Raw genomic sequence first — 133801 nt, 5'->3', positions numbered from 1 at the left:
AAAGTGAGACTGAAATGTTTGGCACCCTTGAGGAAATGACCTGCAAAGAACAGAAACCTGTGTTGCAAGAAAAAAGTGTTTCCATAACTGATAACATACATTTCCACCTCTTGGAGTGACATTCAGTTCCACCTTCTAAAGCGAATCAGGATAAGGCTAAGTGCATCCAGTTAAACCAGAATTCATTCCAAACATGGGCCTGTTCCTTCTCCTACACCTGTTAGATCTGAAACGAAGTGCCCCAAAAGTGCACATCCATAAGAAACTTTTACAAAAAAAAACTGACTCCAAGAACTTAGGGTCTTGGACTTTTGCTATTGCAGTATGAAGAAGGCAGGTCTAACCGTATTCTAGGCAGATTAAGAAATATTAGGTCTAAGGAACAATTTTGGTTACGGTATTTGAGTCAGTGTTCGTTGACAATAAGCCGACTGCGACTCCAAAACACGTCAAAAGAGATCCCGTGTCATTCAAGATCTGCCATCTACGTTTTCTCTAAGCAGCCCATACGCTCCAGGCACAGACGCCTTGCCTGTCTCCAGACACCTCCTGATGTTTTAGGATTACGGAGTTTCATACCTGTTGTCCCGCAAGGGTGTGACGCTGTTTTCACGCAACATCTTTAGTCTGTATCTAGAAGAACCCTAGCAGTTGTGGAAGGCTTAACTCAAATGGTAGTTCCTTTCTGAATTTTTGCTCAAACTTCTCTGTCTCCCACAATTTGTCATTTATTTCTCTTTCCTCCTCTGAAATATAATGACATTCCTCCTTTGCTGTCTTTTCGTGCGCTGCTTTTACACTTGTAAGGCTGGTTCCACGGCTCTCCTGGCTAGGGTTGGACAAGTACCAAGATAGAACAATGGAGGGAAGAAAAGAGAAGTCCCTGACTCCTTTTGACACAGTGAGCTAAGCTGACTAACTGGCACAGTAACAGTCTGTTTACGTTGTAGGAGATTGACCTTGAAGCTGAACCAGTGAGACTCCCTCTGTTTCTTTTCTATGTTACGTGGTTGGATTTGAAGTCCATTTGCTTCTGTTTGGCCTTCCTACCTATTCACTTCACCGCTCTCTTCATTAGGCACCTTACCTGTTAAAAAGTAGGTCTCATGGGAAAACGTGGAAAAAACTAAAAACTAAAAATAAAATATCCTCGATACCTTAACCTAGCTTTGTTTTTGTTTTTGTTTTTGTTTTGAGAGAGAAGGAAAACACAAGTGGGGGATGGGCAGAGAGAGAGGGAGACACAGAATCTGACACAGGTTCCAGGCTCTGAGCTGTTAACGGGAGCTCATTGGGCGGGGGCTCAGAATCACAAACCCTGATATCATGACCTGATCCCAAATCAGCAGCTTAACCAACTGAGCCACCCAGACACCCCAAACTTAGCTTTTTCAAAAAGTCATTGTTTCCAATGCACAGATGTGTAGGCAGCCAGCTATGAGATTCTTTTCCTTTATAATGCAGGTATGGGTAAACCAGAATAACTTTTGACTTAGGTATCAAGCCTGGAAACTTGAAATACAAAGCCAACAAGGGATATGTACTTGTACTTCAGTGGTTTGCTGTGGACTCCATTCTGCCCCCTTGTGGACTTAAAATCACTGTACAGTAGAATTTGTTTATTGAATGGGTTTACCTAGATGGCTCTTGCTTGGGGTGTCTAATGCAGTTTGAGTGAAACGGCGATTGGGGCTGGTGTTATTTCAAATCCTTCCGCCTAACATCTGGGGCTCTTGATTCCGACCACAGACCTTTGCAAGGTGGCTGAGTTACAAGAACAGTTTTCCTAAAAAGCCCATTTTTCAAACAACAATACAAGCTGCATAGAATGACTTGTCAACATTCGGGAAATGACCCACTGAGAGAGCTAGAACCCAAATCGGACCTCCCAGGTATAGGAAGCCAATTGCGTGGCTACCTCTCTTTCTATCCCAACACAATCAGTCAGGGCCCTTTCAAAACAAACATTTGAACATTGCTACCCAGAGTGTGCTTTGGATTTATCATTTGTGCTCCCTGGGACACTTGCAAAATTCCACTTTAGGTAACTGCCACGTGGCTACAAATTCCCAGGTGCAGAAATTCAATAGGCATAATCTCTCCATGTAATGCCAATTCTGATTTCAGTTTCTCTCCAGATAGTTTGTTTCTCCAGGCTTTTATTCAGATATTTTTTACTCATTAGTAATAATTTGGGGGCTGAAAGCACCAAAAACAGTATCCAATTATTAGTACTTTGTTTGGTGCTAATGAGGACATAGGATGATTTAAATTAATGATTATTTGTAAGTGAAGTGATTTTGCCCAACTAGCAATGGAAGAGTAGATCCAGAATGCAAGCTTTTGAATCACAATTCTCTCTGCTTGTTTCTTCACTGACGTGTCCCAAGAACCTAGAAAGATGTCTGGGATATGGCAGGTACTCAGTGAATAGTGCATGAATGATGATTTAAGAAGAATAAACATTTTGGGGTGCCTGGGTGACTCAGTCGGTTGAGCGTTCGACTGTGGCCCAGTCATGATCCCGTGGTTAGTGAGTTCGAGCCCCACGTCAGGCTCTGTGCTGACAGCTCGGAGCCTGGAGCCTGCTTCGGGTTCTGTGTGTGTGTCTCTCTCTCTGCCCCTCCCTAGCTTATGCTCTCACTCTCTCTCTCTCTGTCGAAAATAAATAAACTTAAAAACATTTTTTTAAATAAAAAAGAAAGAATAAATATTCTATATCAGAGTTTACTTTGTAGGAAATTTGGGGTAGTTAATAAAACAATATTTAGGAGCTGATATATGGGATGTGAATGCCTTTGTTCATGCTGCTTTTCTGAGTGAATGCCCTTCTTTCCTCTTTACCTGTTGGGAACTTCCAATATTTTTAACACCCAAATGAAGTCTATCTTCTAGAAAGTGACCTGTGATTGTTTCGGCACAGTAGATGTTGTTTTCTATGAAATCTTGTACGTTCAGCCTTACCCACCTACTTTGTATTACATGTATTATCAATTCCTTTCTCCCTCAATTTTGTCACTATGCTAAGACAAATTCAGGTCTTTCGGGTCATTTATTTTACTTATTTTCAAATTTTCACACTACTTAGGGGCTCAGCATATAATTGAACTGCTTCTGGCTTATCAGTGTTTTTTCCTGAATTAATATCCATTGCAGTTATCAGGCAGCGACAGACAAAAACAACACAGAGGAGGGATTGCTACAACAAACCGAAATAAGGTCCCAAATCTCTAACCAGTTAAAGCAGAGCAAACGAACCCTCAGCAAATTATATTTAAATTTTTCACATTTAATTAACGGGATTATACAATGCCAAAATAGACTTAGAAACAATAAGTACAAATACAATCGTATTTGCTACCTTCATCAGTTAGGTTTTGCTACGTGACAGATCACCTCAAAACTCAGTGGATTAAAACACAATGACTTAGTTTGCTCACCAGATTATGGGTCAGCCAGAAGCTTCTACTGATCTGATCCTGGTTTGGTTGGTCTCGTCTGGGCTCACTCATGTACCTGGGAGCTGCTGACTGACCAACTGAAGGCCGACTGGGCTAGGGGGACCTTAGTCAGCTGTGGGCCAGTGGGCTTACTGTCCACTTGGCTAAAAGGCCCATGCGTTTCTTTTTCTCCATCAGACTATCTCAAGTTAATCAGACGGTGGCTGGGAGAGTTCCAAGAGGTAGAAGGCTCTAGGTTTGCAGCTGGACTTGTTACTCTCCCCGCATTTGATTGGACAAATCAAGTCAAAAACTAGCCCAGATTCAAGGCATGGAGGTAATCGACTTTTGGTCTTAATGGGAGGAAGTTCAAAGTCCCACTACAAAGGGCGTGGGTACAATGGAGGGGGACAGAACCAGTATCGGCGCTATTTCTTTTTATTCAATTTGCATATAACCCTTTAAAAAAACTTTTAAGTGTTTATTTATTTTTGAGAGAGAGACAGAGACAGAGTGCAAGTGGGGGAAGGGCAGACAGAGAGAGAGAGAGAGATTGAGAGAGAGAGACACACAGAATCCGAAGCAGGCTCCAGGCTCCGAGCTGTCAGCACAGAGCCCGATGGGGGGCCTGAACTCACGAACTGCTAGATCATGACCTGAACCAAAGTCGGGCACTTAACCAACTGAGCCACCCAGGCGCCCCTGCATATAACCCTTTAAAGTGATTTCTGGTTGTACCATACTTCACGTAGCATATATGCAGAATTTTCTCCTAGTAATTGGGATATTGGTACTAGATGTCCACAAAGGCATTTTTCAATGGAAGGATTCAATAATTCCATGGTTTCAGCCCCAGAAATCAGAAGGGGGGGGAGGTATAAAAGGGACTTCCGATCAGTAAAACTTGTCACTTAGTTTGAAGATATGTTTTCCCTATGGAATGGACTTGAGTTTTGAGGAGGGAAAGAGCTGCAATGGTTTGATAATGGTGGGCATGATAAAAGAGGGAAGATCTGGTTGCTTCCAAAGCTCCCCGAAAAGATTAAAAGGACACCAGCTTCCTGGTTATGGCACGTCGGGAAAGTAGCACGGATCATGAACAAGATGAATTGGTGCAGGGTGAGAAAGACGAAATTCGCAGGATAATTTGTTCAGAGCGAGCTCTATTTCCTTTCCTTATCAAAGAAATGTATCATTTAAATCTTCCCAGATCTTTATCTTGTGGCCTATTGCCCACTGCCTCTTCATCCCTTATAGTTTTGTTCCTTTACTCTCTCCACGTGGCTTACACGTGGGGTGACAATGCACAGGAGCAGAAGAGGAGTGATTGGCTCTGATGAACTGTCCACTATATGTATGTATATATGTTTTCAGAAACACCTATGCATGCACAGCAAACAGATATAGCGCACAGGAATATTTTATGGCATCTCCTATCATATATGCATATCTTTTTTTCTTAAGTTTATTTATTTATTTTGAGAGAGAGAGAGAGAGAGAGAGAGAGAGAAAGCAAGCAAGAGAGGGGCAGAGAGAGGGAGAGAGAGAAAATCCCAAGCAGGCTCCACACTGTCAGTGCAGAGCCCCATGTGGGGCTCGAACCCGCAAACCACAAGATCATGACCTGAGCAAAACCAAGAGCCGGTCGCTTAACCAACTGAGCCACCCAGACGCCCCTACGTACAGTATATCTTAAGAGGAACTATGTTTCCTTCTCCGTAGGAAACTAGTCGCAGCAACAGAAAGTCAATTAAGTTATCAGGCATTTCCTTCTAGCGTCAAGGTCTCTGAGGAGTTAGACTCAAGAAGTTCATTATTAGTTACCGTGTGCAAGTTGGACCAAAGAGAGACGTGACTTTTTTGACACACGAAAAGAAAGTGAAAGATTCCTGAGTCTATTTTGTTTTGTGTTTTTCGTTTTGTTTTGTTTTTCATTTTACACATGAGAGCTACTTATAGGTGACTTGGGTAAGGTCACAAAATTAAACATTAATTGAGCCAGGACTAGATACTGGATTTCTCCCAGTCAGTCCTTGCTTCTTCCTGTTTCAGTGTTTCTTCCACTTTCCTGCATGCCTACGTGAAGGTTAACTACTCAATCTTAAGTGCAAATTTTTTCAGGGATTCTTACCTCCCGAGATTTTTTACACACGTCATCTCCTAGAGCTAACAGTTGAGGATGTTTTGTTAAGTATTTTTTTCTGGGGACACCTCAGTCAGTTAAGCATCTGACTTCAGCTCAGGTCATGATCTCATGGTTTCTGAGTCCAAGCCCGCCATCAGGCTCTATGCTGTCAGCACGGACCCCACTTCAGATCCTCTATCTCCCTCTCTTCTTCTCCTCCCCTGTTCACATTGTCTCAAAAATAAATAAATATATACGTTTTTAAAAGTATTTTTTCTGGATACTCCTTTCACAGCAGGAGTGTTCTTAAATTCAAAGCGAATCTATCGCCACCTTGTGACTATAATGTGCCACTACAACTGGAAAAACAGTTTGGGGTGGGGGGGAAGTTTCACATTTATAAAAAAGATTCTTACCTAGATTTTCCTTACGTAGATCTAATAATTGTTAGAACTTTTCCACACTGAACTTTACCTCTCTCTTCCGTTTTATGATCTTCTTTTCTGAATGATTTGAAAGTAAGTTGTACATAGAAATTAATCTATACAAAGCGTATATTCTAAGATATATTTCAATCCAAATTTTCCCAAGTGGTCTTGGAACTACCTTCCTCAATCCACTTCCTTCCTCAATCCAGGATCTAATCAAAGTTTACACTCTGCGTTTGGTTATTACCACTTTGATCTCCTATAATAAAGAATAGTCTATATGCTCTTTCTTTCTTATGCACAGCATTTAGATATTGAAGAGTCTGGGCCATTTATTATAGAATGACCTGCATTATGAATTCTTATATTTTTTGCTTACAATATCAGTGTTCATTTTAATATGTTCCCCTTCCCCCCCCCCTTTTTTTTTAACATTTTCCATTTAGGGCAGAGGTCTGAGTTTCCCCACCCTTGAATGTGATCGGGCTTTGACGATAACAAATGTGACATCAGATGCTAGATCACAAAACTCAGGGTAGCTTCTGCTTACACTGAACAGCTCATGGGAAGCTTGCTCTTGGAATTGAGCCTCCAGGCTGAGAAGTAAGACCACATGGGGGTGTTCTGGACAACCTCGGTCTAAGCTGAAGTTCCAAGTGACCGCCATCTTCAATTGCCAGATACCTAAGTGAGGGAGGCTTTGCAATGACTCCAGACCCAGTGACCTTCTGGCTGGAATTGCACTAGAAAGAGAGAACCGCCTGGCTGAGCTCTGTCAGCCCTCAGATCTGTAAGAGATAATAAAATGACTGTGGCTGCTTTAAGCCACTATGTTTTGCGGTAATTTGTTTTTTGGCCACGCTAAACTGGAACAGTATTATTTACACTGCTTCTTCCTCCCCAACTTAAAATCGTGATGCAGGTGTCACTAATGCTGCTTAATTATAACGACCTGATACTTTAGTTTTCTTAAAACAAATTTTAAAAAACCCTCGGTCTCTGGAGTGCCTGAGTGACTCAGTTGGTTAAGCATCCGACTCTTGATTCCGGCCCAGGTCATGATCTTGAAGTTCATGAGTTCGAGCCCCGTGTCAGGCTCTGTGCTGACAGCATGGAGCCTGTTTGAGATTCTCTCTCCCTTTCGCTCTGCCCCTCCCCATTCTCTCTCTCTCTCAAAATAAATAAACATTAAAAAAAAAAAAGTCTTTGGGAATGCAAGCTGGTGCAGCCACTCTGGAAAACAGTATGGAGGTTCCTCCAGAAACTAAAAATAGAACTACCCTGCGACCCAGCAATTGCACTACTAGGTATCTATCCAAGGGATACAGGTGTGCTGTTTCAAAGGGACACATACATTCACCCCCAGGTTTATAGCAGCACGATCAACAATAGCCAAAGAATGGAAAGAGCCTAAATGTCCATCAACTGATGAATGGATAAAGAAATTGTGGTTTATATACACAATGGAATACTACGTGGCAATGAGAAAGAATGAAATATGGCCCTTTGTAGCAACATGGATGGAACTGGAGAGTGTTACGCTAAGTGAAATAAGCCATACAGAGAAAGACAGATACCATATGGTTTCACTCTTATGTGGATCCTGAGAAACTTAACAGGAACCCATGGGGGAGGGGAAGGAAAAAAAAAAAAGAGGTTAGAGTGGGAGAGAGCCAAAGCATAAGAGACTGTTAAAAACTGAGAACAAACTGAGGGTTGATGGGGGGTGGGAGGGAGGGGCGGGTGGGTGATGGGTATTGAGGAGGGCACCTTTTGGGATGAGCACTAGGTGTTGTATGGAAACTAATTTGACAATAAATTTCATATTTAAAAAAACAAAAAAAAAACACAAAAGAAAACCCAAAAATGAATAAACAGAAAAAAAAAAGATGTGGTATATATATACAATAAAGTATTACTCTGCAATCAAAAAGAATGAAATCTTGCCATTTGCAACTAAGTGGATGGAACTGGAGGGTATTGTGCTAAGTGAAATTAGTCAGTCAGAGAAAGACAAAAATCATGTGACTTCACTCATATGAGGACTTTAAGAGACAAAACAGATGAACATAAGGGAAGGGAAACAAAAATAATATAAAAACAGAGAGGGGGACAAAGCATAAGAGACTCATAAATATGGAGAACAAACAGAGGGTTACTGGACGGGGTGTGAGAGGGGGGATGGGCTAAATGGGTAAGGGGCACTAAGGAATCTCATCCTGAAATCATTGTCGCACTATATGCTAACTAATTTGGATGTAAATTTAAAAAATAAAATCAAATTAAAAAAGAAAAAAAGTCCTGGTCTAAAGGAGCTCCTACCCAATCATTTAAGTTATTACAGTATATATGCATTTGGTTTTTACGTGCCTCAGCAAAATGTTTCAATCTGGAAAATATTGTCTCTCAGTGTTACATATGAGCACTGTCTGATTTTTAATATCAGTCCCAATTCATATATTTTTTAAAAATTTTTTGTTTGCTTCAGAGATGAGATAGGAGTTCTGAGAGACCATTGGTTAGCTATTATTTTGTTTTCCAAAAATCTTTTCTAAACAGAAACGTCATATAGGTTATGCAATGAGACAATAAATGGGTCCAAGTCCTAATCCAGCAAGAGGAATTGTATGATCTTGAGTAAGTGAGTAAACCTCTTGGATATTTAACTTATTCATCAGTAATAAGAACACTCAAGACAATGACCATCTTTCTGGGTAGGAACTTGGCCCCAATCCTACACTTGGCCCCTATCCCAGCAATGCCGTCAATATCATTTATTGTAAATACTCTGGAGTTATTGTTTGAAACTCTCTTCAGCTCAGGAATTATTTAGAAGAGTAATTTCTTTTTTTCCAAGTATTGAGTTTTTTGTTTAAAGTGTTTTAGTGGTTTCTAAAATAATGACAATACATTTAACTTTATGCTTTGCATTTTTTGAAAAAGAAATGGTGTATTCTCTGAGGTACAGAACTGAAAGGGTACATAGATCTGCCTTAGTAGTTGTATTACAGTCTATTATATCCAAAGGAGTCTTTAGTCAAGTGAACCTAAAAACTACGAAGTCTGGTGGGTCAAAGCTTCCCGGTGTCATTCTGATTCTACACATTCCACACCTATTTTTAAACATTTCTGTAGGTAATCTGTATGGGGTCCATTAAAGTTCAGAATTAATTCTTCACTGAAAAAATACCGACTGACCTACGATGTCTGCCAGTTTTTGTCACTTGGGATATGTCAGCGAACACAGTGGAGAAACATCCCAGACCTTGTAGAGCTTACATCCCATAACGGTCAGATCAACAATAAATAATTGCTATAAGTAAATGCATAAAAGGCAATAAAATAAGAAAAAAGGAAACAAAGGGTGAAGGATTTGAGGGATGGTGGTGGTATAGACTGTTCTAAATAAGATGGTCAAGGGGCGCCTGGGTGGCTCAGTTGGTTAAGCGTCCGACTTCAGCTCAGGTCATGATCTCACAGTCTGTGAGTTGGAGCCCCGTGTCAGGCTCTGTGCTGACAGCTCAGAGCCTGGAGCCTGCTTCAGATTCTGTGTCTCCCTCTCTCTCTGCCCCTTCCCCACTCATGCTCTGTCTCTCTCTGTCTCAAAAATAAATAAAAACATTAAATAAATACATAAATAAATAAATAAGATGGTCAAGGGCAGATATGTTGAGCAAAACTTTGGAGAGATGAGGAGATAAGACAGGCAATGGAATATCACAGCAAAAGCAGATCTAGGTGAAAGGAAGAGCCAATGAAAACCAAAAGTATGGCCAGCATATTCCAGGAACACCAAGAAGGTGAAAATGGCCGATCTATGTAAATGAAGGCACAGTAGCAGGAACTGGTGTCAGGGAGATAACAAGGTGAGATCAGGTAAAACCTGTCGGTCACTGTGGAGAGTTTGGCTTTTCCTCTGTGGAAAACGGGAAGCCATTGTGGGGTTTTGAGCACAATAAGGGCTTGATTTGGTTCACGTTTTAGTTTTCGGTGTTCAACTGGATTTCTGTATTGACAAAAGACTATGGAGGGCAAAGACAGAAGCAAGGAGGCAGGTGAGGAGGCAGTTGTGATAACACAGGAAGGCAATGATGGTGGCTCAGAGCAGGGGGACAGCAGTGGGGATGGTGAGAGGGGTTTAGATTCTGGATATATTTTAAAGGTAAAAGTAAGGGGTACCTGGGTGGCTCGGTCGGTTAAGCATCCGACTCTTGATTTCAGCTCAGGATATGTGGGCTTGGTGCGGAGCCTCCTTGGGATTCTCTCTCTCTCTCTCTCTCTCTCTCTCTCTCTCTCTGCCCCTCCCCAGCATGTGTACTCGTGTGTGCTCTCTCTTGCTCTCAAAAAATATATTAACGAATAAATGAACTTAAAAAAAATGAAGATAAAATTAAAAGAGTTTTCAGACAGATTGGTATGGGACACGGAGAACAGTCCAGAATGGCTGCAGATTTTATGGCCTGAGCACGGGAAGGGGAGATTTGTTTTCAAGTGAAACAAGGGAAGGCTTTGGGTAGAAGCAGGTTTGGGGTAGATTGAGAGTTCTGTTTTGAACAAGTGGGACCAAGATGTTCATTAGGTATACCACTAAAGATTCCCCGTAGGTAACTCAATACACAAATTTCAATTTAGGGTGAGGGCTCTGGGCTGCAACCAGAAATATGGGGGTTATTGGCATAAAAAGCTAAGGAACTACATGAGGCCACTGAGAAAGGGAATGAAGGGTTATAGAGAAGAGAAGAGGGCTTAGCCCTGGTGGCACCCCACACTGAACAACAGAAACAGAGGACTCAACAAAGACTGTGAATAAGACGCTAATGAGAAGAAGGAAAACCACAGAGGGCGGTGCCCCCAGTAGGCAAGTGAAGAAAGGCATCAGGAAAGAGGAAGCATGTCAAATGGTGATGTTTCTTTTCCACGAAAGATACCTTATGGTTTACGTTCTTAAATCGGTTAGGTAGAAACTAGATAAGAGCCGGAGAAGGAACGTCCAGAGGCAGAGTCCCGAGTCCGTGAAGGGGAATGATGGAGACCTGAGCTGGGACGTAAGAATGGTGATAAATAAACTACACATTATAAGCCAGGGAGCTCAACATCCTGACCTTGTGGCTTCCCAGACCTTGGGCCTGACAGAACAAAAATGGCGGTGGGGAGCATGCGTACTCCTCTTCCACCCCTGCCCCAGGATAACCTCTAGGCTCCTTACGATGCATTTGCATTGCAAGAACAGCCCAGCCCTAAGGAGAGAGGCTGCCACTCCTGTTCAGTACCTTGTAGGGTCAAAAACTCCCCCTCCCAACCTGTGGGAGGAACTTCCCAAAAGATTGGAAGCAGCCTCCGTTAGAGACCACTTGGGTGAGCCCCCCTTATACAACCTGCCCCCTCTGCTACCTTGAGAATGTGCTTTCGCTTTAATAAACCCAGGTGTGATTGCTGCTTTCCCTCTGGCTGTCATTGTTCCCAGCCCTATCCCCATTCACGACAGACGCAGACTCTCACCCCCGACAAATCCATGAATAATTTGATAACGCTCTGTGTAGTATTCTCAGGTCAAAATCTTAACACCAGCCTACACAAAACCTCTGTGGGGGTTCACTTGTAGACTTCTGGTTATTATAGCCTCGAAGTGGAGACCAGCCTTGTTTTTGTCCTTGGAAGTCAATCTGTGTGCTTCTCTGCTAGCCCCCAGTTTCCAGGCCCACCTGTACCCTTTTCTTAAAATAAAAAGGCAATTGTATAGTCTATGATTAGGCATCGATCTCTCTTAAGGGAGAGCTTTAACTGTATGCTGATTTTCAGTTTGTGTCAGCGAAATCCAAAGACGGACCTAATTGCTCTACTCATGCAAGTTTTCTATTTTTGTTGTTCATTCTTCTGTATATTTTGAGGGTTCTGGAAGAGAATAGTTCTGTGGCTACATTTATACTTCATCTGTAGCCTCTAGCTAGCTAGATTGCTGTGTCATGTCCAGCTGCCCTATTTTACTACCCTTCAGGAAAAACCAAGAAAAAAATATCTTAAGTCTCTTTTTTCTTCCTTTTTTGTTTTTAGAGAGAGAGGGGGAGAGGGAAAGGGTCAGAGGGAGAGAGAGAATCTTAAGCAGACGCCACTGTTCAGTACAGAGGCCAAATCAGAGTTCAATCCCACACCCTGGGGTCATAACCTGAGCTGAAATCAAAGGTCAGCGCTCAACCGACTGAGCCACCGAGGCACCCCTAACAGTCTTTTTTTTTTTTTTTTGGAAATGCAGAGCGATTCAGTTCTCTTTAGCTGTCTCCCCGAACATTTTTCTTTTATACATGCAATGATACATTAACATTCTCTTCCAAACTCGGCCATATGCTATGGTTCCACCTGTTTTCTCTCCGAACGCTTTGTTCAAAAAGTAAAATATAGTATAGATATACGTTCTCCACTGATGTAACCTATGTCTGTCTACTTTAGTGCTGAGATTTCTACCCTTGATTTCCCACATTGATATCTACCAGCTTCAGACAAGAACAAATCTGAGTTAGGGGCGCCTGGGTGGCTCAGTCTATTGAGCGTCCGACTTCCGCTCGGGTCTGTGAGCTCAAGCCCCGCGTCGGGCTCCGTGCTGACAGTTCGGAGTCTGGAGCCTGCTTCGGATTCTGCGTCTACCTCTCTCTCTGCCCCTCCCCCACTCACGCTCTGTCTCTCTCTCTCTCTCTCTCTCTCTCTCTGTCAAAAATAAATAAACATTAGGGGTGCCTGGGTGGCGCAGTCGGTTAAGCGTCCGACTTCAGCCAGGTCACGATCTCACGGTCCGTGAGTTCGAGCCCCGCGTCAGGCTCTGGGCTAATGGCTCAGAGCCTGGAGCCTGTTTCCGATTCTGTGTCTCCCTCTCTCTCTGCCCCTCCCCCGTTCATGCTCTGTCTCTCTCTGTCCCAAAAATAAATAAACGTTGAAAAAATAAAATAAAAAAAATAAATAAATAAACATTAAAAAAATTTAAAAAAAAGAACAAATCGGAGTTAAAGCTGGGTTATTAGGTGCTATTGCAAGGGATGCCCACACCATGGGTGCAAGATTTTGGACACTTTGAATAACTGAGCAATTATAAGACTCCACAGAGCGTACTCATGTCGGTCTTTCACCTAAAAGCCACAGATACAGTGCAGCCAGAGAAAGCATGTGTAGGAAACATTTGGGGTCCCTGGAGACTTCCATGGTCAGTCCCCCCAGGGTTCTCAGTCACACATGGCTTGCATTCCATTTCCAGATTGAACTACCAATATCTATGCAAGGGAATGTAACTCTGGGAAAGCTCAAAACAGAAGTTTCCACCTATTTCCCATCCCTACTCCATTGGTGACATTATCGTCAGGCTGCCTAATTGGTTGGACCAGTTGAAAACCATCAGTCAACAAACTAGCCCTAAGGGTCACCATGGACGTTTTAAAGTTTAAACAGCACATCACAAATCCTACTGAGCTTTTCTTTGCCAAGAGTCAAAGACGGACAATCGACAGTCGTCAGAGATAAGGCTACGGTTTTCTGTTCCAGTTCACCTGTGAGTCAACTTTGTCCTTCACGGCCGACTATTTTAGTAGGAAAGTATTAGGAAGGGCTTGCTAAAGGACTTGACGTTATGCTACGTGATTTGAGGGAGGGTTCCATAAAGTTGGTCTTGCTCTATATTTGATGCTTTCAGAAACTAGCATTTTGGTCCACAGATTTGATTGTTGAGTGTTGATTTTGATTATTGAGGGATAGAGTTAACTTGCAGCTGTTTTGTGGTAGCTCTATCATTGTCTCCAGGGGTGCCTGAAGAAATTCACTAGTTTATAATTTATAATGTGAGGTTTAATGTGCCAAAAAGCACATGCATGTGCCCTCTATCAGCTCAACTACATTTTTTACTGAAAACGTACAGATTGATGTTCTGTGCTGGGTTTACCTGGTTTCACTGGTAGGTTTTGGCTATGTGACCAGTGGGAGATAAGACACCTCTCAATAGACTTGTCCCTTGATTTCCCTGAGACGGAAATATCATCCACATGTCATGGTGGTTCATGTTCCAGAGACAAAGCATGTTCTGTGTGGATGGAAGAGGACCCTGGAAGATGTGCACGGATATCTAGAATCTTCGGGGTATTTGCCTATGTTTTCTTTCTCCTGTAAGCATAGATCTTCTGTCTGTATCAAAACTTTATTTAAGTATGCTCTTTGGAGATTCCTTTCACTGCGTAATTCCTGAAGGTTTCTTAACAGTCTTAATGTAGGAGGCAGGAAGAACACAGCAAGAACTGAGGTGTAATGGAGAAAGAAGCTGGAATCACATATGTAGCTGAGAGAAGGAGATATGTGATCAGTTTGCCCAATGTGCTGATCTGTGTCTGTCCGAAATATGATTAGGCCTTGCTTTTGTCTTACTTTAACATGATCCCAGAGTGATCTTGTGTAATGTTTGTATTCTGTAAAATTATTATGCTCAGCAGGAACACCAGCTAAGAGCTGACAGGGATGCTTTTTTTTTTTTCTATCTTAAGCCCCTGCTTTTGGTTAAAGGAAGATGAATTCAAACCATAGGACATTAATCTGTGATATCCAGGTCTTTGCCATTGCTGAAATTCTGTGAATCTGGAGATTTTCTAGAGAATGTTGCCTGCACTCGTTCGTGCTGTCGTTAGAAGTTGTGGGATCACGTGATGTAATAATAACTATGCAGTGGCACCTAAGACCCTGGATAAAACGCAGTCAACCACAACACAGACTGCCAACAAAATGATATTAATCCTTGAAATAGATCACAGGGCAGGATCCTAGATAACTAAACCCAGACCATTAAAACATGTCTCAATATCCTTCTAGGTCGGTTTCAGAGAACCATGTGCCTTTTTCTGTTAGTTTAGTCATGCGCTGTTTACTGACTATATTCGTGAGGTACAGAAAGATTTGCCAAGGCACAAACACCCCCCACCTTGGGAGTTCCTTAAGAGGAAATCATAGGCCATGCTAAATCTGGTTGTGAGTTTAAAACGGCGTGTTGGGTTTTAAGAGACGAAGTGGTATCGGTGTTAAGCAGTGATGCCTTAGATGGGCACCGTCCCCGTTGGTAGTATAAGTGTCATTCATTTTAACAGGAGTGAATCAATCATCGGTCCCTTAAGGTGGTCACATTTTCTGAGTAGAGTTCAATAATTCCTGCAAAGCCACCAGGAGTGTCTCTGAGAAAACAGAAGAGACGCTATTTACCAATGATAGTTCTGAAATAAGCACACTTCTCATGGGCTGGATTTAGCTGATTAGAATGCAGTGACCTCAATAGAAGTATTCTGTTGGGGAATGGGAGAGTCAAGGCCCAATTTTTACAAGACTAAAGGTTACAATGAATAATGTAACGGTAATTTAAGTGCCGGACAAGTCCTGCGAAAGAAAATCTACCTTTTGAAATCTTTTCACAATGTTTCCCAATCTTTCTTCAATTTTGTCCCCCTCAGGAGCCCTTTGAAGTGGTTTGTTTCTAATTGTCATACCCAAGAAATTTTAATACCATAAATTTAGATATGCTGTATATCTATTTATGCCCTGTATATATAATCATGCTTAAACTTAAAAAAGTAAGACATTTTCAACCCATTAGAACTATTTTTGCTCTCTTAGAGGTGATGCCACTCCTGTTGAGAATGTATACTTTAAAGAAACAGCTATTGGTTCTTTGACAGGAAGAACAGATGGGGGAAAATAGACCCGCCAATCAGTTCGTTGCTATGGTCTGCAGAAAATGCATAAGAAAATTTTGCTTTTCTTAATGACAGAAGGCCACAGTGTGTCAACAGTAAAAAGATGTAGAAAGACTCCCTTGGGTGAGCTTGTTGGGAAATCATTCAGCCAGTCAATATGGGGTGGTAAAATACAGTCGTAGGCAAGATTAGAGAAGAGAAAACAGAAAGAAAGGAGATGGTGGCTAATCAAAAATTTTATTTTATTTTATCACCTTGTGTGGGAATTTTTTACTCCGGGCAGCTGTCTCTTTTTAGAGGACTTGTAGGAATCTCCAACTTCAAGTCCCTCAATGAAGAGGACAGCAGTGATCAGACCAAGAGGATATCTGGTATAAAGAGAAAATGGCGTCTGTCTTCTTGGTTGGGAAACAAGGATCCAGTGATCAACAGTTTGGAGCTTTACTGCTGTCCTAGTTGTTCCAATACCAGGTAAGATCCTTTGCTGGCGCTTAACCAGACCAGGGTGAATTTTTTGTATAGTGTTTCTTTGAGAGGACTCAATGTCCATGTTCAAGTTATGAAGGGATGTGTTGAGTGGTTATTCGAAAAAAACTGTTTGTACCTATTTAATAACACTGGTTGTGTCTTGTTATATCTGTTCATAATAGGGAAGTCGCCTAATGCATGGGGCGGCCTGTTATTAATCTATAAGAGAGAGTCTGTATCCTGCGTACCATCAAGGTTTGTGGCAATCCCTGAGGCAAAGGAAGTTCTAGACTCTCTAAGAGCTTTGCCAATTTTTGGTTTTTCTTAATTCCACTTGTTCTACTTTGCACTGAAGATGGAGGATAGAACCATGAAACTTTTTAAGTAAAGCCTTACAGAGGGATTTAAGAATCTCTCAGTGAAGGGAGCCTGGGGGGCTAAGTCGGCATCCGACTTCGGCTCAGGTCATGATCTCACAGTTCGTGGGTTCAAGCCCGGCATCGGGCTCTGTGCTGACAGCTTGGAGCCTGGAGCCTGCTTCAGATTCTGTGTCTCCTTCTCTCTCTGTTCCTCCCCTGCTCTCACTCTGTCTCTCTCTTAAAAATAAATAAAGATTAAAAAAACAAAAACAAAAACAAAAAAAATCTCTCAGTGAAAGGCATTTCCGAAAATAAGCAAATAATGGCCAGGTATACGGCAACATGATCATTGTGTAAATGTTGATCTTTATCTTTTTTTTTTTTTTTTTGACCTTGGAAAGCCCAGATGAAGATTATTAACTCCGTCACGCGGATTGATTTAAAGGCAGGAAGCGTATCAGGTTGCAAGATTGAATTTGAATCCTTAATGGATAGAGGATGATTTCAAGTTTTTGTTTTGAAGTGTAAACCACAATAACATAAAATTAAATTAGGATTATCTAAGAGAACTACAAGAGGCCTGTGTACAGCATGGAACATTTTCTAGCGGAGATTAAACCACTGAGGAATTTCCTCAAGTAGAGAAAGGAACATTCCTGAATTCAGCATGCTACCATGGTGGATCTGATATGTAAGGAAGACTGAAATAAAATGGGGACTTTAATATAATTCCAAGTGCCTGCAACTAACAAGAGTATTTAAATCCAGAATCCTAGAAGCAAAAGCTTTTTGTAAATAATTATTATACCAGTCTTTGTGCTGAAACATGAGTGTCCTTTTTTTTTTTAATTTTTTTTCTTAATGTTTATTTATTTTTGAGACAGAGAGAGACAGAGCATGAACGGGGGAGGGGCAGAGAGAGAGGGAGACACAGGATCCGAAGCAGGCTCCAGGCTCCGAGCCATCAGCCCAGAGCCTGACGCGGGGCTCGAACTCACAGACCTCGAGATTGTGACCTGAGCTGAAATCGGACGCTTAACCGACTGAGCCACCCAGGCGCCCCAATGAGTGTCCTTTTTTTAATCTTTTGTTTTGTAATCCTTTTTTACAATCGCTGCTAATTCACATTAAATTATTTAACTTTTATGTAATAAATCCAGAAAGCTATACTTTCTTCTAGATTTATCAGGTCTTTCAAGTTCAGTAAATAAAGTGTTCTCACAGTACTATGAAATACTCAAATTTTGAGGCTGACAAACATATTTGATTATTTTTATTATTCCTGCCTTATCCCTTTCAATAAAATTAAGGAATAAATGTGTTACCCCGGGCATTGCCAGGACCCAAAAATTGATTATACATAAAAAGATATCTTAACAGTTATATTATTATTCCAAATTTGGGACCTAAATTTGAGTCAGGCAGATTGACTACAAGAGAGAAACAGCATACTGTGTTTTAAAAACACATCTCCACAGAAAGCAAAAATTAATAGGAACTTTTAATGTTAAAAGAAAGAATTTTGTTAGAATACATCAAGGTCAAGTTTAACAGAATAGATTGATAAACAAACTGAGCATTTGTTATCTGGGCACAGAAAAATAGTCATTTAAGGGGCGCCTGGGTGGCTTAGTTGGTTGGGCGTCCGACTTTGGCTCAGGTCATGATCTCACACTCTGTGAGTTCAAGCCCCCTGTCGGGCTCTGTACTGACAGCTCAGAGCCTGAAACCTGCTTCAGATTCTGTCTCCCTCTCTCTCTGCCCCTCCCCAGCTCGCACCCTGTGTCTCTCTCAAAAATAAAATGAGGGGAGCCTGGGTGGCGCAGTCGGTTAAGCGTCCGACTTCAGCCAGGTCACGATCTCGCGGTCCGTGAGTTCGAGCCCCGCGTCAGGCTCTGGGCTGATGGCTCGGAGCCTGGAGCCTGTTTCCAATTCTGTGTCTCCCTCTCTCTCTGCCCCTCGCCCGTTCATGCTCTGTCTCTCTCTGTCCCAAAAATAAATAAACGTTGAAAAAAAAATTAAAAAATAAAATAAAATAAAATAAATTTTTAAAAAAATCTGTGTTACAGAACACATTTTTTAAAAAATAGTCATTTTACAGAAAAAAAATTCCCAGTTTTGCTCATGTGTACCATTTGTGTGAAAATTTGCAGTAAAAGATGATTAACATATTTCTATTTCTAACATATTTCTATGCAGTAAAAGATGCATAAAACCCTGAGTAAAAACTCAGGGTTCGCAAGTTCGAGCCCTGCGTCGGACTCTGTGCTGACAGCTCAGAGCCTGGAACCTGTTTCAGATTCTGTGTCTCCCTCTCTCTCTGCTTCTCCCCTGCTCGCACTCAGTCTCTCTCTCTGGAAAGTAAATAAACATTAAGTATATATAACACAAAGTATATTAAATAGAACATTGTCCATAGTATATTACAATATAACAATGTTACACTGATGATTCATATTATATTGAAATCACCATCTTAATAAAGTGTAAAATGCCCTTAAGGAGCAAATAAATCATATCATCTTGTGTATAAATCCATGTTTCTCAGCAAACACTGGACCAAAAAGATTTAATCACTTACATTAATAACCATGTTCAACCTCGCTGATAATTCTCTATATTATGGATAGGAGTTGAGTAACTAGTTTCTGGATTTCTCTCAGAGAGAAGCGATCCACCGCATAGCTGTAGATTTGGCACGTCCACAGGAGCAGGAAATTCAGGAACTGCCTGTGTTTCCATCTTGGTGACATCTGTCTTCGGTGCATTACTTGAGCCAAGACTTTAGAGCAGCCTTTCTCAACTGGCTTATAAGAGAGAATTAAGTCCTGGGGTGCTTGACTGATGGGAATTATTTTATCAATACTTCCAGGGGCGCCTGGGTGGCGCAGTCGGTTAAGCGTCCGACTTCAGCCAGGTCACCATCTCGCGGTCCGTGAGTTCGAGCCCCGCGTCGGGCTCTGGGCTGATGGCTCAGAGCCTGGAGCCTGTTTCCGATTCTGTGTCTCCCTCTCTCTCTGCCCCTCCCCCGTTCATGCTCTGTCTCTCTCTGTCCCAAAAATAAATAAACGTTGAAAAAAAAAATGTATCAATACTTCCAAAGATGGCACATACAGAGTACCATTCTGAGTGCATAGGAGGGAAGTTAACTCATTGCTTCCAGTAGGGATTTGGGGATGACTTCTGTTACAGACGTAACAGATGAGAAAGGTTGATTTATTAAAGTTCTGGACTTGTCATCCTTTTTCTTTAATTTTCTTAGCACTCTAAGAACTAGTCAGCCCAGTCTTATACCACAGTGGTGGAAAGGTGGTCCTCACCTACTTGTTCTTGATGAGTACTTCATTAATGGGGAACAGGAGATTATTTAATTAGCTTTTTCACAAGCGTATGATACGGACTGCTGAATTTTTATCTAACAATAGCTACATGATTTTTGTTAGTTTCCACCTCGGTTAGGGTGGATAAGCCATACCTATGATCCTCCTGCTAGCTTTCCCAAAGATAAGCGGCCTGATCAGAGCACAGATCTGTCTCCTGATTATGGATCCAGTTTCCAGATATGGTTATAACTGATAGCCTAGCAATGAGTAGAACCCCCCGCCTTTGGCTCATCGGTCTGTGAAACAAACACATTGGACTAGACGTGAAAAGGTTCTTGTCTGATCCTCAAGGAACTGGAAGTTGCCTCTCACATCACACGTTGCCCCACTACCTTCTCATTTCACTCACTTTTGATTTCCAAGTCTCACAACAGTGCCTGTGATTGGTCAAATTTGCATTACCTCCCTGCTCCCTGAGTTCAAGCTAATCCAGGAATGGAGCTTTCTAACTTCTTTTTTGGAAGTGAACCACATGTGTTGGAAAACTACCCAAGTCTACGAAAAACCCAGCAAATGGCCCGAAGTATAGGTCTACACCATGTTATGAGCCTTGACAGATGTGTTGCAAGATGATTATAGAATTAGAACAAGATTTATCAGGGGATTACTGCAATTGTGACTTAGGGATGAGAAATGTTGGAGGGCCTGTCCTTTATGCCAGGGATGGAATGTGGGGTGATTCTGGGAGCCCACGTGTGAATATGGCAGTAGCTATTGCAAAATGCTTGTTTTCCATTCTTTGGGAATATGCACTTTTCTGGTTTAGATGTTTTAGGACCCAGGAAAGAAACGTATTTAATGTTTATGTTTTGTTAATGTTTATTCCTTTTTCTGAGAGGGAGAGAGAGAGACAGAGACAGAGACAGAGCACAAGCAGGGGAGGGGCAGAGAGAGAGAGAGGGAGACACAGAATCCGAAGCAGGCTCCAGGCTCTGAGCTGTCAGCACAGAGCCCGACGCGGGGCTCGAACTCACGGACCGGGAGATCATGACCTGAGCCCAAGTCGGACACTTAACCAACTGAGCCACCCAGGCACCCCTATTTTTGTTAATAGGCTTAAGAATTCCATTGAGTTGGAAGCTGTTATCTGGTATTTGTCCACGTCTCTGGTATAACACATACAAACTCTCAAAAAAAAAAAATAGATTTCCTGACACACAATGGGAGCAGGCGTATAAATGGAACCAAGATGATCTCAAGAAGCCCCCTCCATGTACCACCATGCAGTAATCACATTTAACATGTGCCCCTGGGTGCCCCTGAATCATCAATTTCAAATGCAATGTAATACAAAGGAGAAATCATAAGTAATGCCATGGGTACAAATATAAATAAATAAATAAATAAATAAATAAATAAATAAATAAAGGGGGAATTATGCTAGTGTGAAGATTTAGTTTACTAATATATTGTCTTAAACCTGATGTCTAGGATAGGTTTTCCAAGAAATGAAAAACAAAAGCATCTTTGTTATACAGCATAGCATGGGTAAAAACCATGTGGTGAAAAAGACCTTCCTATTTGAGGAATTGAAAGAATTCAATTCCTTAAGGTTTTAAGAGTGGCAAACTTAAAAAAAAAAAAACAAACATGTTTGCTGTGGGGCGCCTGGGTGGCTCAGTCGTTTAAGTGTCCACCTTCGGCTCAGGTCATGATCTCGTGGTTCGTGAGTTGACAGCTCAGAGCCTGGAGCCTGCTTCAGATTCTGTGTCTCCCTCTTTCTCTGCGCCTCCCCTACTCACACTCTGTTTATCTCTCTCTCTCTCTCTCTCTCAAAAACAAATAAACATTAAAAAAAATTTTAAATAATAAAAACACATTTGCTTTTGTTCCAGACTTTTGTTGAGCTTGGACTGTGTTATTATAAATTGGAGATGGAAAACTAAAGGCAAATTTTACTAGAAAACTTATGTTATTCTAAAGCTATGTAAATGAAATCTGTGTAAAGCAAAGAGTGCCAGCTCTCCGTAACTTCGAAGAAACAGACAACCTTTGTTTATTTAGGTCCTGACCTCCATCAGTTACACTGGGTTCATGCAAGGTCAGCTCCTCCTGTTCAGCACCTCAAGCCTCAGGGTTATTCTTGGTAATATTCATAAGTACAGTAAAGTCAATAGTCCAAGATATTATAAAAGTGAATGCGATTTCACTTAAATATTGAAACAGGAAGTATTTTCGTCTATTTTTGGCTAACATTTTTTGTTCAATTGCACATTGCAAAGGCATTATCAAGACTGCATTCTTATAGATACGATGAGGCAAGACCTCGTTGAGTCAACATATTAGCTTGTTTCAGCCATGGACCGACTGTTGAAGCAGTACAAGTTCAAAGACATGGACAGAATGGGATCCAAAATACAAGTGGAGGAATATTTAATCTTCTGACATCATAAAAAAAAAAAGGAATTGAGGAAAAACGAATTCAACTGTATTTGAAAGTTTGTGAGAGATGTGGAGTGATATCATATGCGATGTTCCCAACTTTACTGATGCAATGGAATAAAACTGAAAAAGTAGAAGAATTCACAGGTAATACTGAATGTCTTGCCTACCTCCACCATTACCAGTTTGGTTCTACAGAGGATTAATTTGTGTAGTTGTGTTATTTCTTCAGAACTAGGTCATGATTAAAAAGAATAACACACTTTTCTTGGTCTAGAACAATCAGTTTTCAATTTAAAAAAAAAAGCTTCATTTCTTTCTTTTTGTTTAATATAAGAGATTGGTGGTTTCTCTCTTTACTTCTTTGTAATAAAGATATCACAGGTCAACAGACAAAAGAAAAAAATATATACACCATTCAGATCTTTACGAGGCTTTCTACAAAGACTTAGCGACTTGTGACTCTAGAATGCTTTCTCATTTACACAGTATTTAGTTTGCAAAGGAAAATGCCTGGCTTTCTGAAAACTCAGTTACCTTTAGATTTTTTTTTCCCCCAGTGGATGGATTGGTAAGGAAATCTGCCCATGTTTGTGTTGGACTAGATTAATCAAATATGGCTGTACTGATTTGCACAATTCCAGACCAACTAGGCTGAGCCCATGTCATAGCAAGCAGCTGATTCTCCTTCCTCCTTCCTGGAACAATGCAAATCACTGTCCTGGCACCAAGCAAATGACCACCTGCTGTCCTAAACAATTGATTCTATTTATTTCTTGGAATATCAGTTAGTCTAACTTCAGAGATAGGATGTATAAACATAGAAGGAATCATAGACATTATGTATGGTTCAATGACCACATTCTACAAAAGCAGAAGTGAAGCCAGGTCAAAGAGTTTTACTATGCTTACGCCAAATGTGTTAGCTCACCTTCTATGTCCTAATATTTACTGAGTTTTTATTATGTGACAAGGATTGTTCTAAGCACTGTATCTCTAATAACACATTTAATCTTCATAGGAACTCTAAAAGACTGATACCTTTATTTTGTGCATTTTGTCGATGAGGATGTCAGTTTCCAAGAGGTTTCAACATGTCCAATATTGATCGGTTTGTAAGTGAAAGAGCCTAGATTTGAACCCTGTCAGGCTCCACGGCCCACACTGTAAACACAATTATTCTACCTCTCTTAATACTAGCAATATTGTCTAAAGAATTTACTATATGTGTAAAATCATACACACGTATTTCCATTATTATATCAATACAACATAGTCACATTTTACATAGCTTATTTTTCAATGGTAGGAACATCATTTAAACTATACTTACTTAAATCTACTTTAACATATATTGTTTGTATTTGTTAAGACAATCGTCAATCCCTATCCAATGTCTGTACTAATCACAAATGCATTTGTGAAATGTAGCAAGCTGTTTACACTAAATCCATTAAATCCATTATCCCCCAAAAATGTGTCTTTAGCAATTTTACGCTACAGAATTTTCTCCCTTTTCTAGTCAGTTAATACCAACAAATCTCAATTACAATGAATAATGAATTTTTTTTTTCCTAAGGCATAAACAAAACCCAGCTTTTGTTAAGTTTGTTTACTTATTTTGAGAGAGACAGAGACAGTACAAGTAGGGGAGGGCCAGACTGAGAGGGAGACAGAGAATCCCAAGCAGGCTCCGCGCTCCCGGCTCACAGCCCCATGTGGGGATTGAACCCACAAACTGTGAGATCATGAGCTGAGCGGAAATCAAGAGTCGATCACCTAACCAACTGAGCCACCCAGGCACCCTTAGAATATATTAAAAGTTTTTATCATGTCAGTGGGTGCTTGTTAATTTTGCATAACTGGATAGTTAGACCGAAGAAATGAAACAGCAAAACAAGAAATAAACCCATGTATATATGGAAGTTTAGAACTTGATATAAACAACATTCAAAAAAACAGTGAGGTAATGAATGATGTTTGAACACCTAGATAGTCATCTGGAAGTGGAAAAAGTTGGAACTAAACCTGACACTGTACATCAAAATAAACCCCAAATTGATCAAAATGTAGATATTAAGAAATATATATATATATATATATATATATATATATATAAATTCTAAAAGACAATAGAGGGTAATCTCTTCCTTACCTTGGGTTGGAGGGCTTTTTAGAGATAACTCAAGATCCAGAAACCAAAAGAGAAAAGATTTTTTAAAAATTCATCTACGTAAAAATAAAGGTGGCTGCATCATTTAAAGACGTCATTAGCAATGTCAAAAGACAAATGAAAAAATCTCAACATAAAGAGTTAATTCTGGTCCCCATATAAAAAAATTATGTGAGAGGTTATTGCAGCCTTGTTTCTAAGAGAAAAAGATTTGAATTAATCCAAGGGTCCACATAATTATATCTCTGCTCCTGCAAAACTCAACGATGGTGCACTCCATGTAATGATTCAGCAAGATTTCTAAGACAGATTAGTAAATGAAGAAAGAAAGAATCAAGACAATGCATGGAAGGTGCAAATATTATTGGTAGGTAATTCTCCACAGAGAATTACCGCTGTGCACATTTTGGGAACAGAGACACTAACGATATTTTCTTCCAGACTGTCTTTTCAAGGATACTTGTATAGCGAACAGCCTTGGATAATACAGACAGTACTTCTCTCTCCAGAGCAGAAAGCAGATTCATTTGCCATCCGATATAATAAAAAGAATGTCTCCTTTATTTTTTGATTTTATCTATTATTATTATTTTATTTACTTTTTTTAGAGAAAGAGAAAGCATGAGCAGTAGAAGGAGAAAGAGAGAATCTCAAGCAGGCTCCATGCCCAGCACAGAAACCGATGCAGGGCTCAATCCCACAACAGTGAGATCATGACCTGAGCCGAAATCAAAAGTCAGACGCTTAACCGACCGAGCCACCCAGGCACCCCTCCATTATTTTTAAAATAATTTATTTAATCTATTTTTAGTATTTAAAAAGAATGACCTATGTCTGAAGTAAAGATCAGGTAGGCTTGTTCAAAGCCTACTGCACAAGATCAAGGTTTCTTAAGGTGGGGACTGCTGAGCTGTGACTCAAACCCGCTACTTATGGAGAATATCTCTGGGTCACTCCTTATTGGCCCCGTGGAGCTGGGAGGGACCACACAAAACAAAGTGAACATGTAATTTACACGGCTTATCACGAATAATAAAGTTGCTTTGTCTCTGCCCCACAAATCTAACGACTTCTGCTAGCGTTCCTGAAATAGATGGCTACCTTGTTCCCCTGGAAAATAGGATAAAATCTCAGATTCTTCACAGTTTTTGACACTTTTGGGGTTGAAATGGGATACTGACAGAAGCGTGCCTTCCTAGAAGAGAAAGGACAAGAGTTCCATGCATCAGGCTAGGGAATATCAGAAAAGTCCCTAGGATCTGCTAGTGAATGCTCTCATTCAAGTGGTCAGTGAGTAGAAAGGAGCAAGGGTACTTCCCCATCCTAAATGTTAATGAATCCTTAAAGGCTGAGGGGCTAAGAGGTAGAATTGAAACAAGTCGTTTGAATAGTACCTTACTTGTTGCTTACTCTCTCCCAGGTAAGAGGAGGAAGGGACGTGTGGTAAGCAGAGGTCTCCAGAGCAACAAAAACAGTAAGGGGTGTGTGTGTGTGTGTGTGTGTGTGTGTGTGTGTGTGTGTGTTTTAAATAATGATGCCAGATCATAGATAGATACATGGATCATAAATAGATAAAGTAGAGATGTATTATGGGAATCGGTTCACTTGATTGTGGAGGCCGGGATATGCCACGATAGGTTGTCTCCATCTGGAGGACCAGGAAAGGCCAGTGGTAGAATTTAATTGGAGCCCAAAGACCTGAGAACCCAGAGCTCTGATGTCTGAGAACAGAAGAAGATGGATGGGCCAACTCAAGAAGAGAGAGAACTTGCCCTCGCTCTGCAGTTTTGTTCTGTTCTGGCCTTCATTGGGTCGCATGATGCCTGTCCACACGGGCCAAGGCAGATATCTTCTTTACCCAGTCTACTGACTCAAATGCTAATCTCTTCCTGAAACACCCTCACAGACACGCCCAGAAATAATGTTTACTGCCCATCCTTTAGTCAGGCTGACACATAAAATTAACTATCCGGGATGCCATTATGAAAATAAGGCCTGAAGTCTTGTGATCCCAGCCAAACTCCAATGTGGTTGTAGCTGCTAAGTCAGAGTCCTTAAAGTTGAAACAAATGGTGTCGGCAATAAATATGTCTAGCTTTGGGTGGGTAGAAGTCACTAGTACTTCCTTTGGTTGAACCAAGAGCATTCACCATCTTCTCAGAATGGAAAACAAATGTTCCTTCCTTACTAATACGGAACTTATTTCCTTCCATGCTCTCTGACCCCTGCCACACCTTCTACTGACCTCAGCGGCTCTAAGAGGAAAAGTGATGGGAGGTGGTGCAAAGGTCCCTCTGGCCCCAGGAAAGACCAAAGACCATATGCATCTGTATGAGTATGCTGGGAAACTCTGGAGAGGGGAAGGACTCAAACTTTTTTGACAGCCCATCTGAAACCAGGCAGATACCCAGACCATCATCCTACCCAATCCTTTGGAGAGTTGGGACATCCAAAGTCAACTGATAAGGGTCAAGCCTAAGGGATTTAACCTTAATTGTGCTCCAGCCATGTGGATTGTCTTTTTGGACTGACAAGGTCCTGGATTGGAAGAATAATGACCACTTGGTTGAGGATATCGCTTGCTGAGTTCCCGTACAATAGTCCATGCGGGCCAAAGTAGGTCTCTGTAAATTCTATTCTTAAAATGCCCTTATTTGTCGTGTACCTGACAGTTTGGAACAAAAGATCAGGGTACACCGAAGGGATGATTGAGAAAAATATATGAGGTTATAGCTACTCTAATGGGACACACTTTTTGGAAGCCGAAATAGAGTATGAATTCTAACTCCTAGGGAGGACATTTTACAGACCCCAAGGTGTATGGGGAAAGGAGGAATATTAGTGATCTTTGTCTTTCCAAACACCTAGGTGTTTCCTCATGAAGGAACACGCCCTGGGTGCAGCTCTCTCCAACTGCTTCAAATGCCCTAATTTTAAATCAGGGCCTCATCTGTCATCCTCCACCAAATAGTTCTAACCACGATTGGTTGTCCTTTCCCTTAAGTTTTCTAGGAAGTCCATTGGAAATGGAAAGGGATGGCTTCAGCTCCTGTATCTCTCCTGTAAAACTCCTGCCACCCCTCCAGTGTATTGCCCATGCCTGTCCGGTATCTTTTAGTAAGTGGCATCTATGCTGCCCAGCTGTCGGCTTGGACAAAGGGAAAGTTGGTATGACTTTCTTCGGGCAGTCCCTCCAAAAAGAAAGAGTAGCCTCAATTATTAGAACTCAACTAGGACTCTTAAGGTATGTCCGGGGCACTGTCAGTCTATGCCTTAAGACAGATAGAAATCCCACTTGGGTGCACCAACGACGGTAAATAATACTGCCTTCTTAGGCACACCCTTAGAATTATGCCCCCTGTGTGGAAATAGGGCATTAATTTGCCTTCCTCCCCAATACACGGTGACTGTCATAAGGGTAGTTAGATAGACTGAAATGTATGGGGTGCTAAGGGAAACTTTTGCTATTTCCCATTTAGTTAGAATTAGCCCAATTATTTTCATCCCAGATATTCTAAGAATACTTCTGCTTTGATAAGATGGTCATTACATTTCCTCCATAGATGAGGACAGTTTAGATTTCATAGCTCAATAAAATAATATAAAATAAAATAAATAGGAAGTTGACAAAGGTGGCTGAGTGTTTTTTTAATTTTGCCGCTTAAGGAATGAAAAATTAAGAAGTACGATCATTTATTTTTACCATTATTCTGTAAAAGAAAGGACATATGATATCAAACATGCAGGAAGACGGTAAGCTCAGAATAAAGAGCTTAATGTTCCATCAGGTGTCCTTATCTCCCCAAGGATTAACGCACACTCTGCCCCCAACACCAGTATCTGATTCTCAGCTATTCTTGCTGACAAATCATTTGACAAATACTGTTCCTGGTGGTTCTCAACTGGGGGAAATTTTGCCCCCAGGGGATACTTGGCAACGTCTGGAGACATTGTTGGTGGCCATGACGTACCAGCCGCTAGTCAGTAGAAATCACGGATTCTGCGAAACATCTTACAAGGCACAGGACAGCCCCCCGCCACAAAGAATTATCCAGCCTCAAATGTCAGTGGTGCTGAGGCTAAGAAACCCTACTCCGGGGGATAAAAAGAGTGAAGAAATTCCTATAAAATTACTATAAAAATGGTAGCTCAAAGTGAAATAAGTCAGTCAGAGAAAGACATATCATATGTTTTTCTTCATGTGTGGATTTTGAGAAACTTAACAGAAGACCATTGGGGAAGGGAAGGGAAAAATTAGTTTCAAACAGAGGGGGAGACACATCCTGAGACTCAAATACAGACAACAAACTGAGGGTTGATGTGGGGATGGGGGGAAGGGGAAAATTGGTGATGGGCATTGAGAAGGGCACTTGTTGGGATGAACACTGGGTGTTGTTTGTAAGCAATGAATCATGGGAATCTACTCCTGAAGCCAAGAACACACTGTATACACTTTATGTTAGCGAACTTGACAATAAATTATATTTAGAAAAAAAAAAAAAAATGGTAGCTCAGTTAGCACCACAAGGCAGCACTGTTTAGAAGGGAACGTTGATGTCTTGTTTCCTGGGATTTTATGACTCTAGTTAGGGACTGTTACCTGTCCCTGAAGCCACGTGGGTCAGAGCTAGTTATCATTGAATCCAGTTGAATTTCTGATTACCCTCCTTTCCTCAGGTTAAATTTGCAGGAGAAAGTACACCTGAAAGACTCCGGCACGATGATGTCTGGTAGGTAATTAAGTCTCAATAAGTGTTGCTTTCCTTGTTGTTTTTTTTTTCTAAATCTTTTTTCCTAAATCTTTTTTTCATGTATAAATCCATTACGGAACTTAATAACCTATATGAAACAACTCACCAAACATCCCCTCACCAAGGAAAAATGATCATTTTCCATGCTGAAAAGATGAAGGATGGATGGACAGATGTAAATTTGTCCAGGTTTATCCGACACGTTCTGAATATTTTAATTAGCAAATTTGAATGCTAACCAGTCTTAGAACTTCTTTGAACACAATTTCAAACACCTGTTCCTGTCACTCCCACAAGGAAAACACTTTAACGGATTACAGTTGCCCTTTGAACAACATAAAAACAAAATGGCCACGTGATTTGGCCCCTCGCTTTGCTGGCTGCCTCATATTTCACTACACCCTGTTCTCTCTTTCTGCGTTCCACCTACTCTGGCCACTCTGAATCCTTGGACTTGACAGACTTTCCCTTACTTTTATGTTGTGCACACTTTTTACCTTCATTCGAGACCGACTACTTACCCCAACAACCTATGTCTACATTACAAACATATACCTTTCACTTGTATCATACGTTTAAGGAGGTAGACTTCCCTGATGCTCTGGTCTGTGGTGGGCACCTCTCTTACTTGCTCCCTGTACACCTTGCAATCCTATCAAGGCACTTTTCACACTATATTATAACTGCTTTTTAAAATGTCTCCCCCCCCCCCCCCCCGGGGCACCTGGATGGCTCCGTCGGTTAAGCATCTGACTCTTGATTTCAGCTCAGGTTATGATCTCACAGTTTGTAAGATCGAGCCCCGTGTCTGGCTCTGAGCGGACAGCATGGATCCTGCTTGGGATTCTCTCTCTGCCCCTCCCTGACTCTCTCTCTCTCTCAATAAATAAATAAACATTAAAAAATTTTAATACAAAATTAATAAAATAAAATATCTCTCCCATTAAGTTGTAAAAGCTTTTACAGTGGGAATCACACCATGTCTTGTTAATTGTTGAATTCCCAATACATTTTTCAAGGTTTACCAGATAGTAAATGTGCAGTAATTATTTGTTAAAGAAATGACAAATTCTTTTAAACAAATTAACCTGCTTTTTACAGTCTTCCTTAGTTAATTCTTTGGAGGACTTCTCGAGCAATACTTAACTGATAGGCATTGGCAGGAGTCCAAAGACGAGAGGGAACACATTATACAGAAGTAGGAGTTTGGCAATCATGCCCCAGAGGTATCCCTGAAAGTTCATGACCAATGATGAATGGAGTGATTGTAGAATGGCATTTGAGCCAAATTACTGAAGTATGTCTTAATCTTGTTCCATGAATGTCAGGGTAGCAACTCAGCTTAATATGCTTGAGATTTATCATCAGAGACACAGAGTCAGAGTTAGAAAGATATTTGGACCAGCCTTGGGCAAAACAGACTGTTAGAAAATATATTTGAAATGATAACTCAGGCCGTACCAACATATATTTCCATTTAATGTATCTTTCCTGTGTTCCTGTGATATTAGGAAAGAGTAGAAAGACTGATTCACAAAATTACATGACATAATGTGGCAAGAGTCATATATAAACCTATTCTCCTATCACCATGGTCATCACTATGAGCTAGGTGTCTAGACCAGAAAGGTCTACCAGAACCATCAAGGTAGCTTGATGATTGCCCAGATAGTCACAGTGAACTCGGTCAGATCCCCTCAGCTAAGGTTATTTTACTTTACTATCTCGTCATTTACCCACTAAGGAAAGCATACACAAGAAAATAAGGATACAGCCTCCCAGGGCCTCCCTTGTTCTTTGAAAACCTTATTTGGTTTTATCCATCTTGTTGATGATAGAAGGAGAAAGAGACTGCTAGTTCAGAGGAATCCAGAAACCTGGATTTTATACCCTTTTATTCTGGGGAAGAAAGAGAAAATCATACCTTATCCCTCATGCCTACCGTCCAGGTTCCCCTAGCCTTTCATAACCTAACTTCTTCCAAGTTCCATGTACTGCTACAACTTCCGGTCTATTCCAGTTAAAATGTAACAGCAGTTCTGGGTAAGGAGTACATCTAGTTGAGGCTTCTGATTTTTAGATAATAATAAAATTAAAAGCCTGAAGATTCTTAAATGACCCCTCTTTGGTGGGATCCTCTTTGATCCTGCTCTCCTCCAGGCAGAAAGCTTCCTAAAACCCATGCTTCCTTATTAGTCCATTTGCGTGGTCTGGAGTTGATTTTGCATTTATCTCAACAATTCAATCACCATATTCTTGAGGAAAATAAGCTTTGTGTTATTATTATTACTATTTGATTCTACCCAATCACAAGACCTATTACTGATATGCGGTCATATGAACTGTATTCTGAATATTTTACAAAGCAGTCAACAAGTCTCTGTGTTGAATAATGTTAGTTGGAGTCTAAATGTCTTGCTAAGGCCATGTTTCCCCAAGGACAGTCACAGAAATTTCCAGGCGGATGGTTGTTCCAGTGAAGAATAACGTAACTATGCATACCGTACTATATTGTTACCATCATTACACATCCTTTCTCCATCTCATCTACCCCTCACCGCAACCTTTTAATATTTTCTCCAGTAAAGAAAAGGGCTGTAGAACTAAAGATGTCTGAACCACCATATGGGTGGTAGCATTCGGTAAAGACTCCATTTGACATTTGTCTGCTTGGGTGGAGTGATATTATTTGAGATTGGTAGTGGGTGCTTAGGCAAACAGAAGGGCACAATTGACATTAAACAATCTTGGATAATCTTATCTTTGACACTGTTGAGTTTGGTTTGCAGAGTTGAAAAACGTGAAAAACGTGGCTTTGTAAACGTAGCCATGCCCTAAGTATTCAAGTGGTCATTCATCATCCATCTGGTTTTTTCCCCATTACTTTTTTTTTTTTTTAATCACTCATCCACAGGTGGGTATCGTGTGGTTAGAAGTTTCTTGGCCACCTTCGCAACCAATCAGTGAGGCAGGAGATAAACATCTGAGAATAAGAAAGGCAGTTTCACTCGTCAAGTAGGTTGTTCCTTTAGGAGGGAAAGGTGACTTCCCTTTCAATGGATTGCAACATCGGGAACTGAACAGCTTTATTTTAAAACGGAATTAACTGCCTATATATTACGGGTCTTGGGCAATGCTCTTATTTCTAATGTTGACTTAAACGTTTCACAAAGGTGAACTAGACATTCAAGAGTTTCTCAGGAACGCTGAAATAGGCTTTACATTTCGCACACGTAAAATGCGCTGTTATTAGGTAGCTAAGAAAATCAAGAAGTTTTCTTGCTGTTGAAAGAATTCGTAAAACGCATCGTGTCAAAACATTTTAAGGCATTGCCTCAGATTCGTCTCATTCCCGCCCAGGTGGGATATATGTGATATTCCTCGGACACTCGTGGCTGCCCAAGAACAAAAGAAAGGAAAGGAAGCAAATGGTTGGCTGATAGAGATCACAGTCATGCAGGACAGGAGTCTCCCTCAGTTCACGGATGACTCAGTAAACTGCAAGAAAAAGGCAATCTTATCCATAGCCTAATCGCCAGAAACCTATAGACTCGGTTGCTGGGAGCCCTAGTCTCGTCCTCATCAAGATGTGAGGGGGTTTAAGTGCTTGCCATGGTGGTGTGGCAAACAAAGGCAAATGAAAAATGATATTCCCTTACTGCCTACAGGCAGACTGACCTTTCTCAAGGAGCTCAGCTGCCTGGATGATGACACTTTGCTCCAGGGCAAAAGGGAATCTTAGCTTAACACTATCTTGACGCCCCCCACCACAGCCCCAGGATCCTGGGAGTCTCCTTAAACACATAAAAATTCCTTTGCAAACCTCTTTTACCTTTCACCCCCAAGTATATGTTGGCAATTATACTCCAAGCATATGGCTCCTGATATACATCTGAAGGGTCTCACGACTGAGGTTTTACTAAATGGTAATAAATGATGTCTTCCTAACAACAGCTAGCCTCTCAAGGTCCTGGAAACCTTACTTCCAAAATTCCTTAGAGATGTACACTGTCCCCAACCCCCTCCCGACCTAATCAGTCACTCTTCACAACTCAGGTGCAGCTCTTTCCGCCCACGTGTCCTGTCCCCGTGCTTTAATAAAATCACCTTTTTGCGCCAAAGACGTCTTCAAGAATTCTCTCTTGGCCACCACTTCTGAACCCCACCATCACCACAAGCCCCTATCAATCTCTACATTCATTTTGTCTTCCCTGTCTTGTCTAATTACAATGGCACTCACGCTTCGTGTCCATCTCGCCCTCTCCCATTCCTCATCTCCATGTCAAAACTCACCAAGTTCTAACACCTGCAGTATCGAAAATGTTTCTTGAGGAGATACTGTCATCGTTCAATCCCTTACCTGTGTAACTTAGAATAGTCTTTGAGCAGACTTCCACATGGTTCTCTTACCACTATTTTGCTCACTCCCATTTTCCAAGGAGCCCAGTCATTACGTCCGTTACCCTCCAAAGTGACATTCAATCTCCTTGGCACAAGGAAAAGACTTCTCCTAAGCCAGCCACAACCTTTTTCAATCTCCTTATCGAATGTCATGTCATACCACCACCTTGTTTTCTCACCAAAACTGAACCTATTATTTTGAAAATATGCATAATATTTTATTACAGTCTTACAATTTTCTTCCAAAAGCTGTTGCTTCAGAAACGACAAATGTTGGTGAGGATGGGAGGAAAAAGGAGCTCTCAAAACAGTATGGAGGTTCCCGAACAATTTTTATTTATTTATTTATTTATTTTTTATTTATTTATTTTTGAGACAGAGAGAGACAGAGCATGAACAGGGGAGGGGCAGAGAGAGAGGGAGACACAGAATCTGAAACAAGCTCCAGGCTCTGAGTGGTCAGCACAGAGCCCGACGCGGGGCTCGAACTCACAGACCGTGAGATCATGACCTGAGCCGAAGTCGGACGCCCACCCAACCAAGCCACCCAGGCGCCCCTCCCGAACAATTTTTAAATAGAATTAAAATATGATCCAGTAATTCCACTACTGGGTATTTGCCCAAAAAAACCAAAAAAACTAATTTGAAAAGATATATGTACCCCTATGTGTTTTGCAGCATTCTTTGTGACAGCCAAAATATGGAGGCAACCCAAGTGTCTACCCACAGACAAATGGATACAGAACTTGTGGTGTCCATATATACGATGGCATATTCCTCAGCCATAAAGGAGATTAAAATCTTTCCATTTGCAACAATAATGATCAGGTCTACAGGGTATAATGCTAAAGGAAATAGGTCAGTCAGAGAAAGACAAATACCATATGATTTCACTCATATGTGGATTTAAGAAACAAAACAAATGAGCTAAGAAAAAAAGGGACAAACAAACAACAGACTCTTAAGTATAGAGAACGAACAAGTGGTGGCCAGGAGGGAGTTGGGTGAGGGGATGGGTGAAATAGGTGAAGGGCATTAAGAGTACTCTTATCATGATGAGCCCTGAGTAATGTAGAGAACTGTTGAATCATTATATTGTACACCTGTTATAATCTAACACTGTACAGTAATTATACTTGAATTAAAAAAAAACTTTTTTTAAAGCTGTTATAACAGTTTCTTTAATTTCTACTATACCTGGAAAATTCGTAATCATGTTAATATTTCCAACTCAAACCTTATTAAACTTGTTTCCAGCTTTCTAATTTATCATTTTAATATGATTCCACTGAGCATTGCTCATAGTTTCAGTATAGGATAGTCTTTGTGCCACATAGCATTGTAATTTATGTTTACATTTCCTGCTGAGTGGACAGGGAACTCTTCTAGGAAAAGAAGTGGTAGTACTCGGGGCGCCTGGGTGGCTCAGTCGGTTGAGCATCCAGCTTCGGCTCAGGCCACGATCTCACGGCTCGTGGGTTCGAGCCCCACGTCGGGCTCTGTGCTGACAGCTCAGAGTCTGGAGCCTGCCTCGGATTCTGTGCCTCCCTCTCTCTCTGACCCTAACCCACTCGCATTCTGTCTCTGTCTCTCTCAAAAACAAATAAACATTAAAAAAATTTTTTTTAATTAAAAAAAAAGAAGTGGTATTACTCATCTGTTTATCACCAGGACTTAGTTTAATACTAAGTACATCCCAACATACATTCTCATATAGTTGTTTCTCCCTATAGTTGTTTCTCCTCTGTGAGACTTACCGTGATTTTAATGACTTATTAGTTGTTAAGCCTCTGCCCTTCCTGATAGAATGATAACTCCAAAACCTACATTCACCTCTTCCTTTCTACCATCTACCACAATTCTAGCAGATAGTAGTTACTTAATAAACATGTACTGAGTGAATGAGTCAATAGAGGTATTCCCGCAGCAGTAAATACCAATAACTTAAATAGTGTCGAATCTGCCAAAAGATGTTGATGTAATATCTGTTTTCTATTACATATGGCTTTGCTCAGCAGAATCCTACTGAGAATTTAGAACAAAGTACATTAATCCATGTCCTTTCATGTTCTTACCTATGAACATATCCTTTGATCTCATTCAATTTATGATTGCTAAAAGAAATTCTTCCCTTGGGGTGCCTGGGTGGCTCAGTCGGTTGAGCGACCGACTTCGGCTCAGGTCGTGATCTCATGGTTTGCGAGTTCAAGTTCCGCTTCGGGCTCTGTGCTGACAGCTCGGAGCCTGGAGCCTGCTTCAGATTCTGTGTCTCCCTCTCTCTCTGCCCCTCCCCCACTCATGTTCTGTCTCTCTCTCAGAAATAAATAAACATTAAAAAAAAAAAAAAGAAATTCTTCCCGACCCCACTTAACTGTCTGGGAGACCCTATGAAAATTAATGATATTTTCCAATACTGTATTTTTCTTATCTGTACGATGAGAATAAGTGATACATTTAAAATTGTATTTTCTGAGGATTAGAGATACTGCCCATATCAGCCCCTAGTACACCACCTGCTATGTATCAAGTATTCAGGAAATACTCTCTCTTCTCTATCATATCCCTTCCTTCATCTTCACTCTGCCCCTTCCCTTCTCCCATGTCTTTCCCTCTCTCCTTCTCTCCCTTTCTGCCTCCATTCTTTTCTTTCTTCATTCTCTTCTTCTTTCCTCCCTTCTTCCCGTGTCTACTAGAAGGTAAACTGCTTTAGAGAATTGTGTCTTACTTATCTTTTTATTTCTAGAACTAGCACTTTTGCCCATATATAGCAGGTCTTCAATAAACTGCTTTAGAGAATTGTGTCTTACTTATCTTTTTATTTCTAGAACTAGCACTTTTGCCCATATATAGCAGGTCTTCAATAGATAAGTTTGAATCCATACCTGAATTCTCTGGAGGAAATGTTCATCGGATAAAATTATATTTGAGGAAAGAAATGTCGTAAAACCCTGCTAGTCCCTAAGATGAATGAAAAGAATTGCGAAAAACCCACATTCTTGTTAGCAGTAAATTCCCTCGATTAACATTAAGATCAACAGGCATTTACCCAACATAAAGTTTTACATTTGGAGGGACGCCCAGATGGCTCAGTGGATTAAGCGTCCTAGTTTGGCTCAGGTCACGATCTCACAGTTCGTGGGTTTGAGCCCTACGTCGGGCTCTGTGCTGACAGCTCAGATCTGGAGCCTGCTTCAGATTTTGTGTCTCCTTCTCTCTGCCCCTGGCCAGCTCACACTCTGTCTCTATCCCTCCCCAAAATAAGTAAATGCGAAAAAGAATTTTTTACGTTTTACACTTGGAAAAGTGCAAATATTTTAGAGAAGTTTCAAGCTCTTTGGATTTATCATCCCTGGGAATAAAGAATTCGTTGCTTTGATCTATCAACAATCTGGGAAGCTAGTGATTTAATTTATCTTATGATATCAGTATGGGGAGTGGACTGGAAAGAGTGGTTCTAATAAGCCTAAGGGGCTATCAGAGGGAAGGGTGTTGGTCAAACACAGAGATTAACAGTCTGGGGTTCCAGTGGAAAAAAAATTAAATCTTAAAAATGATTGGACAGGTCAACAAGTGAGAATTAGTGCCGAAGCAGAGACTTTATTTTTTTTTATTTTTATTTCTTAAATATTTATTTATTTATGAGAGACAGCGAGAGACAGCATGAGCAGGGGAGGGGCAGAGAGAGAGGGAGACACAAAATCATAACCAGGCTTCAGGCTCTGAGCTGTCAGCACAGAGCCCGACGCGGAGCTTGAACCCAGGAACTGTGAGATCATGACCTGGGCTGAAGTCGGGCGTTTAACTGACTGAGCCACCCAAGCCCCCCCCCCCATGCATGCAGAGACTTTAAAAGAGTTGGCTTCCTCTGCAGGAAGAGTTGGCTTCCTTTCTCTTCCTTTTAGAGAAAAGGCAGACAAACACAAAAGTCTTAACGTGGAAATGAGGAAGGGAGCAAGGTCTCACTTGTACTGAGAAAGCAACATGGTCAGAGTTTTGGGGAACACACTTCTGCACTGGAATTCGAAACGGGGTCAACCAGGAACCCTTAGTCTCCCATTCCTGAGGGCTCTTACTACTTCATTACAGCTTCTCCTCTATTATAACTGCTATTTTTTGTTTGTTTGTTTCTTTTGACTTTGCATTGCCTTTGCAGTGTCGTGGGCCTATTTCTTTCAGAAATGAAGACCGAAACCAGCTCCCTTAATCATACAACGTAACATTCTTCAAGCCAGATGCACTAACTCCGTCCATACTTGAAATAGAAAATATGTTAAAAAAAAAAAAAAAAAGGAAACGAGACAAGTGGGAAAAATAACACACCAGAGACACAAGTCAAGAGGTTGCCAGTTTCTTTGGCATGGCTCATTTTCCATTTAGAAATGCTTTGCAATCACCATAAGGGTGAAGTGACTACTGGGCGTGTATACGCACATACATGTATTTATTACTTTTGCTTGAATTTTTTTCTTATTATATTTAAATTTTTTTTAACTATAAAAAGTTTTTTGAGAGATGGAGAGAGACAGAGCATGAGTGGGGGAGGGGCAGAGAGAGAGGGAGACACAGAATCCGAAGCAGGCTCCAGGCTCTGAGCTGTCAGCACAGAGCCCAAAGCGGGGCTTGAACACATGGAGTGTGAGATCATGACCTGAGCTGAAGTGGGACGCTTAACCGACTGAGCCACCCAGGCGCCCCTTTTTCTTATGACATTTAGGATATGACATTTAGGACATTTCTTATGAAAAGGATATTGAACATTGTCAAAAAAATCTCCTTAAGAAAATCATTGTAAATGTTGAAAACACGTCAACATTTTAAAGGTTCCATTCTGCATTTTGAATTTATAAAAGAATAAAAACAGTATCAATTATCCATAAAACGAGCCTGTATTGAGATATCCATTTCCATCTGTGTTTTGATAGCATCAGATATTGCTACTTTTCTCAGCAGCTTAAAAAATGTACCTTTTGGCAATCAGAATGATAACAGCTTTTTGGAGAGGTATTTTTCTGCCCAGTGCTAATTCCTATCTATCAACGCTTTCTGATACTGCGGTCAGCCCCGGGAGGGAAGTGCTAAATTAAATGAATGAGCTCTTAAGTGTTGCACAAATGTTTTCTTTGTTTTCTCTTACTTCCTGTCCAACCTGTGCTGCTGATTCCAAAAACAGAGCAGCATCCAATGAACTTAAGAAGGAAGTTTTATATATAAAGCAATAACGCGCCCCTCCTTGCTCCAGAAGTAATGGGAGAGGCTATTCTACGTGTGATTGATGGGTCCCAGGTGACTTGTTCCAAAAAGTAACCGATCCTTTGTCGTGCCTGACTATAAAAGCAACAACGTACAGGGAAAGGCAGAGTGGGAAGGAAGAAAAGAAAGTGGATAATTGGGGCAGCTAACATCGAATAAGAAGAAAAGAGAGAGAGAGAGAGATTGAATATTTACCTTGAAGTCTTTATTGTTCAGACACTGGGATAAAATGGTGCCCACCATTTTTCTGAGCGCCTTCTTGCTTCATTTTACTGTTTCTGTGGCTTCAGAACCGTAAGGAAATGTATACTCTGTATTCTTACCCTGAGTCCTGGCAAAGTGACCGGGGGAAATGCGTGCTGTGTTAAAATATGATTCTACTTGACCGTTTCAACCTCTGAGACTGAGTGCTGGTTTGCCTTATAAATTTTAAACAAGAGTATGAGGGAATTAGGACCTTTTTCTTAAGATGCCTCTCTCTACATACTCAAGTTTATCCCAATGCTATGAAAAATGTTTCAGAAACATTTCAATACGTTAAAATTGTTCCTTATGCGTGTTCTGCATTTCTGCTACACTTGTTTAAAGCCTTGGTTACTTTCTTTGCACAGGCAATATATCCTATGGGTGTCCTCCGTGATGCAGAGTCATTCTACAGACAAGGCTTGTCTCCACCTTTCAAACCTTAACGAATCTGTATCCTTGAGTGTTGTCCTAGAATATGATGGATACAACACCACGATTTTTGACCAGTCTGTGGACGACAATAACTTCTACGCTTGTGCAGATTTCAAGGTGAGACACTGAACTTGCCGTTTCCGAACTTCAGCGGGGGTGAGGAAATTATTACTGAAAAATTATTTTTAGAGAGGCGTCCCTGAGCGGCTCCGTCGGTTCAACGTCTGACTTCGGCTCGGAGATCATGATCTCATGGCTCGGGAGTTCGAGCCCCACATCAGGTTCGCTCCCGTCAGCACAGAGCCTGCTTGGCACCCTCTGTCCCCCTCTCTCTGCCCCTTCCCCAACTTGCGCTCTCTCGAAAACAAATAAGCATTAAAGCATTGCTTGTAGAGAGATAACAAACCTTGATTTTGGATGAAATGTGGAAGCTAGGGAATGGGATCAGAGACTTTCTGAGAGGCAAGAAACAAAAGGAAAATTTACCCATGCAACAAAACCTGTGAAATACTGCCATTATTCTTTCATAGGCAGTGATAATCAAGCACAATCACTGTTCTTTGGATAGAACCATTTAACAATATGAGGAAAGAAAATGCAGGTAAAAAGAAGCAAGATTGACAGTGAGGGCAACACACACACACACACACACACACACACAGAAAATAGAAGGCTAGTGGACATAAAAATAAGTTTGTCAGAAACAGTCCTCATGCTAACTAAAGCAATTGTAAAAAGTGGTCTCTGAGTCTCCCTTTAAGACATAAGGTCCTCTCTAGAAGCTCGCGGCCTGAGAAGCCAATTTAAGACCTTGTTTACCGGCTCAATGTCTACAACTTGTTTTCCCATTCTCTGCTCTTTAACATGAACAGGTGTCTCAAAAGTCCTCTGAGCCGTTGGCCTTTGTGACATTGCGGGCTAAGGGAGAGACTCTTAAAATCTTCGAGAGGAGGTCCGTAGCACTCGCTTCAGAGGAGACCGTAACCTTTGTGCAGACAGATAAGCCCATCTATAAACCTGGACAGAAAGGTAAGTCAGTGTTCTTGTTTCCTTTGTTTCACTGGCCTTAGGAACACATTCCTCAAATTTAGAGCACCCCGAACGTGTGAATGTCAGTCTTAAGTTTATTCTGAATGTTATGGGATCACGGATTTCTCGAATTTCTACTGGCCGCCTAGGTCAGTTACGTAACAGTGCCCTCCAGCCCCAGGAACTGAATGCTTTCCTTCTTAAACTCGTGCGTGCCACTTTAAAAGTTTAAAAGTTCTAGTGACAGACTTTCGTAATAAAATGGGTACGAGCCTGGGATGCAAAATGTCTGGTTTCACTTCTTGCTCCATAACTTACCAGTTGGGCCAGCTAAGTAAATCTCTGTGTAGACTCAGTCTTTTCATCCATAGAATGGAGGGAATAAAAATGCTTCCCTTCCGGAAATAGTGTGAGAATAAAATGGGACAGTCAATGTAAAATAGGACCTAGCACAAAGACTCCTTATTATTATTATTATTCATGCCAGTAGAAATAATCACTAATCTGATAACCTAAGCAGAGTTCTTCTATTTTCTTTAGTATTGTGGTAAGTAAAAGGTGGCAGAAAGAACACCAAACTAGGATTCTGAACTGGGGTGGTTTTTGTTTTGGCCGTACCAATAAATTATTGGATTTCGCCAAGGAAATTCTGCTCTTTGAGATCTTTAGCTTTCTCATTTGTAAAATAAGGGGGTTGGATGACAGCATCTATGTATTTTCTTCTAATATTACATATTTGTATGATTTATTTTGAAAAGAAATAAAAGAATTAAAACAGAATTCCTATAGTGAGATTTTTTTCCCTGCAGTGTATTCTCTCTGTACTTATTAAAATGTTATAATGACAGTTATGTATATAAAGGTAGTTAAAATGATCTTTCTGGAATTCTGCTAAAATTAATTTAATGTTTGCCAATGTTACTATATTTTTCCGGAAAATTATGTTTAACTTCTGCTATACATACTTCACATTTTTCTTTCTCCAATTAATTCTGGCACCAATTTTTTATAACGTTTATTTATTTTGAGAGAGAGAGAAAACACATGCGTGCATGCGCGCACATATGCAAGCCGGGGAGGGTCAGAGAGAGGGAGAGAGATTCCATAGTGGGCCCCCCACTGTCAGTGCAGAGCCCGATGTGGGGCTTGAACTCACAAACCGTGAGATCATGACCTGAGGCAAAATCGAAAGTCAGATGCTCAACTGACTGAGCCACGCAGGTGCCCCGAGGCACCAATTTTTAAGGTGTTCCTGTGGGCCATTTAGGGCAAAACTTTCCAGTTGGTGGTAGCAGCTTTGGTAATAATAGAGCATCGTCAACAGTCAACAGAGGAATTACAAATGTGTAACGAGAGCTCTTTCCAAATAGAACCCAAATTTCAAGGGGTCACATCAGAGCTAGGGGACACAGGGCAGCATTCCGTGACAGCAAGACAATTAATTGCTATGTCTGTTTACAAGCATTCATACCTGGGAGAAAAACAAGAAAAAAATATTGTCCCTTCTTCCTCTTTTCTTTTAGTTCAAATTCGCATCGTGACGCTGGATACCAAGTTCAGACCTGTTGAGGAATTGGTGAGTTATTAATTTCTAATAGTACAATGAAATTGAAGCAAAGTAAACAAATCTATTACCATCTAAAGTGTCACCAGGAGGCTTTCCATAAGTACGGAAATTGATTCTAACATGGAATACTGTACAGGTGGAGTTTCAATGCTGACCCCCAAATTTAGAACTTGTCTTTATTGGGAGTTAGTTTGTACTTCTTTAGGGCTTTTCATCATATAAGGGGGAAAAAATGGGTTGCATGGAACCTGCTTTCCACTTCCCTGATGAGGTTCGGGATCTCTCACATTTGGGGTTTCCTTGGCACGCTTAGCTATGGAAACTTGGTCTTCTGCGAAACTTAAGGCTGTCTCAACACGAAGCCAGATGATCTTAATAATGCAATATCTGGCAAAAAAAGAAAAAAAAAGCACTATTACAATCTTAACCTGCATTTTTTTCTTTTCAGTATCCGTTGATCACACTTCAGGTAAGCAATCTGCTTTATCACACTCGTTATTTTGAATATTCAGATAAATAAGGATGTGTGTGTGTGTGTGTGTGTGCATGTGTGTGTAGTTTTCATGACATGTAGTTAGAAAGTAAGGGAACTGAAATAAGGGGAAGAGAAATCTTTATCTACTTACAATGTAAGGCATCAGCCGAAGATGTAAATAAAAAGCTGCCACTTTTCACATCCTAATTCAGCTAGTGTTCCACTGAAAGCACCAGAAAGCTTAACCAACATTGGTTTAAATGAGTAAAAGTTTTATTGTTTTCACAAACCACTAAGTCTGAGTGCAGGCACTTTAAGGTTGGGGCAAGAACAACATAATATTACGAAGGATCCGGGCTTCTTCTACTTAACCTCTCTGCTGGCCTCAGTGTGTTGTTTTATTCTCAAGGCCAGCTGCATCTGATTCTTTTAGAAATAATGTCTACTCGGTGACTTCTGCTTACATTTCATTGGCCAAGCTGGTTACATTGGCCATTTCATTGGCCAACTTGGTTACATTGGTCATAGGGACAATCCTTACTGAAAGGAAGCCTGGAAAATTAATTTAGTTTTCTAGGCTTTCTTGTAGAGGAAAGAAAAAAAAATTAAATTAAGTGAGTAGTAAATAATGTTTTTGTTTCTTTGTAGAAATCTTTTTATCAGGAATTCTTTAATCACAACTGGTTGATATCTTTAAATAGGCTTATGGAAGCAGGCTCACATAAGGTGCAATGTGCTAAAAACAAATAAAGGAGAAAATGTAGAACTCCCATTAAACAGCTCTTGCATGCAGTGTGTAAATTCATAACCAGTTTATTTATAGACCAAATAAACACCAGTGACAAATAGAAGTATTTGCTAGAAGAAATCCCTCCTTATGCATCTGTTGGAGTGGGTCCACTCTACCGTGGAAAGCACTACTCTGGAGCAGGCACGTTGCGTTTTTTTTTTTTTTTTAATTTTTTTTTGTGTTTAATTTTATATTTGAGAGAGAGAGTGAGACAGAGTGTGAGCAGGGGAGGGGCAGAGAGACAGAGACAGAATCTGAAGCAGGCTCCAGGCTCTGAGCTGTAACACAGGGCCCGGCAAGGGGCTCGAACTCACGAGCAGTGAGAGCATGACCTGAGCCAAAGTCAGATGCTTAACCGACTGAGCCACCCAGGCGCCCCTGTGTTTTATTTATTTTTTTAACGTTTATTTATTTTTGAGACAGAGAGAGACAGAGCATGAACGGGGGAGGGGCAGAGAGAGGGAGACACAGAATCGGAAACAGGCTCTAGGCTCCGAGCGGTCAGCACAGAGCCCGACGCGGGGCTCGAACTCACAGACTGTGAGATCATGACCTGAGCCGAAGCCGGCCAGCCGCTCAACCGACTGAGCCACCCAGGTGCCCCACCCCTGTGTTTTAAACTTGTTAACTATGGAACTCTGGTTCAGAAAGACAAAAATCCAAAGCAATAGTTAGAGATTGTTGTTCTTATCCTTTTGGGGCTTAACAGAGACATACTGTAATATTGAATTTGTATACCCGAGGAAGTTATGTTATTGTTACAGTGTGAGATATTAGTGCAATAAAACGGTAGTTTTCTTTACTTCCAATAACTATAGAAGGTACTCAGAATAAAGAAGGAAAGGATAATACTCTTCATGACCTCTAATTTTATTTCTTCTTTATTTCTAGGATCCTCAACACAATAGGATTTTTCAGTGGCAAAATGTGACCTCCTTTCAAAACATTACCCAACTCTCATTCCAACTGATTTCAGAACCAATATTTGGAGATTACTCTATTATTGTGAAAGAAAAATCAGGAAGGACATTGACACACCAATTTACTGTTGATAGATATGGTAATGAATTACTACTTATGGTTGTTTCCTTATAAAGGAAGAGTTCAAAGGGCTGAACAAAACAATTTTTATGTTAGATTTAGGCAAAAGATTTAGGTGAGGCTTGATTTGATTTTCTGCCATTTTCCTTTCTTGGGGTTTTCTGCTTTATCATCCTTCCTTCTTGCCCCGTATCCTTATTCTAACCCCTGACCTTCCTACCTGGGAAATGTCTCGTCTTCTAGAATCCAGACAATCTTCTAAGACGATCTAAATGATTACGATAAATAACATGTGAAGTTCTGAGAACAGGGAAGATAAAGGAAAGGCCCTATCACTTATTGGTGCCACACACAGAATTTGGGGCAATTGAAATGTGGGCTATCGAGATGCATACATAGGAAAATGTTGTGCACAGAAACCTACCTAGTTACATGATTAGTTACGTGATTGCCATAAGTTTTTCTCACCAGTGATTGTAGGGGCTGAAGTCTATTTCTTTTTGTTTCCAGTGTTGCCCAGGTTTGAAGTTAAGGTCAGTGCACCACAAACAGTAACTATTTCGGATGATGAATTCCAAGTGAATGTATGTGCTAAGTAAGTATTCAGGAGATTTGACTCCAACGGTCAATATAGAGCTCAGAAAGAATGAGAAATGAGATTATCCATGTAACTTTATTTATATGCTTCCTTTAAGATTGTTAGAGAAAGAGTGAATTCTCATTGTAAAATATTTTAAAAACAAAGAAAACCATAAGAAATTACCTGTAATTAATTCTGCCGATTGCCATTTACCTTGTAAGGTATTTTCTTCTAGTCTTGTATGAATCTTTTCATATTCATCAACTGCAATCATCCTTTTCTATACACTATAATTAAGAAAACACGTCTTCATATTCAGCTCATCTTTTACGAATTCCAATTCCTTGCTGCATAGACATAACTCTATGTGGCCATACCAAATTAACTCTTCTTTATTATATAACATGGAGGCTATTCAATTTTTTTCCATACTATTATAGTATATGTCTTTGTGTATAAGTGTATAAGAAGTATCTTCTGAATTAAAAACGATGTACTTAAGAAAGATGTCCAGAACTGGAATTGTCAAGACAGAATGTATAACATTCTTTTAGTTTTTTGATTGCCATATTACTCACTAAATACATTGCATCAGTGTAAAGTTCCAGCAGCTGATACAGAAGTACCTGCCTCACTGAATCTTCACTATCATTGATATTTTCATTTTAAATAAAAAAGAAACTCTTCAAAATGTCATAGTGGGAAAAAAGGTATTTTTAACAATTAGAATTAATTTGAATCCTCCTCGCGTGAAAAAAAATCCTGTATGATTTGAGAAATTTTAGTTTTCTTTTTGGGAAATTATTTCGAATGCCTTTTACATTTTTAAGAGTATGATGCCTTTTCTCAAATTTCTAATAATAATTAATATAGTTAATATTTATTGAATGCCAATTTCTGTGCTGAGCATTGCCCTTATTATATTCTTACCCCCATGCTATGTGATAGGAGCTATTATCATCTTTGTTTTAGAAAAAAAAGATAACAAGACACAGAGAACTGAAATAATTTATCAACAGTAATGGCGCCTTTTGATGGCCAACTTAGGATTTAGACCAATACTATTTGACTTCAGAAGTACTCTTCTAACCAAGACCTCTGTTATAATTTATATAAACAATTAAAAATTTTAATATATGACATATTTGTTCCAACTTTTTATTTAATTGGTGACATGGAAATAGTTTGCTTTAGAGCATTTTCAGAGGATTTCAAAGTAGATTTTGACTTTCAAAATAGTCTTGAGCAGAGTCAAGGTACTTTAAAGATATATTGGGTGAAAGGCTGACAGTATCTACAATGTTCTTTGGACTCTAGTACAACTTTACGAATATTTTCTTGTTTTGGTGAAGAGTAGCTGACACATGCTAGAATTTCATAAACGTAATATATGAAAGATGTAGATATGTGTGCTAAAAATAAGGAGGTAATCAAATAAGCTTCAAAAAATCCAGGCTTCTAAACTAGTTTCACTCATAAAATCCCACACAAGCCAGAATTGTCAATGGGATTAATACCTATAATTTATCTGCCCAGGGGTATGCTAAAAAAAAAAAGTACAACACAGATATCAGGAGAGCCAAAGTATTTATCAAGTATCGCCTTCATAGGAGACTTGCTAAACTAACTGTTGATACAGAATTGGGAGTTCTCAAAAACTTCTTGAATGTTACCTTTCATTTAGATTTGACGTGACATGGTATTCAGTTATCAGCAATCATGATGCCCTGCAACAGGACCAGGCAGTTGAGACAGAAGCTCTCGTGGCTACAGAAATATTTCTGGGCAGGTTACAGGAACAGGATGAATAAAATCAGTATGTCTAGGAGTGAACATCCATGCATGAGTTGCCTACTTCAGGTCGCACGCACTACGTCTGTGCATTGTTTCTTCAGGACTCCCTGGCACTTAACTTGAGAAAACAACAGCAAGCCAGGGTATTATGGCAAACGGCCCCCTTTTAGCAAACAGGGAAGAAAACACACCTGTAGGCAAAGACACCTTAATAAACCGCATTAGTATCCACCAAAAGCTTTTCAAATCACAAAGGGAAAATGTTTATTCTTTCTGATCTGTACGAACATTTAAACTACATATTTCACAGGCATGTGTTAACCCCTAGAAAATATGACAATGAGAGTTTTATTTTGTAAGCAAAAGACAGTAAGAGGCAATAATAAGATACGTTCAGGTGTGTCACCTGTGGCCTGATCTGAGTCTTGCCGCTGTGTTATATGTAATTGATCTTTAAAGCTCACGGATGATTTTAGCGATTTGGCTCGAATCGAATTCTCAGAAGCATTGACAATTTTTAAGTAGGGAGAGAAAAGCAACTTAGTGGAAGAGCCCAGACTGTGGGAAGGGAGGAAGATCAGAGTTTGAATTTCAATTCCGTATCTTACAACGTAGACGAGTTGCTTGACCTCAGTTCACTAATCGGCACAATGACATTATACGCTGACATCTCAGCATTGCTTAAAAAGTAAATTAGATCATCTGTGTAACCACCAGATACATAGTAGTGCCCAACAATTAGAAAAAAAAAATATTATCATCGATAAATTTAATTATTTTCAGTTTTACTACTTACTAATTTCACAGGTGCTATGTTTTTCTAAATGAAGCAATCCTCAAATAACAAAAAATTTCAAATCAACTATATTTGCCTTTGATTGAAATTGAAAAAAAAAAACCCACCTTGTGTTGTGGTTTTTTTGTGTGTTTTAGGAGAAAATGAGATATTTATTTAATCTCACCCCACAAGACATACTTTTGATCAAAATTTATCTGTTTATGCCAATCTTCATACCTGCTACATTTGTTGGATGTACAATGAGAATTGTTGTTTAAAGTATTGATCTGGGGGAGCCTGGGTGGTTCATTCGGTTAAGTGTCCAACTTTGGCTCAGGTGATGCTCTTCCGGTTTGTGAGTCACAGACCAATGTCGGGCTCTGGGCTGATCGCTCAGAGCCTGGAGCCTGCTTCAGGTTCTGTCTCTCCTTCTCTCTCTGCCCCTCCCCTGCTCGCACTCTGTCTCTCTCTCTCTCAAAAATAAATAAATATAAAAAAATTTTTTTAAGTATTGATCTGGAAGTATTTTAAGATCCTAAATAATCCAGGAGCGCCTGGGTGGCTCAGTCGGTTAAGCCTCTGACTCTTGGTTTCGGCTCAGGTCATGATCTCACGGTCTCTTGAGTTCGAGCCCCACATCGGGCTCCAAGATGACAGTGCGGAGCCCGCTTGGGATTCTCTGTCTCCCTCTCTCTGCCCCTCCCCTACTTGCACTATCTCTGCCTCTCTCAAAATATAAATAAACTTAAAAAAAAAATCCTAATAATCCACATGTTACTTAGATCCATATATATTTTCTGCTAAAAAAAAAATGGTGCTGCAGACAAATTTTATAATATTTCTATCAGGCTAAAATGTAATTTAAAAAACTCGATGTGATCATTAAATCCCTTTTGCTGAGACCTTAGGTTCTACATTTCCCTGAATTTGATTTTTGTTTTCTTTTAAGTAAGCTCTGTGCCCAACGTGGGGCTTGAACTCACAGTGCTGAGATCAGCCGACACATGCTATATCAACTGAGCTAACCAGGCACCCCTTGAGTTTGATTTTTAAAAAGGCAGCCGAATCCTCATAACAGATCACATGCCTAATTGAACTCAAATTCTGTGGGGAAGATAGCACTAATAGATGATGATTGCTAATAGAATTCAGTCATTGGGGTAGCCATTCGTTCCGGATTTCATATATAATTTCTGAAAAAGCCCATAAAAGAGGCCCATGGTATTGTTCGTCTATAATTGTCACTACACTTTCTCCTACCAGGTACACCTATGGCCAGCCGGTGCAAGGAAAAGCTCAAATCCGGGTGTGCAGAAAATTCTTTTCCTCCGAGAACTGTGAGAACAACAACAATGAAATATGTGAACAATTTATCGCGCAGGTACAGATCATTATTATTATTGTCATTATCATTATATTTCATTATTATTCTTTCTTCGATTCTGTAGAGAAAGAAAAATCCTCCCTCTACCCTTTAAAGTCTTCCACTGGACTAAATAGAATTAAGTTTACATGAAACAGGTTAACAGGAGAAAAAAAACCAAAGTTTTACTAGGTACATACAGCGGTCCCATAATGAAATTGAGGTCCAAAAAGATGACCAAGGCAAGCAGCTTTTATACTTTTTGACAGACGGACAATAAATTTGTGAGGAATTGACAGGACAAAGAAAACAGGTGTTTGTAAGCTTTAATTAGTAAGGAATTCGAATTGGAATTTGGGTCGAGGTAGTAGATTAGAAAAAAACCAACAAGGTTTTTTTGGGGGTTTTTTGGTGTTTTTTTTTTTCTAGAGCTTTCTTGGCTTTAAAGTCCCTGTCTCTGGTGGTAAGGATGTCTTTTTACTTTTTAGTGCAGCGAGGGTGCCTTTCACCTGGGAGTTTTTTTCCCTTCTTTCAGGGGGACTAAGGAGGATCTAAGTGTCCTTGCACCGGCTCTTTCTTAAGTAACTTTTATGTAAAATAATCAATATGCCTTGGGGCGCCTGGGTGGCTCAGTAAGTTAAGTGTCCAACTTTTGATTTTGACTCAGGTCACGATCTCATGGTCGTGAGATCGAGCCCACATCAGGCTCTGTGCTGACAGCATGGACCCTACTTTGAATGCTTTCTCCCTCTCTCTCTATCCCTCCCTTCTCTCTCTCTCTCTCTCTTTCTCAATAAGTAAACATATAAAATAAAATAATAAAATGAAATTAAAATGAAATTAAATGATAAAATAAAATAAAATATCGATATGCCCACGTGGCATGTTTGGGGGGGACCTGACCTTGGCCCCTACAATTCCATTTATAAAAGGGACTTAAAAACATTATTTTCATTTTGTGGGTAATGGAGCCTGCAGCTAGATAAGGTGAAGAATAAGGAGCAAATACAACGTCCACCAATAGTCTCTTTCTCTAGGCCATGTAAATGGTTACCCACCTATGGATTCATAGAATTTTTAAACTTGAAAAACCTTATTGGTTTTCTTGTTTTATATACCGTCTAGATGATCTCTCTGGTCTTCCCATGTGGAATCATTAGTCATCTGTTAAATTAACAAATCCCTGATAGGACCCACCATGCAATCTAGAATTGTCCTTGTGAAAAAAGTTCATTCGCACACACCTGCGATTCGGAGTACCTACCTGCTAATCTCAGTAAACAATCCTGTCCATATATTTGAGGATCAACTTAGGACCTCGAAAATGAGATTTGCATATATTTCAGTTTATAATTTAAGTCTGATTGTCCTGAAGTTACTCACCAAATTGATGAACATCAATTGTTTAAATATTGAGATTTGCTAAAGACAAGCAGAACTCCTGTAGATAAGAATTGCAGGCAAAGAAAGGCTGAGTCGAATTCTTCCATATCAGCAGTGCAGTTTTCTGTAGTGTGATTTTAATGTAATTTAGTCATTTTACCAAGTGATGGGTGTTCTCTCAGCAAATGGCTTTTTGTTCCCCAGTGTGACAAATATAGCAATAAATAATCTGCTAAAACTATCTTTCTATATCAGTGGTTTTATGTATTTCATACAGATTCCTTCGCATGGGTTTCATGAATCAAAGTAGATGATAGATAGAGAGAGAGATGATAGAATCACACACAATTTTACATTTGAAAAATATTGTCAAAAAAAATTTTAAGCATTTAAATTCCTGTCAGCAATGTGTGAGAGGACTATAGTTCCCAAGTTACTGCCTGCAATATATATAGCAGGTTTTAAAATGTTGCCATTTTGAAAGAAGTTTATTTTGCTTTAATTGGTATTATTTGTGAATTTGAGTGTATTTTCATATTTTTGTTATGAGTTTGAATTTGTTCTTTGAAGAATTCTTAATGATCCTTGTTTTCCCTGTTTGTGTGAAACTGAAACTTTCTTTTAGTATAAATATTGCCCTCTATCCCCTAAGCAAATATTTTTTCAAGTCTGTTATTTAAATATTGACTTTGATTGTGTTATTTTTGAAATACCAAAGTTCCTGATGTTTACAGGTTCTCAGCCTTAGAAAAAGTTCTCACCTATCCCCATGTTGTACGTGTAGCTATCTAAGCGTGATTTTAACATTTTAAAAATTTCTCTAATCAACATAAAGTAGTTTTTATTATGTTGTAAAATAACACATTTCGTTTTCTTCTAAATGGATACTAAGTTGTATTAGCATCTAATCTTATACAACTTTGGTCTCCCTCTTTATTCTAAATAGTGCTCGTAAAAGGTTATTCTGTTTTGTTGGACTTCCTCTTACTTTTGTTTTATTATTTCCTTTCTGATACTATTTTTTTGTTCCTAAATCATTTATTTTTTTTTATTTTTTTTATGTTTTATTTCTTATATTTGAGAGAGACAGACAGAGGGACAGAGCACAGGTGGGGTGGAACAAAGAGAGAGGGAGACAGAATCTGAAGCAGGCTCCAGGTTCTAAGCGGTTAGCACAGAGCCTGATGAAGGGCTCGAACTCATGAGCCATGAGATCATGACCTGAGCCAAAGGAGGATGCCCAACCGACTGAGCCACCCAGGCGCCCCTAAATCATTTATTTAAAAAAAAATTTTTTTTAACGTTTATTTATTTTTGAGACAGAGAGAGACAGAGCATGAACGGGGGAGGGTCAGAGAGAGAGGGAGACACAGAATCTGAAGCAGGCTCCAGGCTCTGAGCTGTCAGCACAGAGCCCGACACGGGGCTCAAACTCACATACCGCGAGATCGTGACCTGAGCCGAAGTCAGACGCTTAACCGACTGAGCCACCCAGGCGCCCCTATCATTTATTTTTATAATCATCATATTCTTTCTTTTCCCTGAAATTTTAGTTTATTTTGGTGGTTTTAAAAAATGTTGTTTCTTCTCCTTAAAAACATTGTGTTTTACTTTCTCTTTTAACCATAGCTTAATACCATAGATTTTGATGCAAAACACTTTTTTCCTTGTCTTTAATGTCGAGATTCTTATTGATTTACATTATATTTTCTCTTTGACTCAGGTATTACTGAAAAATGGTTTTTTTCTTAATTTCAAGGCATGTAAGATTCTTTTGATTACATTTTGTTTTCATTTTTTTTAATTTTTAATTTTTGTTTTTTTAGAGAGAGAAAGAACACGTGAATGGGGGGGGAGGAGCAGAGAGAGAGAGAGAGAGAGAGGGAGGGAGAGAATCTTAAGCAGGCTCCACATCCAGGGCAGAGCCCAAGGTAGGGCTCGATCCCACGACCTTGGGATCATGACCTGAGCTGAAATCAAGTGTCAAACGTTCAAGCAACTGAGCCACCCAGGCGCCTCTGTCATTTCTTTGTAATTTGATTGTATTATAAATAGACAAAGTAAAACTGCCTGTTTTTGTTGTTGTTAACATTATAGTTGATGGTTCAGAGGAGCACATGTTCTGGGATCAGAATGCCTAGCTACCACTTTCTATCTGTGTGACCTTGGGCAGATTATATATTTCAGTTTATTCATCCACATAATGGTGATGACAATCGAGTCTACGCATGTGGTGGTTTTGAGAGTCAGATGAATTGATCTATCCCTCTACCATTTTAAATTTAGAATTAATAGTACCGTTCATTTTATTTTTTTTTTAATTTTTTTTAATGTTTATTTATTTTTGAGACAGGGAGAGACAGAGCATGAACAGGGGAGGGGCAGAGAAAGAGGGAGACACAGAATCTGAAACGGGCTCCAGGCTCTGAGCTGTCAGCATAGAGCCCGACGCGAGGCTTGAACTCACGGACCGTGAGATCATGACCTGAGCTGAAGTCGGACGCTTAACCGACTGAGCCACCCAGGCGCCCCAGTACCATTCATTTTAAAGTATAAGTAGATCTACGTTTCTCTCGTTCCTGATGTCACCAATGAAAGATCATCTATAGATTTGTTCTTCATTTTAAATAACAATTTACCTTAAAAAGAGTTCTTGTGTGACACACTTGAAGACTCAAGATGATTTTAATCTCTAATTCTTAAAATAGGATTCTCATCTTTAATTTTTGCCATCTACATTGTTGTCAATAGAATATCCCTGAAGTCTGTAAAATACACATTACCTCCTTCACTTGTAATTGCTGATGGACTCCCAGCCCTTCTTTTGGAATTCTTGGTCATTTCAACAAGTTTGTGAGATGAAACCATGGGGTGGTGGGGGAAGGTAGAAATCTGTGCTAAAAGTCTATACCCCTTTAAGGGTACCTTCTCTTCATTTTTCAGTTGAGAAACGGTTGTGTGACTCAAATTGTGAATACGAAAGTCTTCCAACTCTACCGCTCAGGATTTTTCATGTCATTTCAAACTGCTGTAACAGTTACGGAATTTGGGACAGGTAATGATCATGTTTTATGGGCAACCTGGGGGTATATGCAGCTTCCTAGGGAGAAGTGTATCTAGTAAGCAAGATTCACCAAATAGAGATCAATAATTGTTCCACATAGTAAAGTGGAGTACATTTACCAATAGGTCGACTTGAAGGTTGCTTCTGAAAAAAGATTTTCCTCGTAATGTTTAAAATAAACTTATTATGTAAATGTTACAGGTTTGTATCTACTTCTGTGCCTGCATCAATCAGACAGAGATTTCTTCTGAAGTAGCAAGCTAAGCTAATAAAGTAGGCACTGTTTTTAATTTTGGGTAACTCAGTTGATAACCAATTGACCGGGTCTGAGCTTTGATTTAATATAAAAGTTCACAATCTACAGCTAGAATGTCAAACCCAGCTCCATGCTTCTTTATGTAAAGTTTACTAGAACACGACCCCATTCGTTTGCCTTGCTTAACAGCTAAAATACGAAAGTTGTGTAGCTTATGGTTCACAAGCTTAGAATAATAACTGTGAGGTCCTCTTCACAGAAGTTTGTCAACTTCTGATTTAATACAAATGGAGACATTTGCGGGTATAAAATATCATTGAGAAATTTACAAGATGGCACATGAGTGCTCAATAAGTCATTGTTAAAAGAATAACAAAGAAAAAGAGGAAAGTGGAATTTAATTTGGAGTGGAGAAAGCCAGATTCAATTGCTACTTTTGTTGCTTAAAAGTGAGTGAGATAATATTATTTATAAAGTGCTTTGTATAAACACACTTGATCAATAGCGTGATGGCATTTGTTATGGGTATTTGTCGCATTGTAACTTAGCTAGGTATGTTTACCTCTGCTTATCACAATCCATTCCTATTTACTTTGCCTTCAGATATTTTTCTTATCTGGGAAAAGTCTAAAAGCATAGTTATCTTGACAGGCTAAAGAAAGATTTAAAGGAAGTGAAAGCCTTCTCTCAAGAGATGTCTGTGACATTCTCTGCTATAAAAGGAGTTACAAGCCAGAACTGAGTAGAATGGTCAGAAGAAAGAAATTAAAAGCATTTTCTCCTGCTTCTGGTCCAAACATTTTCACATTAATTGTGTTATTAAGTTTGATGTATATTATAACCAGATAAATACAGAGCATTCTGAAACATACTCCAAAGCACCTACGCTTTCCTTTCAATGTAGAACAAGAATGTAATTCTCTGTATAGAAGTTTGCACATATCCCCTAAGCTATTTGTTCTTTTGAGATTCTAGATTAAACAATTCATCCTCCCTCACACTATTTTTTTTATTTCTTACAGGTGTGCAGATCAGTGAAAAGACTTCCATTTTTCTCACTCAATTGCTTGGGAGTGTGAGCTTTGAGAATATGGATTCTTTCTACAGAAGAGGAATTCCTTATTTTGGAACTGTAGGTTTGACTTAAAAATACATATTCTCATTTCATTTTCTTGGATCATGGATTGCCCTTTGAAAATTTCTGTACATCTTTTTCCTACTTTTATAACACACTTGTAGCCTCACGATGTCTGATAGATGAGAGAAAGTCCCTCACGGGGGAAGGAAAGCGATCAACACAATTATAGCTGTTTCCATTTTATGTATCTATTTAATAGACCATCTTTCTGTCTATTGGATTTTAATAAAATTACAAATAAGCAATCACATTTACGAATAGAAAATTCTTTCTCTATAGAAATGTGATGTTTTGAGTTTTAAAAATTAATGCTTTTTTTTTTTTTTTTTTTTTGGCACAGCTTAAATTTTCTGGACCTAATAATGTACCGATGGGGAACAAGCTATTGCGATTGGAGCTAAATAACAGATTTATAGGAAACTACACCACAGACGACAATGGGGAAGCTCTGTTTTCCATCGACACTTCAGATATATTCGATTCAGAGTTCAACCTGAAAGTAAGACACCAAAGAGTAGACAAGATCCCACAAAGTATTTGAGTGTTAGGAATTTTGAACATTAGGAATCTCCTAAAAGATCATTTATATTAAGAATATATTTTAGGGTCACCTGGGTGGCTCAGTCGGTTAACCGTCGACTTGGGCTCAGGTCATGATCTCGCAGTTCATGAGTTCGAGCCTCATGTCAGGCTCTGTGCTGACAGCTCAGAGCCTGGAGCCTGCTTCAGATTCTGTGTCTCCCTCTATCTCTGCCCCTCTGCCACTCACACTCTGTCTCTCTCTCTCTCTCAAAAATAAATACAAACATTTAAAAAATTTAAAATATATATATTTTTAAAAAGTTGCAAAATTTCAGGTATTTTATATGTCTCCTTGTTCATTAAATAATATGTAAGAATACTTACTCAAGAGGATGAGATAATAGCCTGGTACAATTGTTATAAAGTCTGTAACATCCAATATTTTCCTCCGAGACACCAGAAATAGTTCGTGAAGATGATTTGGCCTTTTTATCCCCTTTGATCATTTGATGCCTGGATAGGGGAGATACTACAATTTCCACTTTTCTGCTCCTTGAACAGAATTTTAGAGTTAAACAATTCATCCACGTTCAAATATAGCTGAAAGACACAGGGTGTAAGACTATTCCCTGACTTCAGTTACAAAGTAAAAATAAACTAGCGTAGACCTAATAAAATATACATACAACTATGGTCATGTTTTGTACGCCAAAAAAGAAGAAAGCGTAATTATTATTTTACTTCCAATAACTTGATATTTGAAACGTCAGGCACAAACTAAGATTCCTCTCTACTGTGAAGAGATAAGCAGCCTTCCATTCTGGAATAATCCCTGTCCTTAAAAGTCTTTATAGCGCTAACATCCTTTACTTCTCTTTTCCTATTAGGCCACGTATATTCGACCTAAGAACTGCTATCCTCCCAGCTGGTTAGCGCCTGAGTATGTGGATGCTCATTTCTCAGCTTCACGCTTTTACTCCCGAACCAACAGCTTCCTGAAGATTGTTCCTGAACCAAAACAGCTTAGATGCAATCAACAGAAAACTGTTACTGTGCATTACACCCTAAACAAAGAAGCATATAGGGATGATTCCAGTATCAACTTTTTTTATTTGGTAAGTCTCCACTGACGGATCCTTGGGTCTTGTCTGATTGTCTGCTTAGCACAGGGCGGCTTGGAACGGGGACATCAATCATGTCATTGTTCCTGAGTGTGCAGACCCCACGTGGCTGTGACTACCCTTGGATCTGCTAAAAACAAACACAGAAACAAGTAAATGAACACATAAAAACATCCAAGGCAATTTCAATTTCCCTAAGGTTGAAAAACCTGCTATTCAGAGTCCGCTCTTTTAAACATTCAGTTATAATTCACATCGAGTATCCATGACCCTTCATGAGAGTACAACATTAGGCAGAGACAAGAGAGTAAAGGGGAAAGCTAATTTTAATAAGCAGTAAAAGGAATGAGCCCTTTTGGCTCTGTCTCCATATTTATCCATTTTGTCCTTATGAGGCAAAGGGAAAAAAAAAAGTTACACTTTTCAGTTTACAAATAAGGGAACAGTGGTGGAGAAGTGACATGACTTGGCTTCCTTGAAGCGAGACAGTCTAAATAATTCAGGGCTTTGTACACTCCCTTGCGTGGTGAATTGCATGTTATTTACCAAGTTGCTAGCACATAACAGACTTTCAATTCATCGTCGTCAGTTTCTGTGTTCTTTTCCAAGTGGTGCAGTTTTGCATTTGTTCGTAGAAGCTACCTTATCTTTGGAACAGAATTATCATCAGACCGTCATTAGCAATTTTTCAGATTCTGTTAGATAGCGTGATGTTACACGTCGTGTTTCCTGTGTTCTGTCCAGGTGATGGTAAAAGGGGCTATCTTCCTCAGCGGACAAAAGGAAATCAGAAACAAAGGTAAACATAATACATTCATTTGTTTGTTTGTTTTTACAAGGTACTCTGCCTTCATTTTTCTTTCCTTCTAAGAAAATGTTATAGGGATAGAGTCAAGAGCACTTAACGTTAACGATTAGTGGGTGGAAAGCAATAGTATGACCCCAGGGTATTCTTCCAAATATTGCAGAGAAAGTGATTTCAACTCCTTTCAATCGTTGCCAGGCTGTCAAGCCCATTATAGAAACGTGCTCTGCCAAACCCAAATATTGTTCCCGCCTAAATTATGCAGTCTTTTTTATCTGCCCACGTCGTTCCCATTATTTAACTTGTTTGCCTTTAACACAAAGCCCAATTCGCTCCCGCTATCCATCAGCCATTCTCTCTTATCCAAGTGTAGCCAGTGAGCCAGGAAAGTTTTGGCACTAAAGTTAATGACATCTCCTACTACACAGCCTGGAATGGAAACTTCTCGTTCCCGATCAACATCAGTGCCGATCTTGCTCCTGTGGCTGTCATGCTTGTCTACACCCTTCACCCCAGTGGGGAAATTGTGGCTGACAGTGTCAGATTCCAAGTTGACAAGTGCTTTAAAAACAAGGTGATGTTTCTTCTATTTCTTTCCTGTCCTGAGAGAGAGGAGTGAAGCAGTTCTCTCCCCGCTGTCTCCTTCTTTACATGACTACTATCGCCTTTACGCGGTGATCTCACAATAAATGTCGGTGTGATTAAAACAGGAGGGATGAGGGGCGCCTGGGTGGCTCAGTCAGTTGAGCGACCGACTTCGGCTCAGGTCATGATCTCGCGGTCCATGAGTTCGAGCCCCGCGTCGGGCTCTGTGCTGACAGCTTAGAGCCTGGAGCCCGCTTCAGATTCTGTGTCTCCCTCTCTCCTTGCCCCTCCCCCCCCCAAAATAAATAAAGATTAAAAAAAAATTTTTTTTTAAAGTATCTTACTCTCCTTTTCTTCCTCCACTTTAGGTTAGCATGAAGTTCTCTAAGGAGCAGGGGCTACCTGGCTCCAACACGGATCTCTACCTTCAAGCAGCCCCTGACTCATTCTGCGCACTCCGGGCTGTGGATAAAAGTGTTCTTCTGCTGAAATCAGAACAACAGCTGTCAGCCGAAAGTGTAAGCTCTCTGATCTCCTCCTGTTCCTCGTTTTCATCTGGACTCCTTGCCTTTCAGCCGATGTACTTTATTTGAGACGAAACAAGTTTTAGAATATCAAGTATTCTCCTCCTTTGTTCTCTCAGGGATTATACATTTTATTTTTCTTGAAACTTAAAGTTAAATCTCTGTGTTGGAGGAGATGCTTGGATACAGTCTACAGTTGTCTATTACCTATTAAGAGATCTTATATTCTCGTAAGCATTTCCAGACCAGCAATTCTAGAATTTCACATCAAAATTGTTTCCATTAATAACTGTTGGATATTTTCCCTTTATTTTTTTTTTTTTGGCACGAGGACATATAAATATTGAAAGGTATGATCCCATTTATAACTAATTGAAACACCAAAAATTTTTCTTCTGATTAAAATTATACTTATTGTCTTAAGCTATTTGAACTGCTACAAGAAAATACCCCCAAACTAGGCAGCTTATAAACAATAGAAATATTTCTCACAGTTCTGAAGGCTGAAATTCTGACATCAGGGAGCTGGCATGGTCAGGCAAGGCCCCTCTTCTGGTTTGCAGACTCCTTGTGTCCTCACATGGTGGAAGGGACAAGGGACATCTCTCAGGCGTCTTTGATAAGGGCATTAATCTCACTCTCTACCCACTCCACCGAATCACCTCCCCAAGGCTCCACCTCCCAATTCCATCACTCTGGGCATGAGGATTTCAACATACAAGTTCAGACCACAGCACCTGTGTCCTGCGGAAAATGTGCGAAATACACAAAGGCAGAAAGAAGGAAATCTTTAAAATCATTCATAATCTTAACACTAAGATAATTTGTTTTAATTTCACAAAATGGACTTTTATTATATAGATATGGACACTTCTGATGTAATTTTTTAAATCTCTTTTCTGAAGGCATATATATTTTACAAATGGGGTCTCACTGAAAAACACAATTTAGTATACTGCTTTTAACAATCTATAGTACATCCAGCTTTAAGTATAAATTATAAAAATTAATGACTTAATATACTAACAATTATTAATCATGACATAAGCTATACATTTTTTCCCAATGTCAAAGTTGAATACATTTAAATTTCTTATTGGGGTTGAGAAGCTTCTTTTTTTTTTTTTAAGTTTATTTATTTTTGTCGGGGGGAGGGGCAGAGAGAGACAGAGAATCCCAAGCAGACTCCGCACTGTCAGCACAGAGCCCAATGCAGGGCTTTCGAACTCAAGAACCAGGAGATCGTGACCTGAGCCGAAATCAAGAGTCGGATGCCTAATGGACTGAGCCACCCAGATACCCTGGAGCTACGAAGCTTCTAACTGACTTCAGAGTCAGAAAAGTATCAACAAATAAAGGATAAACTTACCTATAAACATGGAAAATCTATATATACTTTTCTTCTAAGAGTTTCATAGAGCCAGAGTAAATCATCTCTACTCATTCTTCCTACAACTGGAGGTAGCAAGGTCTTAGAAAAACCACCTTGAGAGGGGTGTCTGGGTGGCTCAGTCAGTTAAGCCTCCGACTTCAGCTCAGGTCATGCATGATCTGTGGCTCCTGAGTTCTAGCCCCGCATCGGGCTCTGTGCTGACAGCTTGGAGCCTGGAGCCTGCTTCGGATTCTGTCTCCCTCTCTCTCTCGGCCCCTCCCCCACTTATACTTTGTCTCTCCCTCTCTCTCTCAAAAATAAACAAACATTAAAAAAAATATTAAAAAAAAAAACACCCTGAGGAAAAACCATCAAGGGTCCACCAATAGAAAATTCCAGAAGCATTTCACCAGACCAGAAGATACAAGTGAATCAGAATATATCAGAGCCAAAGGAGGTTGCCCTTGTTTATTATCTATGGCCATATTAACAGTGTAAATCAAGCGATGTTATATAAAGGAGAACGTTCCTATTCATATTAAGTTTATAGTACTTTCAATATCATGTTATATAAGTTTAATTTTTAGTTTTAAATAATGTTAAAAGATATAAGGATTGTATAGAGAACTCTCATGTACTCTCTACCCAGATTCACCAGTTTTTAACATTTTGCCACATCTGTTTTCTCTTTCCCATTCTCTCTCCCCTCTTTCTCTCTCTCTCTCTCCTCCTTCTCTCTCTCTCTCTCTCACACACACACATATGTATATAGCATTTCAAATTTTTTTTCTAAACCGTTTGAGAGTGAGTAGAAAACTTCATGCTATATTATTCCTTAATATATCTGTGTTCATTTCCTAAAAGCAAGGATATTCTGCATAATTATCATACAGTTATCAAATTTAGGATACTGCACACTGTTTCAGTACTTTCGATCTAATCTGCCAGCTATGTTCAAGTTTTGTCAGTTGTCCTCTATACGACACATTTTCCCTAATTTAATGCAAGATCCAGGGCAGAATCACATATTGCATTTGGTAGTCATGTTCCTTTAGTTTCCTTTAACCTGGAACAGAATCTTTCTTTGTCTCTAACGAATCTGACCTTTTAGAACAACATAAGCCAAGTAGTTTTTTAAATAGGATGTTCCTCATTTTAAGTTTGTCTGATGTTTCTCATGTTTGGGCCAAGATTATGCATCTCTGTCCAGAATACAGCGTGTAAGATACTGTGTGTTTTCAAGGTACACAAGATTCAGCCGCGCATCTGGTGACGGTAATTTTAGTCACCTGATAAAGGTGTTTCCATATATCTCCACTGGCTATTTTGTTCCTTAAACTAATGAGCAATTTGTGCTTATTAAGACTCTTTGTACATCCTGCTTCTCATCAGAATTTCCTTGGAGTTAGCATCCATTGATAGTTTTTGCCAAAACCAATATTGGTATGAGAGTTGGAACATGATTTTCTAGTTTTCCCTCTTCCTCTTTACTTATTGGATGCAGGAATATTTATTTCCCAACGTTTATAATTTTGAATTAATAATTCACAATTCAGGGGTGCCTGGGAGGCTCAGTTGGTTAAGCGTCTGACTTCGGCTGAGGTCATGATCTCATGGTTCAAGAGTTGGAGCCCCGCGTCGGGCTCTGTGCTGAGAGCTGAGAACCTGAAGACTGCTTTGGGTTTTCTGTCTCCCTCTCTCCCTCTTCCCCTCTCCCACTCATGCTCTGTCTCTCTCTCTCTGTCTCTCTCTCTCTCAAAAATAAAAATAAACATCACAAAAATTTTTTAAATAATAATTCACAATTCATTACTATCCTTTATTTTTATATTACAATTATCTTAAATTTTCCCAGGGGGAGCACCTTCAAGTCGGTGCCGGTGTTCTTGTGACGTGCCCACATCACGGTTTTAGCAATTGCTGATTTTCTGGTGCAAGATGCTATAGGCCCATCTTGTACTTTCTTTGCTCCAGCCTTGAAAATAACTATTTTTCCAGGGATACTTGATTCACTAGACAATGGAATAGTACTTATTTTATTTCTCTCTTCTTAAAATTTAATATCTATCCAGTTGATACAACATTATCTTTGCTCTGCTGGTTTGCAATACTTTCCCATACACTGTATTTCTATTTGCAATTATATTTATTTCTGGAGTTTATATTCTATCCCACTGGTCTGCCTGTCTATGGATGGGTCAGCACCACAGTTTTAATTATGGAAGCTTTGTAGGGTGCATTAATTTTTGGGTAGAAATCAACTCCTCATTCTCATCCCCCAGCTCTTATATTTCAGAGTTTCCTTAGCTATTTTGCCATGTTTGATTTTCTGTAGCAATTTTATCTTTAACTTGTCTAATTCCAGAAAACGTTCACTGATATTTTTTTATTGTGATTGTATGGAATTTATAAATCACATCAAGGACATCTTGATGGTGAAATGTCACATCAAGAACATGGAATGCCTTTTTCATTTGTTCAACTGTACTTTTACGTCTTTTGTGAATTTTAATTTTAAATAATTTTTATGTAGTTTCCTGTTAAGCTTATCCAGAAGCAGGTTAACTTCTTTTGTTGCTATTGTGAATGAAGTTTTCTCTTCTATAACACATTCTACCTTGTTATGATTTGTGTATATGAGAGGTATTTTTTTGCAGAATAATTTTATAATTTTGCTAACTTGCTGAAATCCTTTAGTGATTTAGTTCTAGAAGTTGTTCTCTAGGCTTTCTAGGGATACTGCCATATTACCAACAAATAGCACAGAGCAGGAAGCAGGCCTCGAACTCACTGACCGCGAGATCATGACCTGAGCCAAAGTCGGACGCTTAACTGACTGAGCCACCCAGGCGCTCCCCTGATGATCTATTTTTAAAAAATTGTTTGCCTAATTGCAGTAGAATATTAAATTGCAGGAGGAATAGCATCCTTGCCTTGTTCTGGACTTTAGCAGAATATCCTGTGCCTGGTGCTTTGTGCATGGTAGTTTCTTTTTTTTTTTTTTTTTTTTTTTAAATTAGTGTTTCTTTTTTCTTTTTTTTTTTTTCAACGTTTATTTATTTTTGGGACAGAGAGAGACAGAGCATGAACGGGGAGGGGCAGAGAGAGAGGGAGACACAGAATCGGAAACAGGCTCCAGGCTCTGAGCCATCAGCCCAGAGCCTGACGCGGGGCTCGAACTCACGGACCGCGAGATCGTGACCTGGCTGAAGTCGGATGCTTAACCGACTGCGCCACCCAGGCGCCCCTATGCATGGTAGTTTCTTAATAATTTTATTTCTTTTGTAGAAATTGGTCTGCTTAAGCATTCTCTCTCTACTGGTGTCACTTTTGGCAATTTATATTTTCCTAAGAAATTAAGTCTTTCTATATAGGCTTTCAAATTTATTTGTACTGAGAAGTGCAAAGAAATCTCATGATATTTAAAAACTCTGTGCTGTATATCAATCGTTACACCCTTCTTTTCTTTAATTTTTTCCTCTTTATGTAACTTTTATTTTGCATATTTTTAGTTTCTTCCTTTTTTTCTCCTTATCAATTTGTTAGTGGTTTACCTGTTTTGTTGATTTTTTCAACTTCAGATTTTGATTGATTAATTTGATCTAATATGGGCTTTTTGAAGTATTCTAACACATTAATTTTTGCTTGTGTCCATATAACTTCTTTATTGTTGCTTGTTTTGTTGATGTTATTTTTAACTTCTTTTACTTAGAAATTTGCATAATTTTCATTTACTTATATTTATTGGTTTAAGCGTTAAGGCCTACGAATTCTTCTCTGATCTCTACTTTTAAAGTATCCCTTAGATTGGATCTGTAGTAATTACATCATCATTTTTCAGAAATTCTATACTATCTGCATTTAGCCTTTCCCTGAAAACTTACTTAGTGAAGCATTCTATAATGTATATGTAGACAGGCCTACCTATACGGGAATTTTCGTTTTAATTTCAACTTATCCTGCCTCGTGATCAGTAATCTTTCTACTTTATGGAAACTACTGATATTTTTTCTGCATGCCCAAATGTATCAACAGATTCTGAGAATGCTTCACTTGTATTCAGAAGATGCAATCTCTTTTATCGGTTCGTTTTCTATCCGTAAGCTCTAATTTGTTTCCAAGTTTTTATTTATATTTCAGATAGTTAACATACGTTCAATATTAGTTTCAGGTGTGCAATATAGTGAGTCCACACTTTCCTACAACACCAGGTACTCATCACGACAAGTGCACTTCTTAATTCCCTTCATCTATTTAACCCATCCCCCATCCGCCTCCCCTCTGTAACTGTCCGGTTGTTCTCCACAGTTAAGAGTCTGTTTCTTGGTTTCTCTCTCTCTTTTTTCCCCCTTTGCCCATTTGTTTTGCTTCTTAAGTTCCACATAAGAGTGAAATCATATGGTGTTTATCTTTCTCTGACTAATTTCGTGTAGCATAATACTCTCTAGCTCCATCCACGTCATTGCAAATGGCAAGATTCTGTTGTTATTTTTTAAATACACTTGACTTGTCTTGTACTGAGAGTAGTGTGTTAAACTACTCCGTAAAGAGTGTTTCTGTCTACCTCCCCTTGCACCTTCTGCTGTTTCTACTTTGCATAAATGACTGCTGTATTTTTTTTAAATTTTTTTTAACGTTTATTTATTTTTGAGACAGAGAGAGACAGAGCATGAATGGGGGAGGGTCAGAGAGAGAGGGAGACACAGAATCGGAAGCAGGCTCCAGGCTCTGAGCGGTCAGCACAGAGCCTGACGCTGGGCTCAAACTCACGGACCGTGAGATCATGACCTGAGCTGAAGTCGGACGCTTAACCGACCGAGCCACCCAGGCGCCCCAAATGACTGCTGTATTATCTGGTGCACAGATATTCATTACCCTTGTCCCTTTATTGTGCAATGGGGGTTTTAGCACTACAAAGTGCCCTTTTCTATCTTATTTGATGCCTTTTGTCCTTACTTCTACTTTGTCTAATATCAAGATCGTTACAACCTCTGCTTTCTTATTAATTTCATTTACCTAAACTTCAGTTTTAGTATCTTGAAATATTGTATCTTATAGGTTTTTTCTAGAAGTATAGTGCTGGATTTTGCTTTAAAAAAAAAGCTTTTTAGAAAAGAATTAAGTCTATTTACTTGTATTGATATGAGTGATACCATCAACTCTATCATAACAGGCATCAACTCTATCATAACGTTTTTGTTATAATTACTGTGCAACATTTAAATTTACTTTATTTCTTTTTTTAAATGTTTATTTTGGAGAAAGAGAGTGAGCGAGGGAGGAACAGAGAGAGAGGGAGACAGAGGATCCAAAGCGGGCTCTGCGCTGAGAACAGAGAGCCGAATGAGGGGCTCGAAATCACAAACCTAACCTGAGACCATGACCTGAGTGGAAGTCGAACGCTTAACTGACTGAGCCACCCAGGCACCCCAAATTTATTTTATTTCTTTAGCTTTTTGAGTTCTTCTTTGCTCTAGATGGTTTCAAATTTCTTGCATTTAACTGAAGTTTAATTTTTATTTTAGTGATCGTCTTTGTGTTTATATCTTTTATAATACTCTAATCTCACTTTTTTCTTGCCTAACCTTTAAATCTAACCAGTCATTTTTAAGTAGTATCTTTTGACTCCTTCCTATTATCTCTGCCACAGTCAATAACTTTATTGTACTTTCACCTTTTCTCTCATGTTAAAGTTGCATCTTTACTTCTTTGTCAAAACATCCTATGTTTACATTCTACTTTTCTCTTCAAACGCACTGAGTTTCGCCCATTGCCTTAGCCATCCTTTGGATGCACAAAGCTCTTTTATACTAGACTCCTCAGAAGGTCACCTGGGTAGAGAATTCCCTGAATTTCGCATTCACAATTCTTTCACTAAAGCTTTGTTGTGGGAAGGACAAGTTATCTATATTTTAAATTCTTGGTTCCCACTTTCTTTAAATTTCTTGAAAATGCTGCTACCCTATTGGAATTGCTTCAAATCTTCCTTTTAAGGACACTGACATAAGTCTAATTCGTGTGCCCTTGTAAATTATTTGATTTTTTTTTTTGCCTGAAGGGCTTGGCTTTTTCCCTTTATATTTAAAACCTAATATTTTTAGTAAAACACCTCTCAGAATCTGTTTGGGAGATGTTTTACCAGCTAGTCAGTAGACCCATGCATTGGGTAAACTCATTTTTTATTTCCAGAATTTGTCTTGAATTATAATTTTAAATATTAGTTTTTCCATTTTCCTCTTTCTAGAAAAACTCTGTAAGCAATATTGGAGCTTCTTTGCCTGCTTTCCAAGTCAACTGCTTTGCCTGTGACTCATTTTAATTTATTTTCCTCTCGTTTTTATTCTTTTTTCTTTATTTTTATGTTGCTTTTTAAAGTTTTCTTTCAATCTATTTTTTCTTGAGCTCTGTATAATTTAGAGTTTATATCTGATATTAATTTGACTATTTCTGACTTTAATAAATTATCATTTTATTTCTTCCTAGGTCTTTCTCATTTCCTTTCTTTCTTTATTGAATTTCCAATTCATGGTGCTTTTTTTAGTACCCCCAGTGAATGTTTAAGAATATTTGATTTAGGGGTGCCTGGAGCCAGTTAAGCGTCCAACTTTGGCTTAGGTCATGATCTCACCGCTCATGGGTTCGAGCTCCATGTGGCACTCTGTTCGAGCCCCGTGTGGGCTGACAGCTCAGAGCCTGGAGCCTGTTTCAGATTCTGTGTCTCCCTCTCTCTCTGACCCTCCCCTGCTAGTGCTCTCTCTCTCTCTCTCTCTCTTTCTCTCTCTCTCAAAAATAAATAAACATTAAAAAAAATTTTAAGAATATTTGATTTATATGAAGTGTTTTTGGTTTTTTTTTTTTTTTTTGGTATAGCTTTTTCTCTGTTCAGTTAGTGACTTTAGCAGACAAGTTGCATGAGCTGAAATGTTTTGATTTTCATTGTCTCCTTTATCTTATAGCAGTTTGGTATGGAATTAATTTTTTCCAGTTTTTGATATGTTTGTGAACAGTGTTCATTGATAAAGAGTGCCTTTTCCAGTTATTTTAATGAAACGCTATTTGTTCAATTGCAAATATTGTTGCTGATGGAAATAGGAGTGGAGAATGCTATCCTACATGCTATCCTAAATCCTGAACCAAAGCTGAAAACTTTATGAACATGACATTGACCACCTAAAACAAAACTGGTTTCCCTCTTCTGGAAGGATGAGTTGACAAAAAATGTTGGATTAAATATTATGGCTATGCTCTTAAAATAAAGAGAAGATTACTATGGAACAAAAAAGTATTTAAAATACTTGCCAATTTTGTAAAAATAAAAGAGGACTGCTTAAAACCATTGGGAACCATGTGATTTTTCTCATAGGTGTATGATCTTCTTCCACATGTAGAACTGTATGGTTATTTCTATCATGGCCTCAACCTTGATGATGGCAAGTTTGACTCTTGCATTCCTCAGAAGGATATATTCTACAATGGTTTGTATTATATACCTGTAAGCAACTATGGGGATGGAGACACCTATGATATTCTCAGGGTAAGATCACTTAAGACTTTAAAAATTATTTCATTTCAATTTTAATTGTAGCATTCATAATGCATATCTGTGTTTTATTAAATGTGTCGTTTTCTTCCTATTCTCGGAGACTGGTGTCAGTAATCTGTTTCAAGATGACTCAGAAACTATCTTATAAAAAGATATTAAGGGGTGCCTGGGTGGCTCAGTCAGTTAAGGGTCTGACTTCAACTCAGGTCATGATTTTATGTTTCATGAGTTCGAGCCCCATGTCGGGCTCTGTGCTGACAGCTCAGAGCCTGGAGCCTGCTTCGGATTCTGTGTCCCCCTCTCTCTCTGCCCCTCCCCTGCTCATGCTCTATCTCCTTCTGTCTCTCAAAAATAAGTAAAAGATTTTTAAAAAGGTATTAATTTTTGTGGATTTTCTCCCTCTTTTGTTAAAAATAAGTGGCAGTGAAATTATAAAACTTTGTGTTCGAAGTAATGAGCCAGTCTTCAATTTATTGCAATAAATGTTCCACAGAAATTACCGAACCAAGAAGCTGAAATATAGTCCAGGCTCCATCAATTAGATCCGCTGAAGTCTCCATAAGAGGAGTCAGAAGGCATGGAAGAAAAAGGGCTAGACAGACTTTAGTTTAATCTACAAGGGACTGTGCATTGCATGTGTATATATCTATGTGTTTGCATCTGTTTGACGTTAATTAGGGTGATGATAGTGCTTACCTCATAAGTATTTTTCCCTTTGCATTAAATGGAGAATGACTTAAAATACTTAGCAAAATCCTGGCACATACATGCTAGATAAATCATAATGCTTATCACTTTTGTTCCAAATTAAAGACTTTCCATACATCAAATAGAGCTGACTTGACTTCTAAAATCCCACACCCTTGCTGGCAGAGGAAACCTCTATCATCTGTTTATCATTATAATATATAGTTGGTAGGCCTTTTTTTAGGTCTTGCATGAAAGAAACGCACAGCTTTCTTTTGTTGTTTGTTTCTTTGAAGGCTATGGGTCTGAAAGTCTTTACCAACCTTCATTACCGGAAACCGGAAGTATGTTCAATGGAGGGAAGGATGCCATTCCTCAGGCCATTGCATCTAGACGCAGAAGGATATGGGCCAATATACAGTGCCCCATCTAGAATTGCATGTGGGTATCACCTCACGCCAGTCAGAGTGGCTAAAATGAACAAATCAGGAGACTATAGATGCTGCGAGGATGTAGAGAAACGGGAACCCTCTGGCACTGTTGGTGGGAATGCAAACTGGTGCAGCCACTCTGGAAAACAGTGTGGAAGTTCCTCAAAAAATTAAAAATAGATCTACCCTATGACCCAGCAATAGCACTGCTAGGAATTTACCCAAGGGATACGGGAGTGCTGATGCATAGGGGCACTTGTACCCCAATGTTTATAGCAGCACTCTCAACAATAGCCAAATTATGGGAAGAGCCTAAATGTCCATCAGCTGACGAATGGATAAAGAAATTGTGGTTTATATACACAATGGAATACTACATGGTGATGAGAAAGAATGAAATATGGCCTTTTGTAGCAACGTGGATGGAACTGGAGAGTGTGATGCTAAGTGAAATAAGCCATACAGAGAAAGACAGATACCATATGGTTTCACTCTTATGTGGATCCTGAGAAACTTAACAGAAGACTGTGGGGGAGGGGAAGGGGGAAAAAAAAGTTAGACTTGCATGTGGGTAATCTAGAATTTTGTGTCTTAGAGATGGCTAAAAGAGTGTGTGGAACTGGGTGTATTTGTGATAAAACTATAAAAATTGGGATTTATATGTGAATTAGGCCATGTTTTTGACTACAACTAGACATCCTGCAGGATAAGGCAGACTAGAAATGGTTTTTGGGTTTGGGTTTGGGTTTTTTTGTTGTTGTTGTTCAAAGGAAGAATTAGCTTCGGATGTACAAGGAAGTTTATTTTTATCGGTAGAACACAGAATCAGAAGTGTTTAAGAGCAGGCTATGTGTCGTGATGCGGGAGGGACAATCATTGTAAGTGAGTGTGATACAGGAGAAGGTGTCCTGATGGGGCCCTTATACCTGTATTACGTGTAAACCACAATCCACAGGGTTCAAGACAGAAGGCATTTTGATTCCCAGGTAGCCGAAAAGCTGGCATCAGAGACGTGAGTTCAAATAGTAGTCCGTTTCCTATTGAAAGGGCTGTAAACACAAAAATCAGCCATCATCTTAGGCGAATGAGGTAATGAGACAGATGTTCAAAACGGGAATGTAGTCAGGGAAACAAATGAAACAAGATCATCGGAATGGGACTAAAATCAAAGCTGAATTCCAGATCTGAAAATACGTGAATAACACCCACAAATCCCCCTACACAATATCGAGTGAGTCCAGTAGTCGAAGTGGGGCTGATCCTGAAGATGAGTACCAGAAACTACTGGAGAAAAATGAAAGCCCTAACAACTTCATGCAAGGGTGGATTCAGTGGGTACTCAAGAGACCCTAGAAGTGTAGAGTTTAAAACCGCTTCGAAGTCCTAGTCAAGAGGTTGAAGCTCTGTACTTTTTTTTTCTGCTACTCGATGACTCTATATTCAGTAATCTTTATCAGACACATTTAAACTGCTTAGTATCTTTCAACGAAATATACTGAACCCCAAGGTCATTCCCTGTAATGTCCTCCTTCTTCAGTTATTCATTTGTTAACTCACTCAACAAACATTTATTGAGGCCAGGTACGGAGTTGTGCATCGTAAAGGCAGTGGCTTCATCTCGGCTTTTCTGGAACTTTTAGTCTCACAGGGAAGCATGACAAGTGAAGCAGGAACACCAAAAACCTGGGAAGAGTGCACGAAATGGGAAGAATATAAACAGGAGACATAAATTCCTCCGGGGCCTGTTAAATCCTTGGCATTTATGCCAAGACCTGAAAGATGAATGATTGTACATCGCAAAAGAGTTAGAAGCGCATTCCAAGCAGTGAGGGAAGCACTATGCAAGACCAGCGAAGAAAACAAAAGTGTTTCAGGGTGGCAGAAGGATGGCTCAAAGGCAAGGGTAAAGATAGCCCAAGCAAGAGGGATAGACAGCTCAGGAAGACCTTGTAGGGCATTGAAAGCGCTTACAATTCATTTCAGTGAAATCATACACTATTGACAAGTTTTCGGCCATCTAATATGTGTTTTTAAAAGATATCTCTGGCTGCTCTATGGAAAAGGGGATTGGGATTTGGGCTGCTTGTGTGAAATATTCTAAATGCTAGTAATTAAACTGAGAGACGGCAGTGCTGGGACTACCATAAAAAGGCAGTGGAAATAGAGAAACATGGATAGATCTGAGAGCTGTTTTCAGAGATTGGTTAGGATAGAAAACGCAGAAAGGGGGTCTGGGATCAAGGGCAATTCTTAAGTCTCTGATTTGGGTAAGGGAGTGGATTTTGGTACTTTTCAGGGAGACAGGAAATACTAGAGAGGAGAAGGGGGTGTATATAATGAGTTTACCTTTGGAACAGTTTCATTTGAAATGCCTGTAAAGTATCCAAGAAGAAATGTCCAGGTTGGAGATGCAGAGCTGGAGGGGGGGGGGGGGGGAGACCTCAGCACACGTAATGGCGCCATGTGTGGGGATGTCAATGGGGAGACAGTGCCTAAAGAAGAGAAGAGGTCTTAGAAACCAGAGCTCTTAGAAACCAGTCAAAGAGGGGGAGATCACAGAATGGGGAGAATGGGAGAATGGGAGTGGCCAAAGAGAAGAAAACTAGAAGGATGTGGTGTCACGAAGGTTAACGGGAGTGACTATTTAAAAAGGACGCAGTGATTAAGAATGCTGGTTACAGCCTAGAGGCCAAGTAAGTGCAAGATACCAGAAAGTCAAATGAGAAGCTCAATTCAGGAACAGACATCACTTTCTCTAAATCTGGCCCTGGAGGCACAATGTAGCCCGGTTGTTATTTTTGTCGGTTTGTTGTGGTTTTGAATAATGGCAGAGATTTGAACGCCAAAATGCCGGTGCCTAGGTGTAGATACACGTTTATTGGCAATGAGCCCCGGGAGCAAAGCCCTATTTTGCTTCACATTAAGCATGGGTGACTAACGACATAGCTTATAGGTGTGTGCCTTTGAAACACGTACCTTTATTCTCTCCAGATAAAGCATTTCTCTTGTCTTTTAGCTGGTGACAAAATTCTCCTGAAGGAGAATTTTGACTATGTAGAACAGGCTATAATAGAAACGGTAAGAACAAACTTCCCAGAGACGTGGATATGGGACCTCGTCAGTGTCGAGTGAGTTTTTGAGTTTTCTCTCCGGCGTTTATTTCTATTTTCTTTTCGTTGTTATTTCTTAAACTTCACCATCGGCCGTATAAAGCAATACCGTATTTGTAAAATAGAGACTATCATTCATTGGTAGGTCCTGACCACGTTATTTTTTTTTTTCTCTAGCATTGTTTCTCATTTATTAATCTCATGCAGGCAGATGCAAGCTGCTTCAGCTTTTTTTTAAATCATGCAGTGTTCAAAGAAATTTGCCATTTTTAAAGATAAATTTGATAAAAATACGGCTTTCATGATTGTTATCTAATGCCCTGTCTAAACATTTGAACTTACTTTTAACCTTCAGTTAATATGTTTTTGCTTGCTCTGCACTACGTTTAGCTTCCTTGTGTAGACAAGGAATGCATTTTATCAATGATGTCTCCTTAGTTCCTCAGGTTCAGCAAACATGTCCTTCCTCGTCCCTGATACCATAACCCAGTGGCAGGCAAATGGCTTCTGTGTGAATGGTGACGCTGGGTTTGGCATTTCATCAACAGTCACTCTGGAAATCTCCCAGCCTTTTTTTGTTGAAATGACTTTGCCCTTTTCAGTTGTTCGAAATGAACAATCCGACTTGGTTGTCAGTGTCTTCAGCTACCTGAGTACATGTGTAGAGGTAAGCTGTTCCCTTCGATCTGGACACGAACTCTACCAACGCCAAAAGATCTCTCAATATTTTCCTTGAATATTGCCCTAGTCTCTTTATTCTCAAATGCAAAAATGGCACTATCAAGTTATAAGACCTGTTCCCATAGTTTTTTGCTAGCAAATTGGCTAATTTTCTCAAGATGGGAAGAGGAATCGTAGCAGCAAAGTTTTTAGAATGCCACCCTCATTGCTTGACTGGTTTTTTTTTTCAGATTTCGGTCCGGCTGGAATCATCTCAGTATTTTGAAGCAAATATCAGCACCCCTAAAAACAATGGCAGTGAGATTATCCAAGCTGGAGAGAAGAAAACGTATGTCTGGACTCTTCTACCGAAGACATTGGGTAAGTCAATGGGTATGCCAATCCCTCATGGAAAACCAGCCCTTTTGTTTTTTAACTTTTTTTTTCTTTACTTTTATTTCCAGTATAGTTAACACAAAGCATTATATTAGAGTCAGGTGTACAATAGAGTGAGTCAACAATTCTATACATTATTCAGGTCTCATCATGGTAGGTGCAGTCTTAATCCCCAGGATGGGTGAAATAGATGTAGGGAAAAAACAGCCTACTTTTATAGCCTTCATTTATTTTCCTTAAATCCTCTATACAAACATAGTTTTCTCCTTCACATTTTGTAAGTCTCATTTTTGTAAATTTTCTTTAAAAAAAATTTTTAAGGGGCGCCTGGGTGGCGCAGTCGGTTAAGCGTCCGACTTCAGCCAGGTCACGATCTCGCGGTCCGTGAGTTTGAGCCCCGCGTCGGGCTCTGGGCTGATGGCTCGGAGCCTGGAGCCTGTTTCCGATTCTGTGTCTCCCTCTCTCTCTGCCCCTCCCCCATTCATGCTCTGTCTCTCTCTGTCCCAAAAATAAAAAAAAAAATTAAAAAAAAAAAAAGTTGAAAAAAAAATTTTTTTAAATGTTTATTTATTTTTGTGAGAGAGACGGCACGCAAGCAGGGGAGGGGCAGAGAGAGCAGGAGTCATAGAATCCAAAGCAGGATCCAGGCTCTGAGCCATCAACACAGAGCCTGACGTGGGACTGGAACCCCTGAACCATGAAATCATGACCTGAGCCAGAATCAGACGCTTACATGACTGAGCCACCCAGGTGCCCTTCCTCTTTGTAAATTTTCAATTAAAAATCCTATTTTGATCATCTCTTTTCCAGTTGCTAATGCAAAGCCACCATTCATTTGTATAAAAGCATAACATGATTTAAATATACTAGAAATGCCAATTTTCATGATCTATCAAATCCATATGTCTTGTCCCAAAAGGAGGTTATATTGTCATTAATGTTGCTCAGGTCCTCCACTTCTAACTTGCTCCTTCACCTATCATCGTGGACAAGTGTCACCTATACCAAAATTACTCCTCAATCATGATGATTGCCAGGACTTCTAAATTTGCTAGATATATCATGAAACATCAAAAACAGTGAACCCTTGGATGGAGATCAGACACTGAGAAGAGTATTTTCTTCATGCATGTGTTATCTGCAATATAGAAAAATAAATTTGGAAGTATCTTGTTGAAAATATAAGGGAAGGGAAAGTTAAAAAAAAAAAAAACTAGGGGCGCCTGGGTGGCGCAGTCGGTTAAGCGTCCGACTTCAGCCAGGTCACGATCTCGCGGTCCGTGAGTTCGAGCCCCGCGTCGGGCTCTGTGCTGACTGCTCAGAGCCTGGAGCCTGTTTCCGATCCTGTGTCTCCCTCTCTCTCTGCCCCTCCCCCGTTCATGCTCTGTCTCTCTCTGTCCCAAAAATAAATAAACGTTGAAAAAAAAAAAAAATTAAAAAAAAAAAAAAAAAACTAGTAAAGAAAATGCTGGATGTGATAGATCCATGATACTCATTATCGCTGATGTAAAAAATTGTCATTAAAATTTCCTTTATTTCATGTTCCATGTTCATTGTGTTATTGCAGGCAGCAAAGAGTTTATTTATGCGATTATTTTGGTTCACCTGTGATGTTGGTGTGACTAAAAGTACTTTCCCTGTTAGATTTTGTTTCTCGATTTTTCTGACTACAGTTAAGTCTTCAAAAATCTTACCCTGGCAATTGAGATAGAATACTATTTGGCATTTTTTATGGTAAGTTTTATGGCATTATGTGGGGCGCACAGTTCTAAGAATAGAGAATCAAAGTCGTTTTTAAAAGGAAACAAATGAAACAAAACACAGCAACAAGTAAAAACAAGAACAGTAATTGGTTATATATTTTGGTATATAGGCTTACAGTAATAGGAAGCCAAAAAAATTATCTTTTTCAATCTTCCAATTTTCACAAGCAATGACACTGAAGATCAGTTTTAATTACATGACCCATGATTCACGGGGAGTTAAAAACAATGGATTCCTTGCTAGCACTGACTTAAATCCAGTGCCCTTTCCACTATGTCATATTTTACTATTTGTGTTTGTTCAAACTTGGGAAAAGTGAGGATCCCTGGTTATTTGATGTTCTGTCCCCATATTGGTATACGTAACCTTTATCGACAACCAATTATCAAGGAATTTGCTCTGGTGGCTTTGCAAATTATTATTTTTCCTTAAAATATTTTACTTTTTAATTAAATAAATGAATCATTTATTTTTTTTGTTGGGTTGGTTTTTAACTTCTTTTTTATTTGAGTAGAGTAGGCACACTGTGCGACATTAGTTTCAAGTGTAAAACTTAGTGATTGAACATCTCTATGGTATAACCACCATCCGTCTCCATACAAGGCTACTACAATGTCATTGACTATACTCCCCATGTTGTGCCTTTTATTCCCATGACTTATTCATTCCATGACTGGAACCCTCTCCTTCACGCAATTTGCCCATTACCCCACCCCCTTCCCTCTGGCAACTATCAGGTTGTTTGTATTTAGATCTGATTCTTTTTGTTTGTTTCTTTGTTTTGTGTTTTACATAATGAATCGTGTATTTAACATAAGGATCTTGAAACAGCTAAAACAGAGCATATCAAATCATCTTCAGGCAGGAGAAAGAACAAATTATTTTGGTCAAGCACAAATACGATGATCGTATGTATTCAGTTCATCCAATTCAAGATGTGGTTCGTAGAGTCTAACCATTTCCCATTACAGAAGAGCCCTATGGTCAACAATGTAACTTATATTCAGGAATGTTTTCCAGGTAAAGTGAATATCACGGTAGTTGCTGAGTCCAGACAAAGTAGTGCCTGCCCCAAAGAAGCAGCTGATCAGCAGAATCTAAACTGGAAAGATACTGTGGTCAAAAGTCTATTGGTGGAGGTATGTACATGCAAAACTGTCAGGCTCTTTCCGATAAGCAATGGGTTAAATATAGGGAGGCATTCTTCTTGAATATACTTAATGAATTGAGTATAGTGACTTTTGACACAAAACATATCATTTTAGATGAATTAAAGCAGCAGGAAAATTCATCCTTTCTTTAATTAATATCTGACCCAGGATAGTAAAGCTTAATATTTGAAACAGGCTTGATGATTTTTTGCTTGCTCCCAACTCGTGGTTCCTGTAGACCTGTTGCTCTTCCCTTCCTTTTTTTTTTAATTTTTTTTTTTTTACATTTTATTTATTGTTGAGAGAGAGAGAGAGAGACAGAGCACAAGTGGGGGAGGGGCAGAGAGAGAGGGAAACACAGAATCCGAAGCAGGCTCCAGGCTCTGAGCTGTCAGCACAGAGCCCGATGTGGGGCTCAAACCCACGAACCGTGAGATCATCACCTGAGCCGAAGTCAGTTGCTTAACCGACTGAGCCACCCAGGCGCACCTTCCCTTCCTTTTTTTTAACCGACTCTTAAATCCGAGACAAATCTACTTGTCCTACACTCCGGTGTAGATCCCATCATCCTCAAAAAGAATTAACAATTCTCAGTAGATAATTCTCACCTCGCCTCTTGGTCCTACTCCACAAAACACTGTCATTTGTCATTGGAGATGCTGGACGGGATCGGGGGGTCGACAGTGTCCCACGATGATATTGAAGTTATCTCTGTTCGAACAATGGGAACACAGGGTCTAAAGTAGATCTTTGTACTACACAGTGACTTCCAAATTTAAACAAAAGGGGTCAATGAATGGATCATCTCCCGGGAACAAACATGGGCCAGTCATGCCTCTCTGAGCTGATTCTGGATTACGTTTCCTACATGGAAGGTGCCCCAGACTCATTACTTTGTGCTTGTCTTTGTTTACTCTTTGACAGCCTGAAGGTATTGAAAAAGAAATGACTCAAAGTTTCCTTATCTGTACACAAGGTAAGAGACTCTTTTAGGTGGTCAAATTAGTCCCAAAGAAAATTTGTCAAGTCAACTTATTTCCTTTCCTTACACATTAGTTCCCTGGCCACACTGAGTAATTTCAGTGATTTCATGTTAAGTGCCTAACGGGGGATGATTTTATTTCATCCCCTATCTTCATTGTACAATTTTGGCTAACCAAAAGTATAATTTGTGAGAATTTTGTTGTCAGTTCATCTATGACATTGGTCTGCCTCAACCCGTTTTCCCATTTTACATATTTTTTGGCTCCTCTTGCCATATGATGTGTTGCACAGCATTGGACAGAGGAAGATCAGGACTGGGAGAAAGCAACCCACAGACACATCACCACCCCTCAGTCACCTGCTTTGTGGCCATCTTGTTGATGATGATCTGATGTTAGTGGGAATCTCCAAACTTTGCCTTCTGTGTGTGCTGTTTTATATGTCATAGTCAGTAGTTTTTTACATTTTTTTTTCACACATAAGGAATTTAGGCACTCTACTAATGGAAACTAAGGGCCATTATCTAATACACACACACACACACACACACCATTCTCTGAATGTATTATTATTCTAAACAAGATCAGAGATTTCAATTTCATCTTTCTAATAAGCAACTTGCAAAATAAAAGTCAATAATGGAATCTGTTTCCTAATATGTTTGCCCCACGTATCTGGCTGCTATTGTCTGTAAAAGAAAGTTATCACATTACCTTTTTTATCAATATTTTCCATCTAGGGACCAAAGTCTCCAATCAGGTCGTTTTGGACTTGCCAAGCAATGTGGTAGAAGGATCATCCAGGGCCTTTTTCACTGTTGTGGGTAAGTTGGCTAAATCTTGTCTTTCACAATGAGTTGAAAATTTTGGTTGAGGTGATCTTAAAAAAATAATCCTCAAAATAACAGAATGGAGAGATTTCTCTAAACTATTAGTTGGAGGGAAGGATTGTTGAAGGTCATTCTCTATGCTTATTTCCATGTGGGATCTGAAAGGAGAATGGTTCCATTTTCTTTTTTTTTCTTCCACATTTTTTATTTAAATTCTAGTTAGTTAAGGAGCACCTGTGTGCCTCAGTCGATTAAGTGTCCAACTTCGGCTCAGGACGTGATCTCGTGGTTGATGGGTTCGAGCCCCACATCGGGCTCTGTGCTGACAGCTCAGAGCCTGGAGCCTGCTTCAGATTCTGTGTTTCCCTCTCTCTCTACCCCTCCCTCACTAGCGTTCTGTCTCTCTGTCTCCCTCTCTCAAAATAAATAAACATTAAAAAAAATTCTAGTTAGCTACATATAGTGTAATATTGGTCAGGAGGAGTAGAATTTAGTGATTCATCACTGACATATAACACTCAGTGCTCCTCACAAGTGCCCTCCTTAGTACCTATCACCCATTTAGCCCATTCCCCCCCCCACCTCTGTCCATCAACCCTTAGTGTTTTCTCTATTGTTAAGAGTCCCCTGGGGCACCTGGGTGGCTCAATTGGTGGAGCATCCCCCTTGGGCTGAGGTCATGATCTCCCAGTCTGTGAGTTCGAGCCCCACATCGGCTAACAGCTCAGAGCCTGGACCCTGCTTCAGATTCTGTGTCTCCTTCTCTCTCTGCCCCTCCCCCACTCATACTCTGTCTCTCTGCCTCTCTCAAAAATAAACATTTTAAAAAATTTTTAAAAGAGTCTCTTATGGTTTGCTTTCCTCTCTCTCTCTCTTTTCCCCTTCCCATATGTTCATCCATTTTTTTTCCTAAATGTCACACATGAGTGAACATGAGTGAAAAAAATGTATTTGTCTTTCTCTGACTGATTTAGCTTGCTTGGAATAATACACTCTAGTTCCATCCACATCATTGCAAAGGGCAATATTTTATTCTTTTTGATGGCTTAGTAATATTCCATCATATATGTATATATATGTATATGTATGTATATATATATGTGTGTGTGTGTGTGTGTGTGTGTATATCTCCACATCTTCTTTATCCATTCATCAGTCGATGGACATTTGGGCTCTTTCCATATTTAGCTATTGTTGATAGTGCTGCTATAAACATTGGGGTGAATGTACCCTTTCAAATCTGTATTTTTGTATCCTTTGGGTAAATACTTAGTAATGCAATTGCTGGATTGTGGGGTAGTTCTGTTTTTGACTTTTTGAGAAACCTCCATACTATTTTCCAGAGTAGATGTACCAGTTTGCATTCCTACCAACAGTATAAGAGGGTTCTGTTTTCAAATCTATGCCCTTAGGAAACACTTGTTCTGCTGGACAATAACTGCCATTTAGAAAACAAAGGCTTCTATTATAGCTCATTAATCGGAAATATTATACATATTTATATATTTCCCCTTTGAAAAATCAGAATAAACTTTGCCTGGTAAAGATGCTGAGAATTTCCTCAGTAACAGGCAAAATCTATTTTACAAAAGGCAAACTTCTCTTTCTAACATTAATGCTTTTGTGGGAAGGATGGATTGCAGTTATAATTCACAGGCTCAGTTTCTCAAAAAGCTAACAAGCAAACAAGCAAAGACACACTTTTCTAACTTCCCCCTGTCTCTGGTAAGGAGATTTTCAGAAATATTTTGTATGCTTTGGGGCACCTGGGTGGCCCAGTCGGTTAAGCACCCAACTCTTGGTTTCGGCTCAGGTCATAATCTTGCAGTTCGTGAGTTCGAGCCCCGCGTCAGGCTCAGCGCTGACAGTGAGGAACCTGCTTGGGATTCTGTCTTCCTCTCTCTCGGAGTCCCCCTCCTCTCAAAAATAAATAAACATTTAAACAAAAAATCAACATTTTGCATACCAGAAACTCCTTTAACTTCACCGGCTACGCCTATCTCCTCTTTAGAATTACCTCAGGTTGAGAACGTTCCTTGTTTCCACCATTTAAATGCAATTTTAGGGACACCAAGGTGGCTCAGTCAGTTAAGCATCTGGCTTTGGCTCAGTTCATGATCTCAAGGTTCATGAGTTCGAGCGCCGTGTTGGGCTCTGTGTTGACAGCTCGGAGCCAAGAGTCTGCTTCAGATTCTGTGTCTCCCTCTCTCTCTGCCCCTCCCCTGCTTGTATTCTGTCTCTCCCTCAAAAATAAACAAACCTTAAAAAACAATTGTAATGCGATTTTTAATATTTCCTAATTCCACTGTGTGTCTTTTATCTGTGGTTGTTAATGCTGAGGTACCAACCATAAGCGGTGGTAACCTTCTGCTTTTCTTATTTTTAGGGGATATTCTAGGACTTGCGATGCAGAATCTGGAGAATCTTCTCCAAATGCCCTATGGATGTGGAGAGCAGAATATTGCCCTACTCGCATCGGATACCTATGTCCTAGACTATCTACAATCTACTAAACAGTTGACCGAGGAAGTTAAATCTAAGGCTTTCTTTTTCTTGTCTAACGGTGAGACTCTTTGAGTAATTTCCACCCATAATAAATAAAATCAATTGTCCCTGATACCAAGATGTCCTAAAGCTATTATTATGAGGTGGTCTCGTGGGGGGGGGGCAGGTAGGTATTTATTTTTGACCCATAATAGTGGGTCTGGACTCCGAACTGAGGTGCTCTGAGTCCTAGCTATTTTTTCTTTTTACTTCAGTATCTATGTGGTCATTCAGCTTCACCGATTAGAACAATAACTTTTAAAATTATGAGCCCAGTTTTTTTTTCATCTGAACATTGTGCCACCCTACCTAGTTTGTTGCGCTTGTTACTAATAGCTATAAATAGCTCACTCATCAAGTTCTGTATTCGTTTGCCCAGTTGTATTCCATTGTAATGAAGTGACTGGATTTGCATGTAAAAAAAAAAAGGATGTACAAACCTTGCAAAATGTGACACCAAGGAGAGATCCAAGGGGATAATTTCTCCAGGTTTACTTTCCAGAAAGATATCACAGAAATAAATTAACCTTAAGGAAAAGGTATTAAACAATTAGTTAAGTGCCACTTAGTAAGCTAGGCATAGTCACATGTCATATCTGGTCATTAAAACCCTGTAAAGCATGACTTACTTTTTCTCACTATGGATAGAGAACCCAAATTTCAGAAATTATACTTGAAATGATCCTCCTAGTAATTTCTGTCTGTCTAAAACCCAAACACAGGGCTTGTGCTATGCCGTTCTTTTTCTTCTAATTTCCGTAGCTTGAAAAACTAATTTCCTATTTTTTTTTTTATTTTAGGTTATCAAAAGCAGTTGTCTTTCAAAAACTTTGATGGTTCATATAGTGTGTTTTGGCAGAGTAACCGGAAAGGAAGCCTATGGTAAGAGATGAACATTTTATTTTAAATAATGTAAGAGTGATCCGAAGAGGGCTTGTGACAGTCTGAGGGGGCTGATTTCGGTGGGATTTGGAAGCAAAATGAGTTTCAAAGTGACTTTACAGAAATGAATCACATTGACTAAAATGTTTGACTGTTCTATCTCTAATACAACCATATACCTAAAGTACTGTGGCAATTTGCCTAGCAGTCTGATCATTTAATGACACCCCCCTGTACCGCCACAGCCTAACATTGCGGCAAATGACACAGGTTGGTCTACACTTCTCAGAGAGCCATGTAGATTCAGGAGAGAGGAAAGGAAAACCAGAAGGCCCCAGAGCATCTAATTAAACCCATTCTGTCTCCGTGTATAGATAATCCAATGAACCACAAAACAAGAATTTTGAGTGGAAACACGCTGGAAATTACCTACGCTTATGTTCACATATTGAGGTTCACAACATTTTACTGACCCAGTGGAAAAATCCACTCTCAGTAAATGTTCTTTGCGGTCAACAGGAGCCAAATTAGACGCAGCCACTCTTGTAGGGGGAACAATGCTGATGAACCTGTTGGAGAAATGACGTCTCTTTCTTATCTGTTGTCTAACTAGTGATTTGTATTACAGGCTCAGTGCCCTTACTTTTAAGACATTAGAGAAAATGAAGGAATATGTTTACATTGATGAACAAGTTCAAAAACAGACCTTGCTCTGGCTTTCAAGCAAACAGCAAATCGATGGCTGCTTTAAAAGTGATGGCAAGCTTTTCAACAATGCCTGGGAGGTGAGAGATGAACAGAATTAGGCCTTCCTCGCGACATTGCATTGCCTACCTTTCCTACTTCTGGTCTAACTCATCTAGAACAGGAATATTTTTCCTGGGAATATTACCCCTTCTGAGTCCACCAGGGTTGTAGGTCCCTGGTGTATTGGTCAACAGCCTCATTCCCCTGCATGCATGTTAACCACAGCTAGACTAACTCCTCCTGAACCTGCCGTTTGCCTCATGGTCTTTAGTTCTTCCATAGAACTGGTCTCCTGCAGTGAAGAAACTAAAAATAGGAGAGAAGGAAGAAAAAAGAAACCTGGAAGGGAAACATTCATAAATTTAAAGTCAGACAATATGTTAAAGAATGGGGCCCTAATTAGGGAATTCATTCCTATTTATGGATGGCAAGAACTTTCAGGAAGCATATCCAGTCATTCACAGCATTTCAGTGAAACTCTTTCAATGTTTTCTCAAGTCAAAGGATGAAGGCTTAGGTTGCTGTAGGTCAAAATACAAATGAGATGAACTATGTCCTCGAAGGTACCCACCCCTTCCCTTCCCCTGTGCATATGTAGGTAAATCACTAGGCATTTTCCCTTCTGCTTTCCTTTCTTTGAGGATACCTGTACACCTCCATTCCATCCTCTACATTCTTTTTTTTTTAAATTTTTTAATGTTTATTTATTTTTGGCAGAGAGAGAGAGAGCATGAGCAGGGGAGGGGCAGAGAGAGAGGGGGACCCAGAATCTCAAGCAGGCTCCAGGCTCTGAGCTGTCAGCACAGAACCCGATGCGGGGCTTGAACTCACAGACCTTGAGATCATGACCTGAGCCGAAGTCGGCCGCTCAGCCGACTGAGCCACCGAGGTGCCCCTCCGTCCTCTACGTTCTTTATTCTCCTAACCTTTGTATTTCCCTCTGAAAACAAGCCCTGATCATGATTTTTAGCATGCCATAGTATCGCCTAAAATATTCGGGGCTTTCCCTCTTTATTGTTCAGAGTCACCACACCTATTTTTGGATTTGAAACCTAAAGCTAATCCACTTCAAAATATGGACAAATGGCCACTCTGTATGGTATTTCATTTTAATGCAATTTTTTTCAAATTGTTATACTGTTTGTAGTGTAGAAAAATGTCTTTATCTTTTTACTGTTTTAAAGTTTGTTTTTGAGAGAGAGCACGCACAAGCATGAACAGGAAAGAGACAGAGAAAGAGGGGGAGAGAATCCCAAACAGCCCTCGCGCTGTCAGCACAAAGCCCAAACCTGTGGCTCGATCCCACGAACCGTGAGATCATGACCTGAGCCGAAATCAGGAGTCGGACACTTAACCCGCTGAGCCACCCAGGCACCCCTAGACAAATGTCTTTAAATTATTTCAAATCTCTTCTTCACAATAGGAGCACCCTGGTAGAGAAGAGCTCTTGTCCTTATATAGAAAATGAGAATTGTGTATGTTCTTTTCTAAAACATCTCTGCAAGCTTTCTTCTTACTGGGCTCGTTACCGATCACTGCTTCCGTTTGTCTGATCTTACCCAATCCCTTTTCCACGATTCAGTGTGTGTGTGTGTGTGTGTGTGTGTGTGTGTGTGTGTTGAGTTGGGAAGGAGTAAGAAGCAACAGAAAAACAAGAACCCATACTGCAAGAGAGTGGTGATAGAACCTGTTATAATTTAAATGGGTCCCCACAGCTTATTTTGGTGTTCCTTTCTACAGTTATTTGCACCTTGCAAACTGAGCTCCTCAGATGTTCATTTTCTGAGGAAGAAAGAGGTCACCTTTTGCTTAAATAGAGAAACTGAGAGGTTTATGCCAGGTCAGAGGATCTCAAATGCCATCTGAATGCTATGCACCTATATCATTAGAGCACCCATTCATTTCCCTGTGTCTTATTTCTAACTTTTTGAATCAGAATCTCTTGTGTGAATGCTGGTTTATCTAATGCTTAAGTTCCCCCACTGCATTTTTATGCACTGTCAGCTTACAAATTGCATAACTTAGAGATGCTTTTCTGATTTTACACTCTACGAATCCTTGAGACCTGACTATCGTTACCTCCTAGGATACGTCCCCAGAGATGTTCAGGCAGCTTCGCAGCAACCTTCTGCTCGAGGGCAGCAGAAATTCTGTATTTGTTTTTCCAAATGAACAACAAATAAAGGAAAATAGAGCCATGGGAGTTATTTGGAATTCATGCTCAATCCTGGGTCATGCAAACAGATTGTCATTTCGTGTACTTGACATTAATTGTATTTTTGTTTATTTCATTAGTGTAATGAATCTTGATGGATTCTCACTCCAATAGCATAGTTATTAACCATCTCATTTTAAAATTACATTTAGGGGGCGCCTGGGTGGCTCAGTCGGTTAAGCGTCCGACTTCGGCTCAGGTCATGATCCCACGGTCCGTGAGTTCGGGCCCCGCGTCGGGCTCTGTGCTGACAGCTCAGAGCCTGGAGCCTGCTTCAGATTCTGTGTCTCCCTCTCTCTCTGACCCTCCCCTGTTCATGCTCTGTCTCTCTCTGTCTCAAAAATAAATAAACATTAAAAAAAAAATTAAAAATAAATAAATAAATAAATAAATAAATAAATAAATAAATAAATAAAATTACATTTAGGATGTTTTTATAAATAAGAGTATTGGTTCCAGTGTTTCTAGCATACTTAGTTTCACTTCAGAAGAATAGCTCTTTTTTGTGTGTGGTCTACTATCCTGTGTGATTAATTGTTCCCTTGTGTTTAGGGTGGAGAAGAAGAGGACGTTTTACTCACTGCCTATATTGTCGGAGCGTTCCTTGAAGCTGGACTCAGTTTCACCGTACGGATTCTTATCATCCTTGAGTTCCAGCCAGTTGAATGCACATTAAATGCGTTATGGGTTCAGAGCGATTTGAAATCCTTAGACTGAACAAAACATCAGGAGAGCATTTAATTCATTACCCCTCCTTAAGTTAAAGCTGCTCAAAGTTTTTCTGATTCATAGAAACCTCTGATGAACGCTTGCGTTTTTCTCTAGGGAAAATACACATAGGCACACATCCACGAGCTTTTCATACCATTTCAGGTATTGAGATATCTCCTTATGTTCAGCCATGAATTTCAGGTTAAGAAGTCCTGTTTTAGGTGTAGACGTAACCGAAGAGTCTGTTTGTCAAACCAGTTTAGTATGTAAACATTTTCAACTTAAGTGTGATTGGCTACCCCCCAATCCCAAATTCAGATTATCTGACTGAAAAATCTATTCCTGAACTAAGTGAAATAGCAGGAATTTTTAGTCACTAGTATATCTCGAAAAGCATCCTTAGAAATATAATGCATATTACTTAGCTTTTATTTCCCAAACATTAATATTGTCATTAAAACTGAATTTTAACAATATTTATGAACTATCACACACACGTGTATATGAATAAGTTTATATGTAAAATATACTTCAAGGACATATTGTATACATTTTACAGAATGATTAGTTTAAATAGTCAGCAAGCTTATAAAGTATTCAGGTATTATTTTAAAATATATTATTCTTCGCCTTGACTAGTTTCCTGCTCTACGAGACGGGCTCTTTTGCCTAGAGGAAGCACTTCAACACGGGGTCACTAATGGCTATAATCATGCAATTCTAGCTTACGCTTTTGCATTAGCTGAAAAAGAGGAGCAAATGGAATCCTTACTCCAGATCCTGGATCAATCTGCTACCAAAACAAGTAAGTATTATTAGTCACTCTTACTAATGAGGATGGCCTTGAGAATAAAGAAATGCAACTTACTTAGAATCATAATAGGAACCCTGTCTTCACTGGTCTGCTTCCATTTCGCTTGTGGAATTTCTCGCCGCCCCTTTATCTTTAAAGAACATTACAGGGGCGCCTGGGTGGCGCAGTCGGTTAAGCGTCCGACTTCAGCCAGGTCACGATCTCGCGGTCAGTGAGTTCGAGCCCCGCGTCGGGCTCTGGGCTGATGGCTCAGAGCCTGGAGCCTGTTTCCGATTCTGTGTCTCCCTCTCTCTCTGCCCCTCCCCCGTTCATGCTCTGTCTCTCTCTGTCCCAAAAATAAATAAATGTTGAAAAAAAAATTAAAAAAAAAATAAAGAACATTACATAGGGCACCTGTTGGCTCAGTCAGTTGAGCATCCAACTCTTGATTTCGGGTCAGATCCTGATTCTGGAGTCAAGGGATCAAGCCCTGCTGAGTGCAGAGCTTGCTTAAGATTCTCTCTCCCTCTCTCTCTCTGTCCCTCTGCCCTTCTAAAATTACAAAATTGAATTTAAAATTAAAAAAGTTTTAAAACAATAAAAATAAAATCAAGAACGTTACACGTTTTCTATTTCCCTCTTTCTCCTTTCTGTTAGTTTCTTTTCCAATGAGTGAAGTAGAGAAAATCAAGCATGGTGACCATGCCGTCGACCAAAATTACTGTTTGTGTGACTTAATCACATACTGCTTTTAACCTTAGGGAATTGCTGTTGGAAGCTATATGGGTTTTCTAAGACTGCCATAACAAAACACTGCAGACTAGGTGGCTGAAACAACAGAAATTTATTATCTCACAGTTCTAGAGGTTTAAAGTCCAAGATCAAGGTATCAACAAGTGAGGTTTCTCTTCTTGGCTTATAGATGGGCATCTTCTCCCTCTGTCTTCACACGGGCGTTCTTCTGTGCACCTGTCTGTCTGGTGTCCCTTCTGTGTATCCAAATTTTCCCCTCTTATTGGAATACTAGTCACACTGGAGTAGAGGCCACGTTAACAGTGTCATTTTCACTGAATCACCTCTTTAAAGGCCCCATCTCCAAAGAAAGTCACATTCAGAGGTACTGGAGATTAGGGCTTCAATATGTGAATTTTGAGAAAACACATCTCAACCCACAGCAGAGGTCAGAAATGGAAGTCGCACTGTTCTTATGTGTAATCAGCGGTATTTATAGGGACTATGTGAAAATTCTTCCTTTTCCTTAGATAATGTCATATACTGGGAACGAGCAAAGAAACCCAAGACAGAAGCATCCCCGTTCTTTATTCCTCATGCACCTTCTGCTGAGACTGAGAAGACTTGTTATGTGCTCTTGGCTGTTCTTTCCAAGAAAACTCCTGATCTCACCTATGCGAGTAAAATTGTGCAGTGGCTTGCCCAGCAGATGAATTCCCATGGGGGTTTCTCCTCCACTCAGGTGATTGACATGGGCCTGATATTAATCATATGTTTCATGCGAAAGATGCTAGCCTTCAATAATCTAGATAGCAAAGGTAATCATAGAAAATACCTTCTGAGATGAAGAATATTTGATATTGTGTATGCCCAACGATTTGTTGGGCAGTTCTTGTGCAACAGACACTCTACCAAGAATTCTTCATATACAGATGAGTAAACTAAGGCCTCTGTTCAAGGAATTTGTGACTGATTTTTAGCTCCATTTGCACAGTAAAAGTAGAATATAAGTCTAGAAGGGATTGTTACCGTAAGTACCAGAGTCTTGATGATGTTAGATATCCAATAATACTATGATACTACATATAAACCAAGAAAAAAAATTTCTCTCTATTTATGTGGTGTACGCATTGGGAAAAACAAATGGAAGTAAGGAGTAACAAAAGAAATGGGTATAAAAAACAGTGGCTTATGTCTTTCCTTAACAGGAAAAAAAGTAAAATTCAAAGAAATGCCGTTTCATTCCTATGAAGGAAATTGTTACTTCCCTCCTTATTTTCTTTGCTTTAGTCTTAGTATCTGAATAAAATCATATGTTAGTGAATCTCCCAACATCCTTTTCTGATTCTGACTCCTTTTCTTGAAGATTGTTGGGCATAAGCATTATCCAAGGCAGCCAAAGTACATAGAACCTTAATGTTTAGAAAAGATTTGACACTATTTTCAACAACAGAGACTACATTGCATTAAATCCTTTAAATGAACATCTAATTAAGATGGGTTGAAGAAGATTAAATGGCAATCATTGAGTAAGCAAATGTATCTTCCTATGACTTAAGATTTGTTTCTTGGTCCGTTGACCTGTCTTAGGGATATTTTTACGGATTGATTTAAAGTTCATGGTCAAGTGATGACTAATATTGCAACATAACAGAACTTAGATCTTGGCTTCTACTGTTCTTTGCAGGACACCGCAGTCTGTCTTCTTGCCATGACCCGCTACATGAAGTTAACCTTCTCTGATGACCAAAACACCGTCACCTTTCGCAGTGAAGAATCCAGTGAGATTTTCCAGGTTAACAGTGACAATCGCTTACTGGTCCAGCGTTCCGAACTAACAAAAGCACATGGACAATATACAGTAGATGTGGAAGGACAAGGTTGTACGTTTATCCAGGTAATAGCAATCTACCTGAGGCAGAAATAAATATTTGCCAGTTAAAAAGCCAGACTATCCTTTTAGTTATAGATAGAGTGTTATTTTACCGTTTTATATTTTCATTATTATCTCCATTCTTTCTCTCACTGATATTTTCTAATCAAAAGCTGAAAATGCAAGTTATTTTATGAAGAGACACTTACAACTAAAGATAGCTGGGTAACTGAGAAGTTTCTCAAGGAATGTCACTGTTAGAAAGAATTCCGATATTTCCATTAAATTATGTAAAGGTTCTTACATCTTCTGAAAACTGAACAATTACATTTAGCCTTATTCCCTGATGGTAAAGATATACAATAAAGTGCATTAGAAATAAATATAGAAGGGGGGTGCCTGGGTGGCTCAGTTGGTTGAGCGCCTGACTTCAGCTCAGGTCATGAACTCACAGTTTGTGAGTTTGAACCCCACGTCGGGCTCTGCGCTGACAGCTCGGAGCCTGGAGCCTCCTTTGGATTCTGTGTCTCCCTCTCTCTCTCTGCCCCTCCCCTGCTCACGCTCTGTCTCTCTCTCAAAAACAAATAAACGTTTAAAAAATTAAATTTAAAAATAGAGGAAACAGAAGTCCTTCAATTTTTACTTCAGGATAAATTTGTCTTATGATTTTCTTACGATTTGCTTTTCTTTTTAGGCTACCCTGAGGTATAACGTACTCCTACCTAAGAAGGCATCTGGATTTTCCCTTTCCTTGGAAATGATAAAGAAAAACTCATCGGATACATTCCAGAGCCATTTTAACCTGACTGTAACCCTCAAGTGAGTGTCCCATTTTGACATCAACTCCCAGCCTAGACAGAGGGCGATAGATCAAACAATAATTATTTTAAATAGTAGCAAAATAAATATTAATGATGGCAACCACGATGAGTTCATAGGTTGGTGGTGATATTTCTACAGCATAGTTACTTTATAGCTCTCTCTGTACACACCAGTTTAGTACTTATGCAAGTATGATTTGTATTATAGGCAAGTATAAATTTGAAAGCTTCTGCTGGAAATATATTCCAGCAATGCTCCCATTTGTGTGTGTATGTGTGGTGTGTGTGTGTGTGTGTGTGTGTGTGTGTAAGATCTGTCAGATTTGGGCAACAGAGATACTATTTTTTTTTCCTCCTGAAGACCACACAGTGGGGCCAGTACAAGGAAACTTACAAATACTGGTTTTCTATGCAGAGCAAAATTTTAGATTTTTATTATTTGGAGTAGACAAAATCATTCTCTTGAATTAAAATATAATTTATCGATGCCAGAGAGCTTTAATCCTAGTTAATATGTGGAGAAACACCGAGTAAAATTAGTTTGGGGGATTTTTCTTAGGATTTCCGAATGAAAATCTTTTAAACGTCAGGGCTAAGATAAGAACTACATACGCTGTGGAACCCTCAACTTCATGTCCAAACAATGCTGTCCAGAGTCAGGGACATAATCTAGTAGTCAGGGCATGACTACTCTAAGATTCTGCCAACATCTTGCTTTCCAAAGATATCCTTTAAGTATTGTGCAAATCTAAGGCTAACATAAGTATATGTCATATAAATTTATCAGCTTGGTTTAAAATTTATGATTTTGAGGCCTCAGGTAAACTTAAAAGAGATTGGAGAGATTCTGGGTCCAGGTAATTCACTCTTTACTCCAAATTACGCTCCTTTGTATCTTCTCATCCATTACTATTCTAGTAGTGCCTATTCTCAGATGTTTGAGAATGACTTTCTTCGCCCTGTTCCCTCTTCAGTTTTTGCCTTTGCTCCAGACGTACAGACAGTTGGTATCTACGTCTCCATCATCCTTGCCTTAATATAGGTCACTTCTCCAGACAGTTGTCTCAACTTGTGTTTGTTTTTAAATTTCAGATATACTGGAATCCGCAATAACTCCAATATGGTCCTTGTTGACGTCAAAATGCTGTCAGGATTTACTCCAGTCATGGCATCTATTGAGGAGGTAAATAATAGAAGCCTAAAACTTGAGCACAGAAAAGGCTATAGTGTATACATGGAATAATTCGTTAGCAAAACAAAATCGTGCAATTCTTCCTTTAAACAAATATATTCAGAGTTCATTTGTTTGTTTTTGCTGTCACACTGGAGGGACGGTGTTCTTACTTTGTAGCAATTAGAAGTCATTTTTTTCCCATAGTTCATAATTAATTTCTTTATTTAGTTCCTACTTGTGTTTATAAAAATATCATGGCATGGAACACCTAGGTGTCTCAATTGGTTAAGCATCTGATTTCAGCTCAGGTCATGATCTCACAGTTCATGAGTTCGAGCCCTGCATCGGGCTCCACGCTGGTGGTGAGGAGCGTGCTTGGCATCCTCGCTCTCTCCTTTCTCTCTCTCTCTCACTCTCTGCCCCTCCTCTACTTGTGCTTTCTCTCTATCTCAAAATAAATAAACTTTAAAAAATATCATGGCATAAAGGAACATCCATAAAATGGATTCCTGACAGTCAGTTAAGTAAAAAGCATGAAACATTCAATACTAGAAGATATTCTTTAATATCTATTCTCCATCCCTCCCTGCCAATTTCTTTAAAGCTTGAAAATAATGGCCAAGTGATGAAGGCTGAAGTCAAGAATGATCATGTTCTTTTCTACTTGGAAAGTGTAAGTTGAGCAATAATTGTTTTTTTTTTCTTCCGTGGCTTTCTTTTGTTGTCTGAAGGTAATTGGATGCTTGTATTTTATTGATACATATATGAATTTTTATCCAGTTGACCTTTGAATGACACAGGTTTGAACTGCATGGGTCCATTTACACAAGGATTCTTTTTTTTATAAATGCAATACAATACTGTAAGTATATTCTCTCTTCCTTATGATTTTCTTAATAACATTTTCTATAGATTTAATGTAAGAATACAGCATATGATATAACATACAAAATATATGTTAACTGTTTATCTTATAGGTAAGGCTTCTCTTCAACAGGAGGCTATTAATAGTTAAGTTTTGGGGAGTCAAAATATATATGCAGATTTTCAACTGCACAAGAGGTCGGTACTCTTAACCTCCATGTTGTTCGAGGGTCAACTGTATATCTGATGGGGTTTATTAGAAAATATGGGACATTAAAGATGCTCAGTGTTCTTCCATTCCCACTTCACCCTCTTAACTCTAAATGTCATTAGATATTTAACATATTTAATGATATCTAAATATCACTAGATAGTAAGAGTTAACAAGCGTGTTCATAATATGCTTTAGCTACTTTACTAGAATGACTCAAGTCAGCAATATCATTTTCCTGTTTTTCATTCCTCACAGCATCTAACATAGTATGGACACAGAGTCGATGTAGAATTCATGTAGAGTTTAACAGGAACTCCCAACAAAGGCTGGCATGAGTTTTAGAGTCGTCCTTTCTATGTGTACATCATTACCTTTCACATAAATGCCTACATTACACTAATGCTCTGAACTAGATTTCTTTCACTTCAATATAAGCAATAGGACTTCAAATTTCTTATAATTTAATGTCACCTAACACATGATTTTGTCATTATGTAAGATACTGATACCCTAGTTCTTTTTTTTTCAATATATGAAGTTTATTGTCAAATTGGTTTCCATACGACACCCAGTGCTCATCCCAAAAGGTGCCCTCCTCAATGCCCATCACCCACCCTTCCCTCCCTCCCACCCCCCATCGACCCTCAGTTTGTTCTCAGTTTTTCAGAGTCTCTTATGCTTTGGCTCTCTTCCACTCTAACCTCTTTTTTTTTTTCCTTCCCCTCCCCCGTGGGTTTCTGGTAAGTTTCTCAGGATCCACATAAGAGTGAAACCATATGGTGTCTGTCTTTCTCTGTATGGCTTATTTCACTTAGCATTACACTCTCCAGTTCCATCCATGTTGCTACAAAGGGTCATATTTCATTCTTTCTCATTGCCACGTCGTACTCCATTGTGTATATAAACCACAATTTCTTTATCCATTCCTGATACCCTAGTTCTATTTAATTGGGTAAATCATGAACTTCTGGATATGATTTGCTCAGTGACTTTCTCTTTGCAGAACTGCTGATGTATTTGTACCTAATGTATTTATCATTTGCGTCCTCGTGTGATGTAGACCTGATGTATTTACCATTTGTATCTTTCTAGGTTTTTGGTACAGTGAACAGTTTTACTTTCTCTGTTGAGCAAAGCAACCTCGTGTCCAACATACAGCCAGCCCCGGTTATGGTCTATGATTATTATGAAAAAGGTAGGCAAGCAACGCCCTTGCCCTAAAGCTACTGAACATGACCATGATATCTAGATCTAAGACTCCCCGAGCCACTAAATTTTCCGAAATCAACCCCAGTCATCAAATACTAAACAGTAACTGGTTTTACTTTCTATATTGCTTTTTTGCCCTCCCTGTTATATATTCAGACTGGGCCATTTTCGAGTTACCAAAGATTTTCGGCACCTAGAATCTTTTTGACATAGTGTGAGAAAGCACCCCTTTAACTTGAAATACAAACCATTCGACACTTCCAGTCTCTTTGTTGCCCTTACCATTTCGTGCTACCTTTATGGACTTTGATTTGAGAAGGAGAGTGGACAATACTCTGAAATGTTATAGAAAACTCTTGATAGATTAGGTTCCAAAACAGTTGCTAAGATGTTGTAAGGACCATAAAAATTTTCCATGGAAGCTCAGTGCTATTAGTTTCTCATTGAGTGTCACATGAAATTTGTCAAGTAGCATTTGAATTCCTGCTCCTGTCCTTTACTAATTGAATGTACTTCATCAAGCGCTTTAAACTTTAATACGATATTTTTGGATTTAGAAAATGGAGAAGTGATTGACCGTCTTAACAAAATTATTGGAAAGATAAGACCTAATGTATCTATATAGTCTGACATAATCTGATTATAGAAAGTAGGAAACTTAATAAGGGGCGGACTTTCTCTTTATTTTCCAGATGAATATGCCCTTGTTACTTACAACATCAACAGCGTTTCAGATTCCTCGTGAGAAAAAACAAAGCACCGGAAAAGGTAAGGAAATTACAAATATTGAAAATATATCTGCAACGAAAGCCTAAAAAGATAAAAACAATAGATGAAACAAAGGGAAGTCTGCCATATGTCACAGGGTTTGAGTAGCTATGTGTACTAAATGAGTATCTTGATAGTCAATAAGATTTTATTTCTTTCTTTAAAATAGCTTTAAAGAATTTCCAGCTGTATACGTGGCTTTTGTACATGACTCATTTTTTAAAGCCTCTCATCTTTGTTTTATAAGTTGATAAGTCATCAAATATAGATGCGCATACATTTATACACATTCACGTATAGATTAGATGTGTGTGTGTATATATGTATGTTTGTTCAGCAACGTCTATACCTATCTATCCATCTATCTGTCATCTATCTCTCTCTCTCTCTATGCACACACAGTTATTTATTGTTTAACCTATGTTTTTAAATTCCAGATGGAAAGCTATTTACTTTGAATAAACTCATCTTTCTGTATCAAACCTGGAAGAAAGCCATGCATCACGTCCCATATTGAAGAGACCACAGTCTTCTGTGACTTCTTATCAGATTGTATTTTTAATTGTCCCATAAAATGCTTTCATTTCTCATCTGAGTCTGTGAGTTTCTCTCCTTTCAGTACATTATATGTAATTTTCATCCTGGGAAACTTAGGACTTTCTTTGATAGCGGCTCTCATAATTTTCTTTACTGGTGTCAATTCTGAAGTCAAGTTTCTAGACGCTATGGTGTACAGACTATGGGATCCTCCAATATCCAGAGAAAGAGCAGGAAAGCCAGGGTCAGTGGACGTGAGGGAAAGAGATGAAGTTAAAGAGGACTTCATATGGGCTCAAGGAAATAAAAGAAACACAGGCAACACAAAACACACAGACTCTTCTCCATGAAAGATCATCAGAGAATAAGGGGAAAAGTACTTAGAAAGTCACAAATTAATTGATGGATTTATTAATTTCCTTTATATAATTGAGAGGGAAGTCCAATGGCATTTGATCTTTTGAAAAATTAATTTATTATACTGATTAATACAGGCTTATGACTCTGCTGAGATACTACTACAAGTAAGAAAAAGATACAGATAAATTCTCCAGTTGCTGAGCTGAAAAAAAAAATGGAAACAGAGTATCCTGGACTCTACCAGTACCCCCAAAATTAAAAATATAGTGTTTTAAAAGAAAATGGTTAAACTTATTTTTGTAGTATCTCTGCCCAATGTATATTGCTCACAGTGCCTCAATTACAACTGGGCCCTTACTAAATGTTTATTAATTGATTCATCATAGATACACTGTTGGGGTGAGTCCACAGGTGGTGCCACAAAAGTTTATTTCATTGGGTTAAGAATTGCTTTATACCTTCTCAGTTCGCTTGTTTTACCAAAACATGGCACATCAGACATGTAGATACGACATCAGTACTCCATGCTTTTAAAGACACCCTAGGCTCTATATAAATTCAAGAGTTACATTCAAGGAAAATATGACTCCTTGGTACATGGTAAAATAAGGGGAATTTACTTTGTGGTAAATAATGTCCCTATGTGGGAAACTTTTTTTTTTTTGTGCCTAAATAAAGAATTCGCAATCCTCATTTTACGTGGCACGTATTCAATAGTCCGCGGACATAATAAAATCGTTTCCCCAATTCTAAGGAGGCAAGGAGGGCACGATGAAGTCTGCTAATGGCTGTATTTCAAGGCACAGAGAAATTCTAGAATTTAATGTTTACTTTTCCAAAATTTCTTGGTGTCACAGTGAGGATGAGAGGTAACAGGGAACCGAGATCTATGTATCTTCTAAAGAATGAAAGACTATTGGTGAACAATATAGCTCTGTTATTTGCCCTTTGCATTGAAACCTCTTTCCAGTTTATGTTGGACAGAAAACCAAAATAATTTTCCTGGTCCACATTTCAATATAAAATGGGGCCTAAAGGAGGACCTGGGTGGGTCAGTGGGTTAAGAGTCTGACTCTTGATTCTGGCTCAGGTCATGATCTCACAGGTTTGTGAGATCGAGCCCCACATTTGGCTCTACGCTGACAGTATGGAGCCGGCTTGGGATTCTCTCTCTGCCCCTCCCCTGCTTGCACACGTGGGCGTGTGAACTCTCTCTCAAAATAAATGAATAAACAATTAATTAATTAATTAATCAATTAAATGGGGCATACCGGACATTCCAGTTTAGGAGTATTGAATGGGAAATGCCAAGTTTTGATGCGATTGTGTGTGTGTGTGTGTGTGTTTAAGAAAAGATCTTTAGTAAACTAGACCACCATGGAATATTTAACGGAGGATATACAGCTTTGATCTAGGTGACACTTGCATTATCAAAGCATCATATGACACTTGTCCCTCTTGCCCCTCTACACAAAAGTACTTGGACAACAGGAATAATTCATTCCATCGTGTTTTTATGTAGCCATCACACTTTTTTGTGTTTGCAGTTTGATATGTTATGTTTACATTTAACTGGTACATGAAATACTTAACCCTCACATCCCCTTTACTGTCTTCTAGAAATCTCATCCTCTTTGGCCTCCTCCTCATTCTATCAATTTTTTCTTATTTCTCTTGTCTTGGCCTCTTGCCTTTTATTGTTTTATTTTCCTCCCATCATCCCTTAAGGATTTGATCCCCTCCCATAATATACACCTTTTCCTTCTCACTCTCCAGATACCAATTTGATCTTCTTCTTTTTGACCCCACTTTCTTTCTCCAAACATTAAATAATATTTTTCATCATGATTCTAGCAAGCCCTCTTCTCTTCTCTTTATGCATACTAAAAATCCTGTGATTTAATTTGCATCTATATTTTTTATGATTCCCAAATATATGCCTCTCTTTCTACATTTCAGCCCCGTGAATCCCACTGCCTACTGTACTTCTTTAGCCACATGTCCCACAGGCACTTCAATAACATTCATTATTTACCCCCAAACTAGCTTATTTGACAGAGGTCCTTATCTCAGTGTGTGACAATATCATCGCTAAACAATTATCTAAGTATCAACCTTAACTCCTTCCCTGTCTCATCTCTTGCATTTTACTTATTTACTGTTGATAATGGACCTGTGTTGACCTATCACATGAATGATTCATTGACCCATTTGCTTTTATCTACGTTGCCATGTTGCCTTAGGTCAGACCACCAGTCTTGAGGGCCCACATGTGCCAAAAATCTCTTCTAGATGGTGGGGCTATAGCAATGAATGAAAATAGTAAGAAATGGCTATCCTTGTGGAGCTTACATTTGAATGGGAGATATACACAATATATGTAATCTAATCAAACAATATATGTAGGCATAAAATTAACATCATAGAGAAGCAAAATATAGGAAATAGGAAGGTGATAAGTGTTAGAGAAAAGAAAAACTGTAGAGATGAGTAGGAGGACCCACAACATCCAAGGAGACAGGAAGAGGAGAAGGACTGAAATACTGAGTAGATTTAGGTTCGACCTCCTTAAGGCAGTGACATTTGAAGAAGGGTCTGAAGGAGGTGAGGGAGTTAACTACATAGATGTATCGGGGAAGAATATTCCAGGCAGTGAGAGCAACTAGAAAAGCAGGAAGGGAGGAACATGTGGTGGAAACGTGTCTTCTGTGTTCACAGAGCAGCAACTACCTCAGTGTGACTAGAATTGAGAGAGCAGAGGGGAGCATATAGCAGGGGGGAAGGAGGTGGGAATCGTAGTGGGGAGTTAGATCAGGTAGGGCATTGAGGGTCACCACTGGGACTTTAGCTTTCCCATCTCTCCCAAATTTTCTTTCTTTTTACAAAAAACATGCATATATACACAAGATATGGTGGTCCTGGGGGAGACCCCCCAACACACACACACACACACACACACACACACACAGCTTTCGGATGTAAAAGAGCAAGAGTAGAAGTGCGGAGATCTGGTAGATGCTATCATGTAATCCAGACAAAAGATGACAGTGGTTTGGACCAGAGTTTGTAGCAGTGGAGACGGTAAGAAGTGATCAGATTCTCAGTGCATTTGGAAGGTAAAACCAGTAGAATTTCCTCACAGATTGTATATAACAAATGAGAAAAAGAGCGGTCAGAAATTATTTCCATGCCTTTGGTCCGAGCTACTGGAAAAAAAGAATCGCCATCACCTGAGCTGGCTGTGACTGAAGTAAGGTTGAAGGAGGAATTCGTGTTTGCACTTGGTGACTTTGTGATTTTTATATACTCAAGTGGAGATATCAAGTTGGAAACTGAACAATCGATACAGGAATTTGGGCGAGAGCTCTGGGTTAAAAAAAAAAAACTAATTTGGGAGAGATTAGAACCTAGAGACGAGTTAATGAGAAGAGATTGCTCAGCAGTTAAGTCTGCTGTGAGTACTTGAACCTTAAGAGGTGGGTTAGGGGCAGGTTAAGGAAGAATCAGTAAATATGACTCTGAAAGAGAGACCAGTGAAATAAGAAAACCAAAACAGTGTGCTCATGAAGGCCAAATGAAAAATGTATCAAGGAACATTGGGTGTATCAAGGATACAAATGAAAAATGTATCAAGGAACATTGTATCAACGAACAAGGGGTGATGCACAGTGTCGAGTGTTCATGATTAATCAAGTAAAAGAAATATTGCAAATTGATCATTTACCGACTTGGAAAAAAACATTACCCACAAAAGGACATCATTAACCAAAGTAAACTGCATTCATTCTTTAGGACAAACGTATTAGAAGAGTCATGTTTTGGGAGGAGTAAATTTTTCCTAAACTTCCTAAGAGTCTGTGGTGTTAATAAAAAAAAAAAAATATGGATGCTGATCTCTTACCTAGACCAATTTAATTAGAATCTCTAAGGCAGGGGTATTGCCAAAAGTCTATTGGAAATGCAGAATGTCATGTTTTACCCAAACACATGGAAACAGAATCCACATTCAAACAAGACCTTCAGAGGACACACGTGCATCCGAAGGTTTGCACAGACCATCCCTGAATTCTTCCCTTGGAGAAATCTGCAAAAGTTAGCATAGCAATCATTCTTGCTGGTCCTCGATCTTTGAGAGCTTACACTCTCTCCCTGCTGTGCCAAATAATATCTCATCACTTATCTTGCTTACAACTGTCTTACTTCTCCTCTTCCCCAACCATCTGCAATATCTGAAATAAAACATGTTGGAGAATGCACCCTTCTGTGTTTGCGCTTGCTCGCCCAAGAGTATCCTTCCTTCTTCAATTTAGAGAACTTGTGTTTTGCTCCGGCCCCGGGGTGGTTTGGGATGAATCCTAATTTTAAGCCAATCACATTATCACAGTTCTCACTGTGAGTGAGTGGTGTCCGTGGGTTAGGTTCCCTAGGTGTAGATTCTGGGATGGAGATCTGGGTGGAGGGGGTTTACTGAGGAGAGCTTTAAAGAACAACACCCGTGGAGGAGAAGAGAATCTGGATTGGAGAGAGAGAGGGGTTGAGCTGCGATGGGCCCCAACAAAAGTTTCAGCCCGCAGAAAGCTTTGGTGCTGGGATCGGCTTTTAGAATTCTCCCACTTAAGGCAAGGGAGCCAGGTCTTGATATCACGACAGTAGTGGTTATTGGATACCAAGCTTACCCTAAGGAGAAGGGGGAACTTGGATGAAAAGTCTCTCTGGCACTGAGGGAAATTTTCAGAGCTGAATTCATCGGAGAGCCAACAGTCGCCAACACGTCTAGAAGCTGGGATTAGGAGTATTTCTGTCATAGAGAAGAGTATCCCAGGTCGCTACTCTGGTCTAGCAGTGAGATACAAGAACCAGATCCGACTAAGGACCTAATACGGGGATGTCTTCTGGAACAGCATCTGGGATGGTTTTGCTCCTCGGTAGAAAAAGAGAAAGAGAGAGGGAGGGAGAGATTTGGGAGATTTAGGAGAAGAAAATTCTTCTTCTGCTGCCCCCTCCCTTTAAGATCGAGATATCACTGGGAATAAATCACCTTCGGTAGCGCAGAAGCCAAACTGGGACTAGAAAGGCAAGACGATGCTGACCCATCAAGTGGCAGAGCAGGAAGAATGACACAAAGGGACGAGCCGCTGAACCAGGGCCAATACCACCCTCCTCTGAATTTGTGCCACATGAGGTAAATGTTTGATATTTTTGAAGTCTCCGTTAGTCAAGCATTCTGTTCCTTGCAGCTGGTGAAGATTTTCTCATCGTTGTTTCCCCAATTCTTCATCTTTTTTTCCCCGTCGTATCTTTCTAGAGAACTTGCGATATCTCCTTTTTTAAGTTCTTTCTTGATTCCTAATCCCGGGGAGATCATGTTGGAGAGGGGCCAGTACAAGGCTGACTGACTGACTGACATGAATCATCCGTTGTTCACAGTATTGTTCTTTACAGCTAGAACGTGAAGGATGGTGGGGTGAGTGCATGTGTGCGTGATATGTAGTCTCGGTAGGGACTTATCCTATGTTTTCTCTGTGCCAGGCACTGGGCTAATCACTTTAAATATATTAATTTAGGGGCATCTGGGTGGCTCAGTCAGTGAAACGGCCAACTCTTGATTTCCGCTCAGGTCATGCTTTCGTGGTTCGTGAGATCGAGCCCACATTGGCCTCTGTGCTGACAGCATGGAGCCTGCTTGGGATTCTCTCTCTCCCTCTCTCTCTCTGCACCCCACCCCCCGCACTAGCTCTCTCTCATCAGAAGTAAATAAACTTTAAATTAATTAATTAATTTATTTATTGAAACCCCCCCACAAGCTTATAAAGTTTCGTTATTAGCATTCCCATTTACGGACAAAGCAAGAGAAACAACAGGGAATCTAAGTGACTTACTCAAGGTCACTCCTCTAGTAAGAACCAGGATCGAAACACTGGCTTGGAGGCCCCAGAGCCTTCACTCTGTAACCGCTTTGCAAAGAAAGGGAGGAAAATTCCACACACACAACCCAAGTCCTTAACATACGACTATTTAAAAGACAGGGTGAGTAAATGGAGTTTCCCCTGGGCTACAGCAAAAGTAGAACTTCATTTACGCAAAGGGGTTGTAGTTACTGCAAACCGGTCCCAGAGGGGTGCGTTTGCTCCCAGTCCCGCTCTGCCTGAAGGACGAAGTCGGCCGCGGCTGGCAGGAACCTTCTGGAAATTTTTATAACTTGCTTGCAAAACTTCGATGCCAAAATCAAAACAAGTTTACAGACACCTCGTTGTTTTCAGGAAGGGCAATTCAGAAGAGAACACCGTGAGCTCGCTCCCCCTGTCAGAGGCCCACCACAGGTACATACTCTGTGGTTCTGCGCACAAAGAGAGGTCTGAAGGGAGAACACGGGTGAATATTGCTTACCATCGACTGCCCGAAATGTCTGCCTGCTGGGGTTGTGGGTAGACTTCTCCTCAAGAACAGGTTCCACAGAGGAAAAGACAAGTTCTCATTTGTTACCTGACTCAGAGCAAGTTCCTGGCAGATCTCTGAGCCTTTTGGCCTCTGTCCTAACACTCAACGTTATGCAATAATGACAGTCAAGGTTTGCAAAAATGGTTAGGGTTCTTCCCAGAAGTTTCACGTTTTACCATTAAAACTTATAAACAACACCTGAGGAGCCCCACTTTAAAGAAAGTGAAACAGGGAAGGTGGGAAGGACATAGCACAAAACAGAAGTTATACTTCACAATCAGCTTTGGAACTGAGAATATATTTTCACTAAGATGGGAAACATAGGGGCGCCTGGGTGGCGCAGTCGGTTAAGCGTCCGACTTCGGCCAGGTCACGATCTCGTGGTCCGTGAGTTCGAGCCCCGCGTCAGGCTCTGGGCTGATGGCTCAGAGCCTGGAGCCTGTTTCCGATTCTGTGTCTCCCTCTCTCTCTGCCCCTCCCCCGTTCATGCTCTGTCTCTCTCTGTCCCAAAAATAAATAAACGTTGAAAGAAAAAAAAAATTAAAAAAAAAAAGATGGGAAACATAATTTCGTCCTTTTCTTCCTTATTTTGACTTTTTCTTTAAGTTTATGTATTTTTAGAGAAAGAGAGAGAGAGAGAGACACCAAACGAGGGGGGGCAGAGAGAGAGGGAGAGAGTCCCGAGCAGGTTCCACACCGTCAACGCAGAGCCTGACGCAGAGCTCAAACTCACAAACTATGAGATCATGATCTGAGCCAAAATTCAGTCGGACACTTAACCGACTGGGCCACCCAGGCACCCTTATTTTGACTTTTCATGAGTATTTATTACCTGCTTACCTTTTAACAGTATCTATTGCCTATATATTTTAAATCCAATATAACTGAATTTAAAATGTCCTTGTATGTCGCATACACAAATATATTGAAAGAAAAGCACACAGTATCAATTCATAATATTATTATAATATATTCACAAACATACAGACTTGGACTTATGTCTTGTTTATATCTCATTTTGACAATTACTGGACTCATTTTCTTGCTTTCGTAAAGGAAGTTGCTGCTGTTCTTTTGAAAACATTTCCCATAAAGGGAATCCCAAGATGCATTTTAGACCAGAGCCATGATCTTGAAATTAATGGCATTAGCTTAGATTCTGTTCGCACCTCTTTATTAGTAACTACAAGGAGGCCTTTTCCCAAATTTACTCTTTTATACTTCATGATGATTTCATCTCTGCTTTGCAGGATGAAAAATGAAAATTTCTATGTAAATAGAAAAAGAGGGATTTCCCACATGTTGGAAGGATTACACCAGTTTTGCCTGACGCAAAACCCAAGCCATCATTTTCTCCACTTTCTCCACACCCTGAACTTTACAAATGAAATCCTTCCTTGCTGGCGAAAGCTTTCCCAGGATAGAAGGGAATTTCCCCATGCGATGGACTGAAAATCAGAAGCCACCGTTCTGCATTTCCTATGTAAACAACATTCTTTTTGTTTTAATTTATGTATTTACATTCAAGTTAGTTAACATACAGTGTGATATTGGTGAGTGCATACGACACCCAGTGCTTCTTAGTCATTGAATTTATCCTAAAAACCTTGTGTGTATCTGGTTTTTTGTGCACATACATTTCTGTTACTGTTACTGTTTCACATTTAAATTTCACACTTAAACACCTAGGTAACTTTTACCAAATTTAGAGGGTGTGTTTGAGAGAGACACTCACGCACGGGTGCACGCGCACACATTTACACACAACGTCTACCGTGCAAAATTCACTTTGGAGGTCCGCGAGGGACATCTCAAAGCAATAAGCAATCGTAGTCTCAGTCACATGCAACTGAATTACAATCAGAGGCAAATATAAATAACATTAAGAGGATCATTTTCTAAGTTATTATAATTCCATGAAGAGAGAGAAAATAAACCATAATTCCAAACATGAGCCACAGACACGAAAATTATAGGGTAGATACTACAAATTTTAGTTGCTAATTGTCAATCTAGAGAATTCTCATATGGGGAAGTCAGTTGAGCAGGCTTAATGGTAGATATATATTTATTTATCAGAGGGGTATGTATTCCAATGTTTCATAATTATGATTGTCTCCACCAAATCAGATCAGATTACATGCATGGGTGTAAGTATAAACTCAATTCACCTTATTAATAAGAAGTGTTATGCGAGGTTTTTCTCTCATTTAACAAACTTAAACATTTATAGCAATTACCTTGTGTTTTTGAAACTCTTCATGTTGAATGTCCTCTCATGGATGTTAGATTTCAGGCATCCAAATTATAATATGGTAAAAAAGTCTTAGAAAGCATTTGACTTCCAGGTATGCCGGCTGCTGCCATGATTGTGTTCTGCATTTTTATTAACAAAGGTGTTCTAAATGTAGACACCACTTTGGAATCACAGCTTAGAGTGAGTGTTATAACACGGGGCAAAGAAATCCCAAGGAATCAGTAACGGAAAAGCATGGAGGGAGGTAGATTTTTGTTGTCGCTTTTTATAAGGGATAACATAAAGGATCACCAGTCCGAAACTAGATCCCATCTGTGATAGAGAGAAGCATGAGGTTAAAGGCATAAAGACAGTCTTCATCAACTAAATGGGACCAAATTTCTTTAGGTTTGGCCAAAATCTTTAAGGTAAAGAAATATACAATACAAGGCTGTCTTTTTTTAGAAAGAGGTGAGTGAAACTATAACAAGAAGAAAACACCAAGTCGATGCCTCATGAAGTTGACCATACCGTGCGTCAACCTTGTAAAAGAAAAAGGTGAGCGATTCAGCCAACAGAATTGAGTTTATTAAAAAAAAAAAAAAATGATTAGGGGCGCCTGGGTGGCGCAGTCGGTTAAGCGTCCGACTTCAGCCAGGTCACGATCTCGCGGTCCATGAGTTCGAGCCCCGCGTCGGGCTCTGGGCTGATGGCTCAGAGCCTGGAGCCTGTTTCCGATTCTGTGTCTCCCTCTCTCTCTGCCCCTCCCCCGTTCATGCTCTGTCTCTCTCTGTCAAAAATAAATAAACATTGAAAAAAAAAATTAAAAAAAAAAATGAGTTTATTCAAGAATAGCAGAGGGATTGCAATTCAAGACAACCAAATTATGGCCAACCATAGACAAGTCCAGAGAACAAAGGAGGAGAGCATCCTTTTATAGAGGAAAGGAGGAGGGTGAAAGGAGTCGTTTTGAGCAAAAGTGTATTGAAGGAAAATGAGAGGTCGAAGCCGTGGTGACTTCTCATTGCCACCAAAAGAAAACAATCCTACTTCCTGCTGGACTATGCAAGCTGGGACAAGTGCAGGTGCCTAAAAGCCCTCCTTTCGTGGCTTGCCAACTGCCATTTGACTTAGGTTTCCTTAATATATTTTTATATCTGAGCTCCAGATAATTACTGGCTTTAGTCCTTTTCATTGTCTGGAAGGTGCAACGGTCAGAATCCAGCAAAAAACACTATTGATTGGAAAGGTGCATCTTTCTGCATTAAAAGGACAGTGTCTAACTCTGGATTACACTGTCTAACCACTATAACACCACTGTCAAATGGGTTTTTGCTTTTAAAATTGGGGGATCAAGAGTGCTTCCTTCATGTGATATATATAGTGAAACGTTATTCAAAAAAAGAGAATGAAGAGAATCCTGCCATTGTTGGACCCTAAGGGCATTATGCTAAGTGAAATAAGTCAGAGAAAGACAAATGATGTATGCTCTCACTTATATGTGGAATCTAAAAAAAGAAAGAAAAAAAAAGAAAAAAACACAGAAAAAGAGATTGGATTTGTGGGTACCAGAGGTGAGGGATAGGGGATGGGGGGTTGGAAGAAGGTGGTCAGAAAGTACAAACTGCCAGTTAAAAGATGATTAAATACTAGGGATGTATTGTACAACATGAGGACAATAGTTAACGCTGCTGTACGGTGTGTTTGAAAGCTATTAAGGAAGTAAATCCTAAGAGTAAGAAAATAAGGACGTTTTTCTTCTTTTTCTCTTTTTTTGTATTTATATGAGATGATGAATGTTAATGAAACAATATGGTAACCTTTTCATAATGTATGTTAAGTCACATCATTATACCGTATACCTTAAACTTACACAGTGATGTATGTCAATTATATCCTAATAAAATTTAAAAAAAACAAAAGAGTACTTACTTCAAACACACATAAGGTGAGTTCAATGAATAGCAAGAAGTTTTCTTTCTTGCTAGAATTAAACTCTCCTACTTTACTCCCTAAGAATATGCTCCCTTGTGAGCAGAGGCAAAATTCTATGGAAAATCTGAAACTGACTAACAGCCATAAGTAATTCAAAAGGGGCTTTTATTAATTTATTTTACTTATTATTTATTTTAATTAATAAAATATTAATTAACTATTTAATTATTTATTTTAATTAATAAAATATTAATTGCATATTTAAAATAGCATTAGCATTTATTAAAGGCTTGTGATAGTCTAACCATTGGAAAGTTAGCCATGAATAAAAACATACCAGCTGTGCCTTTGAGATTCTGACAGTCACGTGCAGGCATAACATAAAAGCAATCATTTATACGGGAATATGATATTCTATAATGGAGATATCTACCTGGAGTAGATACCTATCTACCTGGAGTCTAAAACAGTGTCAACTAATTTCATCTGGAGAATCATGAAAGTAGAGCTGGCAGAAAGAAATTCATAGGGAGACATTCTAGATAGAGGATTTGGCACATTACACATATTCATGGAGAGGTAGAGTGTGTGGTTCGTGTAAGAAATTGCTCATGTTTTCATGGAAATTAGCAAAGAGTGTCTTAAGGGAAGTGGAAAGTGCTGAAGGGTGGCTAGTTAAGGACTTCTTAAGAAGAAACTTGCTAAAGAGTCTGGGATTTATCCTGTAGGTAATTAGGGACCATTAAGGAGTTTTTAAAGAGGACGTGATATTATTAATTTACCTTTTTGGGGGGAAAGTTGATCTATTGGCAGCATAAATGAGTTCCTGCTGTTTTCAATAAAAAGGCAGTATTCGAGGCAGAGCCCAGCAAAAGAAATCCTTCGTGACCCGTGATGACATCACAGCCATCACGTGAGTGGCTTCCAAGAGTTTCTTACTTGGCAATGCTCTTGGAATGGAAAAGAAGATAATACAATGCAAAAAAAAGGGGGGGGAGGGGTAATGCTTCAGTGTCCTGCCAAGATACCTTTATTTCACAGATCACGAGGCCTTGATAAGGTTTACCTCGCTCCACTCAGATTCATCTTTCCATGTTTCCCTAACTGTGAATGCTAAGGTGATGTCTTTATCTCCCAGAAGTCTTCTTATGGTTCTATGGCAAATTGCTCCCACGACCTTCCTGACCTCTGTCTACTTACCAAGGAATAAAAAGAGATGTACCTTGAAAAAGTATTGGGGTGGGGGACACATTTAGACTGCCGTGACCTCGTACGTGACCACCATCTATCTGGGTTTTGATATTTGGACATTCATCTCGCCCTCTTCTTCTGCAAAATTACAGAAGACATAACATCAACCCACACTAAAGATTTTACAGGAAGTTACTGATGGCAAAGTAGTTGCCACTTTAGCCATTTAAAATTCTTAAGACTCGTAAATCATCCAGATGCTGCTTCTAACTTTACGTTTTCCAGCTTCGCATTTGGCATTTACCATACATGGAAATTCCCTACGTTTGTAATTAATGAATTCTTGGAGAGCCGGTTTCACTAGAATCATCTGCCTGGCTGAAAAACTGAACATGCGCTTAACTCTTCTGGAGTGTTATCACCACTTCTGCCCAAATTTGCCAAGGACAAGGAAAAAGCAAACAATGAAATTTCACTCAGCGATCAGAAACAAGGACAGGCTGACGAATGTATTTGCCTGCGCTCTTACAGGCAGTGACAACAGGGTAGGCCTCGAGAAATTTACAGTCTATTTCACCTTGTATAATTTCCTTGAGTCCCGAAATTCTGTAGCAAGAGCTTCAGTGCATTTATTTAAAGTGTTTACCCTGGGGCGCCTGGGTGGCGCAGTCGGTTAAGCGTCCGACTTCAGCTCAGGTCACAATCTCGCGGTCCGTGAGTTCGAGCCCCGCGTCGGGCTCTGGGCTGATGGCTCAGAGCCTGGAGCCTGTTTCCGATTCTGTGTCTCCCTCTCTCTCTGCCCCTCCCCGTTCATGCTCTGTCTCTCTCTGTCCCCAAAATAAATAAACGTTAAAGTGTTTATCCTGCTAGAACACAAACTTAAGACAACGAGCTATTTTCTTTATGGAAACTCAACAAATTTTCGTGTTTTCCTTAAAAATACAGACTCACAGGTAAAGAGAGAGAGAGAGAGAGAGAGAAAAGAAATGCTCATCAAAAACTTGAAAGATGTTTTAAGCTCCGAAAACAACCATCTAAATGTCATGGCATGAGGAAGGGAAGGTTATTTGCACTTACCCCTAGGAGCCCAGAAAAAACAATAGGACTGTCTAGAAAAGAGTAGTATGTTTATACTGACAAGTATTGTCATTCTATCAAGAGAGTTTTACCCTATTTTGGCAATTTTGTGCTATCTGGTTGTTATTTCACTAGATATATCTGTGAAGTATATGATTTTGAAAGTGTTGAGGTGAGTGTGTGTGTGTGTGTGTGTGTGTGCGTGTGTCTAAATCCCACTCTATCTTCATAGTCTTAGTGAATGAAAATACCCCCTCATATTTTTCAACTGACAAAAATGTTCCAGTTTTCATAGTTTTAAAGCTGGCAAACTGAGTGTACTATAAGCTATTTATGCTATGGCCCGATGGGGACTAGACTTTATTCCACAAAAAACACATGTCATGAGATCATGACCTGGGCGGAAATTAAGAGTCAGGCACTTAGTCAGGTGCAAGAGTCAGACTGAGTCACCCACACACCCCCGAATGAGTTTTAAATTGAGATTTTCAAGAACATATCTCTTACAAAAAGGGTGCCCTCTTATAAAAAAAACCAGTAATAAAATGTATCTGTTGTGATCTAATATTATGTAGCTGTCTCACATGTTTCACACAGTGTTAACACAATTCTAAAACACCTATTTTATTCTGTTGTAAGTTTTAAAAGAAGGAAAAATGCAGTATCATTAAGGTGAGTCTACGTGGAAAATATACACAAGGTGTAAGCCCCCAAACCATGAACCAGTTTAGATACTGTTTCTATAATTCATTCATAATGAAGTTGTTTTTATCTTAGGACTTTTCTCTTAATTTTCTTTAAGGAGCATGTGTTATGTAATGTTAAACTTCTATAATAAAATATAAATATCACCTAAACCATTTGAGACTATAAAAAGCATTTATTCATTATTCAATAGAAATCTGTCCTTCAGGGGCGCCTGAGTGGCTCAGTCGGTTGAGCGTCCGACTTCAGCTCAGGTCACGATCTCGCTGTCCGTGAGTTCAGCCCCGCGTCGGGCTCTGGGCTGATGGCTCAGAGCCTGGAGCCTGCTTCCGGTTCTGTGTCTCCCTCTCTCTCTGCCCCTCCCCCGTTCATGCTCTGTCTCTCTCTGTCTCAAAAATAAATAAATGTTAAAAAAAATTAAAAAAAAAAAGAAATCTGTCCTTCAAATCAACAGAGAATAATGTAGTAATAAAATACCAGGTAGAATTTCCATTTTTTAATATGGTTAAAAAAATCAACGAACTGATTGAACACTTGTTACGTGCTGGGTAAGCCGACATATGGTAGCAATACAAAGGTGATTTCGTGATACAAAACTCATAAGCAGGAAACGGATCAGGGAGCCCAAATAAAAATATTTATAATTTATAATTTACCATGGTAACTGCTGTATACTGGCATGGACAAAGTATAGTGGGAAAAGTACAGTTGAGACAAAATAAAATGACTAATTCTTCAGGCAATAGAGAAATGTGTTTAATGGGAATGTATAGGAGTAAATTTGGAGAGATAAAGGATAAGGCAGTTAAGTAATACACAAGTCTTCAACAGTGCAGATTCAGTTGTGTTTCGGAGAATTAAAGGGGCTGTCCCATGCTTCCAATGGTAAAAGAGAAAGTGGCCCCTTGTATGGAAGGAAAAGGGCAGAATGCATCATATTTATAGCAATGAAAGAAGTGAAGCTAATTCTAAAGAAGGAATAACTATAGGAAAGACGTGTCCTGTGGCGTCAGTTTAGGTGGCATCCTAAGAATGACTGGATAGGAGCTTTCGGAAGACGGCCAGGCCAGGACTCGAACAACAAACAATGTGTGACCGGCTCCCTATCAAGGTATGAAGACAGGGACATTTACGCAATGGGAGGCTTTCATCAGAGAAGAGATAAGATCAGGAAGTTAGTTTTTGAAAGGTTAACACTGATAACTATGGAAGAATTAGCTGATCCAGTTAGAGACTTTTGCAGGAGACCAAACAAAAGAAGATTATGTCTTAAACAAAGACAATGAGTAAATGGTGTTAGAGCAAAGGAGAAGTCGATTGTATGTCACAGATGACAATAATCTAATGCCTTCTGATTTATCTAATTAATTTCGTAAGAAAGTTCTTAAGACACAAAAAATAAACACTTTCTTTACCTTACCTTTATTTCCTTCTCAGGGGGTGTGTTGAGTTGTGTCTCTAGATGATCATTTGAAGCCTGTTGAAGAAATTGTAAGTTATAATTGGAAATACGTAGGTATTCATTATGCACATTTTTGGTTCTCGTGTCTTAAAAGTAATTCACAAAAAATGAGGTAGGCTAGTCTAAATTATTGATTCTGTATTCCTAGTAGCCTTAGGACCCATTAGTCAGTGGAGCATGTGACTCGATGGTAAGGTCATGAGTTGGAGCCTCATGTTGGGGGTAGAGTTTATTTTAAAATAAAAACAAGTAAATAAGTAAATAAATAAAATTCACTCCTTTTCTTCTTTCTTTCTCTCTCTCTTGGGTGAGCAAAGTTAAATATATTTCCCAATTCCTACAAGGTTCCTAATTTACTGAACCCTTACTACATATAAAGCAACGTGCTAGCTAAGGTGAAATCAAAATATAGAGAAGATACTGTTTCCCCCTCAAAATGATGTCATAAGAAGTACATGGAGACGAATATAAATAACCACAATCAAAGTGACATTAGGAAAGTATAAATAAACAAAATGTATTTCTGTATCCTTGATATCTGGAAGAATAGGACTTGGCATATAGTAGTCTCTTAATATTATGTAATGAATAAATTATATAATGAGTAAATATTACATAATGATTGAATTATGTGATAAGTAAATGAAAGCCCTAGGGATGCTTCATATTTTAGTTATCAAGGAAGTTATTACCTTAGGTCTGTGTCCCCAGAGTCAGATTATGAGACAGAAAGAAATAAGCCAGTGAGTTATTAAGAAAGTGCTCCCAACAGAAACCAAAAAGAATGCGGAGGAAAGCAAGACAGGGACAAGAGGAAGCCAGTCAAGTGGGCAGTTGATTTTGGACAGTGTCTTAACTTCAACCTGATCTGGCCGGAAGCTCCAAGGCATAAATTACACTTCAGTTCATTCCACATTGAGGTAAGGTAGCTAGGTTTTTATACTGTAGCACCAGGCAATTACTAGTGATGGGCGATTCCCAAGGTCGAGGTAAACCCTTAGGGACTTGCCAACAGGCCCAAGGACAGGCCTCTTAAAAAAAGTTCACAGATGCGAGCTGTTAGAAGCAAGCAAAGCACAATGAAGCTGGGAGTAGGACAAAGGGCTAGTAAAAAGGGATCTAGGACATGCAGGTGGGGCATTGACCCTAACAGCTACGTGCATCACCAGGCAGATGAAATTTAAGAGACCTTAGAGAATAGAGATGATCAGTGTTTAAATTAGGGATAGGAGGATATTGTGAACAGAGGAGCAATGTTAATGAAGGCACAAGGGTGGAGAATCAAGAGAACCTTGGGACTAGTAATAATCCAGCTTTGCTGAAACATACAACAAACAGGAAGTCACGGTGAAAAAAATTTGGAAAGGAGACTTGGTGCCGTGTTGTGAAGGCTCTTGATTTACAGTTAGTCATAAAGGCGCCCTTTGTGATTAGAGAAGAGGGATAAAATGATTGGGGAAGTGTTCCAATGGCATTACTCATTATTTATGCTAGGATGGTAAAAGAAGGAAGTGTTTTTATTCATTCAGGAAAGTGACCCCACCTTACAGAAATACTGGGGAATTATTTTAGAGCTACTGATCCACAGTTAAGGGACTAAATAACAAGAATATCGTGAGGCTACTCTAAAACGAGATTTTTGTCAACTTCCAGTTACCGTCGGAGCCCATCCTTGGCTGGTGTGAAATCACCATGGAGATGCTCTCGGAAAAGAAAACACGTTATTGCTTCTCAGGGGGAGGGCCAGATGTAGTAAATAATAGCTATGGAGATGTTATCCACCAATGATAAGAAAAATAATAAAAATCCGTCCCGTTTTGGAAGGGCATGATTATTAAATAGCACTTTTACGTGTGCATTTCTTCCTTGCCTCCTTCCCTATCCTTTGTTATTATTTCAGCATCCTCCACCTGGTATGTCTTTATCCCCTAGTTCAGCCTATAATTTTCGTGTAGTTCTCTGCTAACCTAGGATCCCCATCATAAGTTCTTTTTGTGGTATTTGGAATCCCGTTTATATGATGGTTTCTAAAGCTTCACCTCTCTTTTTAAGGCACGTTTATGCTTCAAAGCACTCTGTATAAAAGGACTGGAATTAACATTAGTTATGGAAGAATGTACTCCCTTTTTGTTGTCTCATAAAATCCTCATAAAATTTCTGTTTTGGTGTCATTATTCCCATTCTACAGACAAAAATATTGAGACTCACTTTGCCAACACTAATACCTGAGAAGTGATGGATTTGGAATTCAAATACGCAGTTTTCTAAGTAACTCCAAAATTCACGTAGTGTCCTCTGTGTCCTCTGAACATCATTTATTAATAGCAAACATAACAAAAGCCCATGGTTTGTTAAGGGGAAAATAACCTCTATATGAACACTTATGTTATTTTTTTTCTTTTTACTGACAGTGTCCCCCAAATGACTACGGATGTGCCAGAAAACGTCTCTGTTGTGGACCCTGAATTCAAAGTTGGTGTCTGTGCCTTGTCAGTTTAAATTGCACACAGTAAAATAACGCATTTACAGAGTAAGATGAAGACAACTAAAAAGAAATATAGAAATATGTAGCAGGCAAGGGGGAAAACGTGTGAAATGGTAGTGCTGATTTTATGAATTCTTGCTATATGTCAGTAATTATTTACATATGGGTTGTGGCACATGGTTTTAGGTAATAGTTTAAGACTATCGGGGCGCCTGGGTGGTTCAGTCGGTTAAGCGTCCGACTTAGGCTCAGGTCATGATCTCACAGTTCGTGAGTTCGAGCCCCGCGTCGGGCTCTGTGCTGACAGCTCAGAGCCTGGAGCCTGCTTCACATTCTGTGTCTCCCTCTCTCTCTGCCCCTTCCCTGCTCATGCTCTGTCTCTCTCTGTCTCAAAAATAAATAAACATTAAAAAAAAAACTTTAAAAAAAAAAGACTATCAACTACTGTCTGATTTCCATCACGACATAATACAGTGATTTGCACTGTCTCATACCACAGAGATTCAATTAATTAAAATTAAATAAAATTTAAAATCCAGTCTCTTGGTTGCACCAGCCACATTTCAAGTACTCACTAGCCACGTGTGAATTGGAAAGCACAGGTATAGAACCCAGAACATTCTCATCATTCTAGAAAGTTCTATTGGACAGTATCATGTGATTGACTCCTTGATTAAATCCTTACACGTTACATGATTAAAGAACAAAACTGTAGCTCAGAATTCTTAGAAAAAGCCATGAGCAGAGCTGGAAGTGACTCTTGGGTAATGCTGATGCACTGTGTGGAGGGGATTAAAGGCAGACAGGGACTTTGGCGCAAATAACAGGGCACTTTATTCGTGTATGATGGAGTACTAGCCAGGAAGTTCGAACTAATTTCTTCCCCCCTCCTCACTAAGTGCAGAAGCATTCGCAGGGCCTGTGTAACCAGCAATGACAGCTAACTAGTGTGCAAACAGAAAGCATTGTCTCCTCAGACCTGATGCGAGGATTAATTCTTTCTCTACGAACCAAATCTCATGTCTATTACATTCCTTTTCCTTTTCTTTTGGGTAATTAGAAAGAAAAAGTACCTGGTGATTGCTAGTGATAAGGACAGTCTCATTCTAATAATATAAAATTCCATGCTAAACTTCCAGGTTAAAGCCTGGCCCACTCTCTAGCTTCTCTGCTTTAGGCTGGAAGTCCGTAATGGTCAAGAAGGGGCATGGCCGACCTTTTTATATCCCTATCGTGTGCTTCACCTCCAGAGTTGAAGCCACAGGAGGCAAAAGAAGTACCAGAAAGGAAAGTCCCATTTTAATCAGGTGGAGAAGGCAGGACATTGCCAGCTTTGCTGGAAATACCCCTGGGCAAAGGAAATCCCCAAAACCCAGGACGAGGTACCACCAACCATGCTTGGCTGAATGTGAGCATCTGTGTGGTCTTGTTGGAGAAATCTTGCAATTAGCAGACACGTACTCTGAGACGGGCCCCAAACATAAATGGTTGAAGACTCTAACAACTTGAAATAAAAGTATTTAGCTGAAAAAAAAAAAAAAAATTGAGGCGCTAATACCCGAGAAAACGGTTGGAGACCAAATAGAACAAGAACTTAGAAATAAGTAAGATTTGTATACTCAGAAATGAAGGGGCGACGTGTCTTTTTAAAATACTCAATGAAAGATCTTGGAATTCAGCATATCGGTTTTTAAAATAAAAATGTATAGATGGACTGATTAGGAGAATGGATAGCACTGAAGAGAGAATTAGTTCGTCGGAGGATGAAACCAGAGAATTGTCACAGAATGTAGCCCAGAGGAACCTACTGTCGTTCCTTACAGACAATTTTGTTCTTTGCCTTTTCTACCCATTATTTAAATTTTTTAACAATTAAAACATGTATGTAATCTGTGTAATTCAAAATAAAGGTAATTTATACCTTTTTAAAGTAAACAAGAAACAATGTATGCTCATTATAGCATATTTTGGAAATGAAGAAAAGCTGAAAGGGGCACCTGGGTGGCTCCGTCAGTTAAACATCCGACTTCAGCTCAGGTCATGATCTCACGGTTCGTCGGTTCAAGCCCTGTATCGGGCTCTATGCTGACAGCTCAGAGCCCGGAGCCTGCTTTGGATTGTGTCTCATCCTCTGTCTGCCTTTCCCCCACTTGTGCTCTGTCTCTCTCTGTATCTCAAAAATAAATAAATGTAAAAAAAAAAAAATTAAAAAAAAAAGCTGAAAGATGCAAAATATTATCCTAAAAACTTAAAGCCAATGATCATTTTCTTTCTTTTTTATTAATATTTTTTCTGCTTATATTGTGCTTTAGCTAGTTAGACATATGGCCTCTACATGTTATTGCTAACTTTTTAATTAAAATCTATCTTTGTCTAAGGCATTTAACTCAATTTAAATCACATTGTTTAAGATTTCCTCCAGAAAAATAAAACTTAAAGTAATTAGCTATTTAAATATAAGTGCACTAATGGTTTTAGCCACCAAAGAAAGGTTTCACAACAGGCTGCACAGATTAGTAACACCATTAATCTCTGTAATTTTATTGTTTTTATTTTCCTTTGTTAGATATATAAAAAAGGGCAAACCTGCAAAGGGAAACATTCAGCTTAGTGGGTGCAAGGAACCTACTCCTTACTGAAAGTAGCTCAGATGGGGTGCCTGGGTGACTCAGTTGGTTAGGTGTCTGACTTCGGGACAGCTTGTGATCTTGCAGTTCGTGAGTTCAAGTCCCGCGTCGGGCTCTGTGTTGACAGCTTAGAGCCTGGAATCTGCTTCAGATTCTGTGTCTCCCTCTCTCTCTCTGCCCTGCTCTCCCTTGCTCTCTCTCTCAAAAATAAATAAACATTTTTCAAAAACAAAACTTAAAAAAAAAGAGAAAGGAAAGTAGCTCAGAAAATTGAAAAAAAAGAATTAACCAAAAAGTATTTATGTCAACAACTCAGAGATAACCGTGATTAATTTTTGGCATATTTTCCTTGTGTCTTTTCTTCTTGGCTGTGTAAACATAATTGAGATCATCCTGTACTGAATTTTTAGTCTACCTTTTTTAAAACCTCACGTTATCTATAATGACTTTGCCATATTATTAGAATAATTTAAAAACAAGAAATTGATACCTTTGTGATATAGTATCATATGGATAAGCCACAACTTAGGACTCTTGTTGAACTTTCCGTAATGTTAAAGGAACTCAAAATTATGTTGTATAAACATTCTTACAAATAATTTTTGCCCCTGCGTCATTATTCACGTAGGATAGGTGAAATTTTTAAAGTTCTAAGATGATGTCACCAGACTGATACCTAGTAAAGTCATGCACGTGTATAATCCCATCACATATGCAGCGTCTATCCGACTTATAGCACTGTCAGCAGCATTGAGTAATGGAGGTATTAAAACAAAAATCTTCACAAAGAGCAACAAAGGGGATGCTTCACATCCCTTTTGATTTCTAGGACGAGTCCAGAAAACAGATGTTTTTTTGTACAATTATTTTCAGTTTCAATTTTCTCCTTTGTAATTGCCCTTGAAACTTTTGCGTCTACTTTGATTTTATTTATAACTAACGCTATGGACCTAGAATTTATTTCAGTGTATTGTACGATCTATACATGATTTATTTCTAAATAGGTGACCACTTACCCAAAACCTCTTGTTCGTTAATGCTGTCTGTCCCGACTGAGTTTTGAGGCCAACTGTATTATGTTGCTTACTAGCTTCTCTGTTCTGTTGATTGACCTGCCTTTCTATTTTATACTCTACTCTTTTAATTACTGTAATAACGTAGCACACATTTCCCGTGCTACTTTCTACGTTATTTCTAGGGTGAGGGTGAGGATGAGGTTGGATGAGACCTTTGCAGAATATTCTGTGCTTCCTTTGATTCTAAAGATCTCCATAGGCCCATAGTTATTTTTAAAAATTGGGTTCCTGCTCCTATAAATTCCCTGGACTTTTGGGGTTTTTTTTTTAATTTTTTTTAATGTTTTTATTTATTTTTGAAGGACAGAGAGAGACAGGGCATGAGCTGGGGACAAGCAGAGAGAGAGGGAGACATAGAATCCAAAGCAGGCTCCAGGCTCTGAGCTGTCAGCACAGAACCAGATGCCGGACTAGAACCCACGAACTGTGAGATCATGACCTGAGCTGAAGTCAGGTGCTTAACCGGTTGAGCCACCCAGGTGCCCCGGTTTTTTTCATCAATAAAAGATCAAGATAAATTTTAAAATATTGTAATGAACAAAATCCTATTTTCCTGATGTTATAAGCAGTACCTTTTGAAGACATGAAAAACCTCAGCCCGAAAGTGTGGAAAGAAAGCAACCAATCTGAGTTTTCACGATTTTTCTTTTATTACGATGAAATGTAGTCCTTCCTCTGAATTCTGTGTTACTGGCATGTCACCCCTATGCTTTATTCAAGGGGAAGAGAATAATGAAATCTCTCTCGTGGCAAATGTTACCGATACGCTGCAGGAAGCTGGTTAGCCCAAACTCAGCACGTAGCCCACTGGCGATACTCAAAATTTGCTTCTTATGACTGAAAACATTTTACCCCAACAAGCAGTAACCGGAAGTAGAACTAGATGTTTGCAGCTACCACAAAATAATGCTCTTATGTATCTTTCTTAACAGTCAAATCACACTTTGTACGGGGAACTGTATAAAAATTAAAATGTGTATGTTGAATTTGCCCTTTGAGCTTTTCAGCACAGACAAGAATCATTGCTGATTTGTCTCCAGTGATGAACCCATCTTCATATGTGTTTGCACATTAGTTTGTGTGCATGGTGGGGGGGTGGTCATCGAGAGGACATGAGCACTGGTTGACCTGTAAGCTCAACCTTCCTGGTTGGAAACTCCTCAACCTTTCCTCTGTCCAAAGACATGGCCTTGAGACAGTCATGTGGTGTTGAGAGCTTCTGGCTGGTATACATGACTGAACCCAGGTAAGACCTCCACATAAACTTTGGGGCGCCTGGGTGGATCGCAAAGTTAGGCGTCCAACTCTTCACCTCAGCTCAGGTCATGATCTCACGGTTCGTGAGTTCAGACCCACAAAGGGCTCTGTGCTGACAGCACGGAGTCTGCTGGGAATTCTTTCTCTGTCGCTCTCTGCCCCTCCCCCCCTCATGCTCTTTTTCCTTCTCAAATTAAATAAATAAACTTAAAAAAATTTTTTTAAAAATGCCACATACACTTTTAAGATTTGGTGGATGGGTGCGGGGACTCATCCGTCCTGCGGTTGCCCAAGACAAGCCTCGTGTGTAAGTCCCCTTGTTCATTAAACCGACCACCTACAATCCGGAGTGACTTGCCTTTTTCTGTGGTGTCTCTGTGCCCTCCACGTATGAGGGACTGGTTTCAGATTTTACCCAAGAAGTGCCCGAGGGGATTGTGAACCAATTGGTGAGGCAGCCAGGAGACTGAAGAAATGGGCCTTGGGAAAGAGGCATCTGGGGGTGAAATCCCATAATGGCCACCTACCGCTGTGTGGGAAGGGGTGGCTTCTGTGTTAGATGCTTGTGGACCGCAGTGTGAGTCCTGGGACACCGTATAAATACCAGCTCCTGATACGGTACACTGATACCCACGCTGAGTCCCGCTGTGGGACAAGACCTTACGATGAGGGGTAATCTTTTGCTGATCTGGGGGAGCCCGACAAATCCTGGGAACAGACACAAGCTGTGAGAAAGACCAGAGACAGAGAAGGAACTCAGAAAGCCAAGGGGCTATCCTGATCGGCTGTAAAGGGCCAGGTGAAAAAAATAAAATAAAACGTGGTTGACCTCATTGCTGTGGGGACTCCATCTGAACAAATGGCCAATCTAACGCTGTGTTGGTTGTCCTGTGGGAAGCCTTAAAGCCTGAACAACAGTTCAGACCCGCTGCACCTGCCTCTGTCATCTCATCTGCTCCAGCAGGGGCCTCAGGGATACTGCGCTATTCCAGGTGGGTGCCTCCCACACCCTGGGTATAGACTGCAGGCCGAGACTGCCTCCGGATGAGGGCCGTTAAGGGTGACCAGAAGCCTCACCGAGGGCAGGAATAAACAAAAGGTGATGGGTGTGGTGGACACTTGAGCTGATGATATACGGTAACCCTCAGACGTTTAGTGGCTTCCTTGTGCCATTGACACATACGAAGGGTGCACAGTTATGGCCAAGAGGTTCCTTCTGACACTTGCAAATTGGGTGTCCCCAACTCCCACCCAAGAATATGAGATGTGTATCTCCCCGATACCAGAGACCATGTTGGGCATTGATATCCTCCAAAGTCAAACTCTGCACCCTTGTATCAATGGATCTGACAGCTCGGTCAAAGGAATCAAACCAGTGCTGACGGGAAATGCCGACCGGGAACTGGTGAGCTTGCCACTCCTGTGAGGGGTGTTAACGGTCCAGCAATGTAAATTCCCTGGGGGCAAAAAGAGATAGGAGAAACTATCCAAGAACTGCCCTGAGTGGGCATTGTGTGCCCTGCCCACAGTGTTTTCAATAACCAGGTAGGCCCTATAAATAAGCCTCATGGCAGATGACAGTGAACTACTGAAAACTGAACACGAAAGTGCCCCCCCCATCCGTGTCACCGCTCCATAGTGTCACCATCTTAGTTAGCTACCTCGGCCAGGGTCCTAAGAGTATGTTATGCTGTGCCGCACTTAGCAAATATCTTTCTTCAGTATACCCCTAGCCACTGAGTCACGAGACGAATTTGTCTTCTTCGCGTGGGAGGGACAACACTTTTCCTTTCAAGTGCTTCCCCAAAGTTACCTGCACAACCCCTATGTCCTAGGACAGTAGCCCCAGATCTGCCCCTGTTCTCCCTTCCCACATCAGTAAAATGGGCCCATTGCATTGATGGTGTAATAGTAACATGTGACGACTTGTCTCTGCTGCAGGACCCTCTGAAGTTTTTGCTGGAACATCTGTGAAGAAGAGGTTGGACAACGAACCCGCAAAAAATTCAAGGCCCAGGCACCACTGTAAAGTTGAGGGTGTTGCTTAGTTGGGTGAGACCCATGTTGTCCCAGAAGCTGTGATGGATAAGGTGCAAGCCTATCTGACACCCAAGAATGTGAACAACCTTTGTAGGGATCTAAGGGTTTGGGAGGACTTTTATTTCCTACTTGGTGCCCATCCCTTATACTGTCTGGTAAATAAAGGGCGTTTGTGGGACCAAAGCTGCCTTTGAGAAGAGCAAAGGTACTAGTAAAACAGATTAAAGCTTTGGGCATCTTCCAAGCAAGGCTACCATTTGACTTAGATGTTTCCATGACTCCAGAGGTATGGGTTGGATACTGTGGCAGAAACAGAAGGAGTGAATACTCCTAGGTTTTGGTCTCAGCTGTAGAAGGAGGCAGAAACCTGATATACCCCATCAAGTTCCTAGCAGTGCATACAGCCCACCGAAGTAGAGCCTCTCACTAAAGGACAGCACATTATGGTAACTTTCCGGTCGATGGTTGACAATATGTTCCGTCAATTTCCCTCTGCTATGGCTCAAACCCCTACTTTGACTAAACGACACATGTCTTTGCAGCAGAGGAGCACTGTCTCTAGAAAGGGCGGTGCTACTAGCCCCTGTAAATTATGTAGATCTTGCAGAAGGATCAGGATAAATTCCTTCTGATGCCTGGTATACAGTGGGGTCTAGTCAAGGATCTATCAAGGGTCTAGTCAAGGGTCTATCCACATGAACTAAGGACGCTGTTCAGCCCAACACTGACACCATCTGGGTGGAAACAGAGACCAACCATAGTAGTCAGTGAGCTGAGAGCTCAGAGTTGTCTGACTGGTTCATGAAAAGGAGCCCTGGCCATTAACCCTTAGTACTGACAATTGGGTTGTTCTAAAGAGATTAACCGGATGTCTTTCTTGGTCGATGGAAAGCCACGGGGTAAATGATCATGGGTGGGCCCTTATGGGGTCAGAATGTGTGTGGAGACATTTGGGTCCACCTGCAAGAGCCTGAAACAGTCCTCATTGTCTTCTATATCTTGGCCTCTTGTCAAGGCCCTGACACCCCTTGGTGTCACCTGAGGAAGTTGACCCCCTAGATCAGGTATGAGCTTTAGCAACTAACCTTCCAGTAGGTACGGCAGATTGAGTGCCTAGAAAAAAGCGACCACTGCAGTACCCAGGTGGGATGGCATATCACCAAGAATGCCAGACTTTCCTTGAAGTAGAGTAACTTGATTCATGAAATGTCCCGTGTGTTGTAAACAATGCCCAAGACAACTGCCAAAGTAGTCAGGGCCATTCACAGGAGTTCCCAACCAGTAAGAGATTGGCAAAACGATCGTATTGGCTCCCATCTTCTAAGGGAGGCCTCTAAATATTGTTTGGTTTGTGTGGGCAATGCATCACAACTAATTTCAGTTTATTATGAAATTATTCCAATATCAGAGCAATGAAAGCTATAAAGGCCATGATAAATGTTTGCAATAAAATACATTTTTACAAATTTTTTTAATTGTTTATTTATTTTTGAGAGTGAGAGAGAGACCGAGTGTGACAGGGGGAGGGGCAGAGAGAGAGGGAGACACAGAATCGGAAGCAGGCTCCAGGCTCTGAGCCGTCAGGACACAACCCAACACGGGGTTTGAACCCAGTGAATGGTGAGATCATGACCTGAGTCGAAGTTGGATGCTCAACCGACTGACCCACCCAGGCACCCCTATTTTTTAATTTTTTTAAAGTTTAATTTATTTATTTTGAGATACAACCAGTAGGGAAGGGGCAGAGAGAGAGGGGAACAGAGGATCCAAAGTGGGCTCTGTGCTGACAGCAGAGAGACTGATGGGGGGCTCGAACTCACATACGGAGAGATCATGACCTGAGCTGAAAACAAGGGTCGATCGACAGAGCATATTTTTAAAACTCACGACTATTAATTATTCTTCGTAATTCTATGGATCAGCCAGACTGACAGGGCTGGACTGGCTCGACTCTGCTGTTTAAATTACTCCTTGTATCTGAGGTCAACCGGTAGGTCATCTAGCTAAATGATCTAAGATGGCCTCATTCAAATGTCCAGCTGGTGGCAGTCCCTTGGCCGAGGTGAATTGTTCTAGCCTCCGATCCTTCAACAAACTCGTCTGGTTGTCTGTTTGTGTAGGTAGCTATTATCCATCCTTCCAAACATTTCCCAGGACACTGGGATTTATCAACTAAAATAAATTTTTTTTTTATAATCAGGGCTACTTTGCCAAGTAATTTGGAGTTTCTGTTTTCTTTTTTCACCGAATTTTTATCATGTTGTTTGTTTTAACCAAAGCTCAACAATGATTTCTTACTTACATCACAAAACAAGTAAATGACAGAGCAAGGGCTCCAGACTGGGTATTTTGACTTGAAACTGAAACTTATCTGTACAACAACAACACTTTGCTTTCCTTAGATAAAAAGTTATGTGTATAGGGGCGCCTGGGTGGCGCAGTCGGTTAAGCGTCCGACTTCAGCCAGGTCACGATCTCGCGGTCCGTGAGTTCGAGCCCCGCGTCAGGCTCTGGGCTGATGGCTCAGAGCCTGGAGCCTGTTTCCGATTCTGTGTCTCCCTCTCTCTCTGCCCCTCCCCCGTTCATGCTCTGTCTCTCTCTGTCCCAAAAATAAATAAACGTTGAAAAAAAAATTAAAAAAAAAAAAAGTTATGTGTATAAAATCTCAGATTTCACTTTTAATATTTTTAACTCCTTAATACTGCCAGTGGATACTTTTACTATTAGTTTTTCTTGATGAACACGTTTAAGATTAGGAACATTCCTTGAAGTATTGCTTTCTCTTCTCCCTGTAGATTTTGGTAAAAATGTTAGTCATTTTTATTGTATCGTAAATATTTTATAACTCGGTTTTGATTATTACTTTTCCAAGGATTATCCATGAATGCATTTCTTAAATTCTACAGCAAATGATTGCTTGCTTGCCTGTTTTTTGTTTGTTAATTTTTTTGTTTTTTGGATCAGGGAACAAAAGCCTTTGATCATTTTTTCTATTATATTGATTATAACCAGAGACTGTGGACAGTAAAATCAACACCTTATAAAACCCGTTAAAATTACATTTATGACAACATAAATGACCACTTTTTACAAATATAGACTCTTGAAGGCACGTGACGGTCCTTAAACTTATTGTAAATCAATGTGTTGCCCATATCATTGACTTTTTCCTCCCTGCTTACTCAATGCTGTTACTATTTTTAGTAACTTATGTTTCTAATGTTCGTCTAATGTTTACACATTTATGTTCTCTGATTTAATATCTTCTTGATAAATTACAACTTTTATTGCTGCGTATTATGTTACGTTGGTCATGAGCCAATTTATTGTTTTTAATATTAAATAGCATCTTGTATGCCGATGATACCACAACTCCTAATTTGTTTGGGTACATTTTCCAGGTCCCTCTTCATTTTTCCCTTTCCTTTACTTTTGACTTTCTTGAACATTCTTGGTTTCAATGTTTCCTGCAAACTGTTTTAAGTGGAATGTTCCTTTTTAGCCCTATCCCATAGTCAGTGTTGTGTCGTGTTGTGTTGTAACAACCTATGTATTCGATATTACTTCTGGTTTACTTCCCATAAATTAGCAATAAAAGCACAGACTCAGGAACCACACTAAAATTTCAACCCTACCATTTGCAATATGGACATATTATTTAACGTCTTCTGCTTCGGTTTTCTCATCTGCAAAATATGCACTATCACAAATGGGTGTTTGTGAGAGAGGAGAGAGGTAGGGACAATCTTTGGCAAGCGAGGTCAGGCTCAGAATATTACAGGAATGTATGTGAAATAAGACGCCAAAGTCAAGTAAGCATGGCTAAAAGAGTCAGTCAACACAGGGTCAGGAGGATATTGAGGAAGCAGGACCTCAGCATGTCTCCTGTTTCAATTTCCGGAACACCGTGAACTTTCTGCTTTTGTCAATTGCAACTTGTCAGTTATACCTGGACCACCTTGTGGAACACATCCTCCTACTTTGGAGTGAAACAGAGATAATGTAGCTTCTATTAGAGAAATAGCAATTGTGTCTCCGATAGTCTTTTTAACTCTATCGGCACCAATCCTAATTCCTTCAAAACACGTTCTGTAACCTTGTGGTTTTTGCCTTTACAAGCCTGTACTCTCCACTTGAAATTCAGAGCACACTTTGGATTTAGGTCCACTCTTGGTCTTTGGAATTGTAATCCGTAAGACCCCAAATACATGCTTTTGGTTGCTTTACAATCTCTTCTTCTTGGTCAACACCTACTGCCAGATAGGAGTTCTCCAGGTACCCACCCCTGCCCTCTTGGACTTCCATGGTGGCCTTGGCTGCCCAGACGTGAATCTCAGCACTCTTGAGGCACTAGCTACAAATCTCATCTCCCCAAGTCCCCTCACCTCCTTCCAGCAACTTCCTAGAAAAAAGCCTTCATGATTGCATCAGGAGGCCCTCAGCTTCCCCCCAGGTTGTGCTGTCTCCAGTAGCCTGAAACAGAGAGCCCTGAAACAATATTTGGCCTCTGGACTACCTGGGGAGGGGGGAGGGAGGGGGTTTTGGGGGGAGGTGTCAGCTGTTCACAGCTGTTCAGTCTTCTGGTCACCCCCTTCCCACCCCTGTGCCCTCCTGGCTGCTCAGAAAAAATTTCTGCATCTTCTGCAGAGCGATCTCCACATCCTACAGTGCCCCTGTGGAACCTCTCTCATTTCGCCATTATCTGTACCCTTCTCATTTGTCTAAGAGTGCGCCATTGGTGTTGAAACAAGCAGGTGTGAATTTCTAACAACAAAAATCTACCCAAGAATAACACGCCAAGAATAATCTATCCAAGAATAATTGATCATTTTTGGAGTTGGGAGTGAATTGCTTATCTAATAACCTGAAGTTTTCCATCTGTTGAGTAGTCTCGGCTGTTCTCAGCCCCAGCATAACTGATGCTGTTTGAAACCACAAACAGCAGTCTGGAGGTAAAATCTGAGATACACCCCCCCATTGGCATCCTAGGCCTCTGAGCCCACATGGAGGGGAGATGGTCCTACCGTTGTCTGCATTAGTTTGCTAGAAATGCCGTGACAAATACCACACGCTGGCTTAAACAATTGAAATTTATTTTCTCACAGTTCTGGAAGCTAGAATTCCAAGATCAAAGTGTCAGCAGGTTTGGCTTTTTCCAAGTCCTTTTCCTTTCGTTCGAATGCGGCCACCGTCCTTCTTACTATATCCTCACATGGTCTTTCTTCCGAGTACTAAATTCCTGGTGTGTCTAGAGGCCCCTGGGTGGCTCAGTCAGTTAAGCGTCTGATTTTGGCTCAGGTCGTGATCTCACGGTTCATGAGTTCGAGCCCCGCGTCGGGCTCTGTGCTGAGAGCTCAGAGCCTGCAGCTTGCTTCGGATTCTGTGCCTCCCTCTCGCTCTGTCCTTCCCCAGCTCACGCTGTCTCTCTCTGTCTCTCAAAAAAATGAATAAATGTTCTAAAAAAAAATTTTTTTTTTTAACTCCTAGTGTGTCTGTGTGTGTCCACATTTCCTCTTGTAAAGACACTAGACAGGGGCGCCTGGGTGGCGCAGTCGGTTAAGCGTCCGACTTCAGCCAGGTCACGATCTCGTGGTCCGTGAGTTCGAGCCCCGCGTCGGGCTCTGGGCTGATGGCTCGGAGCCTGGAGCCTGTTTCCGATTCTGTGTCTCCCTCTCTCTCTGCCCCTCCCCCGTTCATGCCCTGTCTCTCTCTGTCCCAAAAATAAAATAAAAAACGTTGAAAAAAAATTAAAAAAAAAAAAAGAGTCTGTTTTGTTTGGTTGTTTTCTGTTTTCGTTTTTGCTTGAGTGTTTGCTTTTCACTTTCAAACTGAGTCTAATGTGTTCAGCAGATGTTTTTAAGTATGGTAAGGTTAGACCTCAGAAGTTAAACTATTTATTTTTAGAATATTTCCCTCCCCTCTGATTTTTCTCTGGCACAAGACCAAGGCAAAAAAGAACACAGACTCGAAAAAGTTTGTTGACATAAGAGCAGGGCAATAAGATCCTCACGCAGAGCCAGATTTTTCTCTCCCAATGTCTCAATAAGAGTAGATACCCTAACGGGACGCCTGGGTGGCTCAATCGGTTAAGTGTCTGACTTCAGCTCAGGTCGTGATCTCATGATTCGTGAGTTCGAGCCCCACGTCGGGCTCTGTGCTAACAGCTCAGAGCCTGGGGGCTGCTTCGGATCCTGTATCTCCCTCTCTCTCTCTGCCCCTGTCTTGCTCATGCTCTGTCTGTTTCTCTCTCTCTCTCTCTCAAAAATAAATAAACATTAAAAAAAGAACAAGAAGAATAGATACCCTAGAGTGACCAAAAATCCTGATTTACCAAAGTCTGTCCCACTAACAGTAATGAAAATCCTGTTTCCCAGGTAGTCACTCCCCAGGATGGAAAAACATCCAGAGTTTGGTTTTTTTTTGTTTTTTTTTTTTAATGTTTACTTATTTTTGAGAGAGACAGAGAGACAGAATACGAGTGGGTTAGGGGCAGACAGAGAGGGAGACACAGAATCTGATGCAGGCTCCAGGCTCTGAGCTGTCACCACAGAGCCCGACGTGGGGCTCGAACTCATGAACCATGAGATCATGACCTGAGCCGAAGTCGGACGCTCAACCGACTGACCCATCCAGGTATCCCCAACATCCAGAGTTTTAGAAATGAGTGTGAGAAGTTGGAGAGAAAGTACAAACCACATACGATGATACAAAATATAGGGGTTGGAAGCAACACTGTTTTGAATGTCAAGTGGGTAAGGCATTGATTATCAGCCTTTTGTTGTTACTGGTTTTTCCCAACCACTGATCTATAAGCAACCATGATCCATGGGTCACAAAAAGGGACGAACCCTTTTTCTCATCACTCCAAGCGATGCTGCTTAAACATACAACTTAAGTGTGTTGTAATCTTAAACGTGAACCATCCGTCTTTAACTTGGACGGTGAACGTCAAAGTTGTGCCCTGCATTAAGGTAGTGCTACTTTAATTTTTGACATTGTGAATACTTTACATATCATAAGAGCTCAGATAATGAAAATGAAAATGGTTATAGTATCGTCTTCGTCAGTTTGGGCGGCTATAACAAGACATCATAGGCTGTAGGGTAGACAACAAACATTTGTTTCTCATAGCTCCGGAGGCTGGAAGTCTGACATCAGAGTGCCAGCGTGGGCCGGTTCTGGTGAGATCCCTCTTGCTGGTTTACGTGGATGGTTGCTTTCTTGCCATGTCATCACCTGGTGTAAAGAGAGACTTGGTGTTTCCTTCTCTCTTAATAAGGGCAGTAATCCCATCATGAGGGTCCCAGTGTCATGAATTAATCTAACAGTAGAGGCCTCCCAAAGGCCCCACCTCTAACAACCATCTCACTGGAGATGAAGGCCTCAACATGTGGTCTTTGGGGAGACACATTCAGCCCAGGGCGTATACCCAGGCCGGCATCCCCCAGACATTACCAAGAAAAATAAATAAGTAAAAGCTAAATGTGTTGTTTCAATGACAGACGAAAGGATACATGCAAATGGATTAGGGAGTCGACCGAAAGAGTGTGCTGCACAATATCCAGGAAAAGGATGTGGGATTAAGCATGGGGGAGAAAAGGATATAAAAGCACATGAACTGAATCTCTCAAAAAATACAAAGAAGAGGGTGGGAGGAAACTTTTGGAGGTGATGGATATGTTTACAGCACAGACTTTGGTGATCATTTCACAGGTGTATATTCATCTACAAGCCCCTTATTGTATGCATTAAATATATACAGCTTTTTGCATATGTTCATCGTACCACAAAGTGATTTTATTTTATTTTTTTAATGTTTATTTATTTTTGACAGAGAGAGACAGAGCATGAGCGGGGAAGGGGCAGAGAGAGAGGGAGACACAGAATCCGAAGCAGGCTCCAGGCTCCGAGCTGTCAGCACAGAGCCCGATGAGGGGCTCGAACCCACAGACTGCGAGATCACGACCTGAGCTGAAGTCGGACGCTCAACCGACTGAGCCACCCAGGCGCCTCCGGCAAAGTGATTTTAAAGAAAAAGACTGAATTTCGCAGTAAGACATGTGCCCACAAGGCGATGGTCATTTTTGCTGGCCATGTCAACATGTGGAGTGTTGGCTTGTCATAAACTCTTATTTTCAAAATTACAAGACAAAAAGATTGTCCTTCTCTGGCTTGGAAATACATTGAATATGAGAATGGAGAAAGAGATAACAGTACGACAGAAATTTATATGTGATTTCTCCAAAACCGTTTGATGATCCTTGAAGAAGCCGTATACAGCCCAGAAAAGGATAAACCGACTGAATCCAAATAACTCAGTGTTATAGGTACATTGCAATAGAAACTCACACAGTGAGGCCCCTGGGTGGCTCAGTCAGTTAAGTGTCTGACTCTTGATTTTGACTCAGGTCATGATCTCCCAGTTCCTGAGATCAAGCCCCTCCCACTCCCACCTGGGCCAACAGTGACAGCTCAGAGCCTACTTGGGATTCTCTCTCTGCCCTTTGCCCCCCTTCCCCCCACCCGACCCCCATGCATGCTCTCTCTCTCTCTCTATCAATAAGTAAGTAAACATAAAAAAAAAAAAAAAACCTCACACAGTAGAAAAATTACTTCATTTCAGAAATTAGACTATTTCAGAAAAACAATGACAAAAAGTCACCAGAAGAGAGCAACCAAGTAAAACTGGACTTAATTACTGAAACTGTAACCTATTTGAAATCACCTGTTGGGATGAGCACTGGGTATTGTATGGAAACCAGTTTGACAATAACTTTCATATTAAAAAATAAAGAAAGAAAAAGAAAGAAAGAAAGAAAGAAAGAAAGAAAGAAAGAACTGTAAAAAAAAAAAGTCATCAATTTCAATTTTACAAGTTCAAATTCTATCTGTGTTTTAAAACTGTTTCCCTGAGAAAAGAGGTTTAAGTTCGATGACATCCAGCATGCTTGGGAGTGTTTTAAAATGCTAGACATTTGGGGGCGCCTGGGTGGCTCAGTCGGTTGAGTGTCTGACTTTAGCTCAGGTCATGATCTCACAGTTCCAGAGTTCAAGCCTCCCCATCGGGCTCTGTGCTGACAGCTCAGAGCCTGGAGCCTGCTTCAGATCTGTGTCTCCCTCTCTCTGTGACCCTCCCCAGTTTGCGCTCTGTCTCTCTCTCTCTTTCTCAAAAAAAAATAAATATTCAAAAAATAAATAAAATGAATAAAAATAAATAACAGGGGGTAATGGAAACTTCTGAAACATGGATTCTAGAAAGATCTTTTTGCCCAGAGATCCACGGAAATGCATGAGAAACACATCTTCCCACAGGGGTAGAGAAAGAACTGAAAAGCATAACTGAACAAAAGGCCTGATGTCCCACTCAAGAATAGCAAGAGAGAAAAAGAGAAATTTAAACCTTGTTATGCAGATTAACAATATGATTGACACAACTAAGTTTGCAAACTATTAAAAAGAAAAGAAAATCAAAGACTCTTCTTACCACAACCACCAGACAGAAAAGTAGCACTCTGAGGAAAATGTCTGATAAAAACTCTGCTAATAAAAGAAAGATTATAAACAATTACCTTAATAATGCACGTTATGAAATTAAAACTGTTAACAGGGGCACGAGTTATGACATTAAAAATTTTAAACGGGGCCCGTGGGTGACTCAGTCCGTTAAGCGTCCTACCTTGGCTCAGGTGGCGATCTCATAGTGCCTGAGTTCAAGCCCCGAGACAGACTCTGTGCTGACAGGGCAGAGCCTAGAGCCTGCTTCAGATTCTGTCTCTCCACCCCTCTCCCGCTCACACTTGTGTCTCTCTCTCTCTTTTTCCCAAAAATAAATAGTCATTAAAAAAAAAATGTTTTTTATACACAAACAGTGAACTTTCAAGAATTTGAAAGAGTGACCTAATGAAGATCAAAGTAAGAAAAGATAAAATAGAAAATAGCACTTAAAAGAGCAATAAAATCTAAAAGTGGACTTTTCTGGGGGGCCTGGGTGGCTCGGTCAGTTAAGCCTCTCACTTCAACTCAGGTCATGATCTCGCAGTTCGTGGGTTCGAGCCCCACATCGGGCTCTGTGCTGACAGCTCAGAGCCTAAAGCCTGCTTCGGATTCTGTGTCTCCCTCTCTCTCTGCTCCCCCCCCCGCCGCCCCCACTCATGCTCTGTCTATCTCTGTCTCTCAAAAATAAACAAGTGCTAAAAACTTTTTTATTTTTTTTATTTTTTTTAATTTTTTTTTTCAACATTTATTTATTTTTGAGACAGAGAGAGACAGAGCATGAACAGGGGAGGGGCAGAGAGAGAGGGAGACACAGAATCTGAAACAGGCTCCAAGCTCTGAGCGGTCAGCATAGAGCCCGACGCAGGGCTCAAACTCACGGGCAGTGAGATCATGACCTGAGCCGAAGTCGGACACTTAACCGACCGAGCCACCCAGGCGCCCCAACTTTTTGTTAAAGGTAGACTTTTCCTGATATAAGGTAAATGGGTACAGGTGACACAAGATAATCCAAAGCTAGAACACAATCAATACCCAGTAAAGTTTACCAAGTTTACTTTCCTCATAAAGACATCTAAATATGGTTTCCTAAGTCAGTTATATAGTTAACCTTTACAGAGCTGGGCACTTACAATAATATATCAACTGTTATCCCAACAAGGGACTCGCCTTCATTTGATCAACAGCTAGATGCCAAAATGCTGAGATACAGCTGAAAAAATGAAAACTAATCACTATCAATTAGGAGTACACATAACAATTCTAAATAAAATATATCAAATACAATCTGACAATATAGCAAAACACACATTTTATTCACAGATACAATAATCATTCAATATCAACACATCTTTTTGATATAATTTCTAATATCAACAGTGTATATTCATTGGACTCTCCAATTATCACAATTGCAGTTCCCTTTAAAACATCATTTCTCAAATTTCGATGCGGCCGTCAGACCTCTAATGGCGCTGGTGACAAGTAAGCCCAGGTCGAGGTAGACAAAAGTAACACGTATTCACAGTGTTGCACTCTCTGAAATCTTGAGTCAAGGAAAGGAAGTCCACGAATATTTCCAGTGGCTGATCTTCTACAAAAAGTGGTCATTTCAGAGCATGTAGCATATTTGAAACAAGTTCTTCCTGGAAGAAAGGTTTAAAACATGTTAAAATTAATTGTGCACTTCCGGGGTGTTGTGGCAGCTGGAGACTTGGATAAAGTCCACACTTCAGAAACAAAGTGTGAAAAGAAATATTCTCTTCAGTGACCTGACACGTGTGTTCTATATACTCTCACGGTTTTCTCAAGATGAACACAAGAGATAAGATTCGTATTTGTAAGACTTTGCATCACAACACTCAGACAGACAGGGATGCCTGGGAGCTGTGTTGGTTAAGCCCCCAGATCTCGGTTTCAGCTCACGTTCATAACCTAATGCTTTATGAGTTCGAGCCCTACGTCCTGCTCTGGGCTGACAACATGGAGACTGTTTGGGGTTCTCTCTCTCTCTCTCTCTGCCCCTCCCCCACTCATGCCCTAACAGGCATGTCACCTCTCTCCCTCTCTCTCTCTCAAAAGAAATAAATAAAGTTTAACAATATAGGTATTTTTTAAAAAGTAAATAAATTGGGCAGGACAAAGACTGTTGTGTCTTATGGGTTTCATTGTCCATGTGAATCTCAGCCCACGGCCGCTGGTCAAGCCAAAGAAACCGCAAAGAAACACATAAAGGTGTTGGAAAAAGACAGAATTCAGTGACCATGGAGCAGGTTGGGAGTACTCACACAGCTCTTCACTTCTTCCATTGTTTCGTACAACATTTTGAGAAACTGTCTCCTCTTTCTATGGTGCGAGATTACCTTAAGGAAAAGACAATCAAATGGGACGTATTATTCAATCTTATTTCATTCAAAATTTTGGAAACTCTATTCTTTCATTGTCCACGTTTTCGTCACTGCAAAATGTTCATGTTGCTGTACTCTCCAGATGAGTACAACTCTGGGAAATTGCAACTACTTGAAGCGACTCTCTTTTCTTTCCTAATAATACCAAGTTAGAGGCAATTCTCCTTGGAAGGAGACCTCTGACATCAAGACACATGGCCATTTTGGAGACATGAGTTTTCCGCACGACTTGCCATCGGCCTTACCTTTTTCCGGCCATGGTGGCGAGTTTTCCTGAGTTTCTTCTCGGTTCTTGATTCCCACATTCCATCCTGGTCCCGCTCAGGAACCAGCGATGTTTTCTCTGCCTCCTGATCATTCAGCTTCCAATCTGACACTTCAAAGAAAGCCAGCTCTGAAGGGGAAATGAAGAAGGTCAGTTTTTCCAGACTCGGGGATATTTGAGAATAAGATCCACCCGTGTAGAAATATATACATGAAAGAGTGACTATGTGCGTGAACAATCCAACTGATAGAGGCTAAAATCCCGAAATCTGTCCTAAGCAAATGCACGAAACCAAAAATACATCTGGTCTCTGATGTCTCATCCCTAACTTTTGCCCCACCCCAGTCGTCTTCCAAACCTCTTAGAGACTCAGACAAACCTCGTGAAGGAGCTTGACACACATCCTCCTTTCCTGTCCTTTCTTTTTCTCCATTTGCTGGCATCTCCAACAGCATTTTAATATCATCTTCGATTTCATAGTTTTGGAGAAACTGGGCTAGAAACTCATCGCCAACAACGGGTTTATCTGATCATACAGAAAAGAAATGCTGAAATTTGGAGACTCCGAGGAAAATAGATTTCCCAAAACATATTCCTCTTTTACAACACTCAGTAATACCCCTGCGTCATGAATTAGAGTTAAGCCATGGATGCGTGCTATGGAAAACAGAGCAGAAAACAGTTCGATAACAAAGAGAGAGGGGCGCCTGGGTGTCTCAGTCATTAAGCGTCTGACTCTTGGTTTCCAGTAAGGTCATGATCTCACAGTTCTTGGGATCCAGCCTGCGTCCACCTTTGCACTGACAACATGGAGTTTGTTTGGTTTTTTCTCTCCCCCTCCCTCTCCTGCCCTCTCCCCCCGCCCACCCCGACACAAATAAACAATTAAAAAAAAAAAAAAACCTGAGGGATACAGGTATCATCTGAGAGCGATATATTCACTCAGGTCTTAGAGTAAAAGACAAGTAAAGATTTCAATTCCTACAAGGCTAAAAGCTCTCATATTTAAACACATAGTCTTGTCCTTGGCATCGAGTTCTTCCTTTGCCTAACCAGCAGAGAAGTGTTGAAAGGTCAATAGATACACATTAAGGATCTTAAAGGCAACAGCTTAAAGGAATAACACACACAAATTCTAAAGAGAAGGACAGTGTTGTCAAAAGAATACCTGTATGGGAGATATCCTCTCTTTGACGTATGTTCAAGGGAATTTCCATTGAACGATTCTGGAAAACAAAATGGAGAAGATTTTCAATATGGTGGGACTTCTGAGCCCACTGGAGCAGACAGATTTCTTAGACATGGTGGACGACCAAAGGCGACATTTGTGAGGGTCTTTTGGCTGAATACTGTCACCCGGAAGGTGAACTGAAACTAAGGCTGTAATCTCCACAAACTTTAATGGTATCTGATACGTTTTAGTCCGGACACCCGTAGGCAGTTAGGTCCTTGAAGGCAAGTTGGAGACAATTGCACAGTCTATGGCTTTGCCCTGATGCCACCCGCTGTGACTCTGGGCCCAGCATTTGGCTCATGAAACATCCAATACAGTTGCAGACAATCCAGCCTCCATTGTTATACTCCCATACTCCTCACAAGCACCTTTACAATTCTAGGTAATTCTCGAGAGCCCCCAAGTATTAAGCGGTGCCCTAGTTCAATACTAATCTTTCCTTCATGCAACAGCCCCTCCGTGTTAAGCATGCCCTCGACATGGACTCACTAGTATTTCCACGTGACCAAGGTCAAAACTCCCCTAGGCATCTCCAGGATGCCTCTTGGCCCTCAAAGTATTGTACAACCTGCATAATCGTTTTCTGCTAGTCCCATTTTCCTCTAACTCCTGGGAAAAAAACGATAACCCACCTGGCATGGCAAGCTCTCCATCCTTGAAATGGCTGAAGACAGATTTCCACCTGGAGACTTCTGTTTTTAAAGGCAAGGAAATCGCATTAGCATTCACCAATCAAATCCATCAAGTCCTTACAGGAAGCTTGGCTCTCACCTTTATCCTGATAACATGAGGACCTTCCAGACTCTTTTACCATGAAGATGATACTCCCACTTTGATTTGAGTGCATACGTTTTCTGTGGGTACCTTGAATCCCTGAGGCCCATTTATGGAAGTCATGTGTAAACTCCCTGGATAAGTGAATTCTCCCTTCAGAGTCTAGTTCCCAAACACAGTCATATGGACCCCGCACCTAAATTTTAGGAAGATTCGTAGCAGAGCCCAGGAAGACTGAGTGTAACCGTAACTATTGAGAAGCTAGCTTCAAAAGAATTCTTCAGTTCAAATTGTCTGTTGTTCCCTTCCAGAATTTTGATTTCAGAAAAAAAATACAAATTTGGCATTGCAGAGTTGGCTTTAAAATATTTGATAACCTCCTAAGAATTTATGTGTTTACTCTGTCAACCAATACAATGGCAGTGTTTTTGTCAAGGCGATACAAGTTTTTCGAGTATTTTTATCAGGCTCAGCCAACTGAGATCCTACAAGGAAATCAACTAAAGTTCCTGTCTCCCCCGGGCACCTGGGTGGTTGAGTCAGTTAAGCTTCTGACTTCAGCTTAGGTCATAATCTCATGGTTGGTAAGTTTGATCCCCACATGGAGGGACACTGCTGACAGTTCAGAGCCTGAAGCCTGCTTCACATTCTGTGTCTCCCTCTCTCTCTGCCCTCCGCCCGCTTACACTCTTTGTCTCTCTCTCCCAAAAATAAAGAAACACTACAAACGAAATTGTTCTAAACCCTTCAACAAAACTACAGACAAATCATATTGATTAACATAGATTTGTTAAGATCTTAAAGGTTGCTTAGAAAAGTAATGTGTTAGGGGCTCCGGAATGGCTTAGTCAGTTAAGCCTCTGACCTGGGCTCAAGTCATGATCTCATGGTTCGTGAGCTCCAGCCCAACTTCCTGTGAGCCCAGCTTCTCTCTCCCCACCCCCTTCCCCTGGCTCACCTGGGCCCAGTCTCGCTCCCTCTCAAAAAAATATAAAAAAGAAAAGCAATATATTAGGAAGAAGTACACTTTATTGCAGGAATTCAAGAACGGTTCAGCATATAGGAATCAATTAACATTATCTGTTTAGGTTGTAAATTAACACTATAAACTGAGGAAGACAAGTCCCGGTGATAATGCCGATAGGTGTCAGAGGAAAATATGTGATGCTCTACAGCAACTTTCACATTTTAAAAAATTCTCATCAAATTAGATGCAGTGAAGCACTTTTTTTTTTTTAAATTTCAGACAAGTTAATTAGCATAAAGTGCAACCATGATTTCAGGAGGAGATTCCTTAATGCCCCTTGACCTATTAGCCCATCCCACCTCCCACAATCCCTCCGATAACCCCCTGTTCGTTCTCCCTATTTA

At 40.0% G+C, this 133801-nt stretch overlaps 1 protein-coding gene across 1 annotated transcript; it reads left to right on the top strand.

The window, feature by feature from the left end:
- Positions 1-39093: 39093 nt before the first annotated feature.
- On the top strand, positions 39094-92808 carry LOC124501097 (ovostatin homolog 2-like). Its single transcript, XM_047065056.1, has 35 exons — positions 39094-39158; positions 39476-39659; positions 40415-40571; positions 42095-42147; positions 42587-42607; positions 44295-44463; positions 44955-45039; positions 48860-48977; positions 53286-53397; positions 54685-54794; positions 55141-55299; positions 56210-56437; positions 57188-57242; positions 57677-57822; positions 58202-58351; positions 67093-67263; positions 68256-68400; positions 71407-71518; positions 71939-72167; positions 72412-72541; positions 75341-75459; positions 76396-76447; positions 77195-77278; positions 79671-79847; positions 80629-80710; positions 81339-81495; positions 84225-84299; positions 85023-85188; positions 86439-86650; positions 87596-87805; positions 88476-88600; positions 89695-89785; positions 90381-90449; positions 91947-92049; positions 92756-92808. Exons 1-35 carry the CDS (start codon positions 39094-39096, stop codon positions 92806-92808), a joined length of 4374 nt encoding a protein of 1457 aa, XP_046921012.1.
- The last annotated feature ends 40993 nt before the right edge of the window (positions 92809-133801 follow it).

The sequence above is a fragment of the Lynx rufus genome, unplaced genomic scaffold, assembly GCF_022079265.1.
Source record: "Lynx rufus isolate CCGP_SWC_20201006 ecotype Redwood Valley unplaced genomic scaffold, mLynRuf1.p SCAF_7, whole genome shotgun sequence".
Lineage (NCBI taxonomy): Eukaryota > Metazoa > Chordata > Mammalia > Carnivora > Felidae > Lynx > Lynx rufus.
Note: the sequence above shows the minus strand (reverse complement) of the source record. Positions and strands in the feature narration are given on the sequence as shown.

Bases quoted from the DNA above. Each gene is read 5' to 3' on its own strand.
- LOC124501097 (XM_047065056.1), top strand. From the start codon at position 39,094: ATGGTGCCCACCATTTTTCTGAGCGCCTTCTTGCTTCATTTTACTGTT. The intron at 42,148-42,586 runs GTGAGTTATTAA...TTTTCTTTTCAG, and splicing joins TCAGACCTGTTGAGGAATTG to TATCCGTTGATCACACTTCA. The intron at 48,978-53,285 runs GTACAGATCATT...TTCATTTTTCAG, and splicing joins GTGAACAATTTATCGCGCAG to TTGAGAAACGGTTGTGTGAC.